The sequence below is a fragment of the Cibotium barometz genome, chromosome 37 (assembly GCF_041138505.1).
Source record: "Cibotium barometz isolate CiBa-2024 chromosome 37, ASM4113850v1, whole genome shotgun sequence".
Lineage (NCBI taxonomy): Eukaryota > Viridiplantae > Streptophyta > Polypodiopsida > Cyatheales > Cibotiaceae > Cibotium > Cibotium barometz.
In genome coordinates, this window is record NC_141082.1 from 33,852,912 (window position 1) to 33,997,090 (window position 144,179).

Genomic DNA, 144,179 nt, shown 5'->3' on the forward strand with positions numbered 1-144,179 from the left:
GAGGCTTATGCATAAAGCATGAATGAGCATTATGCATAATGCTTATGCGCAAATCTACACAACAAATCCCCAGCACCCACCAAGGGTGCAATAATAATAGAGGAAAGAGAGGAAAGATCATGTGATGGTTGAGCATAACTATTGAACAACAACAAGATAAGCGTTGATACTTACAAAGTAGACATAACATCAAATGAAACATACAAGATAAATGTTGATACTTACAAAGTAGACATGGAATGCATCCCAACCACCGCTTCCAAAGTGAGAGCTTCATACGCTCTCCATTCGGGCTTTGGCTGCATCCTCTTGTTGCTTATAGTGTTGGGGATTTCGAGCATGCTTTTGCCTCTCCTCATTCCAATCCTTGGTGCTCATGTACCAAGGCTTCTCACCCCCCCTGCCTTCACTCTCCTAGTCACATCTCCCTACCAATGTTTCATGACGTCCACCATGTGGTCCTTTATCCACCTTCTTATGGGGACGACATCACTATCGTCGACCGGCTTGTACTCATCCTTGATTTGATTTATGACTCTATCTTTCTCGTCTTTATCCAACTTTGGCCACCATAAAGTCATAAAGTCATTTGCAAAGACAATGTGGCAAAGCTCGCGGATGCAGCTCTTCATCTCCTGCCGCCCGACATTATCCAAAACCACATTGGCATTGACAATTGTGTAAAAATTTTCTCCATTGGCGGGTGTGGGCTGTGTGTTGAAATGTCGCGATGATCGTGAGCATGGAGTGCTTCTGGCGCTAGATGGGGAAGGACGCTCACGTGGGGGCATAGACCCATCCATGCCCCCACTTGGATAACAACCGCCTCCACCTCCACTACTCGAGCATTGTGCTCTGCGAGTGGACGAGCGACCTGAGGGAGGTAGCGGCTCTTTGTGGGGTTTCTACAGGTGAACTAGGGTTAGCGGTCGTGGTGCCCGATGGTGTGGCCGAAGTGCCCGCCCCTCTCCCAAAATATTATTGTGCCATCACTCTTTACTCGGGCGTGGCTTGTGCTAAAAAACCCATGAACTCGTCAGGCGACATGGCATATGGAGAGAACACCTTGTGTGTTCTCTTTTAGGTTTTTGTGAGTGTGTGTGTGCTTGCAAGAGCTCAAGCTCTCGGTGTACGAGGGTAAGAACATCTACTCTTCCCTATTTGTGTTGGCGACTACATCATTGTGTTGGGAGCTCTACCGGAGGCACCGGCAAACAATCTGTGATTGAGGAGCTTTCTTTGCGGGAGTAAAGCTATAGGGCAACTATACTATCGGGGACAGTATTTTTCAGGCCAAAAACGCGTTTCAGGCGCGTTAGGACCTCCGTTTTTCAGAAAGTAGGCAATTTCAAGCACTGCGGGTAAGTCATCGATTCTATGCAGAACTCTATTTGTTGTGCAGACATTGTGTGTGCTGCAAGGAGGTCAACAGTCTCCATTGGGTGTATGTATGCACATTGAGGTCACTAGTTGTGACATTTGAGTGTAGTACAGTACCACTGTAGGAAATATAGTAGTTTGTGCAAGACAAACCAGAGTGTTGTTTCTGAGAAATTTTTGTGTCTGGCAAGATGTCAAATAATGGCATAAACCAGATTGTTGCTAAGAAGCTTGATAAGAACAACTTCCATGCTTGGAGGTTCAGGTTGACATGGGAAAGGGTTACTGGGACTACATAGAAGATGAGCATGAAGAGGCACCGGAGATATCGGAGATACCGGAATCAATCCGACTGCTGCAGATGTGAAAGACTTCAAGGATTGGAACCAAGGAGCCAGAAAAGTTATGTATTGGCTCTCTTCTATCAGTATACAGGACACCATGATTGGGCACATACAAGATGCCAAGTCCCCCAAGGAGGCGTGGGACACCTTGGTAAAACTCTATGAAACGAATACCAAGGCACGAAAGATATAGTTAAAGAATGAACATACTGTGGAGAACAAGAGTATGTCTGTGAATGACTATACATTGAAGATCAAGGGTATTGTGGAATCCCTTGCATCTATTGGCGTTTCAGTAGATGATGATGATAAGGTGTATATAGGTGTTTATAAACCCTGGATGTCCAGCTATCAGGCTATCATGGGCTTCTCTCAGAATTCTTCTCTTTATTCCCTCATCATTGGGGATACATAGCCGATTATTATAATACATGCATCCTTCATCCAATTTGTATCCAAGAACTCGACTCATTTCCTGAGGAGTCTTGCTTTCCTACATCAGAAGGGTAGCAATAGGGGCAAAGAATTTGTCCTGCAAGATTTTCTCCTTTGCTTCATTGATCAATGGATTTGACACCACTGTTACTGCAAGCAAGGAGGCTTTTCTGCTGAGCGCATCTACAACCACAATTTCTTTCCCCGACTGATACTTTATTTCAAAATCAAATTCCTGTAGGGTTTGCATCCATCTCCTTTGATGCATGTTGAGATCCCTTTGGGTGAAGATCCACTTTAGACTTTGATGATTCACTTTAGACTTTGATGATCTGTCATCAAGGTGAACCTTTGTCCCAAAAGATAATGTCTCCACAACTTTAGAGCATACACTACTGAGAGTAACTCCGTCATGGACGGCATAATTCCTCTCATGTGTTCTGAGTTTTCTGGATTCATAGGCCACTGCATGACCTTCTTGCATCAGAGCACCGCCTAAGACAAATCCATTGGCATCAGTAACTACCTCAAAGGGTCTGGTAAAATCTTGTAATTTAAGGACAGGGTTGGTTAGTAAGGTTGTCTTTAGCTTGTCAAAGGCACTCTGACACATTGCAGTCCGCTGAAAAAGTGTACTCTTCTTGAGAAGGTTAGTTAAGGGGGATGCTATCTGCGCATACCTAGGTATAAAGATCCTATACCATCCGATTAACCCTAGGAATCCTCTGACTTCCTTTACTGACTTGGGTTTTGGCCATTCTACGACTGCTTGGATCTTTGCAGGGTCAGGAGAAATCCCATCCTTTGACACTATGAATCTTTGCTCTTCTTTGCAAAGAGTTGGTGTTTCCTTAGGATTTCCAGGACCTTGCGCACATGATCTTCATGGTCTGCAACATTCTTTGAGTATACCAAGATCTCATCAAAGAAGACAAGAACAAAATCATCCAAGTATTCTCTGAGAATATCTTGCATACGATTAAATGTCACTGGGGCATTAGTCAATCCAAACGGCATGACTCTGAACTCATAATGCCCATAGCGAGTATTGAATGCTATCTTTGGGATGTCCTACTCCGTGATTCTGATCTGGTAGTATCCGGATTTGAGATCTATCTTTGTGAATATTTGGGTCCTACTTAACCGATCCAGAAGTTCATCAATCCTAGGAATAGGATACCTATTCTTAATTGTTAATTAATTCAGTCCTCTATAGTCAATACAGAGTCTTAACATTCCATCTTTCCTTTTTTGAAAGAGAACGGGCGCACCCCAAGGTGAGACACTGGGTCTGACGAATCCCTGTTCTAACATACAAACTTAAACTAGTCACACCACCAATATGAAATTGCCTTTTTCACAGAATCAGCTATCTTTAAAAATAATAATTTAATGAAACCATGGTGTCACTAATCATAAATCTCTGCTTAAATCCTTATTTCTAATCATTCCTTCATCGGTGTACCTATGGCATCATTGGCAACCAAAATGCTCACCACCTGTTCACTCAGGGGCCTTTTCGATAGTTCCTAGCTCATAGAGTAACCGGCAATACATTCACAACTCTTACTCCTTGTTCCAATGTCTTCCACCATGCACGTGTGGGTATCGTCGGCGACCCAGAGCACCATATGGTCAGCACCCTCTAGGATCCTTCGCAGGTGACCCAACGCTTCACTCATAGGCCGCTTCCTTGGTCCCTCATCCACCGTACCGGAAGCTCACCATTTAAATTGAACCGAGGTTGGTCAAGACCTCGACCGACCTTGCTACGCGAGACGTCCTCCGTTGACTCTCCGCCGTCAGGTGTTGCAACTTGATCATCTAGGTCTCCACGATCTCATTCACAAGACGGTCAAAATGCTTTCCCAGCATTGTTGACATAAAACAATCATTTGAAAATAGGTCATAAATACAATTTCTATAACCAACTCTCGTCTTTCCACATCAATCAACATTACTTAATCCATATTCATTTCATATAAATTCCCATTCTCATCCAATTACATCATTTTTCATCATCTCATCACTTCTTTCCTCAAATATCCTCATCATATTCATTTCATATAAATTCCCATTCTCATCCAATTATATCATTTTTCATCTCGTCTTTCCACATCAATCAACATTACTTAATCCATATTCATTTCATATAAATTCCCATTCTCATCCAATTACATCATTTTTCATCTCGTCTTTCCACATCAATCAACATTACTTAATCCATATTCATTTCAATTCCCATTCTCATCCAATTACATCATTTTTCATCTCGTCTTTCCACATCAATCAACATTACTTAATCCATATTCATTTCATATAAATTCCCATTCTCATCCAATTACATCATTTTTCATCTCATCACTTCTTTCCTCAAATATCCTCATCAGATCTCATCCACTTACATCATTTTTCATCTCATCACTTCTTTCCTCAAATATCCTCATCATATTCATTTCATATAAATTCCCATTCTCATCCAATTACATCATTTTTCATCCCGTCTTTCCACATCAATCAACATTACTTAATCCATATTCATTTCATATAAATTCCCATTCTCATCCAATTACATCATTTTTCATCTCATCACTTCTTTCCTCAAATATCCTCATCAGATCTCATCCACTTGTATTTACCCATACATCTCATCAGATCTCATCCACTCGCATTTACTCATACATCTCATCAGATCTTATCCACTCGCATTTACCCATACATCTCATCACATCACATTCATTAACATCTATCGAGTTTACATCGCATCTTATCACATCCATTTCACATCACATCTCATTCATTCACATTCCGATTCACATCACAACACATCCGTTCACATCCCATACCATTCAATCTCATCCCCATTCACATGCCATCACATCCCTTATCATTCATTCACATCCCGATTCACAGGCTATCACATTCATTCACATCCCTTATCATTCATTCACATAGTGATTCACATGCTATCACATTCATTCATATCCCATATCATTCTATCCAATTTACATCACATCTCATTGCCTCTATTCTCGTTCATATCCATCACATTCACATCCACATATATTCTTCCACATACATCCTCATCCATACTTATCACATACACATCCACATCTATACTTTCACATACATCCACATCCATCCTTTCACATACATACATCCACATCCATTCTTTCACATACATCCACTTCCATTCTTCACATACATCCACATCCATTCTTCACATACATCCACATCCATTCTTTCACATACATCCACATCTATCCCATATCATTCATTTACATCCTCATTCACATGACATCTCATTACATCTATTCACATCACATCCATCCATCCATTCATTCACATTTATCTGATTCACATCACATCCATCCATCTATTCATTCACATTTATCTGATTCACATCACATACATCGATTCATTCTCATTTATCTGATTCACATCACATCTATCTAGCCATTCATTCATATTTATCTGATTCATATCACATCTATCCATCCATTCATTCACATTTATTTGATTCACATCACATCTCTCCAATCATTATCATTTATCTGATTCACATCACATCTATCCATCCATTCATTCTTTTATAAAAATCAACTTCAATGGGAATAACACTTTTATAAAAATCCTTTTATATATCAATTTATGCATAAATTCAATTTTAAGGAAAATAACACTTTCGAAATAGAAATAAATCCTTTATGCATCTTTCTATGCATAAAATAAAATTTAATAAGAAAAACTCTTTTGAAATAAAAATAAATTCCTTTATGCATCTTTCTATGCAATAAAATCAAAATTAATGAGAATAACTCTTTTGAAATAAAAATAAATTCCTTTATGCATCTTTCTATGCATAAAATCAAAATTAATGAGAATAACTCTTTTGGAATAAAAATAAATTCCTTTATGCATCTTTCTATGCATAACATCAAAATTAATGAGAATAACACTTTTGGAATAAAAATAAATTCCTTTATGCAGCATTCTATGCATAAAATGAAAATTAATGAGAGTAAATCTTTTGAAATAAAAATAAATTCATTTATGCATCTTTCTATGCATAAAATCAAAATTAATGAGAATAACTCTTTTGGAATAAAAATAAATTTCTTTATGCATCTTTCTATGCATAAAATCAAAATTAATGAGAATAACACTTTTGGAATAAAAATAAATTCCCTTATGCATCTTTCTATGCATAAAATCAAAATTAATGAGAATAACTTTTGAAATAAAAATAAATTCCTTTATGCATCTTTCTATGTATAAAATCAAAATTAATGAGAATAACACTTTTGGAATAAAAATAAATTCTTTATGCATCTTTTTATGCATAAAATCAATTTTGATGAAAGTAATACTTTTATAATAAAAAATATTCTTTTATGCATCACTTTATGCATAAAAATCAATATTGGTGAAAGTAACACTTTTATAATAAAAATATATCCAATATGCATCTTTCTACGTATAGAAATTAATTCCAATGAAAATAACGCTTTTATAATAAAAATATTTTCAATATGCATCTTTCTATGCATAGAATGAAAATAACAATTTTAGAATACACAAACGGAGGTGATTACTCTTTTTGAATAACATAAAGATAAAACTTATTTTCACAAAGTTTAAGAAAATTTTACCTTAACCTCCTTTGTATGGCTGACCATTTCTCAATTTTTACATTCTAAATCTACTTAGAATTTACCCCGAGATGAATTTAGCACTCTAATTTAATCAATTTCTATTTTTTTAAGAGAAAACAATACGAAAAGTTTAACTCTATTTATTTGATTACACATCTTGGATAAAGAAGGGCTGAATTCAATGAAGAGAAGGGGAAAGCCTTTCCATCAAGGCATAACATCTAATTTCAATTTAAAAGAAGCAAAAAATCATAAAACCATAGAATAGAATTAGAAAAAAGTAGAATTTCTAACTTACATGGAGTTTTGTGAGCTATCCTTTGGCTTGAGGGATTGAGGGTTCTACTCTTGCTTGGATCAAGAGTGGCCACCAATTCTTTGTGGAGGAAATAGTCAAAAACAAGTGAATTATCAATGAATTCAATGTTTTTGGCTCTCGGGAGGAGTAGAGTAACAGTGCAAAAAACACTATTAAGCTTCTACAAAGGGGAGGCTTCTATTTATAGGAAAAGTGAGCCTCTAACCAAGCAAACTGATTCTAGAATTTTTCAGATAAGTTTGGTCACTTTTTGACCATTTTTAGGTCAGTTTAGCTTACATTTTAGGTCAGTTTAGCTTACTTTTTGGTTCTAGTTAAAACACAAGAGAGGAAAGATGAAAATATCTCATTATTTGTGAGTTTAAAACTCATCCACACATGTGAAATAGGCACCTCCTTCATGAGGGTAATTCCCCCACACTAAGGTGTCAAAAATGCATCATTTCCTCTAAATATCTCTTCTTTTTTAACTAATAATCTTGTCCTTAGTCAACTCTTCATCTTATGTGAGTATTTACTCATTTTTGGGCGGATTTTCTTTATTTCTTAAATTTATCTTCTCCTTCCCTACATTTGGATTAATCTAATTGGCCCCTCAGAACCTTAATCTAAAATTTTCAGAAAATCTAGACCCTTAGGCTAAGGTCTTTTGAACAGATTATAATTTATTTCTAATGCACCTTCTGAAATCCTTTTTGAACTTCTGTTTTGGGAAAATTTATTTTAATAAGAAGAGATATTTTTCCATCCAAAAATATCTAAAAATTAAATAATCTCTCTCTAGAATATTTTCTCTCTCTAAGCCAAAATAGGTAGAAACAAGATCTGTTCATATTCTGACAAGGGGAATGATTACAGGGGGAGAGATTGGACATCTTGAGGGGATGGGGGAGGAATCTTACATCCTACCCCACTTAAAAAACATGAGATGTCCTCATCTCGCAGGTGGAGTATGATCTCTTTCATCTTCTTCTTCTTCTTCAATTACTTCCAGCATTACTGCCTTGGAAGTGGATAGCCGATTTAAGGTATAGGTCTTGCATTACTTTGGATTGAAACTGTAGGTTGGTTAGAGGGTCTACCTTTGAAATTTCCGTGATTTTGGCGGATAGAAACCTGATTACTCTGGAGTCTAGAATCTTGATCCCTAATTTCCCTGCCCTAAAAACCTTGATCCCTAATTTCCCTGCCCTAAAAACCTTGATCCAAATGGAGTTGGACAATCCATACTGCGATGTCCAATTCCTTGACAGTTACAACATTTCACTCCCTTATTCAAGTGTGGAACTTTTGAAGTTAAATTCTAGGGGATTGAGTTTCGGGAAAAGGACATTTCTTCCATTCTGGAACTTCCCCTATCTTGGGATTGACCCTGATATCTCTTAGGCCGTGGAAGGTTGGAATCACCTTCTGGAACTAAAAACCTTTTGAAAGGTGATGGTGCTGGCTTTGGTAGGATTTTGACATCAAAGGTCTTGGTCGCCACCATCCGCACTGCTTCGGCCATGGAAACTGGCTTGGCGTTCTTCACCAAAATATTCAAAGGTGCATTCAGTCCCCGATGTTCTTCATTCAGCAGTGGCGAGTATTTGAGGACGAGAGCGAATGCTTGGTGATATACTTCAATAGTTCTACTCCCCTAGGTTAGCTCTAAGAATTCGTTCATCTTTGTTTCCGGGAGGACAGAACCTCATCCTTAGGTAAATTTTGAGATCATTCCATGTCTGGGTATTCCGATCTAGACGGTTTGTCTCGCAGTGGTTTCTCCATGCCACTCTGGCTGTTTCTACAATCTCTTCAACCTTGTAAGAGCCATTTGGCTCTTCTCATTGTACCCAGTGACATTGAAATATTCTTCCATTGCATCGATTCACTTCTCCATAGCCACCATTAGGAATTTTTTAGACCCAAAAAGGGCCTCCTAAGGATTCCTAATTTTAAGAGATTAGAGCTTAAAAATCTAGGCTTAAGGGAGACAAAGGCTATGATGACCCCTACTTTTTGCCTTGCCACATCAGCCATACCCCCCTAGTTTCACTTTTTAAAGGGAATATTCTCATACTCTCTCTCTTACTTTTTGACTTTTCTCATACTTTCTCTCTTACTTTTTGAAATTTTTATCTTCACTCTCTATAAATTGAATCTTTCTTGTCAGTTTGAAATCTTCTTTCTCATTAGCTCCCACCATATCTCCCTTCCACATCAGCAAAACATTCTCGTATTTACGTGGGCCCCAAAAAGTGAAATTTTTTTATTTTTTATTTTTTTACATTTTGAGGTGGAAAAAACACCACCCAACCAATATGTATGATAAAAATAAAAATTTTCCTCCAAAAAACTTGTAGTTCAAGGGTCACGTCAGAAGCGTGTTAGGAGCCAGTACATCCATAACTAACTGTCAGGTCCCCACAACCCCATAAACATAACTAATTGCTGTCAGGAACCACTACATCCATGAGATCCTGAAATTGTGGGGACCCAAAAATTATTATTTTTTAATTTTTCTCATAAATGTAATTTATTGATAAAAAACTCCATGTTAGTATATTTGTATATCAAAAATATCATTTTTTACTTAGAAAAACGGATTTGTGTTAAACCTGTTAAACGTGCAAACAGCAAAGTTTTAAGAGTCTCTCACTCACTCCCTCTCTCTCTCTCTCTCTCTCTCTCTCTCTCTCTCTCTCTCCCCCCTATGAGGATCTCTCTGCTTAGCTATGGAGCCTTTGTAAGTTGTGTGTAGCCCCTTGTGAAGCTAGAAAACGGAAGGTTGATTTACACATTCGTATTCCTCAAGAGTATGGTAGCTCTAAAAAAACCCATCGTACTGATGCACAATCTGTCCAAGCTCGTAGGATAGCTAAGGAGAAAAATGTAGATCTTTGGGTTGATGGGCATCTCTATCTGGTTGACCCTCCATTAAGAGCAAACCCTCCTTTTCCACAATTTATCATCTTTTATTCGTGAAGGAGAGCTTGGCTTGTTAGGATACTACAGAAGATTGACTACAAGTGGAGCTTGGCAAACCCATATTCAACACCATATTGGGGAATATGGGAATTTTCCACAAGTTTGGGACACGTGGTCAAAAGTTTGGATTAACCATAACTTAAACACCACTAATTCAAAATGAGCGCTTTATAGCTCTTTAGATTCCATTTTTCAAGCGCTTTCCAACGATAGGTCATATGATAGGGTTTTGAGAAACTTACAAACATGTTATTCATGTCTCCTTTTTTAAGTATTCAAAAATGGGAATTGGGAAATTCCCAAATTCACTAATATGGTGTTATTCTCCAATCTAAATTGCAAGCATCACAATTTAGCCTTTTACAATGTCAAGAAGGACTTAAACATCATCAGAGATAAAATGAAAGGGATCCTCGCAGAGAATGTGGAGAAGAATGCAAAGATTCAAAGGCTAGAGGAACTTATCAAACGACTCAAAGCAATGCCAAATGGTGCTCGCGAATGCAAAAAGACATTGGCTGCTATAGAATATCTTATGTTTAAAGGTGGAGCACGGAAGAAAAGGATTCGTACAACAAAGTAAGTAACATAAACTTTCATTATGCACTCAGTGATTTAAACAAAATAGTCATGATTTGTGTTCTGCCAGGAATTTTTTGCAAGAGGTGTGTGGGTTCTAATGAAGAGAGATGGAAGGATTTGGTCAAAGCCATTCTGAATACCAAGGATATTCTCTCAATTATTACTGACCCTCATCATCCTAAAATACGCCAAGCTGTTGTCAGCAATGCAGTGAGCGAGATTACCACCTCCATCGATTCTTCATTAATTCAACATGCTTGTGATGCAGCTGGAATCAGCATGAAAGGGTACCAAGCAATCCGTCAGGTTGTAAAAGATGCATTTCTAAGACAAGGAATCACTAGCACTTTATTTCCTACACTCAAGGTGATTCACAATGTCAAGCATATCAATGATGATGATGTGAAGCGAGCTATATGACAGTTTTATCACGTTGCTAACATTAGACACAGGGTCGAGGAAAATCAAGACAACAAGTACAAAATTTCACTATGATGCTTACAATAACATCTTTATTCATATTGAGAGACTACAACAAGCTATGGTGAAGTTCTATGGTCTTTCACTAGAATTTTATTTACAGTTTTGGGGAGCACACTTTCATTTGTGCTCAAGCTAGATGAGTGCCAAATTGTGAAAGGTCAGAAGCTCGAACATATGAGCATTGCACTCATGAATGAGGCCATGATCTGTGCATGGGAAAAGACTACCAAACCAAGTTTTAGTGTGCAATCTAAAAAAGAGGTATGGTGGCTCGGTGCATTCGAGGTATCGAAGGAGACACATGAGGTATTGACATGGATAATTGAAAGGACTCCCTAGATAACAGATGTAATCAAAAAGCAAATCGATGGTCAACTTCTAGATGTAGAAAACATAGGAAAGTTCAAGGTGGATTGGCATCTTGGGGGAGATTTGAAGACAATTAAATGCATGATGGGTTGTGCTCAAGGCGCGACATCAAGATGGCCTTGTCCATACTGCAATGCTCAGATTGATATTCCTAGGCAGAAAAAGACAAATGGAAAAGGTATTTGTCCCTATTGCTACCCTACTTATGCAAGAAAGCAAAACTCCTCAGGAGTTGAACAAAGTTCAAGGGTACAGCAGCCTGGATGATGGCATTATGTATTATAATTGCAGGCTATGCATTCCCAATGATGAGGGAACCAAGGACCAAATTCTGAATGAAGCCCATGACAGCCTTATAGCAAGACATCCAGGTTTCATAAAAACCTACATGTCTGTAAAGAAAAGATTCTTTTGGCCTAGTCTAAAAAAGGATGTACTGAATCATGTACGTTAATGTCTGACATGCCAGAAAGTCAAAGCTGAAAGAGTAAAAATGCCTGGGAAGTTATATCCAGATGAAGTGGGAATGTATCAGTATGGACTTTATTACTAGATTACCTTCAGTGCAATCAGGTTACAACTCCATTTTTGTGGTAGTTGACAGACTAACCAAAGTTGCCCATTTGATCCTAGTAAAAGAAACCTACACTGCAGTGGATGTGGCCAGAGTGTTCCTCAAAGAAATCTTCAGATTGCATGGCCTACCCAGGAGAATAGTAAGTGCTCGAGATCCCAAGTTTACTTCAAGGTTCTGGACTGCATTTTTCGAAGTAATGGGAACTTTCTTGGATCTTAGCACAGCTTATCACCCTGAGACCGATGGTCAAACTGAAAGGGTAAACCAAGTAATCGAAGATATACTTCGGTCATGCTGTGGGGCAGAGAACCCAAGAAGTGTCTAAGCTATCTGCACCTAGTCGAGTTCGCCTACAATGCTTCTTATCACCGAAGTATCGGGATGAGCCCTTTTAAAGCTCTGTATGGACAAGATTGCTTAACTCCATTAACTTGGTCCGACCCATTGATTAGGGGGTCGAGATGTCCAGACAGATGCTTGACGACATGGAGCAGTAGATGCAGTCAATTCGTAAAGATATTAAAGCTGCCCAGGATTGACAGAAGCAGTATGTTAATAAGAAGAGGACAGACAGAGAATTCAAAGAAGCAGATATGGTTTTCATTAGAGTACGGCCCAAAAGAAGTTCTCTATCTCTTGGGAAGTACAAGAAGTTATCCCTCAGATATTGTGGGCCATATCTAATTACAAAGAAAGTAGGTGACTTAGCCTAGAAGCTGCTTGAGCTCTTGCAAGCACACACACACACACGCACACAAACCCTAGAAGAGAACACAAAAGGTGAGAGGCTAAAATTTCTTCTTCTTCTTCACACAACAAAAGAGGACTACAAAGAAGATAAAGTGACTAACACACATAATAGAGTATATATAAGTGGTCCATAATGTGAACACGCTAAGAGGATTGGGTAGATGTGGACTAGTTGGTGTAGTCGAGCTTGTAGAATCTTTGGCAAAGATATGTCAGTGCTAGCTACCAAACCTGCCAGTGATATAAATGTTAAACGGTCATGCAGGCACCTTGTGAGTGTTAGCTCATGTTGAGCTCATGCAAGCACCTTGTGAGTGTTAGCTCATGTTGAGCTTAACATCTCAATATGGAATACCTTGTAGTTGTCTCCAAAAGGTGATCTCCATCGTATCTTCAAAGGTCTGTAGCGCTAGGCGAGCATCCACATGATGTGTTCATAGTACCCAAGAATCTACTTGAGGGTGGGCCCTTTGTTGATGTCGAAGGCCAAACCCTGTGCGCCTTCAGAGTACTGGTCCCAATCAGGAAAAGACTTCAATAGCGTGATGATCAAGCTAAAGAATTGAATAGTTTTGCAATCACAACTGGGTCAAGGACTTGGTTGTAGTAGGTGGATGAAATCATGGATGCGTCGGACCATAGTTTCTTTGGTACATGGCTACTCTACGCTGACAGCAGGGGAGTGAACCAAGGAAAGTTGAAATTCAACTTGGGGTTCTACTTCTGTTTCTCATGGAAGACATTCCACGCCCACTTTCATAATATCAGGAGGTAATCTTGGCTAATGTAAAATGCATGAGGTGCGTCCGAGATGAAAGGCTTGGTGAGGAAGGGTCACGGCTGCTTGCCCATGAGTTCAAACATGATGTGGAGAGCAGCCTGGTGGGTGACCAGTGGTATCCTCTACGTGTCGTGGGGGGGTGGTCTCGCCGCGCCACTGGTCATGCTTTGCATGTCGAGGTAAGGAGGCAGGACATAGATGTCCATGTGGTTTGTGAACCGGGTGATAGGATCTGCCTGGAGTCGTCGATCAAGCAGAATGGCAATGGCCTGCTCGAACTCCATACGGTTGAGGGGATCCTACCAGTTGAGAGGGTTGAGCAGAGGGTTGACCTCCTCATGCTCTAGTGATGGGGCGGCAACAGAATCTCTCCTTCTTCAAGGTTTTGGTATGTGGAGGGCTGGTGTGTCAGAGATGGGGGTGGAGGGGTTGTGGATGCAAAGGGTCCCTGGTGAGGTTAGCATCAAGGATGGGTAGGGGTTTAGTGGAGGTGGAGTGTGCACTCCTAGCTACAGTGATAAAAAAGGGGGTGATGGAGGTGGGGTGGAAAAATGGATGTGTGGAGAAGAAGGTTATACATGGAAGAGTGGGAGGGTGGATGTGCCCGACGGGGGTGGAGATGGTGGGGGTTAGCTACTGATATGGGTGGAAGAGGAACTGGGTTATGGTGGGGGAGGTGGGGAAGAAGAGGGTCGTGGGGGTGGTGGTGGTAGATTGCCTTGGCCATCATCTCTGCCATCGTTCTTGTCAGGGCCTGGGCCTGCTTCAATGGCATCTGCAGGTGTAAGATTCCTCCCTCTGGCTTTTGAGGTGTGCAGGTGTAAGAACCTCCCCTTCTAATCTTATAATTATTCCCCTCTCTGAAGTAAAAGAAAGATCATGTTTACCCTATTTTGGCCTAGAGAGAGAAAATGTCTAGAGAGAGGTAATTCAAAATTGAGATATTTTTGGATATAAAAATCTTCCTAGTGTCTAAAATGGTTTCCCTTGAAATAGAGATTCAAAAATAACTTTCCAATGTGCAATTGGAATTAATTAAAAATAGGTATAAAGGATCTTAGCCTAAGGGTCTAGATTTTCACAAATTTTTGAATTATGCTCCAATTAAGCTTCCTATGGACCAATAAGATTAATCCAAATGTAGGGAGGAGATAAATTGAAGAATAAAAGAAAATCCCCCAAAAATGAGTAAGTGCTTACATAAGATGAAGAGTTGACCAAGGACAAGGTTTATTAGTTAAAAAAGAAAAGATATTTAGAGGAAAGGATGCATTTTTGACACCTCAGTGTGGGGATCTCCCCTCATGAAGGAGGCGCCTAATTCACATGTGTGAAGGAGTTTTAAACTCATAAATAATGAGTTATTTTCATCTGTCCTCTCTCCTATTTTAACTAGATCCAAAAAGTGAGCTAAACTGACCCAAAAATGGTGAAAATTTGACCAAGTTGATTTGGAAAACTCTAGAATCAGTTTGCTTGGTTAGAGGCTCATTTTTTCCTATAAATAGAAGCCTCCCGCTTTGTAAAAGGTTAATAGTGTTTATGCACTGTTACTCTACTCCTCCCATAGCCAAATACATTGAATTCACTTGATAATTCAATTGTTTTTGACTAAATCCTCTCCAAAAGAATTGGTGGCCACTCTTGATCCAAACAAGAGTAGAACCCTCAATCCCTCAAGCCAAAGGAAATCTCGTAAAACTCCATGCAAGCTAAAAATTCTACTTTTTAATTTCTAATCTATGGTTTTCTGATTTCTTTGTTTTTTTTTAGTTGATTAAAGTGAATTTTGATATTATGCCTTGATGAAAAGGCCACTCCCTTCTCTTCCTTAAGAATTCAGCCCTTCTTTATCCTAAAATGAGTAACAAATAAATTGATTTAAACTTTTCTTGTTGTTTACTCTTTAGAAAGTGAAAATTGAATAGATTAGAGTACTTTACTTCAAATTGTGATGAAGTGCTACTTCCGCTGCTAGCACCCCTGAATTCGTTGTTGCGCGGTGGGGACAGGGATCTCACAGCTAGTATTAGAGAAAATTGGCTAATGTGGATCAACAGAGAAGCCAAAAATGTCAAAAATTTATGAAGTAGTAGTAAAAGGTTGTAAGTGTGTGATAAAATGCATACAAATTGTTATTCAGAGACTGAAATTCATAAAAATTGGTAATTGGGTCTTTATATGGAAGTACCACAATTACATGGAATCCTTGACTTGCTTGAGACCTAGACATGATGGTATTTACCTTATAGTTCCAAGGACGGTGACTACCCGTATATACCGAGGATATAACTGTAGCTCTTTACTGGCAGTATATACGAGTAAATCTAAGACTTGAAATTATGAGCATAAATGCTATCCAGATGATGAATTCGAATGTGATTGATATGATTTTTAAATTCTGGTTGAGAACTGATGAGTTGATTTGGATTTTGATTGAAAAATAATGATTCTTGAATTTTGGTTGAAATGTAATAAGCTGAACAAAACTAGAATGAGGATGAATGGGATGAGTCCCTATGATGATGTTCATTAACTGGAATGACGTTAATGACTTCAACAAATCACTATGAGATTAGTGGATTGTGCTGACAGATTGCTGCTGTTAACACTTGATGCAATCGATCAAGTTAAGGGATGTCAAATTAAAAATCTGTATTCTTGAAAATTCCCATGGAGGACTGTTCAGATAGAAATTTTGGTCTAATGGTGGACCATTATTGTAATAAGGATTTGAATGTTATGATCTAAGTGAATTATTATTTGATGATGAGTTCTATATAAGGGATCTTTATCCCATGATTCTGTTGGGTTCACCAGACTATAAGGAACCCCAAAAATTAGTTGGATCTTAAGGGAAAGAGTTCTCCTCTAATTTTTGCGAGATGAGGACATCTCACATTTTTTACGTGGGGTAGGATGTAAGATTCCTCCCTTCGGCTTTTGAGGTGTGCAGGTGTAAGAACCTCCCCTTCTGATCTTATAATTATTTTCCTCTCTGAAATAAAAGAAAGATCCTGTTTTGGCCTAGAGAGAGAAAATATCTAGAGGGAGATAATTCAAAATTGAGATATTTTTGGATATAAAAATCCTCCTAGTGTCTAAAATGGTTTCCCCTAAGGAATTATGGTGGAAATTTCATCTTTTGACACTAAAATTTAATTCAAATCCATGTTTTCTTAATTATCATAAAAATTCTTCTTTTTAACTAAATATCATACCTATTTTTTTTAATAAACTTGACATCCCTCTTTTTCTCACTTTAATGAGTGCAATCCAATTATCATGGGAATTTCTCTTTTACCATAAATTAAATATATTTAAAATTCTTCTTAAAAATTACATAAAAATATCAATTAATTCCATTAAGCTAAGAATATCACTTTTCTCATTTAAATATTTGAATTCCAATATGGTGGGAATTCCTCTTTCATCATTAAAACTTACCTATGCAAAAAGAAAAATTTAACTAAATTTTCTCTTAAAATTTAAATAAAAAAATCTCCATTGATTCCTTTACACTAGGAATTACACTTTCCTCATTTAAATATTTGAATTCCAATATGGTGGAAATTCCTCTTTCATCATTTAAATTTATCTATGCAAAAAGATAAATTTAACTAAAATTCTTCTTTAATTTTTAAATAAAATATACATTATTTTAGCATCCTAATTTTTCTCTTACTTCATTGGAATACATGAATTTCCATTGTCATGGGGATTACTCTTTTAACATAAAGATGAATTACTAGAAATTTCTCTTTTTTCTAATTAACTATTTATGCATAAACAAAAAAATTAAATTTTCCATGATTATAATGAGAATCATTCAATTAATCTAGGATGATTAATCCTAGAATATGGTAGAAAGTCCTCTTTTCATATTATGAATGAAGATGATTTATGTGTAAACTTTTTAGAAATTTTACCATAGCTCCGTTGCTATTACTGATAATTCTCAATAATTTTGAAAACATAAAGTTTAGTAATATCATATGATAGAATAACCATTAATTGGATCAATATCCAATTATGGACTTGTTTCCTAATTTTTCCATGAATTAAATAGCATAAAAGCATAAAAAAGCCACTTATTTGGTCTCAATTTGACAAGCATAGAAATTACTTTTAGATTGGAGAATTGCTCCATGAGAAGCTTCATTTGAATATAGAATAGGTCATAGGAATGACCATTCTTTGGGGGAGAGAGAGAAATGCTTTAAAAAAAACATTATAATTTAAGCATAACTAGAAATTTATGTGTTTTATCACTACAATTCATTAAAGAACTTCAATTGTATTAAAAAGCCATTCAATTGAATGCTTCTCAAGCTTGAAAGGGGTCGAGAAGAGAGAAAAATTTTGAGATTAAATAAAAAAGACCATAAACCACACTTTACCTCCTAGATTTCTTGAATCTTTAATCAAAGTAGAGGCCCCCAACCAATCAATTGGTTTGGTATGTTGATCAAGACTCCAAGGAAGATTGAAGAGAGAGAGAAGCTCCAATCTCTTCAATTTATAGAGGGTTTTTGGAGGATAATAGAAAATAAGCTTATCTTAGAGTAATACCAGCATAGTTTACTTCATAGATGAGAATACAAAAGAATGAGGGTCTATTTATAGGTGAGGGAGGCCACTAACTGAGTCCAACTGAGTTATAGAATTTTTCAGCTTCAATTTGGTTGAATTTGGACAAGATTTGGACCAGTTTGGCTCCCTTTTTGATTTGGTTTGATCTAAGAGAGAGGAGAGATAAAAATATCCTATTATTTTTTAGTTTAAAACTCATCCACACATGTGCAATAGGCGCCTCCTTGAAGGGCCCCCTTCTCCTTACCAATGTGTCAACAATGAATGATTACTCTAAAATATCTCATTTTTTTTATTAATACTTCATAATTTTTGACTAATAAATATAATACTTAGTCGACTCTTCATCTTATGTGGGCATTTACTCATTTTTGGGTATTTTCTTTTATTCTTTGGATTTATCTTATCCCAACACTTGGATTGATCTTATTAGTCCATAATAGGAACCTTAATTGGACCATAATCCAAAATTTTCAGAAAATCTTGATCCTTAGGCTAAGGTCTTCTAAATCATTTTCTATTAATTCCAATTGCAAAATCTATTTTGATTTTTTGTTTCAGGAAAATACTTTTTTGATATTTGTAGAATTATTGTTAATTGTTCAATGCTTTAAAAAGGTAAGCAAAATTAAGGAAATGAAAATCTTACTATTATTTTATGAAGGTGTCAATGCTAATTATTTATCCAAAAATATCCCAATATTGATTTACCACTCTCTAGAAATTTTTATCTCACTAGGCCAAACAAGGAAAAATAATATTTTCTTGTATTCAGAAACATAGAATGATTACAAGGGATTGAAGTAGAGGCTTATTAGTTATTCAGGCTGAGGAGGAATCTTACACTTCATCTTATGTGAGCATTTACTCATTTTTGGGAGATTTTTTTTTATTCTTCAATTTATCACCTCCCTACATTTGGATTAATCTTATTGGTCCATAGGACCTTAATTGAAGCATAATTCAAAAATTTCTTAAAATCTGGACCCTTAGGCTAAGGTCCTTTATAAATATTTTTAATTAATTCCAATTGCACATAGGAAAGTTCTTTTTGAATTAAGGTTGAGAAATTATATGATAGAAGGAATATCTTTGGATATTTTAATTGGTAAAATCACTAAATGGATATTTACCCAAAACTAGATGTTTATCTGAAGGGAATTCTTGTAGAACTAAACCGAATGAATTTGGCTAGACTACGAGAGGGACGGATAGTAAACCTACTTGTCCATCTCTCGATCTGAATCAAGTAAAAACTTTGTGACCAATTCTAGTTCACAAAGAATAGACTACTAGAACTAAACTAGTTTTTCCTGACCGAACTCACCACCAAGAATCTAGTTGGACAATAAGACTGAATGATGGGTAGATTACCCTGATGAGAGATCAAGGATCCTCATTATGAAACTAGTAATCATGGAAAAAGGGTTTTTGGAACCAATCTCAAATTGGAATTTTACTTGCATTGGAACCGCTGTTTTTTTAATTCAAAGGACTCTTTTATGCTAGAATGCTGGAGGAAGCATTTGGCTTATGTTTTTCTAAGAGGAGGTTCTTTGAAACTCGTCAAGGGACGTCGCTCATCACGGCAAAGCCTGCCAAGGTATTGACCAGCCTTGGTACGGTTAAAATGGTGTGCCTCCGGTATGATGGGCGAGGACTGACGAAGCGGTCCCTGAGTGAAGTGCTAAGACACCTAAGGAGGATCCTAGAGGGTTCTGACTAGGCGATGCACGGGCTCGTGGTTGCTAGGACACCCATGCGTACGTCGAGAAAGATTTCAGATGGACTAAAAGGAAAGATTTTTGGGAACCAAATTTTGATACTGGATCTCGTTGTTGGTCAGCTGGTCTTCAACGAAGAGTCCAAAGGATATTATTGTAATACAATGGACTCAGAATTTTGGAAAATGATGATCAGAAATATTATGATTTCTATTGAAGGATTGTTTTAAAGCCAGTCGAATCTATTATAAATGGTAATTTCATATCGGGTGTGTACGTGGTATGCCTACCTTAATTTTTGCAAGAATCGCCGGCTAGGGGGCCTGGGAAGTTTTTTCCTCGGTACCCGGGTAAAAACACAACCAAAGCTTTATAAAGGAATTCCTCCAATACAGTGGTCGGGTGGTAACCCATGGGCAGGATGGGGTTAGGTTGGATCGAAGGAGTCCTAAGAAACAACTACATACGATTAGTTATGTTAATTAGTTTAAATCCTAAGAAGACCTTGTTCTGCGGGGGAGGGGATCAACGCTGTGCCTCATAAATGAGGAAAAAAGCAGTGATTCCATGGACCAAGTGCAAGTCTTCAGGTTTGCTTAGATCAGTTTAACTAGTTAAGACTTTGACTCGCTAGACATTAGGGGAAGGTTGAGGTCTATAGGGGCCCTTTAAGATGCCATGTGATTAAAAGGTTATTAAGGAAAAGAGCCAATCGTGTGATGCCATGTATACAAAAATGTTGGGTGATTAAAGGTGGTCAAAAGATTCTCTAGAAGATAAATGTTGGGCGTTGAGGGGTGAGAGAAGGGTAGGAGCATGAGGGCGTTGAGGCGAGAGAGGGGCACGAGGGTGTGATAGCATTGAGAGAGGGGAGGCACTTGGGCGAAGGGCTCACAAAGGGCTTTGTGAGCCCTCGGTTGGCTGTCCAACAGCTTTAAAGCCATTGGGGACATCCACGCAACCCTTGTGGCTAGCCACGTGTACTGTCCAAGTGTGCGGGCATTACATAGCTTGCCACATGTAATGCCCTAGTTTGGGAATTACACATGGCAAGCCACGTGTAATGCACGTGGCCAAATATTCCATGTGGCACCAATGACTTTGGCGCCATGTGTAATACTTGTCCACCATGTGCATTACACGTGGACTACGTAGTCCACATGCGCAGTCCACTTGGCAGCCACGTGGAATGCCTGAGTGGGGGCATTAAATATGGCAGCGCCGCGTTGTGTTCCGCATGCCATGCACACAGTACATGCCACAGTCCACATGGCGTGGCACATGTGGTATGCAGGCCACGTTGTGTGGCTTGTGTGCCACATGCCACATGCCACATGCCCCGTGGCATGGCCTATGGCATGCAGGCCATGCAGTGTATCCTCCATGCCGCCAGAGGCCACACAACTTGTGTGGCTTGCATGCGACAGGCTATGCGGCATGGCCTGTGGCATGCATACCACGTTACGTGGCATACACAGGGCTTAAAAAACCCTTTGTGAGCCCTCCGCCCAAGCACCCCCTCCCCTCCCCACTATCCTCCATCAACACACCCCGCGCCCCACCTCTCCTCCATGAACGTTCCCCCTATCCTCCATTAACGTGCACTCGCACACCCCACTTCTCCTCCATCAGCGCACCCTCCCTCTTTTCCTTCTACATACCCCCCCTCAATCTTGAACGTGTCATCACACTGCCCTCTCTATTGCCCCTCTCTTGCGCTTTTGTCATTGGACATGCCATCACTAGAGGAGCTAACCATGGAGTGTGTCATCTTTCAAGGATACATGGCGCTTGATGAGATGTACAAGGACTCAAACGATTTGGACTTGTACCAAGCTAAAGAGATTTCAGGGAGTTTATTATGGCAGATAAAGTAAATAATCAAAATAAAGGAGAACAACCTTACAAAAATGATAGTTATGTTCGAGCTAAGAATATCAAGCTTGCTGGAGGACATACAGAGTGATCAATGAAGGGAATAAGCAACTAAAAAGGAATTCGGCCCAATCAATGGTTGCACGTCTCGCAGAGCCTAATGAGTGTGTTTCCTAAGTATTTAATGTAGTAATAATGTTAGTGCTACTTCATAATGCCAACTTCTTCATAATGTACATGTCAAGTTTTTTATAGCTTAATGATGATTATGTTTCTCAATATTCATCTTGTAAACCATGATGAGCGAGAGAGAGGAGGGAGATGAGAGAGAGATTGCTGGGAGGGAGAGAGAGAGATAGAGGAGTGATGGAGAGAGAAGAGGGGAGAGAATGTACGGATGCTAATTTTTGAAAAAGCATATATATGTATAACATAATTATATCATAGCACTAGTTTTTTTTAAATTAATATTTTTTTAAAAATAATAATTATTTTAAAATGATCGAATTTAAAACAGCCAACTTATTTTAAAATGGCCGAATTTAAAACAGCCAACTTATTTTAAAATGGTCGAATTTAAAACAGCCAACTTATTTAAGGGTGTTAATCACCATTCAATACTTGTGTACTTGGTACCTATTTGTCATTCTTTCTTGTTCTTGTTTACTTCTTTTTTGTTCCTCTTTATAATGAGTTGTACAATCACATTCCCATCTTCTAAGAAGAATCTAAGTTTCAACAATGGACGAGTTCTCGTGCGTGCAAAGTTTTTACAGGAACAAAGAGCTCCACATTCATTCTATGGATTGCAAGCCATAGTAAATATTGGGTCCCGAGAGTTACATATCCCTCTCGAGGCAACCTCTAGTCATGAGGGGGAGGTGTTCTATATACTTGATAGGCCAAGCCTACTATTGGCAACTCCTCTAGAGAGAAGATAGGACCTAACACATGACCAATGTTGAAATGAGTGGTGCTAGAGTGCCAAGTCACCTAGCCAAGTTTATCCCACATGAGCTATCATAGCTCTGTTATACTTTCCACATATAAAAGGAGGACATTTGAAGCATTGGAATGTAAGTACAATATCTCAAGTCTTTCTATGAGTGCAACTTTCCATCTTGTATCTTAATTGAACTTGAGTCTAAACTTAATTAGCACACACTCATCACTATAAGTATTGTTCATTTTTATCCACTTTAGAGAAGTGTAGGATTAGATCAAGATTAGGATCTAAATAGATAGTTGATTGTCATTAGTTAGGGATCTTGATCCATGAATTTCATCATGGTATCAGAGCCTAGGTCTAGCTCTCCTAGATTAGTTCTTTAGTACTAGGAACAAATAATTAGTGTGTGATTAAAATAGAATTAAGGAATTCTTTCTTCTTCTTACTTCATTAAGGTTTATCATTAGTAAGAGAGAGAGAAGAAGAGAGGGTGAAGCTCTACTCCAAGGCAGAAAGCATCTCAGTTGGCTCAAGCAGGGCAGCCTCACTCTTCTGAGACGGGGTAGTGTTGTTTGGGTGATGTCCTTTGTAGAGTAAACATCTATAACATCCAGTCATCGCAGTAGCAACAAACACAAATAGGCAAGCGCACGGTAGCCCAGTCGCCACAAGAAGAAGAGAGGAGGCACGCATAGTAGATAGCTGCCAAGCAATTAGACCAGAGCGCATGCCAGCCAAAAGCAAGGAAAGCATCGGCGGGTTGGAGAGAGCAGAACGTGGCACAATATATACAAAGACCAAGCGTTGAGAAATCAGTAGAGAGAGCAGAAAGGTCAGCAAAGGATGAGAGTGACTGCTAAGAAATGCTTGGTTGATGCTGTTGTCGAGCACAACGAGCAGCGCGGCGCCATCGACGAGACAGCGAGACAACCATCAAACGCCATGATCAAGACGATAAGGTTTTTGAAACCTGAATTCTAAAAATAAAAAATAAAATAAAGAAAACCTTATCTTTGCAAGTTTTCTTAGGACCTGTTCACACGCGACACACAAAAACAATCATTCTTGCATTGCCCAATCTTGTAAGTGACTAGACACTACCGTGTTGAAGCCTAGGAGCTCGAGCGGTAAGACCTTCGCAATGGAAAAAATTATGAGCATAAGTAAATTGCACATGGAGGACTCTCACATGGGGAAAGATCATGCACACGTTTTGAAACATTATGGGCAAACATCAAAGCACAAGCAAAAGCATCAAAGACACATAAAGAAATCAAGTACAAAAATATATATATATATGCATCAACAAGGTTTTCCATGAACAAGTTGGAAAAAGTTTGTAAGTGGCCAAATGAGCATGTTAGTGTGTGTGTGAAAAAGAGGAGTACAACTCTTGTAAAAATGCTGCATCCAAATGAGTATGTAGGCATATGTAAGAAAAGCATAATCGGCATAAGCAAATAGATCTCGAGCCAGTACACTACCCATCTCTCAAACAAAAAATTATTGTGAAAAAAATTCTACTTCCTACAAAAAGTGTTTGTAACTAGCCTCTGGGACCAATGATGTACCCAAGCTAGAAATTTACCCCTCTTGTCTCTACAAAAAGAGTGATGTAATCAGCCTTTGAGGCCATATGATGCACTCAAGCTAAAATTCATAGCCAAAGTAGCTATAATGCCAAAGTAGCATAAAGGCCAAAGCAGCCTAGCACAAGGGGAGAGAGAGGAAGAGTGAAAGCCTAAAAACTGTACCCAACCTAGCATCAAGGGGGGGTGTTGAAATGAGTGGTGCTAGAGTGCCAAGTCACCTAGCCAAGTTTATCCCACATGAGCTATCATATATCTATTGTACTTTCCTCATATAAAAGGAGGACATTTGAAGCATTGGAATACAAACACAACATCTCAAGTCTTTCTATGAGTACAAGTTTCCATCTTGTAACTTAACTGAACTTGAGTCTAAACTCAATTAGCATACACTCATCACCATGAGTATTGTTCATTTTTATCCACCTTAGATTAGTGTTATCATTAGTGTAGGATTAGATCAAGATTAAGATCTAATTAGATAGTTGACTGTCATTAGGGAGCTTGATCCATGAATTTCATCAACCAAGAGGATGATAGGTGAAGGATATTTTCCTCAGTGGTGGTGTCCTCAGAGTGGTATAGCTTGACTCAAAGCTTATCGAGTATGATTTCAAGCTAGGTTTGCATGTTTTCAAACTCAATTTGGATACTTAGCATCCAAATGATGTATTTTCAAACACAATCACATACTTGGTGTCCATTTTTTAAAACAAGACAAAATCTTTTACTTGTTTTGGACTTTCTTTTCCAAAAAAGCTATAAACTTATTTATAATACAATAAAGAAATCGATGGATTTATGGTATTAAAATCTCACCTGTAAATAAAATATTATAGTGAATAATTTGGAATAAATTGAAGTGTAAAAAACTTATCCATTTTCCAAAAAATCTTTCAACATCTCAATATCTAGTTTCATATTCAAAATTAATACATGGATGTATTTTCTTAGTATCTAGTTTCATAGTCAAAATTAATATCTAGATGTATTTTTTCATTATCTTGTTCTATATTCAAAATCAATAACAAAATCATGAAAAAAATTAGTGCTCCAACTGTCATGAAGAATGTTTTTAAAAAAAATTGGTGCTCAAACTGTCATGAAGTATAAGTTTCCCCCCCGTCGCCCCCCCATTTTTTTTTGGGGGGGGTCATTTCTTTAATCACCCCCCTCATGGACTGGCGGTCAGCGGGGAGGGAGGGGCGAGCATTGAACTCGCAACCTCCGCTTTCGCGGAGGTCAAGTTTTAGCACTTGGCGAGGCTTGATTTTTGGCAGGTACCCTTGATTGATGGGTTTGGTGAAATATAGCAAGTTTTTTTTGTATTTTAGTGTAATTTTTGACGTGCATTTTGCAAGTATGTAACAACCAAAATGCTAAAAAAAAGGCATGGGGCATGTGGGGCATGTGATGCCCTTACTATGCGGTATATGATTGGCATGGGGCATGTGCACTGGGCTATTCTCCCAATGCCCATTAAGCTACATGATTGGCGTGGGGCATTATGTTATATATAGGTATATGCTTTTTCAAAAATTAGCATCCCTACATTCTCTCCCCTCTTCTCTCTCCATCACTCCTCTATCTCTCTCTCCCTCCCAGCACTCTCTCCCTCGTCTCCCTCGTCTCTCTCGCTCATCATGGTTTACAAGATGAACATTGAGAAACATAATCATCATTAAGCTATAAAAAACTCAACATGTACAGTATGAAGAAGTTGGCAGTATGAAGTAGCACTAACATTATTACTACATTAAATACTTAGGAAACACACTCATTAGGTTCTGCGAGACGTGCAACCATTGATTCGGCCGAATTCCTAATTAGTTGCTTATTCCCTTCATTCATCACTCTGTATGTCCTCCAGTAAGAAATTGCGCTTGATATTCTGAGCTGGAACTTAACTATCATTTTTGTAAGGTTGTTCTCCTTTACTTTGATTGCACCATGTATCCTTGAAAGATGATACACTCCATGGTTAGCTCCTTTAGTGATGGCATGTCCAATGACAAAAGCACAAGAGAGGGGCAATAGAGAGGGCAGCGTGATGACACGTTTCAAGATTGAGGGGGGGTATGTAGAAGGAAAAGAGGGAGGGTGCATTGATGGAGGAGAAGTGGGGTGCGAGTGCACGTTAATGGAGGATAGGGGAAATGTTCATGGAGGAGAGGTGGGGCACGGGGTGCATTGATGGAGGATAGGGAGGGGAGGGGGTGCTTGGGAGGAGGGCTCACAAAGGGTTTTTAAAGCCCTCTGTAGGCTACGTAACGTGGTATGCATGCCACAGGCCATGCCGCATAGCCTGTCGCATGCAAGCCACACAAGTTGTGTGGCCTCTGGCACGGAGGATACACCGCATGGCCTGCATGCCATAGGCCATGCCACGCGGCGTGTGGCATGTGGCACACATGCCACACAATGTGGCCTGCATATACCACAGGCCACGCCATATGGACTGTGGCATGCAAGCCACACCGTGTGTGGCATGTACCGTGTGCATGGCATGCGGAACACACAACGCGGCGCTGCCATATGTAATGCCCACACTCAGGCATTCCACATGGCTGCCAAGTGGACTGCGCGTGTGGAATACGTAGTTTATGTGTAATGCACATGGTGGACAAGTATTACACATGGCACCAAAGTCATTGGTGACACCTGTAATATTTGGCCACGTGCATTACACATGGCTTGCCATGTGTAATTCCCAAACTAGGGCATTACATGTGGCAAGCTGTGTAATGCCCGCACACTTGGACAGTACACATGGCTAGCCACAAGGGTTGCGTGGCTGTCCCCAATGGCTTTAAAGCTGTTGGACAGCCAACAGAGGGCTCACAAAGCCCTTTGTGAGCCCTTCACCCAAGTGCCCTCCCTCTCTCAATGCTATCACACCCTCGTGTCCCTCTCTCGCCTCTCAATGCCCTTGTGCTCGTGCCCCTCTCTCACCCCTCAACGCCCTCTCCCCCCTCTCTGCCCCCTCTCAATTCCCTCTCTCTTGTCCCTCAACGCCCCCCAATGTCCTCTCCCCCGTCTCTCACCCCTCAACACCCTCTCTCTTGCCCCTTAATGCTCTCTCCTCGCCCCTCAACGCTCTCTCGCTCCTCTTCTCCCTCAACTATCTCCCCTCTCCTCCCTAAATTGTTCCCTCCTCTCCCTCAAATCACTCCCCTCTCCTCCCTAAATCGTCCCCTCTCTTCCCTCAACTTGTCCCCAACACATTAATCCATCAATTAGAGAATCTGGTGGTGTATAAGGAGTGACGAGGTGATGGATTAAAGGTTCTCTACACTACAACAACACGTTCCACAACCTAAGTTGATTCAATCATTCAAATTCTTGAGGTATTCTTCTTGTGATTAATATAAATGGCATAATAATTACCAAATATTAAGAAATTATGTGCATATTTAATGCAATGTTAATTTACAGAGTTACATCACATCTTATTTGAAATAATGAATTTCTTGGATCAATAATTAATCATGATTAAGGATTAATTTAAGCATTATTATTAATAATGGTTGTATATCAATAAAAAAAATGACGTATGTTAATTACTAATCATATTTAAAAATTAATTCAAAAAAAGAAAGAATCTGGTTGAAAAAGCTTATGTTTAATTTTTGAAGGCGGCATCTTTCAAACATCTAACTTTCAAGACAAAATGCCTCCACGGACTCATTTGCAAATCGAAGGGGTTCATCAAAAATCAAGATAAGATTGCACTATGACAAGATTTGGGCATATCACAAGTGACCACATCAAGCGAGGTATGAACACCTCTCAATCGCGTTGACTCTGGGGTTGGTTCTTCAACGCTCGCAAGCAATCGTGAGGCCAGAAGTAGTGCCATGATTATTGAAGAAGAGGAGTCTGTAAAAGAGAGTTTTGGGAAAGTGGTTGATCAACACATCTCCATGAATTGGTTGGAGAACCACTTGGTCGATAATCATAACCACCTTCCCCTAGAGTACCACTTTTACCACTTTATCACCTCCTTTGCAAACCCAGTAATCTGTATGAACGAGGAGTCCATCAAGGGGTTAATCAAAAGCATCGCCGAGGAGAGCACATACCAATTGACAATGGCAGCACTCATTGTCTCTGAGGGATTCCCTGGCAAAGCGTTCATTTCATTTAATCGTCGTCGAAGTTCTCGGTCACGACCTATTGTTGTTAGGTGTGTTTAACACGATAATAGAGGAGATTGAAGGATGGAAACACATTTTTGGGAAGATGTTTGTTGTTTGGGATGGAAACCATCAACTCAAAGCTTGGCAAGAATGGGCAAATACCAATCGACTTGAAAGAGAGAGGATTCCCAAGGTGAATTGCAGAGTGGTCGGATTCCTTGAGGAGGAGGAGGCAAACTTCTTGTTGATGCTGCACATGATCAACAAGTAAGTGGATTGTACATTGTTTTTATGTGTATCAAATGAACAAACATTGTATATGTCATCATTTATCCTTGTTTTATATGCATGCAAAATTTCCAGGGTCACTACCATTCATGTGATGAACACAACGACACATAATATATTTATGGATGCAGCGTGTGGGTCTTACTGATCCACAATCATGGTTGTCAAATTTTAATGACATTGATCGTGCATGGGCCCAGAAAGAACTTCCTCATTAGGGACCTAACAGATCCAAGTGGTTGAAGCTTCCCATGGCACTCCTGTCGTCACAATTAGTTTTCAAGGTGTGTGCGTGCCTCTTTCTCAAACCACAATAAAGCTATGTTTTGATTTCAAAATATGTTTCTTAAACGTAAACGCATTGCAGTCAGAGTTTGATGCCACGTACCAAGACAAGATCAATGGCTTGGCTGAGCGAGGGAGTATAGAATATCGGCTGAATGTAGAAATGTTTGACAATAACTGCAGAGATACCCTCAAGGAGACAAAGGCACTATTTCCTAAAAGAGGATATGAGCTGACACAAATTGCCAACCCTGACTGTGGAAAAGAGTTTTTCAAAAAAGTGATCTCATACCAGGGCTAGGGTGAAAAGGCTAGCAAATTCACTACTCCGAAGCTAGTAGAGATTGCTCGAGCACATATTTCAAATGGAGAGTAAGATCTCTAACTCTCTAGACACATCAATGTTTTTTAATTATGTAGGTAGAAACATAATGCTTATTCACAATACAGGAAATGTGGACTCCTTGACATATTGGCTAGTGGGGGCAAGTTTGCTATGAGGGATGCCCGGATTCTGCCATCTGACAAACCGTTCTTCGTGTGGATCCATCATCATGTGTACTGGTTCCAATTGACCGAGTACATGCTACAATTGTATGGGAAGTTGGAGGCGGGCTCACCTACTGTAGAGCCGACATGCATGAGATATCCACAATGTACTCTGGAGTAGGTATCACAGATGCCCTAAAATCTTATAGGAAGGCTCATTTTGAGAAGGCACTCTAAGGTGGAAAGGGAAAATGTGTCCCTCGCAAACTTCAAAAATAGCTTAAAAACACACTTTTTTTGAAAGCACATCTAGAATTCCATGTGTTCATTAAAAAACTACATTATAAGCTGATAATGTTTGACATAAAAACAACTTGAATTTTTAAACAGGATAGTAGAAGTCCCCACAACTTAAAGAAAAACCAAAAATTTTTAATTAAAATTTATTTTATAAATTTCATAAATGAAAGAGACTTTTTTAAATGAACTTTCTTGGAACAAATTTTACCACTATACACAAATATACACATTACTTCACAAGTGATAAAAAAAGATTAGAATAGATAACATCATAAGCTCTATAAATTATGAAAAACCCTACAAATCATGCTTGGATCTATTTCTAGACCCAAATAGCAAAGCCAATACAAATAATATGAAATAAAAGTTCTCTCTAAAAAGATGAGATAAAACTTGTTGAAGGTTTCGCAGAGCAATAAACTAAAGTATGTAAAGTAGTAGAGTGATGATAAACTAGATTATATAAAGTAATAGACTCAAAATCTAAACATCTAGTACTTGATCTGGTTCTTCCTCTGCTTCTTCATTGGATTGATCATTATTTTCTTCTCCTTGGGGACCAGGGAGCGTCAAAGTAAAATTTTCATTTTCTAGTAGAGATGCTAATCCCTAGGCTCATTAGCGAGGGAAGGCATAGATTCTTTTGATGCTGAATGAAACTTCTCATTAGCATCAATGGAGACTTCTCCCACCTCTTGATCTTTATTTGGTAGTTCCATAGCACCATTTACATGCATAGGAATAAAGTCTACTTGGATCTCATCCTTTTTAATTGTTGCAACACAGTTTCTCTTTCTCTTAATTGCACATGTCACAGTTGTATCTGTAGTTTTGAAAAAATGAATATAAGAACTAACACACTATCAATAATAAGAAAGTATATACTTAAACATGATTTTTTAAAGCAAGAATAAGTGTATACTAGTTCTAGACAACAATTCAAGTATCCAATCATCTGGCATAGAAAATAGGTCAATCGAACGATTAATCAAGTGCTGAGGCTTCTAGTAGGGATTCACCAAGGCTTTGGACTCAGTCACATGCCTTAGTTTCCTAGTTACTTCAGGAAAAGAAAGCACATTGGAGCATCTAGACTCATTGACATGTGCTTTAAAACGTCTTTGCTTAATGTCATCACAATAGACAACCATGAGCATTTCAAAGGAACTTTTGAAATGAAAACCACGAGTATGATCTATATTTGTTTTGACCCTACAATCAAATTAGTAAAACATAAATCTAAAGTGTTTGAAAAATAATGAAAAGAAACTAAAAACATAATTTCTTGAAATCATACTAAACAAGATACTCTAGACCATGTGCTTCTTTTCTTAGAGCTGCAATTAGCTGATGGAGCTTGGCTAGTGGAGCCTCTGAAAGATCACAAATCTCCACATATTTGATGTAGTTACCACACTTGAAAATTCTACAACATCTTTTGAATTTCTTGATAGGTATATTCTCTCTCATCATTTATAGAACCACTCATATTAAAACCATATGGGATGTCGGCAGGGATTTAATATTCACGTGATCACAAGATTTTTTGTGATAATAACACATGTGAACAAGTTATTCACATGTTCTCATGTTACCGTTCACAAAATAACAGGTCACTTGCCATTTGGGAACCCCTTAAAAGCTTGGCTACACATGGGAATAAGCTATTCACATGTTCTCATGTTACCATCTTCACATAATAGCAGGTCAGTGGCCACCTAAGAAGATTTTTTATGCCCGACAAAGATAATTTTTTTAGGCCCTTATGAAAGCTTTGTGAATATAACATGTGATCACAAGATTTTTTGTGTTATTAACATATGTTATTAACATGTTCACATGTTCTCGTTTACGTCAGTGAAATCCCTGGATGTCGGTAATAACAAGACTGTAATCTTTCTTTGGAATGATATTCTGAAGATTATCTACATCCCCACAAATCACTTTATAGGATGCTGCTTTACTTTCTTGTCCACCAGGAAGAAAAAACTCTTCTAGCTCATCTCCTTTGGTTGGAGCAACATTTCTTAGAAGGCATCTTGCTTTCTCTCGCCGAGCTCTGTCAAGGTGCACTTGTAAAATCGATACCAAACAAGTATCTACATTGTGTTGAAAACATAAAATTTGGATACTAAGTATCCAAATTGTGTTGAAAACACATAAATCTAGATACTTGGTACCTATTTTCTAAAATGAACAAAAACACACATTGCGTTGAAATTAGATACTTGGTATCAATTTTTCTAAAATGGGATAGGGAGCTTCCAAAACAAGTAAATTTGCATGTTTTAGAATATGGATATCAAGTTTAAAGACTTGTGTGTTGTCAACATGAATTCATACCAAGTCAAAAGACTTGTGTTGTGTTTTAACACAAACTATGGTAAAAACATAAAAGACTTTCAACTTGGTATCATTTTTTGAAACAAGCAAAGATATTTGACTTGTTTTGGGTTTTCTTTAAAAAGGGGCTACAAAAAATTAAGATTTTTTAAAAATACAATAGCTTGAGCTGTGTACTAAAAAAAAAAATTTGGCACCAAGGTAACATTTAGATTACATTCAAAAGACATGCCTATAATCCAAATGTTATGTTGGTGCCAAAATATTTAAAAATTGTGTATTATAGCTCAACTTATTGTATTTCAAGAAAACTCAAACTTTGGTAGCGCTTTTTAGAAAAAAACCAAAAGGCAAGTAGAATATAAATTTTTTGTATCAAAGAACAAGTAGAATATCATTGTTTGTTTTAAAAAATAAATACCAAGTTGAAAGGCTTGTGTTTTTTTCACATGTGTTGAAAACATGCAAGGCTTTTGAGCTTTGTATTCATTTTCCAAAATAGGTAGCTTTAACTTGTTTTGAAAGCTCTCTACTTGTTTTTAACACAATTCGTGTTGTAAACACACAAGGTTTTCAAGTTGGCATGCATTTTCTAGAACATGCAACTTTTATTTGTTTTAGAAGCCCTTTGTTTGTTTTAGACTAGATTTGCATGTTTTCCTGGCTTCCCATAGTTGTGGCAAGTGAAGGTCCTTCCTCCTTCCCTGCCTCTTCCTCGTCCTCGTCGTCATCCTTGTGAGAATCCTCCTCGGGTGAAGAATGCTTTTTCCTCTCCAGCTGTTGAGTCCACCCCTTTCTTCTCTTTGACCTTGGTCTCTTGCTCTAATAGAGCTCCTTCTATGCCACGTAGGACCCATGATGCACTTATCTGTAAAGCTTGCTTTAGAAGGCTTCATAATCACATTTGTTAACACACAGCATAATCATGCACTTCTGAAGAATAATTTGCAGCCCCGTTTTGAAGAGCAGGGCCTTGACATACGCTTTGCAGAGATAAGGGACAAGAGAGAGAACGGGAGCACCAGTGGGCAAGACACCCTCGTTGAGCTGGCCAAGTCTCTCAATAGCTTGAAGCCGGTTTTCGACGAGCTGGTGGAAGGTCTACTGCAATCCGAGGACACCCCTGTCACCTGCATGATTTCGGACCTTTACCTCTACTTCACACAAGATGTGGCCACCAGATTTGGCCTCAGAAGGCTTGCTTTTTGGACTGCTTCAGCTGGTACCATTGCATCCGTCATGGCTGTTAATCAAGGGCATCGATCTCCTAAGGGTGAGCCTTCATCACTAAGTAATTTAAAGCAAAATTTATGATTAAGTGGGTTAACCTTCTCCTATGTATTGCATAGCGGAGAAGATGAAGCACTTGCTTTTAATTATTAATTTAGTCGATTGAATTGGATTTAATGGTATAATTAGCTAATGAATGGGGCTGGGCTTTAACTGCTGAACTAATGGAGAGGCTGCACATATAAGCTAATGGACGGGATTGGGCTTCACGATGACATCCATCCTTGATTTCTACGCTTAGTAGTGGCTAGTGATTAAGATAATCATACTCTAATGAGGATTATGGAAACAAGCTATATTTCTCTTCTAATAAGTTGTGCCACTGCGTTTACAGAGCCTGAGCGAATAACATGGGTGCGAGGAGTGCCACCGCTGAAGGTGACGGAGCTAAACACGTATTTGCAGTCCTACGATACGCAAGACTTCATGTTCAACGCCTTTCTGGAGCCGTATCAAAGGCTAAAGGAGAGCACGTGGATTGCAATCAACACGTTTGAAGAGCTTGAGCAAGGTTCAATGGAAGCCTTGAGAGAGGAGAACAATCCCATATACACAGTGGGACCTCTGCTACCACTGTCGTATTTCGAAGAGGGTGGAGACGGGCGGCTAGCCTCGTATGGAACGGCTGCCCTGTGGCCAGAAGACCACAATTGCCTAAAATGGCTAAACGGGCGAGAACGGTCATCAGTTCTGTATGTCTCGTTTGGGAGCATTGCTGTCATGTCCGCCCAACAGTTTGAACACCTGGCCTTGGGCTTGGAAGCTAGCCAATCACCTATGCTTTGGGTGATCCGACCGGACCTCATGTACGGCGACACATCCCTCGTCCCCAAAGGCTACCTGGAAAGAGTGCAAGGGCGTGCATGCTTCGTGGAATGGGCACCCCAGCTCCAAGTACTCACCCACCCGGCCGTGGGCGGCTTCCTAACACATTGTGGCTGGAACTCCACATTGGAGAGCATCTCCGCCGGGGTGCCCATGCTTGGGTGGCCCTACTTTGCAGACCAAATGCTCAACAATAGGTGTTCTGTGGACGCCTAGAATGTGGGGTTACATTTGGAGGCGGACCACAATGGTCTCATACACAGAGACGAGGTCGAGCGACAAGCTCGTGCCCTCATGCAAGGAGACACCTCTTCACAGCTTAAACATGCCACCTCGCTCTGGCGGAAAGCCGCCCAAAAATCTATCAAGGCTGGCGGTTCTTCCAACCTCCAATGGAAGAAACTTGTCAATGATATGGCCCAACCTCCTATTCCTTAAATTTAGTCCTTTATTTAAATTAAATAAAAACTTTTCCTCTCCTTTCCTTCTTGGAGGTCGGTTGCTTTGATTGTAAGGCATCGTTTCTATCTATATGGATATATGTTTAACCTTTTGTTTTGTTTTTGTTTTTGTTTTTGTTTTCGGAGCCGAGGTCAACTTGGCATAGCTATATAGATATTTGTGCAATCAAAGCCACATAAAGTACCAACTTCGATGTACGTGGGTGTGGGGACAATAGCCACACTAGGTAGAAAAGGGCTACTAAGAAGACAGCTCGGAGCTTTTTAATTCAACCTAAAAACAAATGAACCATTCATTTCTCGTTTTTATGTGCTCTAATTAACTCATTGATATGTTTTCTTTCTGTTCCTTGATACGTGCACTAAACTCGTTGATATGTTTTCGTTCTCTTCCTTGTGTTATCGGCGTTCTCTATATTCATGTACCACACTTTCTACCAATTGATGTACAACTAGACTCAAATTGTGCATTTGAGAACCCTTAAGTTAATGTGCGTAACCTTAGTACAAGTAGACTCAAAATGGGCAGCTATGTCATTAATTGAGCATAATATTAGTAAGCTTCTAGAGTCCAAATATCTTGCAAAGCCCATGCCTACAAGACTCTCTTAATTCAATCCCATGGTCTTTTTAATTCAATCCCATGGTCTTTTTAACAAACAAATTTCGCTACTATAGCTTCTATAGGAAAACAATGAGAAAATCTCTACAAATTTGCATTGTGAATAAAAATTTACTATGTAGAAGCCAAGATGCATACCACTAAAGTTTGGTCCCAGGACCAAAAGATGGTACAATAAAGTGAAACAAATCAAATATACCTATGTGGCCTTCATTGAAAATCCAGTTGGTGCAAGACCTGAGGTTAGAGTATGGACAAAGCAGGGAGTTGTTTTGGAAGATCAATCACCTAAAGGCTGTACTAGTAAGGTTCTGATGGAAGCATGCATTCAACTAGGGTTTCAGATTTCATGGGAAAATTCATCCCTCTTTGTTTGCATACATCTAGAGCTCCCATTGCCTCTATTAATCAGCCTTTAGCTGGTCAAAGAGGAGGAGGGTTGTTTTCAGAGCTCTAGTGAAAAGATATAGGACATCAAACCTTTGATCTCATACGGAGATCGGTCCAAAAGACTGATCAATGCTATTCACAGAGATGGTCACAAACCTCTAATGATGTGATTACCCCCATTAGCTTAATACAACGGACCCCATACACCTAATCTATCATCTCTCAATCTCTGCATAGCTTTAACCATGGTTTGGTTTTCGTCCTTTACCAGACTGCCTCAACATCCTTATATCACTAAAGCATATGCAAACATGCAGTCTGCATGGGGTGCCCTTGCAACTTCCCGAGAGCGTCTAGAAATGAAATGCAAATGGGAGCTTCTAGAAACACAACACGGGCAATGTGCCTGGCTCACTGCCAGCACTAAGGATCAACTCATCTCTGGCCAAACCAGACCATAGTCCCCTGTTTTATAATATTATGCAAGGATTAAAAAAGGTTGCACTACAAGAGGCGAGGCCATTATCCACGCTTTTTTCGATGCTTTAGAACTAAGCTCAAAATCCCCTAAACGTCGAAATACCCATCGAAAAAAACGTCGAAATAAGTGCCGAAATAAGCGTCAAAAAAAGTAATTTTACCACGCATTTTTGACGGTGTTTTCGACGCCTATCTCGACTGATATTTCGACGGTTATTTCGACTGCGATTTCGATGCGTATTTCGACACTTATTTTGACTGTCATTTAGACGCTATTTTCAATGGATGCAGAAAACTTTCAATGCTGTTTTCGACGGATGTAGGAAACTTTCGACGCTATTTACGGATGCAGGAAACTTTCGACCCGCTTATTTTGCCGCGTGCAGGTATTAAATTTTTTTTGGCATAATGGTGCATCCAGCTGCAGTCTTGTAGCTAGATGCACCATTATGCCAAATTTATAGAGTACGGTCAAAGTCAATTGTACTCTGATGTGAAGAACGAAGCAAATTTGTTGAAAAAGTTAGAGAGAGTGCCATAACGTTTTTGACATTACAAAGTAGGTACACAATTCACACAAGTGCAAACAATGGCCAATTTATATTGCAAGATGTGAATTTTACATATCAAGCTCTGACGAGATAAGCCAAAATTGAAATTTACATATCAAGCTCTAACGAGATAAGCCAAAATTTGCATCATGCAATCTATACAAGCTCAAACAAAGATGTGAGCTGACCAAAATGTGTATGTACAAGGGGAAAGACATGGGCAAGGCCACTCTATGCGGAGCCCTCACTCAGGATCAGCAATTGGTCCTTGCAAAAACCATACAAGACGCTTTTTTTGGTATACCAAAACAATGATCTAACATGACAAGGCAAAGCAAGTATACAAATCATAAGGTTAAGGCTTGCCGCACACTTACCATATCTACAATGCGCTCCCAATTGAGGTAGGCGCCTTCTCGCTCAAGCTTCTCCAAAAGAAAGTATGTGTTATGGCGGGCGAGCAATGTCCTCCTCTTCTCCCGTTGCCTGTCGAGACCAACCACTTGATTCTAAAAGTACTAAAACAACAAGATAAGCGTTGATACTTACAATGTAGACATAACATCAAATGAAACATATAAAATAAATGTTGATTCTTACAAAGTAGACATGGATTGCGTCCCAACCGCCGCTTCCAAGGTGAGAGCTTCCTATGCTCTCCATTCGGGCTTTGGCCGCATCCTCTTATTGCTTGTAGCATTGGGGATTTCGAGCATGCTTTTGCCTCTCCTCATTCCAATCCTCGGTGCTCATGTACCAAGGCGTCTCACCCTCTGCCTTCACTCTCCCAGTCACATCTCCCCGCCAATGTTTCATGACGTCCACCATGTGGTCCTTTATTCACCTTATGGAGACGACATCACTACCGCCAGCCAGCTTGTACTCATCCTTGATTTGATTTATGACTCTATCTTTCTTGTCTTTATCCAACTTTGGCCATGAAGTCATTTGCAAGACAATGTGGCAAAGCTCGTGGATACGGCTCTTCGTCTCTTGCCCGACATTATCCAAAACCACATTGCCATTGACAATTGTGTAAAACTTTTCTCCATCGGTGGCGTGGGTGTGGGCTGTGTGTCGAAATGTTGCGATGATCGCGAGCATGGAGTGCTTCTGGCACTAGATGGGGAAGGATGCTCACGTGGGGGCGTAGACCCATCTGTGCCCCCACTTGGACAACAACCGCCTCCACCTCCACTACTTGAGCATTGTGCTCTGCGAGTGGACAAGCGACCTGAGGGAGGGGTTCTAGCGGCTCTTTGTGGGGTTTCTACAAGTAAACTAGGGTTAGAACTTAGCAGTGGTGGTTCTCGATGGTGCAGAGCCGAAGTGCCCACCCCTCTCCTAAAATATTGTTGTGCCATCCCTCTTTGCTCGAGCGTGGCTTGCACTAAAAAACCCATGAACTGGTTAGGCGACATGGCATATGGAGAGAAGGATGGAAAGTAAGCCGGTGTCTCATCTGGAGTGCGAGACATGTTTCTACACACACATAACAAAGCCCACATAGACACTTTAATAAGAGCATACACATGAATTATCCCTCAACATTCATTATGCATAAAGCTTATGCATAAGGCCTTATGCATAAAGTATTATGCATACGCATGAGGCCTTATGCATAAAGCAATGCTTGAGCCTTATGCATAAAGTATTATGCATACGCATGAGGCCTTATGCATAAAGCAATGCTTGAGGCTTATGCATAAAGCATGAATGAGCATTATGCATAATGCTTATGCGCAAATCTACAAAACAAATCCCCAGCACCCAAGGGTGCAATAATAATAGAGGAAAGAGAGGAAAGATCATGTGATGGTTGAGCATACACCACTAGCACCTATTGAACAACAACAAGATAAGCGTTGATACTTACAAAGTAGACATAACATCAAATGAAAGATACAAGATAAATGTTGATACTTACAAAGTAGACATGGAATGCGTCCCAACCGCCGCTTCCAAAGTGAGAGCTTCCTACGCTCTCCATTCGGGCTTTGGCTGCATCCTCTTGTTGCTTGTAGCGTTGGGGATTTCGAGCATGCTTTTGCCTCTCCTCATTCCAATCCTTGGTGCTCATGTACCAAGGCTTCTCACCCCCCCTGCCTTCACTCTCCTAGTCACATCTCCCTGCCAATGTTTCATGACGTCCACCATGTGGTCCTTTATCCACCTTCTTATGGGGACGATATCACTATCGCCGACCGGCTTGTACTCATCCTTGATTTGATTTATGACTCTATCTTTCTTGTCTTTATCCAACTTTGGCCACCATAAAGTCATAAAGTCATTTGCAAAGACAATGTGGCAAAGCTCGCGGATGCAGCTCTTCATCTCTTGCTGCCCGACATTATCCAAAACCACATTGGCATTGACAATTGTGTAAAAATTTTCTCTATTGGCGAGTGTGGGCTGTGTGTTGAAATGTCACGACGATGATCGTGAGCATGGAGTGCCTCTGGTGCTAGATGGGGAAGGATGCTCACGTGGGGGCATAGACCCATCCATGCCCCCACTTGGATAACAACCGCCTCCACCTCCACTACTCGAGCGTTGTGCTCTGCGAGTGGATGAGCGACCTGAGGGAGGGGTTCTAGCGGCTCTTTGTGGTGTTTCTACAGGTGAACTAGGGTTAGCGGTGGTGGTGCCCGATGGTGCGGCCGAAGTGCCCGCCCCTCTCCCAAAATATTATTGTGCCATCACTCTTTACTCGGGCGTGGCTTGTGCTAAAAAACCCATGAACTCGTCAGGCGACATGGCATATGGAGAGAAGGATGGAGAGTAAGCCAGTGCCTCATCTGGAGTGCGAGACATGTTTCTACACACACATAAAAAAGCCCACATGGACACTTTAATAAGAGCATACACATGAATTATCCCTCAACATTCATTATGCATAAAGCATTATGCATAAAGCTATGCATGAGGCTTATGCATAAAGCATTATGTATAAGGCCTTATGCATAAAGCTTATGCATGAGGCCTTATCCATAAAGCTATGCATGAGGCTTATGCATAAAGCATTATGCATAAAGCCTGAATGAGCATTATGCATAATGCTTATGTGCAAATCTACAAAACAATCCCCAGCATCCAAGGGTGTAATAATAATAGAGGAAAGAGAGGAAAGATCATGTGATGGTTGAGCATACACCACTAACACCTATTGAACTCCCCCTAGATCATGTGATGGTTGAGCATACACCACTAGCACACCTATTGAACAACAAGAAGAAAAAGAAGAAGACATACTAGTTGAGGAAGTAGGTGAGGCTCACACGGGATTAGGATCGGATGAAGGTGTACTCATTGAGAAAATACATCTTGAACGAGAAACAGACACTAGAGATAATCCAGAAGAAGAAGAGATTCAAGCTGAGTATGATCATGATGCATCGACAGCTCTCATGCAAGAGCTAGAAGAGGATGGCGACATGGATGAATTATCTTCTACTACTAATTGACAACAGGCTCCACTGATTTTGACAACAATGATGGATTATTTCTAGAAATAGATTTAATTGGAGCCATGGATCTCGCTGAGGATGAGCAAGTTGATGATGAATTTTAATTTCATTGTAAAATAGAGCACTTTCTTAATTGCACCTTAGTGATGAGGAGGAGGAGCTAGCATTTTTTTTCCTTCAAAGAGCATGATGGAAGTTATACCCTCCTCTCTCCCTCGGCTCCCCCCCCCCTCTCTCTCTCTCTCTCTCTTTCTCTCTCTCTTTATATCTCTTTCTCTCTGATCATCTCTCTCTCTCTCTCTCTCTCTCTCTCTCTCTCTCTCTCTCTCATAGACACATGCTTTTGCAAAGAAGTAGAAAGAGAAGGCTAAAACACACCCTAGGATGGGAACTAGCAAATATTATATATAAATTTAATTTTTTTTAAAAAGAAAAATTTCGACTGTTATTTCGAAGCTTATTCCAACAACTTTTTCCACGCATATTTTGACAGTTATTTCGACGCATTTTTCCACACATATTTCGACACCTCTTTCGACGCACATATCGACGACGCGACTAGGTGTGGAAACTAAGCGTTGAAAAACAATGATTCTCTTGTAGTGTTGTGCGTCTTCATACACCTGTGAATACCGGCAGGGTATACTTCAAGCCATGGATGACAGGTAAATTGATTTTCCTTGCACTCTGGACACGAAGGGCATCATGGACACCTTTCATACATTGTGTGTGTGAACCATAAGATAACCTCATAAAAATCACGTGATCCACACATAGGTACACACAACTTTCTTACCAAAAAGATTGGTGCATCTCTCTCTCTCTCTCTCTCTCTCTCTCTCTCTTTATAAGAGGATTAGGGTTTAAGAAACTACATCGCCTTCTTCTTCTGATCAAAATTGATGTTGAGTACAAGGCTCCAACCCAAAGGAAAGATGGGGCAAAATTTACCTTATAGGGGTTGTCGGTGCCGGTGTTGGCTATAGCTAGTGAGAGAGAGAGAGGAGGCAGAGGAAGAGGAGGCATGGGGAGAGATAGGTAGGCATAGTTTTCATGCTGATGACTTGTTGCAAGCGAGTCTCCAGATGAATAGTTGGCCCCCTTCCCCCGATACCAAAACGAGAATATGTAGTTTCCATGGCCAAAGATATAGTTGGCAAGCCGTTGCTTAGATGGAACAGAGTATATCCTCAGTCCCCCTCCACACCCACACCCAAAAATAAAGGTAACTAGTAGGCTCCCCACGGTTGCGTTAAGCCGGTCTCTAGATGAACAGTTGCCCCCCCTTCCCCCGATACCAAAAGGAGAATATGTAGTTTCCATGGCCAAAGATACGGTTGGCAAGCCGTTGCTTGGATGGAACAGAGTATATCCTCAATCCCCCTCCACACCCACACCCAAAAATAAAGGTACTAGTAGGTTCCCCTCATGGTTGCGTTATGGAGTGAGATGCATGCTAGAGCCCCACACATAGGCTTCTTCCAAGAGAGAAAACCATCATCAGTCACACTATGCATGTGCCATGTGTACTGTGTCTTAGAAAACCATCATTGGTCCGGATAGACCGTAGGGTACTTTATTATTCTTGTGCCTTACTTTGAGAAGATGAGCTGATGCCCTTCCCCACCTTCTCCCTGCTTGCAAGCTATGACCTGGCGCTAGCCCCAGATTTCCCCATAAGACTCATGCTGCACCAGCACATGCCCTTGGTCGGTGGTAGTGGCACATGATGAAGTAACCAGCAAAGAGGGGCATCACACACCGCCAGAACAACATGGCCGCTTCTTCTGCCCCCCCTCTTCTCTCTATAGTGCCAACTTTCTCACAAGGAAGGGGTTGAGCTTCTTGGCGGCGGTGGCGGCGGTAATGGCAGCAGCTTCTTCTTTTCCTTCACGAGCGGCCATGGTAGTGAGACACGCCAAAAATGCAGGGTGAGAGTGAAGTCTCTCTCTCTAGGATGGGTTCTTTTTAAGGCATCACGCCATGCTCTGCACCATCCGATTCTTTTTTAGATGAACTATGTTTGTATAGTATCATCACCTCTAGGATTTTCAAAGATGAAGTGATATATTTATATATAATTTTCTCTTTTGTAAATAAGGTGAAGTTAAATATTCTACTTGATGTTGAGACATGTGAAAAGATGTAGGGGGGAAGAGAGCTTGAGCTCTTGCAAGCTCACACACACTCACACAAACCCTAGAAGAGAACACAAGGTGAGAGGCTGAAAATTCTTCTTCTTCTTCACACAACAAAAGAGGTCTACAAAGAAGATAAAGTGACTAACACACATAATAGAGTATATACAAGCAGTCCATAATGTGAACACGCTAAGAGGAGTGTATAGATGTGGACTAGTTGGTGTAGTCTAGTTGTAGAATCTCTCGCAAAGATATGTTGGTGCCAGCTACCAAACCCACCAGTGATGTAAATGTTGAACGGTCATGCAAGCACCTTGTGAGTGTCAACTCATGTTGAGCTTGACATCTCAACACTCCCCCTCAAGCTCAACTCTAGCTCATAACCTCCAAGCATATCTTAAAATCAGCGGAGCTTCTTTGCTCCCAAGGCCTTTGTGAAGATGTCAGCGACCTGATCCTGTGTGCTGACGTAGGCCAAGTCAATGTCTCCCACACCAAGAATCTCTCCTGATGAAGTGGTAATGTACCGCACATGATCTTCATGATCTACAACATTCTTTGAGTATACCAAGATATCATCAAAGAAGACAAGAAAAAAATCATCCAAGTATTCTCTGAGAATATCCTACATAAGATGATTAAATGTCGCCGGGCATTAGTCCATCCAAATGGCATGACTGTGAACTCGTAATGCCCATAGCGAGTATTGAATGTTATCTTCAAGATGTCCTGTTCCTTGATTCTGATCTGGTAGTACTTAGATTTGAGATCTATCTTTGCGAACATTTGGGTTCCACTTAACCGATCCAGAAGTTCATCAATCCTAGGGAAAGGATACTTATTTTAATTCTTAATTGATTCAATCCTCTGTAGTCAATACAGAGTCTTAACGTTCCATCTTTCTTCTTTTGAAAGAGAACGGACGCACCCCCAGGTGAGACACTGGGTCTGACGAATCCCTACTCTAAATTGTTATCTTAATTGCTCCTTAAGTTCTATGGCTTCAGGGACTAGCATTTTGCATGCACGTGGGCCACTGGCTGAGCTCCAGGGGTTAACTTGATCTCATGATCTACTTCGCGAGACGGAGGCATCTCAGTCAGCTCTTCAGGGAACACATCTGCATACTCACTTAACTACTCTGGTTCTTTAGCCTTGCAATTTATGTCTACTGGATTCACCTTAACGGCATAAACAGCTTGCCTGAATGAGTGCTGCCTGAATCAATCAAAAGCTTGAATTTCTTACCTTGGTACTCTGTTGGGGTCTGGAGGACTGAAAATTGATGGTTATTCCCTTGATGCTCTATTGCTGCATAGATCTGTCCTTTTTCTTCCTCCACTTCCTCAGCTATAGTGAGTGACAGCTCTAGCTACTACAGTCTGAGGTGGAACTCTCTCTCTTTGTGGTTACTCCAATTCTGGGAGGGAGTTTGGAGATTGCTTTGCATGGAGGCTGCAGGCTCAGCTGGCACTCTTATGGGGTTACCCTGATTTTGGCACGGGGGACCCTGATTGGACTGATATGAAGGAGTCTATCTCTAAATTCTGGGACCCTGGCTTCCTTGGCCCACAGAAGGAGATGGGAAATCCTTGAGATGGTGCCCAAATCGCTGACATCCGAAGTACCTGGTCTCACTTCGAAGCTCTTCCCTTTGCATTCTTAAGAGAGCCGGAGTTCTTGAGAAAGTACTTCGAGAGGGAAAGGTCTTTCTTCATTCTTGAAGCTTCCCATCTCCAGATTCTGGTTGGGACCTTGGTGTCTCTTTGGAGGCGGAAGGTTGGAAGAACTTCCCGGTGTCTGAAATCTCTTGAAGGATGAGGGAGCTAGCTTTAGCAGGACTTTCACGATGAAGGCTTTGGCGAAGTCTTCGCCATTCTGACAGCTTGTGCCATGGACACTGACTTGGCATTCTTGACTAGTGTGTCTAAGGGTTCGTTCATTCCCCTAATGAACCTGACCATAAGTTGCTCTTCGTCTAGAGGTGGTGAATACTTGAGTAGAAGAGAAAATGCCTAGTGATATTCTTCGATGATTTTGCTCCCCTGGTTTAGCTCTAAAAATTCATTCATTATGGTTTCTAAAAACCTGGGGGGACAAAATCTCTTCCTTAAATAGGCTTTAAGATCATTCTAGGATTGTGTATTTCTGTCCAGATGGTTGGTGTCACAATGGTTTCTCCATGCTACCTTGGATGTTTCCACAATTTTCAGCCTGGCAAGAGCCATTTTGCTCCTCTCATTGTAGCCGGTGACATCAAAATATTCCTTCATTGCTTCAATCCACTTCTCTGTAGCCTCGCCCAAGGTCTCCCCTTCACCTTTGAAGGGTCCTAGCTAAGTTCTCTGAAGAGCCTTGCAAACGTCGGGGTCAAACTCTTCTTCTTTCAGAGAGGGTCTGGCTGACGGCCACAGTTTTCTCGCCTCATGATTCTGCCAAAAATGATATATTATTAAATTTTTATTTTGATATCATCCACGCGATCCTAAGACTTAAGAGGCTCGAAAAATAATTTCTTAAACAAGATAAATGATCTTATTGGAGATCTATGACATATGTTCGGTAACAGATTTTACTTCATTAATTCGTCAATGAACAATCACTTATACAACAAGGAATTTTTCCACAAAACATTTCTTTATTTATAGAAAGGTTGCAATATGTACATAGAGCAGCTCGGCTCTAGAAGTCAAAATCTCCTCGAGAGACGCATAAGACGACAGTACTGGGCTATAGACATGCCCTGATACAAATGTTCCCTTACTGCCAAGGGAGCTACTATCTTCTCCTTAAGAATAAAGCGACTAAGGAGTCTATAAATTTTGGCAAGAAAGTCTGAATTTTTGAGGCCTTGAGTGATATAAAATAACACCATGCATCACTTTTAGCCTCATCAAAGTCATGGTTAATGAGAGATTCTGCCTCAGGATCGCACACGGTGTCGCAAGAGGCGTGGACATACTACCCTGCAAACCACTTGTGCTTCCATCGCTGGGTCAGGAAAATATGAAAATACAATATGTAAATGCTCTTTTTTAGTTTTTATTACAATTTTTTATAAGAATTCATTTCTCCTTATTAGCTTTCAACAAAGCTCTGATACCACTGTGAGACCCCCGCCCCCTCTGCGGTGCCCCCTCCGAGGGTGCTGGCGGCAGAAGTTGTGTTAGCCTCTCGTGTTGAGATATCGAGCTCATCTAGTGATGCGATGGACACGGATGACCCGCCTGGGAGATAGGCCCCACACTTACACCAATGGCATGGTTGGTGAGATCATGGGTGATATGCGGCCAGTGGGATGACAGGCTGTGTGAGTGAGACAGCCATTCTAGAGACTGGCATAGTTATAGCGCCAGTTCATTTAGTTGGGTTCACACTATAGAGAACCCTAGAATGTATTTGGTTGAGTACCTTTTCATATTGGGTGTACTCTTATCTTTGTATATGGTGTGTTGAGTGTTGTGAAGAAGAAGAAGATTTTCAGCCTCTCACCTTGTGTGTTCTCTTTTAGGGTTTTGTGAGTGTGTGTGTGCTTGCAAGAGCTCAAGCTCTCGGTACGAGGGTAAGAACTTTATCTACTCTTCCCTATTTGTGTTGACGACTACACCCTTATGTCGGGAGCTCTACCGGAGGCACCGGCAAACAATCTTTGATTGAGGAGCTTTCTTCGCGGGAGTAAAGCTATAGGGCAATTATATTATCGAGGATAGTATTTTTCAGGCCGAAAACGCGTTTCAGGCGCGTTAGGACCTTCGTTTTTCAGAAAGCAGGCAATTTCAAGCACTGCAGGTAAGTCATCGATTCTATGCAGAACTCTGTTTGTTGTGCAGACATTGTGTGTGCTGCAAGGAGGTCAACAGTTGTTGCCATTGGGTGTATGTATGCACATTGAGGTCACTAGTTGTGACATTTGAGTGTAGTACAGTACCGCTGTAGGAAATACAATAGTTTATGCAGGACAAACCAGAGTGTTGTTTTTGGGAAATTTTTATGTCTGGCAAGATGTCAAATGATGGCATAAATAGTTTAGCTCCCTTTTTTATTTGGTTTGATCTAGGAGAGAGGAGAGATAAAAATATCTTAATATTTTTGAATTAAAAACTCATTCACATGTGTGAAATAGGCACCTCCTTGAAGTCTCCTCCCTCCTTACCAAGGTGTCAAAAATGTATCATTATATCAAAATATCTTATTTTTTTAGTAATATCTCATAGTTTTTAACTAATAGACCTTGTACTCATTCAACTCTTCATCTTATGTGAGAATTTACTCATTTTTGGATATTTTCTTTTATTCATTGGATTTATCTCATGTCAACACTTGGATTAATCTTATTGGCCTATAGGAACCTTAATTGGACCATAATCCAAAAATTTCAGAAAATCTTGACCCTTAGGCTAAGGTCTTTTAAATCATTTTTAATTGATTCCTAATGCACCTTGGAAAATTAATTTTGATTTTCTATTTCAGGGAAACATATTTTTGATGTTAGGAAAATTTGTTTATCCAAAAATATCTCAATATTGAATTACCACTCTCTAGAATGTTTCATCTCTCTAAGCAAAAACAATATTTTCTTGTATTCAAAAATAGGGAATGATTACAGGGGATTGAAGTAGAGCCTATTCATTATTCAGGTTGAGGAGGAATCTTACAACAAAAAACCTCTTATTATCCTCATTATTTCTGCTAGAGGATGCATAGTTGTTTTGCTGCACTTTTCCATTGCACATGCCACTCTGCTTCTTATAACAATCTGCCTGCACATGTCCAAGCTTACCACAGTAAAAACACACTCGTGTATCATTATGCTGCCTTTGACAATTACCTCGACCCCCCTGACTCCCCCTGCCTCTTGATTACTTGTTCGGCCACTACCTTAGCCACGTCCGTGACCTCTACCTCATCCTCTACCCGCTTTTGTGTGTAGAAGGCCTGCTGCGCTGAACTCTTTTTGTTTTGTGAAGACTGTTGATCTTCATCCAAGTTCTCCTCTTCAATGATCAGCATTGACACCAAATCTGTGAAGTTGGGAATGTTCTCCCAAGTCTGAATAGACGTCTTGAATGCCTTGTAGTATTGTGGCCCGAGACCATGTAGACACACTTTTATCTTATCATCATCATTAAAAAAACACGAATTAATGCAAGGGACTCCACAATGCCCTTGATCTTCAAGGCATAATCATTCATAGACATATTATTCTTCTCCACAGTATGAAGCTCATTCTTCAACTGAATTTTTCGTGCCTTGGTGTTAGTTTCATACAGCTTCACCAAGGTGTCCCATGCCTCCTTAGGTGACTTGACATTTCTCTCATCTCTCCCTTTGGTTTTCCTTACCGCTTCTTCACAACAATGTAGGTCCTCTTTCATTGTTCTTCTACTTGTTACCTTTTTTCTATAAAAATTAGTTTTATTGCTTAATTCATTCATAAATTATTCCTTTTTGATCATATAGAAGTAGATTAATTTTTGATATACTTTTAATATCTTCAGATTTCCTTCTCTTGTTGTAGAAGCTTGTTTTTCTCTATTTCCTACATGTTTCTATTTTGATATGCTTGCGATAGCCTTGTTGTGGCTCACTTTAATGGTTAGCTCCATCTCATTGATTTTTGTTGGATTTGATTGATTGAACCAACTGATAATTGTTTTGCTAAATCTTTTTCTTTATATCTATAAAGTAGGGGGGATGAGATGAAGAAGTCCTCTAAGAGGCCCATTATTGAGGCTCCAGAATCTGATTCACCTTCTCAAATATAAGCTACAAAGAAGACAAGAAAGGAAAGTTCTTAAAAAAAATGCAAAGGAAACCAAGGTACTACTTTACCCGGGAAAAGATCCGTCTTCCAACAAGTCGAGGCTTCACAACAACATGAGAAGAGAGATGGTGTTGCAAGTGTCAAGCCTATCAACACAATATTGGATGCTATTGCAGAGAAAGAAGTATAAACTCAAACTCAACTAGGTTTTGGGACCATTGCCACTTTCCTCCCCAGGGTACTGCTGCAACAACAACTACACCCTTCACCCAAAAGAGATTTATAGCTTTATCATCATCCTCTATTGATGAAGATGAAGAAGAGAATCAGAAGGAGGATGAACGTATGTTTGTTCCAATGAGAGCTAGGACAAAGACAACAACTTATTATGTACCCCCCCCAGGGAGAATGCATGGATTTATAAATGTACCATCAGATAGACCTCAACTCTCAGCAGGTACATCAATTAAAACACTTACTTATCTTCAACATGAGTGGAGTATTTTTGGGGTCAATGGTGGCATTTTTTTAATCATTTCTGGGTATTCTAGCAAGGGTATTCTAGCAAGGGTAATATTCTTAGAGGTCAAACGTCTTGTGGCAAAGTGCTAAAGGTGGATTATATAGGAGAAGAGAGAGATGATGTTGTTTCTTTTATTGTTGATGATATGAACAACATTATAGAGTTTCTAGTGAGCAAAAATAATCTTCAAGTGGGTCTTTGTGGCCTTGTGCAACTCACTTGTGCCTTGGAAAAATATGACAATATGTTAGTGAGCTTAGGACCTTTCTTGAATCCGACTAGTGCAACCTGTAATGTTGCTAGCTTAGAGGTCACCCCCAAGAGGCTCCAAGGTCTTCTACACTCGACTCTCATGGGAAAGGAGGACAACAGAGAGAAATTAAAAGGACTTCTATGTCTACAAGCTCTTGACAAGGTGAGAGGACATCTTATAAAAATAGCAATTCATTAAGTGAGGATACACCATTTGGTAGAAGATTAATGAAGATTAGAGAACCTCACATAGTACATGTCAATAATCTTCAGAAGAAAATGAAGGTAGATCCCCATACCACAATGGCTCCATTTATTATTTTGGCAGATCCCCAAGATTGTCCCCAATAAAAATAACTTCAAAATGGAAAAATGTTAGAATTATAACTATTATGTCATTGGGGGCTCACACTCTATTGAAGCTAGGAGGGATATATTAAAGGAAAAGCCAAACAGTCCTTATTATAGCACTGTAGATTGCAAAATCTATGTTACTCTCACAATTGAAGAGGAAAATCTTCTTGCATGGGATCATAATAATGATAATGACTAACGTGCAACGATGTCTCAGGTTGAGAAAATTAGGTTTTTTCACCACATGAGTTTGAGGAATATGTGGTATGACACCAAAAGGTTGATAACATATTACAAAGACAATGTCTTTTGGAGGTTGGGATTCTTGTGTGGAGAAAGAGGAGCTCTCATATGAACTCAGAAAGTATGATCCTCTATTTCAACTTGTTTTTTTTATAGGAAAGATTTGGGATATTTAGAATAGAATCTTTTCAATGTGGTAGAATAAAGCTTTGAAAGGGCAGAAGACCTCTAAAAGGTTAAATGAATCTAGTGGATTGAATAAAATTCGTGGTAAGAAGGTGGATATATCAAGAGCTTGCAAAATACATGAAGCTTAATCCACGCAAGCACTTCAAGGAGTGAAGGACCAAACACTTCAAGCAGTGAAGGAGTAAAGGACCAAACACTACTAATTTATGTCTTATCATGTGTCTTTGAAGGAGCTATCACTTGATGAAATGTCTTTGGAGCTACAAAAGTAAGTAAAGATGTTTTTAGTTGTTCATTTTTTATCTTCTTGATGTAAATGAATTATTTATATTGTCTTTACATGTGGCTTACATCCATAAAGTTTATATGAAGATGCAAGAGGTCATGATGATGAAAAAACTAAACTGCACCACTTGGGAGAACGATGTACATGCACAGTATCCCCAGTCTAGCTCTTAGGTAGTTTTGAAAGATTTTTTCTTGTCCTTAAGAGATTGGATGAATGCCCATTATATTCAAAATATACAACTCTCACTCAATGATGTGATTTCTCTATGCCTTGAGGGCTCCATGTTTTCATAGAACCATACTTGTTTATGTAGAGAATGAACCACATGTATAAAATGTGCTATAAAAGAAATTTTAATTTAGAAATCTAATCATTGAGCTTAAGTTCATAAATCTAATCAAAATTAGACATGCAAGGAAATCTCCATACCTTGGTTTAAACTTGTATTACCCTATAATGTGTGATATTTATTTCTCCCCATGCTACAATAACAAGCTGAGTAAATTCTTTTAGCTTTTTATTTAAAGGACTTCTATTCCATTGTTGCACAGTGGTACTTTTTATCATGAGCAGCAGAAGTTTATTAAATTTTATTATTTGAATTATATGTTTGGGATTTTTATCTTGATCAGTTGTGCAATATCTTGCATTTGTTTGATTTTGTGTCATATTACTAAGGAATCTTTCAGCTTCTACTCCACTCATGGAAACCTTTTGAGAAATATCATACTTGAGTTCACATATGATTCTGTATTTTTACTTTCACAATCGAGTGGATTAAAAAGCTCCTCTATATTCTCAATAGCCCTTTGCAAAAGACTTGGACTCTAGAAGGATACTAATGCTCAATAATGTACATGGGGGTGGGGAGAAGCTGTAGGTAATCATAGCCACATCTAGGTGATGAATATGGAGGATGTATTTTTTTCACGAGCGTGCTCTCTACACTTCTTGTCTACTCCTCTCCCTCTAATATGACACCTACGAGATGTTGAGCACTACTACACACCATGGGACACTATCATTGTTGCAACTCATTTACAAAGACACCATATGATGATCTAAACTTCCATTACATTCCAAATCAAATTTTACACGACCACGACATACGAGTACTTGAACAAACACCACAATACATGAAAACATGTGTATATGAAAGCATTTTGGGCCTCAACTATAATCTTTGCCTTCTCCATCTACCCTAAATTTGCAATGAAGCAATGAAGGTTGCAACTTCAGCTAGAAGAGGAGCCTCCTTTGCCTCTTCAATGATGCCAAAAGCTCTCCATATCCCAATGTGGCTACTGCTTTCACCTCTAGCATGTTCTTGCTAGCAAGGTCTACCGCTTTCTCTATTGTGAGCTTACTGTAGATCTCCTGCACTTCAGATGTTGTTGTCCATGCTTCCATAAGGGCATTCGATCTAGGTTCCTTTTCTTTGAGGTGCATGAAAGTTTGAAGGGCTTTTCTTAAGATGCTTGCAAATGTAGTAGTATTAGAGAGATTGTTGGATGAAGCCATGATAAAAGAGTTTACAAAGAGCCTATTGTAATATAAAGATATAAGGGGAGGGTAGGGTGGGATTTGTGCCTAGAAGAAGAGTATTGAAATATGGCAATCTCCACTGTATTTATAACTTCTCAAAAATATAAAATTTCTATTTTAAGGATAAAATAACTATTTTAAGCACAAATATATTCATTTTAATGTCTCACTCAAACTCTCTTTCTCTGTTTCTCTCTCTCTCTCTCTCTCTCTCTCATGTTATTAAGATCTATTTGCAATTGCTCCATCTCTCTCAATTGTCAATTTAATTACCTAACCGGTCACGAAAGAAGCCAAAAATAATGCCATTGACATAATTTGAGTTTACAATAATAATGTCTAAAACAATATATTTCTTTCATTATAAGCTAGTGAAATACATTAGACGGATGCCATAGGTGTTGGTGGAAGAAGGAAGGTGGTATGGCGTAGGAAGCTCTACAAAATGGTGCAAGTGCGGGTGGGAATATCGGCCTCGCAAGATCATGCCATGGTGCCTATGATGAGGGCACTACAAAAGAACCCACGAGGGATATATGTGGCATGACATGTCGATATTGGGGTTTCACTAGAACACTAGGTAGCCATGATGAGGCACTTCACTGTGTTGGACTCATGGTGGGTACTGGGAGGAGTGGAGGATATAGCCGAGGAACGTGTGGAGATGGTGCCCCCACATCCATCTTTTAGTCCCGCCGAGCATACTGACTGCCCTTACCCCTAAAAAATTGGTGACCCAAATTTTTGTGCACAGAGGCAAGTGGTCCGCAAACATGAACAAAGGCACACCTTGTCGCTCTCCACGTTGATAAAATGTCATTGTAGTGCGTGTGCATGCTCTAGCCATGGTCCAAGTACCAGTAAAGAAATTTAGGATTGCATTATATAATGTATAACACTGCTTTTGAATCGTCTTGTAATGAAGTGAGTGCGAAAGGCTGGCTACACTCAACAACATCTCGGATGGGATTCCTACTGTCCGCATCCAGTTGATATGGCGAGGTTTCCTGTCCCGATTTCAGCTTCAAGAAGGTATCATCACCCACCTCAAAACCTAAACAATCTGTAGTTACCTTGCCTCCCCTCCTGTCATACTTTGGATGACTGGACGTACTTTCACTAGGGTGTGTGAAGATGGCGATGACCAAAACAGTGACCTACGTGCACACACTAGTAAGTACGTGCAGGGAGGAAAATCATTGAGCTTCACTTTAATAAAAACCAGTCACTCCCTCACTCATCTCTTCTTGGCTATCTTCTCACATGACATACAGATATCACGTGGGAAGCATAAGAACAAAGTCCTTTGCAATGTGAAGTTCCAAGTTCTTACCTCTTACACAGAAATCCCCAGGTGCTCCGCACATAGAGTGCACACCATCGTGCCGTCGGCCTATAGGAACTTTGCCACAAGCACAAAAGCCGACTCCACAAGTACCTCCCTAAAACATTCCATCGAGGAACCACCACATCATCCTTCCAAAGACATAGATCTGTAGGAAAATTGGCCCACACCAAGCGTAGGCCTCCAAGGCTATTAAAGGCATCCATGCGTCCCCACCTCGCCACCGGAGATTCCATGAATCGTTGCAGGCATCCATGCTTCTCCACCTTGCTAGAGATCCCATGAATCGTTGCAATACTGCAAGATTCTTGGAACAAAGTAGATAAGGTGACTACAAACACTATAATGACGATGAATGGAGAGAGTCACTAGACCGGGTTAGAGATCGTACCTATGTTTTTGCTTTCCCAAAAGTGTGAGACGGAGGTGAACAATGTCGGAACTTAAATCAAAGCGCAAGGGGTTCACCACATCGGACGCAGGAGTCTTTTTTTAGAAAACACCAAATACATGTTATTATTTTTGACGAATAAACGAACTAATGAATTTTCAAACATGTTAAAGTTCACTTACTAGATCCTAAGAGGTGTGCCTCGTCTTCTTTTAAACTCTCTAACCCCTGCCCTTAGCTCTCACAATGTGAAGGGGGGGTCACCTGCTCTCTTCACCCTATGCGTGGGACTGTTGCTTATCATCATGCTCATCATCCTCGGACTGGCTATCCTCAGAATCCTCATCAATGTTGGGAAATATGCACAATTTTGGGACAATTCTTTGTTAGATCCAATACAATGTTTACTGTGCGATATGCAAGATTTATTATTGGATGTTCTCAACAAGCATTTGAATAATGCGATATGATTTATGTACTATTGTACATTTGTAACAAGTATATATGATGTTGGTGGGATGTAAATTTGCCTGCACACACACACACACACATGCACACCGAGAATTAAGTTTGTTTATATCACATAGCCTCCAGTTTGACCATCAAACACAGAAACTTTAACAAAGAAAGGATATTCAATGTAACTTTACGTTGTAAGAAAGACTAGCTGATAGAATTAAAAAGATCACCATCTATATTGAATCAAAATTCTTGAACAATGGGTGAACCATAAATCTAAAAGCTTAAGAAAGCCTTACAATCTGAATAATGATTGAACTATGAGTTTGGTAGCTTCATACAACATTGCTAAAAGATTACAAAGCTAGTTGCCCATGTGCTAACAAATCATTCTTGCTCAACTGCACTGACATGTGATGGTGCCTCACTTTCATGTTGATTCAATTGATTCTGTTTGGCCTTGAGTATTATAGCCTTTGGAATCTTGATTTTCTCTGGAAGTTGTCCACCCTTGGGCTTCCATGCCCAAATGATGCAGCTAGTGTCTTCCCAGCACTGAGGATCATTTATGTTCTCTTGCCAATACTTGTTCCAGCAATCCTTATAAACCTCCACATCACTTGCATTCTTCTTCTTTGAAATTGGTGCCCAATATTGTATCTGAACTTGTAGGTAGTTTATGGAGTTGTTGTTTTGATCAACATCACTTGTTGTCACTCCCAACCATATTGGGTAATTTGCATCACAAGGTTGTACAAGCACAAAATCTCCTTTAGACACATCAAGAGTCGGGTTGAACTCTTCAGCACGTCTGTTGCGCATTAGACCACAATAATGGTCCTCATTTACATCAAACCTTTCATCTACATCATCCTCCACTTGAAGGTTAAGAGGCTCAGCTTTTTCGCATACACTCCTTGGCCAAAAGTCATGAAATCCAATGTCTTCCCTTGCACTAAGGGTTTGCATGTTTAGCATAAGATTCTCCCAGTAGGCAAGGACCGGATTGATCCACTTAGCATAATCACTTTTGTCTCCTTTCTCTTGCAAGTGCTCTTTCCACCAATTGACATGTTTTTTTAAGCCCTCCACAACCTTCTCATTTTCCTTAACATACTCAAAGGATGGCAATACTTTTGGAAAACCTTCAGGAAGCTTGGGTCCTCCTTGGTCATTTCTCTTCCATAACTCTATACCGCTTTGTGGTAACCAATCAAAATTTTTGGGGTGTACTTTGTATTGCATCAAAGGTATTCCATCACTCATATAAAACCTGAATTGCAATGGCTTTGAATGTCCAATCAAGCTATCGGCTCCATCATGTAAGCATCCCTTGACAAAGCCTTTGAAGTCTGCCACCTTTTGTAGGAGAAACGGTGCTGGATGCATGCTAACACACTCATTAAAGATCTTCATCAGATGTTGAAATGTGAAAATGGTTTGTTTCCTCAACTTCTCAGAGAAGCGACCAAACAATGCATCAATATCTTCATGAGTATGACTAACCATAAGAAAACCAAGCTGCATCATGTCAAACACTCCCCGTGCAACCAATAGGGATAGATAGGCAAGTACATAACGATTCTTATTTTCAGAACCACAATTGTCAAGTTGCAACAACAACATCCTTGGTAATAGGTTTTGATATGACAAAGATTATAGCCTTCTGGTAGTGAAGAGCATGTACCATTTCAACAAGCAATCATGGACCTACATGGTACAAAGGAGCAACTCTCGTCAGAATTTTTCTCCAAGTTGGCACTTGCTTTGAACACACTAAACTCACAATATGAATGTATTCTTGTGTGTTTTGTTGATTTCATCACCATTGGAATGCTTATCGAAGGGATTTCTAGCCAGTCAACAAAGGTGCACTATGAATTTGGCGTGATCCACACACAAAAAGATGATGCTTGGACATCTGGAACAGTTGAGATTGCAACTGTTATTCTTTTCATCAGTGAGGTTGACAAGTTTGAGGCCATTGAAAAGGTTCTCACAAAAAATGTATTCATCTCAGGCTCTAGTGGCCAAAATAGAGAATTCATCGACAAAGGCTTTATTGTCGGTCTCATCACACAGGGTTTTGTCCTGAACATAGCTATGTTGTAGAGATATATTGTGGTGGAGTTGTACTAGAGGAGAGCTTGCTAAAGAAGAGACGATGTATTGCTTTATGCAAAGAAGATTTGCAAGCGATGGCATTAGCATCAAAGTGCTCTGCTCTTTTAGACGGTCACCCGTCCTTGAAAGAGTGGTGTGGTGCAAGTGGCGGCACAAAAAAGCAAACACTAGATGATGCAGAAAAAGAGAACCTTCAAAATCTTCACATTGACGACCCGCCAAGTACAGAGGAGGAAGACGAAGGTGATGATATTGACAACAAAAATGACACAGATGATGATAAAGAAGTTGGGGATGCTATAGACTTTGAAGATGCAAGGCAAAGGAATGAAGAGGACCAAGGGAATGATGCTCTATTCAATGAGGATGCCGAAGACAATTTTGAAGATGTTGGAAGGCATGAAAATGATGATGAAGGTGGGAATGGTGATGATATATTGGATACTGCAAAAGCCATGGAAGCTTCAAATGTTGGGGTTGCTATGGCTGTTGGAGAAGATTGGGGATACAGATGTCAACAAGGCTTTCCATGCTCATAGCCCATCAAGCTCTCAACCAAAGAAAGGTAGAAAAGTGCATTGATAGTGCTTATGAATGTACAACGAATGGTGATCATTGAAAGGAGCTTATCAACAACTAATATTAACATAGGTCTTGTTCAAAGTGTGGATTTGTCAACGTTTGGTACAAATGATGATGCACACTTACTATTAAGAAATTACTCCACATCCTAGTGTAGCAGTGAGGCTCAAAATTAAGTTTGAGCTTAATACAATTGATGAGGCACACTTACTATTAAGAAATTACACTTACTCCATATCGTAGTGTAGCGGTGAGGCTCAAACTTAAATTTGGGCCGCCGTACCTCCACTTATGTCCAACCTTGGGGATGTCTTCTAAAAGAAGGCACAATCTCAAGTTGAGCAATCTTTACTTTGCCCTTGTAAGTGAGGCTCAAACTCAACTTTGACCCTTATGTGAAAGTCTTGGCATTAACATGGTTCCTAATTCATTATGGTACATCACTCAATGTTGAGTAATCTAAGTTTGGATACAAAGTATATGTGTAGATATAAAAATGACTAGTATTATCCTTGGTGTATTATTTAAATCCTAAAAGTAATAGCATTTTATTTTAATCTTACAGATATATACAAAGAAGGGAAAGACGAAGATAACATTGCTCAACTAGAACATCATCATGAAAGCCCTACTAGAGAGATCAACTCTCATGATTCAAATGCTAGAAATAATGAAGACAACATGGTGGAGGTAGATCACATTGATGATTCAGCTTTGCAAACATATTCAAGGCCTTCAAGTGATAGGACTAAAGAGACTAAGGACATTCCTGATTTGCAAGTTAATGTTGAGGTTAGTGAGAATAAAGATAAAGTTAATGAAGAGCTTCAAGAGACTTTTGCAGCCAAGGAGAGACAAGAAGAGATTGTCGAACAAATTGATGAGGCTACATATGCTACGAATAAAGGGAAAATAGTTGAAATCAAGGACTCTGTGGAGCTGAGGGTATTGAAGAAATTGAGGAGGCTACATATGCTACGAATAAAGAGAGAATAGTTGAAATCAAGGACTCTGCGGTGGCAGAGGGTGCCAAGAAATCTAAAGGTAGATCTTTTTCAATAGGATGTTATTTAAGATGATTTATTCAGCAATTTTGTGTGTTAAAAAGTATGTTTCTCAGCGAGAGCTGTTTTTGCAGGTACAACTGCTTCTAACAATCACAAGTTAAGTGCGCAAGAAATAGAGCAACGTGTTGAGGAGCTACGTTTCGATACACAAAAGAGTAGGCCTCTAGGAAGTTTATATTCTTTTGAGAGAGATGGAGATAGATTAGTATTTCAATCTTCACCAATCAATAGGGAAATGCAATCAAGTCTAGGAGCCATCGTCATAGATGAGTATGGGAGCATGAAACGAAAGTAAACTTGTAGATGTTTTGCTGTAATTAGCTCTCATTGATAATATAGGATCACTTGTTTTAACATTGTTAAGTATGTAAACACATTAAAGTGTTATCATTCTTTTGTATCGTATGCAGAAAATATTCCTCGTGCAATCACCATAAAGAAACATGCACTTATACTTGATCTTAATGGAGTTTTACTCAACAAGGAAGAGAAGAGGCATCCACAAACAAATTGTATTCGAATTGATATTGGTTGCACCACAGTTGTTATTTGCCCCAGGTGTTTTGGGATGAGATTTGCCAGTACTTTCATGTTGGTATTTGGTCCACCATGCTACACAAGAATGTTTGTGCCTATGTAAACACTCTTGAACAGTATGCACATAAGAAACATCATTTCTTTATGGTGTGGGGACAAGAATGTTATATCCATAATCTTCGAAAAGTGTATAGGCCAGATAAGCCTATTGTTGAGGCTATGTTTAAACCTTTACTCAAGGTTTGGAATCAGTGCCAAGATATTTGCAATAAGAAGAATACATTGCTTATTGATGATAGCCCTTTCAAGGGATGTGTTAATCCAAAAGACAACTGTCTCTTCCCTAAAAGTTTTCAAGGAAGGCACGACTACGTACTGTGCAATGACCTTTTAAATCTAAATAATACAAATGGCATTAGGTCTATTATTTTGCTTAATCGGCTAGGTCAATCTCCTATCACACATGGTCATAATTTATTCATCGATTTTCAAGATGTACTGGAAGAATGGCTCCAATTCACCTCCCAATTTTTGCGAAGAGCTCAACAAATATTCAGATGAAGTGGAAAACTCATCTTCACACTTACCATTGTATGGTGATAAGCTAAAGTATGTCCAATAAAGAGGGAAAAAAAGAGAAGTAGAATCCATAGGCAAGGATCTAGCAATGTTGGCATCCAAAGCTGGAGTACCATTACTATCCAAAGACCACCTAAGCTTGTTAAAAGTGTGTTACAAAAGAAGGATTTTGAGTGATCAACACGCTATTGCTTATGCTACTCGCTTGGGATATGATCGTGGTCATCTCATAAGTGGAGTTGCAGCAAAAGCATACATATCAAGGCTACAAAAGGCTTACTTGAGCTTATGGGTAGGATAATGTCTGGTTTCATTAAACATTGAGTGACAGTATAATCAGATTCCAACCTAACCCATACTAGTTGTTGTTGCACGTCGAAGGAAACCATTTCGGAGGTCTAAACGTGCAGTTTGAAGTATGGGATCTGCACAAATATCAAGACTTGTTGGGTGCAGAATGTTTGGAGCCATTTTGTACTAAAAGCCCATAAGATAGACTTAGGCTTTGACCAAAACAATGTGCTTAGATGGGTTTAATTTTTGGATTATACGAGCCAAATCTTTACACTATTGTATCAATTAGCAATCAAATGCCTCCAAACTTACTGTCATTTGATTATCTCTTTTGTCAATATTTACAATTCGATTGCAAATGAAGATGTGTTTGCAATTTGATTGCAATGAAGATGTGTTTGTTTTTTATTGAAGATATTGCCTTGTCAAGGTGTAAGGCTAGAATATTATAATTTAATTTGGATAGACTCAATTATCTCAACAGTGAAAATCTTTTATACATCATATTCAATAAATTTGATGAAATTTAGCATTGACAATATATTCGCTCTTTTATTTTTTTGGTTGAACTTCTTAGGTATTGGAGCGTTTGTCTATGAAGGTTTAAGACCATCCATATCATGGATGAATTTATGTTGTTGTTGGCACATAATATATTTATTTAAAATTTTGAATGTCCATTAACCATACATTTTGTTTTCAACAGGATATGTTGAAGCATATAGCTTTAATTTCAAGTGTACAGAAAACTTACTATTGAGGTGGCACCAATCATTCGTGACTTATGTACCTAGAAGCAAAAGAGTTCCACCACCCCCAGATACAATAAGGAAACAAAGAAGAGTATTGATACTTGAACTCAATGGTGTTTTACTTAAGACCATTGAGATGCAACATGGTGATGTATGTCCAGACTGGGCCAAACATATGCATCTTCTGGAAGAGAATACAAGTGTTTGGCATTTGATTTGCAAAGATGCATTCACTTTCCTTGATTTTTGTATGCAATGGTTTGAGGTATGGATCTGGAGTACTAATAGACTACAAAGAACTCGACGCATTCTTGAGTTGTGCTTTCCTCGGCACCATCAAAAGTTTAAGGTCGTAGCAGGGCAGGCAGCATGTCAAAAGACGGATCTTCTAATTGGATATCGATTTGTATACCACAAAAACTTGGATGTAGCATGGAGAATTTTTCATGACCTAGATGGAAATAACACGCTAATTTTTTATGATACCCTCTACAATGTAATGGGGAATATGCCCGGAACCTACTTGATTTTTCCAAAGATGTGAAATCAAAATATAGAGGAGCTTCAAAGTTTTTTGGAGACAACAATCAGTGCATAGTTACTTGGTTGGATTTATGCAAAGAACAAACAGGAGTATACTTGCAACACTTTAGTAAATAAAGCAGCTTATGAATAGAGAAACTTTGTATGTATTGGAGCAATACATGAGAAAACGCTATGTTTGAGATACAACTTGTACTCAATTATTATCTTGACAAAGTGTCTACGAAGGGTTTTTGTCTTCAGATGAATTGTAAACTTGAATGTAACAATCTCATTGAAATTTGATTGCTTTTGGTGTTTCTAAACACCACACTCTTTGGAGATCCCTCAATTCTAAGGTTCCTTTTCCAAGTGTTCTTTGGCATTATTATCCCATGTTTTTACTTCAATGTCCCTCAAATTTGAGCATATATATCATGATTTATAATCTTGATATAATGTCTAAGATGGGTTTTTATCTGTGGATCAATCGTAAACTTAGCACATTGTTACTGTGATTGAGATTTACTTTTTGTTTTGTTGTTTCTAACACCACACCCTTTAGAGATCTCTCATTTCTAAGGTTCCTTTTTAAGTGATATTTAGAATTCTTTTGGAAAATTAAATAAAGCCCATGTTTTTACTTCAATGTCTCAAAGTGGAGATAGTATTTAACATTATCTTCTTCATATGAAAGGTGTTGTATAATCTCAATTAAGTTTAGTGTCATGTTTCCCTTGTCCTTCCAATATTGTTGCATTGACATATATATCTATACAACTACAAACAAATACGCCAAATAGTTGTGTCAAGATATAATCTAATGGCACAAAGAGTGCACCAACAAATAGATGTTAGCTCAAACTACACAAAAATATCGAGTTTCCAACCAATCCTATAAGAAATGGGACTCGAATAATTCCCAAAATTCCTAAGTTTGTCTTCCTTGCTTGTTTTGAAAAATGGATACCAAGTATGTACATTATGTTGAAAACACACATTGCGTTGAAATTAGATACTTGGTATCCATTTTTCTAAAATGGGATAGGGAGCCTCCAAAACAAGTAAATTTGCATGTTTTAGAATATGGATATCAAGTTCAAAGACTTGTGTGTTGTATGAATTCATACCAAGTTAAAAGATTTGTGTTGTGTTTCAACACAAACTATGGTAAAAACATAAAAGACTTTCAACTTGGTATCATTTTTTGAAACAAGCAAAGATATTTGACTTGTTTTGGGTTTTCTTTAAAAAGGGGCTACAAAAAATTAAGCTTTTTTAAAAATACAATAGCTTGAGCTATGTACCAAAAAAAAAATGGCACCAAGGTAACATTTAGATTACATTCAAAAGACATGCCTACAATCTAAATGTTATGTTGGTGCCAAAATATTTAAAAATTGTGTATTATAGCTCAAGTTATTGTATTTCAAGAAAACTCAAACTTTGGTAGCGCTTTTTAGAAAAAAACCAAAAAGCAAGTAGAATATAAATTTTTGTTTCAAGTAGAATATCATTGTTTGTTTTAAAAAATAAATACCAAGTTGAAAGGCTTGTGTGTTTTTCACATGTGTTGAAAACCTGCAAGGCTTTTGAGCTTTGTATTCATTTTCCAAAATAGGTAGCTTTAACTTGTTTTGAAAGCTCTCTACTCATTTTTAACACAATTCGTGTTGTAAACACACAAGGTTTTCAAGTTGGCATGCATTTTCTAGAACGTGTAACTTTTATTTGTTTTAGACTAGGTTTGCATGTTTTCAACTCAATTTGGATACTTAGCATCCCAATGATGTATTTTCAAATACTCGGTGTCCATTTTCTAAAACAAGACAAAATCTTTTACTTGTTTTGGACTTTTTTTTTCTAAAAAAGCTATATACTTATTTATAATACAATAAAGAAATAGATGGATTTATGGTATTAAAATCTCACCTGTAAATAAAATATTATAGTGAATAATTTTGAATAAATTGAAGTGTAAAAAACTTATCCATTTTTTAAAAAATCTTTCAACATCTCAATATCTAGTTTCATATTCAAAATGAATACCTGGATGTATTTTCTTAGTATCTAGTTTCATATTCAAAATTAATATCTAGATGTATTTTTCTCAATATCTAGTTCTATATTCAAAATCAATAACAAATTCGATACCCATTATGTATTTTTTATTGAACTTGAAATGTTTATACGTATTAACCATATTTGCAATCAATAGCCGTTATCTATATATCATCCTTTAATATTTTTATCATATAAAAAACTTATAAATTTATGATAAAATATTATCACAAGTTAAAATAAGATATATACTATTTTAAATTTAATTAATGTAAGTTTAAAATAAAAGTAAAATAATAAATTAAAATTTTAGTGTGGAGAAATTTTACATCACTTCATTATCTTTGACTAAATTAAGAAGCGTGTCTTTTTTCAAAAAAAATACAGAGGAGTTAGAAATAAATTATTACAAAAAAGTTGATGAATTCTTTGTAAGCGTCTGTTATAAAACTTGAAATTTTATTTTGGGATTATTTTGTACACTTTAATCAATAGTTTTTTAGTGTATTTTAAATTTATAAAGCGTATTTTTAAGGACATTTTCACTTTTAGATCAAATTTAGCAAATCCCAAAACATAGAAATTTAGTGTACTTTTTAGATATGATTGTACGTAAGACATGGTTTTTCCAAGAAGGGATCTTTTTTTAAGGGACATGAATAGCACGTTACAGATGGTTTTAAAATATGTATGTTGACATATTAGGTGTGGTATAGTTTACTTAACGTTACCTCTTTGAGTTTTCAATAGTACGTGGATGCATGTGGATGGATGCTTATTTTAATGTGTATGTCACTTGTGGTCACACTTGTTCACTATGTTATAGTAGTATTGTCATATGCGAGAAAAAAATTAGTGCATTTCGCAAGTATGTAATGACCAAAATGCTATAAAAAAAAAGAGGGCATGGGGCATGTGGGGCATGTGCACTGGGCTATTCTCCCAATGCCTGATTGGCGTGGGGTATTCTCCCTAGGCGCTAGCGTAAGGGGGGACGTCTTCATGAGGTCTAAGGTGACGACACTGATGCAGATTCTAAGGTCAGGTGCCAAGTCAAAAACTAAGGGGGTTTGTGTGTGAGAGCCTTTTCAAATTTTAAGGCAGACGCCCAAAACGGAATAACTAAAATATTCCAAATTAGATTATTTCAGCGAGAGCTGTCAACTGGTCAAATTTTCAAAAGATGCCATATTATTATTTTATACCAAAAACAGAGAACATCTTCTCGCTTGATGTTTGTGTATAAAAATGGTGACCATCTTCCTCACACTCATTATCATCATCAGTGGCAAGTGCAGAGCGCACAGCATAACATCTCTCTCTCTCTCTCTCTCTCAGCTCAAGAGCCTCGCAGAGCTTGCACATTAAGGCTCTCGACACCTTATATAGAGCCCATCACGTCCAGCTTGTTTAATTAGGGTCTCACTTCACTTCACTAAGCTGATAGGCAGCTAATCAAACCTTCTTCCTCACTCTCATTATCATCATCAGGTGGCAAGTGTAGAGAGCGCACAGCATAACATCTCTCTCTCTCTCTCAGCTCAAGAGCCTCGCAGAGCTTGCACATTAAGGCTCTCGACACCTTATATAGAGCCCATCGCTTGTTTAATTAGGGTCTCACTTCACTTCACTAAGCTGATCGCAGTTAGGCAGCTAATCAAACCTTTTCTCGTGTCAACAAACAGTATGGGCCTTCCTAACCAGCTCATTAAACCACATGCACTTGTCATCCCATTCCCTGCACAAGGCCACGTAGGACCCATGATGCACTTATCTGTAAAGCTTGCTTTAGAAGGCTTCATAATCACATTTGTTAACACACAGCATAATCATGCACTTCTGAAGAATAATTTGCAGCCCCGTTTTGAAGAGCAGGGCCTTGACATACGCTTTGCAGAGATAAGGGACAAGAGAGAGAACGGGAGCACCAGTGGGCAAGACACCCTCGTTGAGCTGGCCAAGTCTCTCAATAGCTTGAAGCCGGTTTTCGACGAGCTGGTGGAAGGTCTACTGCAATCCGAGGACACCCCTGTCACCTGCATGATTTCGGACCTTTACCTCTACTTCACACAAGATGTGGCCACCAGATTTGGCCTCAGAAGGCTTGCTTTTTGGACTGCTTCAGCTGGTACCATTGCATCCGTCATGGCTGTTAATCAAGGGCATCGATCTCCTAAGGGTGAGCCTTCATCACTAAGTAATTTAAAGCAAAATTTATGATTAAGTGGGTTAACCTTCTCCTATGTATTGCATAGCGGAGAAGATGAAGCACTTGCTTTTAATTATTAATTTAGTCGATTGAATTGGATTTAATGGTATAATTAGCTAATGAATGGGGCTGGGCTTTAACTGCTGAACTAATGGAGAGGCTGCACATATAAGCTAATGGACGGGATTGGGCTTCACGATGACATCCATCCTTGATTTCTACGCTTAGTAGTGGCTAGTGATTAAGATAATCATACTCTAATGAGGATTATGGAAACAAGCTATATTTCTCTTCTAATAAGTTGTGCCACTGCGTTTACAGAGCCTGAGCGAATAACATGGGTGCGAGGAGTGCCACCGCTGAAGGTGACGGAGCTAAACACGTATTTGCAGTCCTACGATACGCAAGACTTCATGTTCAACGCCTTTCTGGAGCCGTATCAAAGGCTAAAGGAGAGCACGTGGATTGCAATCAACACGTTTGAAGAGCTTGAGCAAGGTTCAATAGAAGCCTTAAGAGAGGAGAACAATCCCATATACACAGTGGGACCTCTGCTACCACTGTCGTATTTCGAAGAGGGTGGAGACGGGCGGCTAGCCTCGTATGGAACGGCTGCCCTGTGGCCAGAAGACCACAATTGCCTAAAATGGCTAAACGGGCGAGAACGGTCATCAGTTCTGTATGTCTCGTTTGGGAGCATTGCTGTCATGTCCGCCCAACAGTTTGAACACCTGGCCTTGGGCTTGGAAGCTAGCCAATCACCTATGCTTTGGGTGATCCGACCGGACCTCATGTACGGCGACACATCCCTCTTCCCCAAAGGCTACCTGGAAAGAGTGCAAGGGCGTGCATGCTTCGTGGAATGGGCACCCCAGCTCCAAGTACTCACCCACCCGGCCGTGGGCGGCTTCCTAACACACTGTGGCTGGAACTCCACATTGGAGAGCATCTCCGCCGGGGTGCCCATGCTTGGGTGGCCCTACTTTGCAGACCAAATGCTCAACAATAGGTGTTCTGTGGACGCCTGGAATGTGGGGTTACATTTGGAGGCGGACCACAATGGTCTCATACACAGAGACGAGGTCGAGCGACAAGCTCGTGCCCTCATGCAAGGAGACACCTCTTCACAGCTTAAACATGCCACCTCGCTCTGGTGGAAGGCCGCCCAAAAATCTATCAAGGCTGGCGGTTCTTCCAACCTCCAATGGAAGAAACTCGTCAATGATATGGCCCAACCTCCTATTCCTTAAATTTAGTCCTTTATTTAAATTAAATAAAAACTTTTCCTCTCCTTTCCTTGGAGGTCGGTTGCTTTGATTGTAAGGCACCGTTTCTATCTATATGGATATATGTTTAACGTTTTGTTTTGTTTTTGTTTTTGTTTTTGTTTTCGGAGCCGAGGTCAACTTGGCACAGCTATATAGATATTTGTTCAATCAAAGCCACATAAAGCACCAACTTCGATGTACGTGGGTGTGGGGACAATAGCCACACTAGGTAGAAAAGGGCTACTAAGAAGACAGCTCGGAGCTTTTTAATTCAACCTAAAAACAAATGAACCATTCATTTCTCGTTTTTATGTGCTCTAATTAACTCATTGATACGTTTTCTTTCTCTTCCTTGATACGTGCACTAAACTCGTTGATATGTTTTCGTTCTCTTCCTTGTGTTATCGGCGTTCTCTATATTCATGTACCACACTTTCTACCAATTGATGTACAACTAGACTCAAATTGTGCATTTGAGAACCCTTAAGTTAATGTGCGTAACCTTAGTACAAGTAGACTCAACCCCATGGTCTTTTTAACAAACAAATTTTGCTACTATAGCTTCTATAGGAAAACAATGAGAAAATCTCTACAAATTTGCATTGTGAATAAAAATTTACTATGTAGAAGCCAAGGTGCATACCACTAAAGTTTGGTCCCAGGACCAAAAGATGGTACAATAAAGTGAAACAAATCAAATATACCTATGTGGCCTTCATTGAAAATCTAGTTGGTGCAAGACGTGAGGTCAGAGTATGGAAAAAGCAGGGAGTTGTTTTGGAAAATCAATCACCTAAAGGCTATACTAGTAAGGTTCTGATGGAAGCATGCATTCAACTAGGGTTTCAGATTTCATGGGAAAATTCATCCCTCTTTGTTTGCATACATCTAGAGCTCCCATTGCCTGTTAATCAGCCTTTAGCTGGTCAAAGAGGAGGAGGGTTGTTTTCAGAGCTCTAGTGAAAAGATATGGGACATCAAACCTTTGATCTCATACGGAGATCGGTCCAGAAGGCTGATCAATGCTATTCACAGAGATGGTCACAAACCTCTAATGATGTGATTACCCCCATTAGCTTAATACAATGGACCCCATACACCTGATCTATCATCTCTCAATCTTTGCATAGCTTTAACCATGGTCTGGTTTTCGTCCTTTACCAGACTACCTCAACATCCTTATATCACTAAAGCATATGCAAACATGCAGTCTGCATGGGGTGCCCTTGCAACTTCCCGAGAGCGTCTAGAAATGAAATGCAGATGGGAGCTTCTAGAAACACAGCACGGGCAATGTGCCTGGCTCACTGCCAGCACTAAGGATCAACTCATCTCTGGCCAAACCAAACCACAGTCCCTTGTTTTATAATATTATGCAAGGATTAAAAAAGGTTGCACTACAAAAAGCGGGGCCATTATCCACGCTTTTTTCGACGCTTTAGAACTAAGCTCAAAATCCCCTAAACGTCGAAATACCCGTGGAAAAAAACGTCGAAGTAAGCGTCGAAAAAAGTAATTTTACCACGCATTTTTTGACGGTGTTTTCGACGCCTATCTCGACTGATATTTCGACGGTTATTTCGAATGCGATTTCGACGCGTATTTCAACACTTATTTCGACTGTCATTTAGACGCTGGCGGTTCTTCCAACCTCCAATGGAAGAAACTTGTCAATGATATGGCCCAACCTCCTATTCCTTAAATTTAGTCCTTTATTTAAATTAAATAAAAACTTTTCCTCTCCTTTCCTTGGAGGTCGGTTGCTTTGATTGTAAGGCATCGTTTCTATCTATATGGATATATGTTTAACCTTTTGTTTTGTTTTTGTTTTTGTTTTTGTTATCGGCGTTCTCTATATTCATGTACCACACTTTCTACCAATTGATGTACAACTAGACTCAAATTGTGCATTTGAGAACCCTTAAGTTAATGTGCGTAACCTTAGTACAAGTAGACTCAAAATGGGCAGCTATGTCATTAATTGAGCATAATATTAGTAAGCTTCTAGAGTCCAAATATCTTGCAAAGCCCATGCCTACAAGACTCTCTTAATTTAATCCCATGGTCTTTTTAATTCAATCCCATGGTCTTTTTAACAAACAAATTTCGCTACTATAGCTTCTATAGGAAAACAATGAGAAAATCTCTACAAATTTGCATTGTGAATAAAAATTTACTATGTAGAAGCCAAGATGCATACCACTAAAGTTTGGTCCCAGGACCAAAAGAAGGTACAATAAATTGAAACAAATCAAATATACCTATGTGGCCTTCATTGAAAATCCAGTTGGTGCAAGACCTGAGGTCAGAGTATGGACAAAGCAGGGAGTTGTTTTGGAAGATCAATCACCTAAAGGCTGTACTAGTAAGGTTCTGATGGAAGCATGCATTCAACTAGGGTTTCAGATTTCATGGAAAAATTCATCCCTCTTTGTTTGCATACATCTAGTCTAGAGCTCCCATTGCCTATTAATCTGGTCAAAGAGGAGGAGGGTTGTTTTCAGAGCTCTAGTGAAAAGATATAGGACATCAAACCTTTGATCTCACACGGAGATCGGTCCAGAAGACTGATCAATGCTATTCACAGAGATGGTCACAAACCTCTAATGATGTGATTACTCCCATTAGCTTAATACAACGGACCCCATACACCTAATCTATCATCTCTCAATCTCTGCATAGCTTTAACCATGGTCTGGTTTTCGTCCTTTACCAGACTGCCTCAACATCCTTATATCACTAAAGCATATGCAAACATGCAGTCTGCATGGGGTGCCCTTGCAACTTCTCGAGAGCGTCTAGAAATGAAATGCAGATGGGAGCTTCTAGAAACACAGCACGGGCAATGTGCCTGGCTCACTGCCAGCACTAAGGATCAACTCATCTCTGGCCAAACCAGACCACAGTCCCCTGTTTTATAATATTATGCAAGGATTAAAAAAGGTTGCACTACAAGAGGCGGGGCCATTATCCACGCTTTTTTCGATGCTTTAGAACTAAGCTCAAAATCCCCTAAACGTCGAAATACCCGTCGAAAAAAACGTCGAAATAAGTGCCGAAATAAGCGTCGAAAAAAGTAATTTTACCACGCATTTTTGATGGTGTTTTCGACGCCTATCTCGACTGATATTTCGACGGTTATTTCGACTGCGATTTCGACGCGAATTTCGACACTTATTTTGACTGTCATTTAGACGCTATTTTCAATGGATGCAGGAAACTTTCAATGCTGTTTTCGACGGATGTAGGAAACTTTCGACGCTATTTACGGATGCAGGAAACTTTCAACCCGCTTATTTCGCCGCGTGCAGGTATTAATTTTTTTTTGGCATAATGGTGCATCCAGCTGCAGTCTTGTAGCTAGATGCACCATTATGCCAAATTTATAGAGTACGGTCAAAGTCAATTGTACTCTGATGTGAAGAACGAAGCAAATTTGTTGAAAAAGTTAGAGAGAGTGCCATAACGTTTTTGACATTACAAAGTAGGTACACAATTCACACAAGTGTAAACAATGGCCAAATTATATTGCAAGATGTGAATTTTACATATCAAGCTCTGACGAGATAAGCCAAAATTGAAATTTACATATCAAGCTCTAACGAGATAAGCCAAAATTTGCATCATGCAATCTATACAAGCTCAAACAAAGATGTGAGCTGACCAAAATGTGTATGTACAAGGGGAAAGGCATGGGCAAGGCCACTCTATGCGGAGCCCTCACTCAGGATCAGCAAATTGGTCCTTGCAAAAACCATACAAGACGCTTTTTTTGGTATACCAAAACAATGATCTAACATGACAAGGCAAAGCAAGTATACAAATCATAAGGTTAAGGCTTGCCGCACACTTACCATATCTACAATGCGCTCCCAATTGAGGTAGGCGCCTTCTCGCTCAAGCTTCTCCAAAAGAAAGTATGTGTTATGGCGGGCGAGCAATGTCCTCCTCTTCTCCCGTTGCCTGTCGAGACCAACCACTTGATTCTAAAAGTACTAAAACAACAAGATAAGCGTTGATACTTACAATGTAGACATAACATCAAATGAAACATATAAGATAAATGTTGATTCTTACAAAGTAGACATGGATTGCATCCCAACCGCCGCTTCCAAGGTGAGAGATTCCTATGCTCTCCATTCGAGCTTTGGCCGCATCCTCTTGTTGCTTGTAGCATTGGGGATTTCGAGCATGCTTTTGCCTCTTCTCATTCCAATCCTCGGTGCTCATGTACCAAGGCGTCTCACCCTCTGCCTTCACTCTCCCAGTCACATCTCCCCGCCAATGTTTCATGACGTCCACCATGTGGTCCTTTATTCACCTTATGGAGACGACATCACTACCGCCGGCCAGCTTGTACTCATCCTAATTGATTTGATTTATGACTCTACCTTTCTTGTCTTTATCCAACTTTGGCCATGAAGTCATTTGCAAAGACAATGTGGCAAAGCTCGTGGATACGGCTCTTCGTCTCTTGCCCGACATTATCCAAAACCACATTGCCATTGACAATTGTGTAAAACTTTTCTCCATCGGTGGCGTGGGTGTGGGCTGTGTGTCGAAATGTTGCGATGATCGCGAGCATGGAGTGCTTCTGGCACTAGATGGGGAAGGATGCTCACGTGGGGGCGTAGACCCATCTGTGCCCCCACTTGGACAACAACCGCCTCCACCTCCACTACTTGAGCATTGTGCTCTGTGAGTGGACAAGCGACCTGAGGGAGGGGTTCTAGCGGCTCTTTGTGGGGTTTCTACAGGTGAACTAGGGTTAGAACTTAGCGGTGGTGGTGCTCGATGGTGCAGAGCCGAAGTGCCCACCCCTCTCCCAAAATATTGTTGTGCCATCCCTCTTTGCTCGAGCGTGGCTTGTACTAAAAAACCCATGAACTGGTTAGGTGACATGGCATATGGAGAGAAGGATGGAAAGTAAGCCGGTGTCTCATGTGGAGTGCGAGACATGTTTCTACACACACATAACAAAGCCCACATAGACACTTTAATAAGAACATACACATGAATTATCCCTCAACATTCATTATGCATAAAGCTTATGCATAAGGCCTTATGCATAAAGTATTATGCATACGCATGAGGCCTTATGCATAAAGCAATGCTTGAGCCTTATGCATAAAGTATTATGCATACGCATGAGGCCTTATGCATAAAGCAATGCTTGAGGCTTATGCATAAAGCATGAATGAGCATTATGCATAATGCTTATGCGCAAATCTACAAAACAAATTCCCAGCACCCAAGGGTGCAATAATATTAGAAGAAAGAGAGGAAAGATCATGTGATGGTTGAGCATACACCACTAGCACCTATTGAACAACAACAAGATAAGCGTTGATACTTACAAAGTAGACATAACATCAAATGAAAGATACAAGATAAATGTTGATACTTACAAAGTAGACATGGAATGCGTCCCAACTGCCGCTTCCAAAGTGAGAGCTTCCTTCGCTGGGGTTGTCGGTGCCGGTGTTGGCTATAGCTAGTGAGAGAGAGAGAGGAGGCAGAGGAAGAGGAGGCATGGGGAGAGATAGGTAGGCATAGTTTTCATGCTGGTGACTTGTTGCAAGCGAGTCTCCAGATGAGAAGTTGGCCCCCCTTCCCCCGATACCAAAACGAGAGTATGTAGTTTCCATGGCCAAAGATACGGTTGGCAAGCCGTTGCTTAGATGGAACAGAGTATATCCTCAGTCCCCCTCCACACCCACACCCAAAAATAAAGGTACTAGTAGGTTCCCCCACGGTTGCGTTAAGCCGGTCTCTAGATGAACAGTTGCCCCCCCTTCCCCTGAAACCAAAAGGAGAATATGTAGTTTCCATGGCCAAAGATACGGTTGGCAAGCCGTTGCTTGGATGGAATAGAGTATATCCTCAATCCCCCTCCACACCCACACCCAAAAATAAAGGTACTAGTAGGTTCCCCTCATGGTTGTGTTATGGAGTGAGATGCATGCTAGAGCCCCACACATAGGCTTCTTCCAAGAGAGAAAACCATCATCAGTCACACTATGCATGTGCCATGTGTACTGTGTCTTAGAAAACCATCATTGGTCCAGATAGACCATAGGGTACTTTATTATTCTTGTGCCTTACTTTGAGAAGATGAGCTGATGCCCTTCCCCACCTTCTCCCTGCTTGCAAGCTGTGACCTGGCACTAGCCCCAGATTTCTCCATAAGACTCATGCTGCACCAGCACACGCCCTTGGTCAGTGGTAGTGGCACATGATGAAGTAACCAGCAAAGAGGGGCATCACACACCACCAGAACGACATGGCCGCTTCTTCTGCCCCCCCTCTTCTCTCTATAGTGCCAACTTTCTCACAAGGAAGGGGTTGAGCTTCTTGGCGGCGGTGGCGGCGGTAATGGCAGCAGCTTCTTCTTCTCCTTCATGAGCGGCCATGGTAGTGCGACACGCCAAAAATGCAGGGCGAGAGTGAAGTCTCTCTCTCTAGGATGGGTTCTTTTTAAGGCATCACGCCATGCTCTGCACCATCCGATTCTTTTTTAGATGAACTATGTTTGTATAGTATCATCACCTCTAGGATTTTCAAAGATGAAGTGATATATATATATATAATTTTCTCTTTTGTAAATAAGGTGAAGTTAAATATTCTACTTGATGTTGAGACATGTGAAAAGATGTAGGGGGGAAGAGAGCTTGAGCTCTTGCAAGCTCACACACACTCACACAAACCCTAGAAGAGAACACAAGGTGAGAGGCTGAAAATTCTTCTTCTTCTTCACACAACAAAAGAGGTCTACAAAGAAGATAAAGTGACTAACACACATAATAGAGTATATACAAGCAGTCCATAATGTGAACACGCTAAGAGGAGTGTATAGATGTGGACTAGTTGGTGTAGTCTAGTTGTAGAATCTCTCGCAAAGATATGTTGGTGCCAGCTACCAAACCCACCAGTGATGTAAATGTTGAACGGTCATGCAAGCACCTTGTGAGTGTCAACTCATGTTGAGCTTGACATCTCAACACTCCCCCTCAAGCTCAACTCTAGCTCATAACCTCCAAGCATATCTTAAAATCAGCGGAGCTTCTTTGCTCCCAAGGCCTTTGTGAAGATGTCAGCGACCTGATCCTGTGTGCTGACGTAGGCCAAGTTGATGTCTCCCACACCAAGAATCTCTCCTGATGAAGTGGTAATGTACCGCACATGATCTTCATGATCTACAACATTCTTTGAGTATACCAAGATATCATTAAAGAAGACAAGAACAAAATCATCCAAGTATTCTCTGAGAATATCCTACATAAGATGATTAAATGTCGCCGCGAGCATTAGTCCATCCAAATGGCATGACTGTGAACTCATAATGCCCATAGCGAGTATTGAATGTTGTTTTCAAGATGTCCTGTTCCTTGATTCTGATCTGGTAGTACTTAGATTTGAGATCTATCTTTGCAAACATTTGGGTTCCACTTAACCGATCCAGAAGTTCATCAATCCTAGGGAAAGGATACTTATTTTTAATTCTTAATTGATTCAATCCTCTGTAGTCAATACAGAGTCTTAACGTTCCATCTTTCTTCTTTTGAAAGAGAACGGACGCACCCCAAGGTGAGACACTGGGTCTGACGAATCCCTACTCTAAATTGTTGTCTTAATTGCTCCTTAAGTTCTATGGCTTCAGGGACTAGCATTTTGCATGCACGTGGGCCACTGTGGCTGAGCTCCGGGGGTTAACTTGATCTCATGATCTACTTCGCGAGACGGAGGCATCTCAGTCAGCTCTTCAGGGAACACATCTGCATACTCACTTAACTACTCTGGTTCTTTAGCCTTGCAATTTATGTCTACTGGATTCACCTTAACGGCATAAACAGCTTGCATTTTTCTGAGCCCTTTTAATAATTTAGAAGCCTTGAGTAATTGCAGCACTGGGGATCCGAAAATTCCAGTTCCTTGAACTTTATTCCTGTGAAGGTCAAGGAAAGATATGGTGTGTCAGCTTGATTCTTTTTGGAGCCAATCCATTCCAATGATGGTTATGTGGCACATCACTATGCATACATGGCAAAAGTTGTACAGATTGTAGAGCCCACATGCATTGATGAGGCTGTTAGAAATGTGTGTTGGGAGAAATCTATGGATGAGGAGATGGATGCACTATATGGAAATGAGACTTGGGATTTAGTGCATTTGCCTGAAGGCAAGAAAGCCATTGGATGCAAGTGGGTGTACAAAGTAAAACATAACAGTGATGCAAGCATAAGCAGGTACAAGGCTAGATTGGTAGCCAAACGATATGCTCAGATACATGGCATTGATTATGAGGAAACTTTCAGCCCAGTTACCAAGATGGTAACAGTGAGAGTTGTGATAACAGTGAGAGAGTCCATCTCTGGATCCAGAGATGGACATATAGGTTTATTGTCTGTCCCTCTCGTAGTCTAACCAAAATCATTCGATTTAGTTCTATTAACAAGGATTTTCTTCAGATAAATAATTATTTTTGGGTAAATACCAATTTAGTGATTTAATCACATAAAACATCTAAAGATATTCTTTCTACTATTTAATTTCTCAACTTTAATTTCCTAGGTGAAATTATGGTGAAAATTTCTCTTTTGTTATTAAACATTAATTCAAATCTTTCTCTACTTAAATATCATAAAGTTTTTCTTTTAATTAAATACAAATATCCATTTTTTTAAATACACTTAAAATTCCTCTTTTCCTCATTTAAGGATTAGGTTCTAATTGTCATGGGAATTCCTCTTTTTTCATAAAATGAATTTATCTAAAATTCCTCTTCAATTTAAATAAAAATATGCATTATTCCAAATATACCAAGAATTCCTCTTTTTCCATTTAAATGATTGAGTTCCAAATATGATGGGAATTCCTCTTGCATCATTTAAATTTATTCATGCATAAAATAATTTTAACTAAAATTTCTCTTAAAAATTAAATAAAAAATATCCATTAATTTAAATATGACAAGAATTCCATTTTTTCCATTTAAATGATTGAATTCCAAATATGATGGGAATTCCTCTTTCATCATTTAAATTTATTTATGTATAAAAATAATTTATCTAAAGTTTTCCTTTAATTTTAAATAAAAATATTTATTATATTAATATACCTATTTTTCTCTTTCTCCATTGAAATACATGGATCTCAATTATCATGGAAATTCATCTTTTATCATAAAAATGAAATTACTAAAAATGTCTCTTTTTCTCTGATTAATTATTTATGCATAAATATTAAAAATTCACTTTCCATGGATATGATGAGAATTATTCTTTTAACATAGGATGACTAATCCTAAATTATTGTAGGAAGTCCTTTTTTCACATTATGCATAAAAATGATTTATGTATAAATTTTTAAAAATTTTACCATAGCTCTGCTCTGATAGTTATTAATAATTTTAAAAAGAACAAAACTTAGTAATACAATTATAGATCTAAATCCAATTTGTGGATCTAAATCATAAGTTCATCATAATTTATGTAACATAAAGCATTAAAAAGCCATTTCTTTAGCCTCTAGCTTAACTAGCATAAAGTTTGATTTTAGAATTAAGAATTGCTCCATGAGAAGCATCATTTGAGTAGAGAATTGGTCATAGGAATGACCATTCTTTGGGGGAGAGAGAGATATACTTAAAAAACATCCTAAATTAAGCATAAAGATAATCTTTTTGTGATTAATCATTAGAATTCATTAGAGGGCTTCATTTTCATTGAAAAACCATTCATTTGAATACTTCTCAAGCTTGAGAGGGGTTGAGAAGTGAAAGCATTTAGAATATGAGAGAAAAATCATAAAATCACATCTTACCTCTTGATTTGCTTACTTCTCTATTCTTAGAAGAAGCCCCCAACCAATCAATTGGTTAGTATGTTGAGGGGAAAGCTCCAAGGAAGGTTGAAGAGAGAGAAGCTCCAATCTCTCCAAAATGTAGAGGATTTTTAGGGGATAATAGAAAATATGCTTATTCTAATATAATACTGGCATGGTCTAGTTCACAGATGAGAATACAAAATAATGAGGGTCTATAGGTGAGGGAGGCCACTAACTGAGCCCAACTAAGTTCTAGAATTTTCCAGCTTCAGTTTGGCTGAATTTGGACAAGATTTGGACTAGTTTAGCTCCCTTTTTTATTTGGTTTGATCTAGGAGAGAGGAGAGATAAAAATATCTTAATATTTTTGAATTAAAAACTCATTCACATGTGTGAAATAGGCACCTCCTTGAAGTCTCCTCCCTCCTTACCAAGGTGTCAAAAAATGTATCATTATATCAAAATATCTTATTTTTTTAGTAATATCTCATAGTTTTTAACTAATAGACCTTGTACTCATTCAACTCTTCATCTTATGTGAGAATTTACTCATTTTTGGGTATTTTCTTTTATTCATTGGATTTATCTCATGTCAACACTTGGATTAATCTTATTGGCCTATAGGAACCTTAATTGGACCATAATCCAAAAATTTCAGAAAATCTTGACCCTTAGGCTAAGGTCTTTTAAATCATTTTTAATTGATTCCTAATGCACCTTGGAAAATTAATTTTGATTTTCTATTTCAGGGAAACATATTTTTGATGTTAGGAAAATTTGTTTATCCAAAAATATCTCAATATTGAATTACCACTCTCTAGAATGTTTCATCTCTCTAAGCAAAAATAATATTTTCTTGTATTCAAAAATAGGGAATGATTACAGGGGATTGAAGTAGAGCCTATTCATTATTCAGGTTGAGGAGGAATCTTACAACAAAAAACCTCTTATTATCCTCATTATTTCTGCTAGAGGATGCATAGTTGTTTTGCTGCACTTTTCCATTGCACATGCCACTCTGCTTCTTATAACAATCTGCCTGCACATGTCCAAGCTTACCACAGTAAAAACACACTCGTGTATCATTATGCTGCCTTTGACAATTACCTCGACCCCCCTGACTCCCCCTGCCTCTTGATTACTTGTTCGGCCACTACCTTAGCCACGTCCGTGACCTCTACCTCATCCTCTACCCGCTTTTGTGTGTAGAAGGCCTGCTGCGCTGAACTGTTTTTGTTTTGTGAAGACTGTTGATCTTCATCCAAGTTCTCCTCTTCAATGATCAGCATTGACACCAAATCTGTGAAGTTGGGAATGTTCTCCCAAGTCTAAATAGACGTCTTGAATGCCTTGTAGTATTGTGGCCCGAGACCATGTAGACACACTTTTATCTTATCATCATCATTAAAAAAACACGAATTAATGCAAGGGACTCCACAATGCCCTTGATCTTCAAGGCATAATCATTCATAGACATATTATTCTTCTCCACAGTATGAAGCTCATTCTTCAACTGAATTTTTCGTGCCTTGGTGTTAGTTTCATACAGCTTCACCAAGGTGTCCCATGCCTCCTTAGGTGACTTGACATTTCTCTCATCTCTCCCTTTGGTTTTCCTTACCGCTTCTTCACAACAATGTAGGTCCTCTTTCATTGTTCTTCTACTTGTTACCTTTTTTCTATAAAAATTAGTTTTATTGCTTAATTCATTCATAAATTATTCCTTTTTGATCATATAGAAGTAGATTAATTTTTGATATACTTTTAATATCTTCAGATTTCCTTCTCTTGTTGTAGAAGCTTGTTTTTCTCTATTTCCTACATGTTTCTATTTTGATATGCTTGCGATAGCCTTGTTGTGGCTCACTTTAATGGTTAGCTCCATCTCATTGATTTTTGTTGGATTTGATTGATTGAACCAACTGATAATTGTTTTGCTAAATCTTTTTCTTTATATCTATAAAGTAGGGGGGATGAGATGAAGAAGTCCTCTAAGAGGCCCATTATTGAGGCTCCAGAATCTGATTCACCTTCTCAAATATAAGCTACAAAGAAGACAAGAAAGGAAAGTTCTTAAAAAAAATGCAAAGGAAACCAAGGTACTACTTTACCCGGGAAAAGATCCGTCTTCCAACAAGTCGAGGCTTCACAACAACATGAGAAGAGAGATGGTGTTGCAAGTGTCAAGCCTATCAACACAATATTGGATGCTATTGCAGAGAAAGAAGTATAAACTCAAACTCAACTAGGTTTTGGGACCATTGCCACTTTCCTCCCCAGGGTACTGCTGCAACAACAACTACACCCTTCACCCAAAAGAGATTTATAGCTTTATCATCATCCTCTATTGATGAAGATGAAGAAGAGAATCAGAAGGAGGATGAACGTATGTTTGTTCCAATGAGAGCTAGGACAAAGACAACAACTTATTATGTACCCCCCAGGGAGAATGCATGGATTTATAAATGTACCATCAGATAGACCTCAACTCTCAGCAGGTACATCAATTAAAACACTTACTTATCTTCAACATGAGTGGAGTATTTTTGGGGTCAATGGTGGCATTTTTTTAATCATTTCTGGGTATTCTAGCAAGGGTATTCTAGCAAGGGTAATATTCTTAGAGGTCAAACGTCTTGTGGCAAAGTGCTAAAGGTGGATTATATAGGAGAAGAGAGAGATGATGTTGTTTCTTTTATTGTTGATGATATGAACAACATTATAGAGTTTCTAGTGAGCAAAAATAATCTTCAAGTGGGTCTTTGTGGCCTTGTGCAACTCACTTGTGCCTTGGAAAAATATGACAATATGTTAGTGAGCTTAGGACCTTTCTTGAATCCGACTAGTGCAACCTGTAATGTTGCTAGCTTAGAGGTCACCCCCAAGAGGCTCCAAGGTCTTCTACACTCGACTCTCATGGGAAAGGAGGACAACAGAGAGAAATTAAAAGGACTTCTCTGTCTACAAGCTCTTGACAAGGTGAGAGGACATCTTATAAAAATAGCAATTCATTAAGTGAGGATACACCATTTGGTAGAAGATTAATGAAGATTAGAGAACCTCACATAGTACATGTCAATAATCTTCAGAAGAAAATGAAGGTAGATCCCCATACCACAATGGCTCCATTTATTATTTTAGCAGATCCCCAAGATTGTCCCCAATAAAAATAACTTCAAAATGGAAAAATGTTAGAATTATAACTATTATGTCATTGGGGGCTCACACTCTATTGAAGCTAGGAGGGATATATTAAAGGAAAAGCCAAACAGTCCTTATTATAGCACTGTAGATTGCAAAATCTATGTTACTCTCACAATTGAAGAGGAAAATCTTCTTGCATGGGATCATAATAATGATAATGACTAACGTGCAACGATGTCTTAGGTTGAGAAAATTAGGTTTTTTCACCACATGAGTTTGAGGAATATGTGGTATGACACCAAAAGGTTGATAACATATTACAAAGACAATGTCTTTTGGAGGTTGGGATTCTTGTGTGGAGAAAGAGGAGCTCTCATATGAACTCAGAAAGTATGATCCTCTATTTCAACTTGTTTTTTTTATAGGAAAGATTTGGGATATTTAGAATAGAATCTTTTCAATGTGGTAGAATAAAGCTTTGAAAGGGCAGAAGACCTCTAAAAGGTTAAATGAATCTAGTGGATTGAATAAAATTCATGGTAAGAAGGTGGATATATCAAGAGCTTGCAGATGTGATCTACCTCCACCATGTTGTCTTCATTATTTCTAGCATTTAAATCATGAGAGTTGATCTCTCTAGTAGGGCTTTCATGATGATGTTCTAGTTGAGCAATGTTATCTTCGTCTTTCCCTTCTTTGTATATATCTGTAAGATTAAAATAAAATGCTATTACTTTTAGGATTTAAATAATACAACAAGGCTAATACAATACTAGTCATTTTTATATCTACACATATACTTTGTATCCAAACTTAGATTACTAAACTTCGACTGATGTACCATAATGAATTAGGAACCATAACATAAGAGTCAAACTTGAGTTTGAGCCTCACTTACAAGGGCAACGTAAAGATTGCTCAACTTGAGATTGTGCCTTGTGTTGGAAGACATCCCCAAGGTTGGACATAAGTGGAGGTACGGTTGAAACTTAAGTTTGAGACTCACCGCTACACTAGGATATGGAGTAAGTGTAATTTCTTAATAGTAAGTGTGCGTCATCATTTGTATTAGGCTCAAACTTAATTTTGAGCCTCACTGCTACACTAGGATATGGAGAAATTTCTTAATAGTAAGTGTGCATCATCATTTGTACTAGACGTTGGCATGAAATAAAGGATAAATAGAATAGAAATATTCACTTTAATAGAAAAATGTTAAAAGTGAATCCAAAAAAGCCAATGTATTAATCAAAAGACAAAATATTATTTCAACAAATCCACACTTTGAACAAAACCTTTGCTAATATTAGTTGTTGATAAGCTCCTTTCAATGATTCGTTGTACATTCATAATAAGCACTATCAATGCACTTTTCTACCTTTCTTTGGTTGAGAGCTTGATGGGCTATGAGCATGGAAAGCCTTGTTGACATCTGTATCCCCAATCTTCTCAACGGCCATAGCAACCCCAACATTTGTAGCTTCCATGGCTTTTGCAGAATCCAATATATCATCACCATTCCCACCTTCATCATCATTTTCATGCCTTCCAATATCTTCAAAATTGTCTTCGGCATCCTCATTGAATAGAGCATCATTCCCTTGGTACTCTTCATTTCTTTGCCTTGCATCTTCAAAGTCTATAGCATCCCCAACTTCTTTATCATCATCTGTGTCATTTTTGTTGTCAATATCATCACCTTCCTCTTCGTCCTCTGTACTTGGTGGGTCATCAATGTGAAGATTTTGAAGGTTCTCTTTTTCAGCATCATCTAGTGTTTGCTTTTTTGTGCCGCCACTTGTACCACACCACTCTTGCAAGGACGGGTGACCATCTAAAAGAGCAGAGCACTTTGATTCTAATGCCATCGCTTCCAAATCATCTTTGCATAAAGCAATACATCTTCTCTTCTTTAGCAAGCTCTCCTCTAGCACAACTCCACCACAATATATCTCTACAACATAGCTCTGTTCAGGACAAAACCCTGTGATGAGACCATCAATAAAGCCTTTGTCGATGAATTCTCTATTTTGGCCACTAGATCCTGAGATGAATACCTTTTTTGTGAGAACCTTATCAATGGCCTCAAACTTGTCAACCTTGCTGATGAAAAGAATAACAGTTGCAATCTCAACTGTTCCAGATGTCCAGGCATCATCTTTTTGTGTGTGGATCACACCAAATTCATAGTGCACCTTTGTTGACTGGCTAGAAATCCCTTCGATAAGCATTCCAATGGTGATGAAATCAACAAAACACACAAGAATATATTCATATTGTGAGTTTAGTGTGTTCAAAGCAAGTGCCAACTTGGAGAAAAATTCTGACGAGAGCTGCTCCTTTGTACCATGTAGGTCCATGATTGCCAGCTGAAATGGTACATGCTCTTCACTACAGAAGGCTATAATCTTTGTCATATCAAAACCCACCCCCCTAATTTTCCAAGGAATAGACTCTTGTTGAGATACAATACCCATAGATGCTCTATATAGGTGATTCAGTAAAGTTACTACACTTTTTGAAAGTGAAGGATTTTTTTTTGAAGGATTGAGAGCATCCCTAACAAAGGACTGGCTGTAGCTCCTCAATTGATTATACTCATACTCCCCTAGCTTATATGTCTCACACACCTGTTCCCAAGTCATCTTTTCCCTTGTCAGATCAAAATAGAAGGCGGTTATTGCATCTTTGAGAACTCGATCTGTTTTTAGCTTCCAAGCCATCTCCTCCATATCCATTCTTTGATGGGTTTGCTTTCCCTTTTTAAGTAGTATTCTCTTGTCAAGAAGTGATGTTTGAATGTCCAAAACTTCACTCTTCTGAAGGCCTAAAATGCACCTAAACAGCGTTGGGCCTAGTTGGACTGTTCCTGGTGCCTGCTGAATTTGCCCACTCTTCAAAGTTGGAAGTCTGGGATTTTGATCAAGACCTTTAGTTGGAGTTTCGCCCTTTGTATTTGGTAGCAAGCCTTTTGCATAAAGCCTCATGATCTTAACCCAGTTCTGCCATACATCATCATCACATAGAAGCAAAGTGTAAATCATTTTTGACAAAGTTCTTATGTAATGTGTGCTCCGTGGTCTCCACAAAGGCCTGCAAAGTTGCAAAGTAAGAAGTTAGCCCCCTCACTATAGATATCACAAAATATTAGGAGGAATTATGCATCTATGGGTTTTCAATCATTTGGAGCTTATGCTCAAACTTGAGTTTGAGCCTCACTTGCAGTGCTAAACTAGTATATAATCGTGATGCTCGATCTTAGGTTTGAGCATCACCTCCGTATGCAAATCTAGCACTTGCAAGTGAGGCTCCAACTTAAGTTCGAGCCATAATTAGATATGCAAGTGCTACACCATCACAGAGAGGTGAGGCTTGAAGTTCAATTTCAAACCAAACTATTAAGTTTATGTAGTTTGAGAAGAAGCCTTACATGCATCTTTCTTATGCTACTGCTATACTTAAAACTATAGATCTATGAAGAAGTAAAGAAGAAGTAATGTAGGTCTATGATTTACCAAGATATAGCAAAGAATCAAAAGAGTACCTTCCAAGACTCGTCCATCTTGGGTTGATTGACACCAGGCAAAGGTTTACTAGGACGACTGTTTGCATGCCATTGTGCTCGAGCTTGTAGAAGTTGATCGAGGAATGGATCCTTTTGCATTGACTTTGCAACAGATAAATTCGCATCCTTGGAAATGTCACGAGAAATCTTGGGCGGGCAATTTACAATTATCTTACATCTCCTGAACCTGAATTGCTGACGCAGTGGAGGGGTCACTTTAGCCATATTTAGAGCTTGCAAGCTTTTTGCAGCACTAATGGAGTGTTGACCAGAGATATACCAATATTCAACTTTATGAATATCTTCTTTTGCGAGTTTATCAAGGGGTTGTTTTGTAGCACGATTACAGGGCATCAAAATTGCAAGTATCTCCTCTTGCTTTGGGTCCTCAATAAAGTCTTGGGTCAAAATACGAACCCAATCCTTATTTAACCTTCTATACACATAGTTTGAAGGAGCAGGATAACATTTCATCACATCAATGCTGAAGACCTCATTTAGACCAAAGGGATAATATCCCTTCTTTATTTCTAATGAGATAATTGCATTGCTGCCCTTGTTTAGAGTCTCAACCTCCATTAGCTCGTCCTCGAACGCATCTATCTCCTTTGAACCACTTGCTGGTTTTGTCCTTTACCTCTTTAAAGAGATTTCCTGAACCTTTGTGGAGTGCTTTGCCTTTCTCTTCTTTGCAAGTGCTTGCTCCTCTTCTTGCACCTGAGAGCCTGCCATGTCTTCAGCTGCTATTGTGCTTACATCAAGGACTTTTATTTTGTCACCCTCCTTTTTATGTTTTGAAGAAGTTGCACCAGCATTTGTAGATGCTTCAAGTGCACTCTTCACTATGGCCTCGGGGGGGGTCACTTGTATAAATATGTAAGTATCACGTGGGTTCAACAGAAGGACATTTTAAATATTTAAAACTTATAGAAATATATTTACAGAGGGGATTTATTTATTGTATTTTAAAAAAAATTTACAAATTTGAATAAGAAAGGATACATTATATTCACTAAAAAATTCACAGATAAGGGACTTTTTAAATAGGCCTTGAACGCACGTGATATAGAGGATTTACATATAGTGACCCCCCCGAGACTATGGCCCTGCCTTTTTTCTCCACAATTTTCCTAACTTGAGTGGTTGTTGTCTCCTTTTCAGGTATGGACTTTTTTCGTGAATCCAAAGCCTTCTTTGCATGCCTCACTGCTTTCACCAGGTCCTCCACATTATCCACCCCTGAGTCTTCTTGATTGGAAAAGTCAATGATCTTCAATCCTAACTTCACAATACAATTGTCCTTTCCTAGTTTACTGCCAGTCATGTCTGCTGGGTGAAAAGTTTCCAATGATAAGCAAAACTTATTTGCTTTTGTAGTTTCTCCTTCTGGCAATACAGTGCATGTGAAGCATGGATTTGCTCTTGCATCCACATCATCCTTAGCGCCTACCACAATCCCCATATCTCCATATGATGTATCACCTTGAGACAAAAACAAATGGAGGACTCCTTTGAAGTTTGCACTAGCATCGTAGCTATCCACAAACCATTTTACTCCTTCTTTGTTACTCAATTCGAAGGTTTTATCCACCTTAATTCTAGGAGTGACACTTTTAGCTTGAGTTGTTGTTTCAAGAGCATCCAGAGTAAAGATTGGTGCACCATGTGGTTGCGAGGTAGCGGGCGCTCTGCTAGCTTCCATTCCTGTGAAGCAAAAAAAAAAGTTTCAAAACCTTAGAAAAAAATGGATTTAAATGCTACATATCAAATCAAAACCTATCAAACTTAAAAAACTTAATGCATGCTACAAAAAGTTATCTTGAATAGCAAGAGCCTCACTTGCATTTACTTAATCTATACAGAAGCTCGACTTGGAGCCTAGATCCAAGTTGTGCACTCATATGCTAGGGGTACGCTAGCATAGAGAGACAAGGCTCAAACTCAAGTTTGAGCCTTAAGGCGAAGTTCCATGTATGGGAGACTTGAACTTAAGTTGGAGTCTTAAGAGGCCAGAGTACAGTAGCATGGAGAACAAAGGCTCAATCTGAAGTTCGAGCCTTAAGGCCAGTGTACACTAGCATCGAGAGCCAAGGCTCCAACTCTAGTTCGAGCCTTAAAGCCGGTGTACACTAGCATGGAGAACAAAGGCTCCAACTCAAGTTCGAGCCTTAAGGCCGAGGTGCACTAGCATGGAGAGCAAAGGCTCAAACTTAAGTTCAAGCCTTAAGGGGCCGGGGTGCATTAGCATGGAGAGCAAAGGCTCAATCTGAAGTTCGAGCCTTAAGGGACCGGGATGCACTAGCATGGAGAGCAAAGGCTCAAACTGGAGTTCGAGCCTTAAGGGACCGGGATGCACTAGCATGGAGAGCAAAGGCTCAATCTGAAGTTCGAGCCTTAAGGAGCCGCGGTGCACTAGCATGGAGATCAAAGGCTCAATCTGAAGTTCGAGCCTTAAGGGACCGGGATGCACTAGCATGGAGAGCAAAGGCTCAAACTGGAGTTCGAGCCTTAAGGGACCGGGATGCACTAGCATGGAGAGCAAAGGCTCAATCTGAAGTTCGAGCCTTAAGGGGCCGGGGTGCACTAGCATGGAGAGCAAAGACTCAAACTCAAGTTCGAGCCTTAAAGCCAGAGTACACTAGCATGGAGAACAAAGGCTCAATCTGAAGTTTGAGCCTTAAGGGGCCGGGGTGCACTAGCATGGAGAGCAAAGGCTCAAACTCAAGTTCGAGCCTTAAAGCCAGAGTACACTAACATGGAGAACAAAGGCTCAATCTGAAGTTCGAGGCTTAAGGCCAGTGTACACTAGCATCGAGAGCCAAGGCTCCAACTCAAGTTCAAGCCTTAAGGCCCGTGTACACTAGCATCGAGAGCCAAGGCTCCAACTCAAGTTCGAGCCTTAAGGCTGGCGAGAGCCAAGGCTCCAACTCAAGTTCGAGCCTTAAGGCTGGGGAGAGCCAAGGCTCCAACTCAAGTTCGAGCCTTAAGGCCGGTGTACACTAGCATCGAGAGCCAAGGCTCCAACTCAAGTTCGAGCCTTAAGGCTGGCGAGAGCCAAGGCTCCAACTCAAGTTCGAGCCTTAAGGCCAGTGTACACTAGCATCGAGAGCCAAGGCTCCAACTCAAGCTCGAGCCTTAAGGCCCGTGTACACTAGCATCGAGAGCCAAGGCTCCAACTCAAGTTCGAGCCTTAAGGCTGGCGAGAGCCAAGGCTCTAACTCAAGTTCGAGCCTTAAGGCTGGGGAGAGCCAAGGCTCCAACTCAAGTTCGAGCCTTAAGGCCGGTGTACACTAGCATCGAGAGCCAAGGCTCCAACTCAAGTTCGAGCCTTAAGGCTGGCGAGAGCCAAGGCTCCAACTCAAGTTCGAGCCTTAAGGCCGGTGTACACTAGCATCGAGAGCCAAGGCTCCAACTCAAGTTCGAGCCTTAAGGCTGGGGAGAGCCAAGGCTCCAACTCAAGTTCGAGCCTTAAGGCCGGTGTACACTAGCATCGAGAGCCAAGGCTCCAACTCAAGTTCGAGCCTTAAGGCTGGGAAGAGCCAAGGCTCCAACTCAAGTTCGAGCCTTAAGGCCGGTGTACACTAGCATCGAGAGCCAAGGCTCCAACTCAAGTTCGAGCCTTAAGGCCGGTGTACACTAGCATCGAGAGCCAAGGCTCCAACTCAAGTTCGAGCCTTAAGGCTGGGAAGAGCCAAGGCTCCAACTCAAGTTCGAGCCTTAAGGCCGGTGTACACTAGCATCGAGAGCCAAGGCTCCAACTCAAGTTCGAGCCTTAAGGCTGGCGAGAGCCAAGGCTCCAACTCAAGTTCGAGCCTTAAGGCCGGTGTACACTAGCATCGAGAGCCAAGACTCCAACTCAAGTTCGAGCCTTAAGGCTGCGGAAGCCAAGGCTCCAACTCAAGTTCGAGCCTTAAGGCCGGTGTACACTAGCATCGAGAGCCAAGGCTCCAACTCAAGTTCGAGCCTTAAGGCCGGTGTACACTAGCATCGAGAGCCAAGGCTCCAACTCAAGTTCGAGCCTTAAGGCTGGGGAGAGCCAAGGCTCCAACTCAAGTTCGAGCCTTAAGGCCGGTGTACACTAGCATCGAGAGCCAAGGCTCCAACTCAAGTTCGAGCCTTAAGGCCGGTGTACACTAGCATCGAGAGCCAAGGCTCCAACTCAAGTTCGAGCCTTAAGGCCGGTGTACACTAGCATCGAGAGCCAAGGCTCCAACTCAAAGCCAAGGCTCCAACTCAAGTTCGAGCCTTAAGGCCGGTGTACACTAGCATTGAGAGCCAAGGCTCCAACTCAAGTTCGAGCCTTAAGGCTGGGGAGAGCCAAGGCTCCAACTCAAGTTCGAGCCTTAAGCACACTAGCATCAAGAGCCAAGGCTCCAACTCAAGTTCGAGCCTTAAGGCCGGTGTACACTAGCATCGAGAGCCAAGGCTCCAACTCAAGTTCGAGCCTTAAGGCTGGGAAGAGCCAAGGCTCCAACTCAAGTTCGAGCCTTAAGGCTGGGGAGAGCCAAGGCTCCAACTCAAGTTCGAGCCTTAAGGCCGGTGTACACTAGCATCGAGAGCCAAGGCTCCAACTCAAGTTCGAGCCTTAAGGCTGGGAAGAGCCAAGGCTCCAACTCAAGTTCGAGCCTTAAGGCTGGCGAGAGCCAAGGCTCCAACTCAAGTTCGAGCCTTAAGGCTGGCGAGAGCCAAGGCTCCAACTCAAGTTCGAGCCTTAAGGCCGGTGTACACTAGCATCGAGAGCCAAGACTCCAACTCAAGTTCGAGCCTTAAGGCTGCGGAAGCCAAGGCTCCAACTCAAGTTCGAGCCTTAAGGCCGATGTACACTAGCATCGAGAGCCAAGGCTCCAACTCAAGTTCGAGCCTTAAGGCCGGTGTACACTAGCATCGAGAGCCAAGGCTCCAACTCAAGTTCGAGCCTTAAGGCCAGTGTACACTAGCATCGAGAGCCAAGGCTCCAACTCAAGTTCGAGCCTTAAGGCCGGTGTACACTAGCATCGAGAGCCAAGGCTCCAACTCAAGTTCGAGCCTTAAGGCCGGTGTACACTAGCATCGAGAGCCAAGGCTCCAACTCAAGTTCGAGCCTTAAGGCTGGGGAGAGCCAAGGCTCCAACTCAAGTTCGAGCCTTAAGCACACTAGCATCAAGAGCCAAGGCTCCAACTCAAGTTCGAGCCTTAAGGCCGGTGCACTAGTATGGAGAACAAAGTCTCAATCTAGGTCGAGCATTAACACATAAGTTCTATGTAGAGGAGGCTCGAACTTAAGGTGGAGTCTATATCCAAGTTGTGGAGTCTATCTTGGATCAGTTTTACAGGTTCTTGACATATGTGAAGATACAAAAGAGAGCAGCAAGAGGTGGAAACCATCTACGACGAGCAACGATCGACAAATGACACACTTAGCGTGCAATCAAGTAAGCGTTTATATTAGTGTAGACAATCAATTAAAGAAGGACTTACTTGCTGAAGTCTCCGATGTTGCACAGTCTTGATCTTGACGGATGCTTGAGGTATCCGTGGAAAAGAAACCGCTAGAAACGCAGGGCTGCAGAGATTATTGCTGCGAGAGGTCTGCTCCGGGGTGCGCTTGAAACGCAGGGCTGGATCTGCTCGAAGGTGCGCTTGAAACGCAGGGCTGCAGAGGGCGCGCTTGAAACGCAGGGCTGCAGAGACAGAAGGAGCAGAGAGTATTGCTGCGAGAGATTTGGTCGAGGGTGCGCAGGTTTTTTGTATGGGCAAAACGCGAGGTCGGCCGTTTTTCCTTTCTGCGAGCGAAGGCGGGTGCGCAGGTTTCGTTTGCGAGGTCGGTCGATTCTGTTTTTTGCGATTTTTTTCGGAGAGAGAAGGCGAAAAAAGTTTAGGGGTCGGCAGGGAATTTCGGGGTGCGGGCGGAAATCCGTTGGGGGGAATTTCGAATTTGAATTTGGGGGGGAATTTTTGAATTTGAATTCGAATTCGGAATTTCGAATTTGGGGGGGAATTTTTGAATTTGAATTCGGCGGTCGTGGGGGGAAACTTTTGAATTTTGAATGGGGGGGCGGGGCTGTGCGCCGAGAGAGAGGAGGAGGGGGGCTGTGGGCGGGAGATGAGGAGGGGGGCTGGTGCGCGCCGGAGGAAGGGGGGGCGGGGCTGTGCGCCGAGAGAGAGGAGGAGGGGGGCTGTGGGCGGGAGATGAGGAGGGGGGGCTGTGCGCCGAGAGAGAGGAGGAGGAGGGGCTGCCGGGCGCCGACGGCGGGAGGGGGGCCTGTGGGCGCCGACGCCGGGAGGAGGAGGACGCGGAAGGGTCTGTGCGCCGACGCCGGGAGAGGAGGAGGACGTTGACGGAGGAGCGCCGGGACGGCCCGGCAGAAAGGTCTTTCGGTTTCGGTTTCATTCCCCAAGCCCAAGCCCAAGCCCAAGCCCAGGCCCCAGGTCCCAGGTCTTTTGATAATAGTCACTATCACTTTTGGTTATATACTCATCTTCATCCACACCCCACTTGTTCTATGGGATTAGGCTAGTTTCCCTCTCTATTCCTACTTGCTTGTGTAATAGACAAGGCTCCAACTCAAGTTCGAGCCTTGAGCTTGAGATTTCTTGTTTTCTTCCCTATTTTTCCCATACACCCCACTTATTCTATTGGATTATTCTAGCTTCCCTCTCTATTCTTACTTACTTGTGTAATAGACAAGGCTCCAACTCAAGTTCGAGCCTTGAACTTGAGATTTTTTGTTTTCTTTCCTATTTTTCTCATACACCCAAATATACTTATAAACTATGCGATTAAAAATTCAACTAAAATCTATATAATGCACAATGGCTCATTCCCCAAGCCCAAGCCCAGGCCCAGGTCCCAGGTCTTTTGATTATAGTTACTTTCACTTTTGGTTATATACCCATCTTCACCCACACCCCACTTGTTCTATTGGATTATCCTAGCTTCCCTCTCTATTCTTACTTACATGTGTAATAGACAAGGCTCCAACTCAAGTTCGAGCCTTGAACTTGACCTTGACCTTGAGATTTTTTGTTTTCTTTCCTATTTTTCTCATACACCCAAATATACTTATAAACTATGCGATTAAAAATTCAACTAAAATCTATATAATGCACAATGGCTCATTCCCCAAGCCCAAGCCCAAGCCCAGGTCCCAGGTCTTTTGATTATAGTTACTTTCACTTTTGGTTAGTTACCCATCTTCACCCACACCCCACTTGTTCTATTGGATTATCCTAGATTCCCTCTCTATTCTTACTTACTTGTGTAATAGACAAGGCTCCAACTCAAGTTCGAGCCTTGAACTTGACCTTGACCTTGACATTTTTTGTTTTCTTTCCTATTTTTCTCATACACCCAAATATACTTATAAACTATGCGATTAAAAATTCAACTAAAATCTATATAATGCACAATGGCTCATTCCCCAAGCCCAGGTCCCAGGTCTTTTGATTATAGTTACTTTCACTTTTGGTTAGTTACCCATCTTCACCCACACCCCACTTGTTCTATTGGATTATCCTAGCTTCCTTCTCTATTCTTACTTACTTGTGTAATAGACAAGGCTCCAACTCAAGTTCGAGCCTTGAACTTGACCTTGAACTTGAGATTTTTTATTTTCTTTCCTATTTTTCTCATACACCCAAATATACTTATAAACTATGCGATTAAAAATTCAACTAAAATCTATATAATGCACAATGGCTCATTCCCCAAGCCCAAGCCCACAGGCCCAGGTCCCAGGTCTTTTGATTATAGTTACTTTCACTTTTGGTTATATACCCATCTTCACCCACACCCCACTTTTTCTATTGGATTATCCTAGCTTCCCTCTTAGCAAATTAGCATTGATAGGTGAGATTCAAACTTTGGTTGGAGCCTGAACTCATGTTGAGATTGAATTACATTTATAGTTTTGTGTACTACCGCAAAAACATCGCTTTAGTCTTTCTTATTGAGATTTTGATTTTTTCAGGGATTGGAGGGTCTAAAACAAGGTGCTTCAGTGTTTCTCATTGATGGTTCTGCAAGGAAGGCACGCGGGGTTATTCATTCTATTGATGCATCTCAAACATGTGGTTTTCAGTTCATTGGTGAGACATGTGCAGCAATACATGTTCAACAAAGCTTTGATGACACATTTCTCATTCCATTTGCCACAATGGATGCAAGAACAATGTCTCAAGCAGTTGGAAGCATCATCAAATGGCCATTGGTCAACCTTGTTATGGACAGAGACATTACTAATACCAAAGAGGATAATTTTGCGAAACTTCTTGTTGATCAAGAAGATCACTTTATAGATAGGGAGAGCTGGAAAGAGAAAAGTGTCATCCTCTAGGATGACAACAGATCTACAAAACTTGGCAATGGAGTAGTATTGCTGGTCCACCCATACGAGGCTATAAATTGTAGAGAACTAGGGGAGAGTAGCTTGGGTGTCATTGTAGAAGGATCTTTGCATCCAAGTTCAACTTGTGTTTCAGGTTTGAATTTGGTTAGTTGGCCGATCAGGCAACTCACATTTGAGAATGGTGAACCATTAGTGAAGGACACAGAATCTTCTTCTATTGATGAGGGTATTCAAGATCACTTCATGCAAAAAAATATTGACAGCCTAAACAATTCAAGTGATGAAAAAGAGGATGATGATGTAGAGGGCAATGATGGCGATAGTTCTGATGACAAACACCATGATGCCATGATCACTGACTATGATATCATTGAAGGGACAAATAAGAAAAGGAGCTATGTCCATAGGGTAAGGGTAATGAAAAATTACGATAAAACCCATGGAGCTGGCAAAAAATGTGATGTTGCAAACATTCACAACGTCGCAACCATTGATTGTTGCGAGAACCGATGTTGTCAAATTGGAGATAGATCCAAAATCATGCAAGCTAGGGTACACTTTTGGGGACAGAGCTATAGTACACGATACACATTTGTACTAGATTGCATGGGCATGGCCTATAGACAAGGTCAAGATGACGAGTGCTTTGAGTTCACATTTGATGGGAAGAAGGTTTGTAGTAAAGCATGGTATGTAATGCATGGCATCGGTAAGTCAACGTTCTATAGGCTCAGAAAGAAGTTCTTGAATGGTGCATGTAATGTCAGTCATGGCAACAGTGGGATAATACGGAAGGGCATGACACATGTTGAGATGGCAAAATCAATCATACAGGGCTTCATAGATAATAATGCCGATCAAATGCCACATAGGTCAAGGACAACTATGCATGGAGCCCGCGAGACCCAACGTGTTCTACCAACAATGTACAAACAGGTGGACATATTGCGTGAAGTGAATGACACACTTGTCTCGTTCGAATACCGGCCACTGTCACAACCATCATTCTCAAGATTGTGGAACACAGAGTTCAAGACAGTTAGTTTATCAAAAACCAGCACCTTCTCAAAATGCGACATTTGTACGGCAATCAAGGTCAAGTTGGAATCAACAAAAAATCAAGAGGAGCGTGCCAGATACATGGCACAAAGAAGGGCACACATGTTGAAACAAATGAGTTGTAGAAATCTATACTATGCTTGGAGGAGCTCTTCCGAAATGAACCCAAACAGGTATTTGTGTATTATACATGATAAGATGGACCAGAGCAAGACTGCCATACCACAAATTAAACCAGTTCCTAAATCTCTCAATGGGGTTGAGAGGCTTCCAGTATCCTTAACAGGAATGCTCACTCATGGACATGGACAAACAGCTTATGGTCACTTTGCCTTGGGGTTATGGCCAAGTGATCCCAACTTCACAATTTCATCTCTCTCAAAATGTTTAAGAAACTTAGAAAGAGGAGAGCAACACATGTATGGTGACTTGAGCTCACAAAACTCAGATGCTGAACCACGAACAGATCTTTTTGATTGTGTTTTATCTACTATGGCCCTATATCAGCATATGGAAGTACTGAAGGAGAGAAATGCATATTGCAAGCAGAGCATTGACGATGCAGATGCAGAGACAGAAACAAATGTGGATATAGAGGAAAATTGTTCTTCACATATGCAGTCAGTCTTTCATACTAACACACATGTGCAAGATAGGGGCAATGGAAATGCGTCAAGTTTAATGCCATCAAATTCAAGGACATTTTTTAAGAGATTGCCAAGGACGTTGTTGTTGCAACTTGACAATTGTGGTTCTGAAAATAAGAACCGTTGTGTATTTGCCTATCTATCCCTATTGGTTGCACGAGGAGTGTTTGACATGGTGCAGCTTGGTTTTCTTATGGTTGGTCATACTCATGAAGATATTGATGCATTGTTCAGTCGCTTCTCTGAGAAGTTAAGGAAACAAACCATTTTCACATTTCCACATTTGATGAAGATCTTTAATGAGTGTGTTAGCATGCATCCAGCACCCTTTCTCCTACAAAAGGTGGCAGACTTCAAAGGCTTTGTCAAGGGATGCTTACATGATGGAGCCGATAGCTTGATTGGACATTCAAAGCCATTGCAATTCAGGTTTTATATGAGTGATGGAATACCTTTGATGCAATACAAAGTACATCCCAAAAATGTTGATTGGTTACCAGAAAGCGGTATAGAGTTATGGAAGAGAAATGACGAGGGAGGACCCAAGCTTCCTGAAGGTTTTCCAAAAGTATTGCCACCCTTTGAGTATGTTAAGGAAAATGAGAAGGTTGTGGAGGGCTTAAAAAAACATGTCAATTGGTGGAAAGAGCACTTGCAAGAGAAAGGAGACCAAAGTGATTATGCTAAGTGGATCAATCCGGTCCTTGCCTATTGGGAGAATCTTATGCTAAACATGCAAACCCCTAGTGCAAGGGAAGACATTGGATTTTATGACTTTTGGCCAAGGAGTGTATGCGAAAAAGCTGAGCCTGTTAACCTTCAAGTGGAGGATAATGTAGATGAAGGGTTTGATGTAAATGAGGACCATTATTGTGGTCCAATGCGCAACAAACCTGCTGAAGAGTTCAACCCGACTCTTGATGTGTCTAAAGGAGATTTTGCACTTGTACAACCTTGTGATGCAAATTACCCAATATGGTTGGGAGTGACAACAAGTGATGTTGATCAAAACAACAACTCGATAAACTACCTACAAGTTCAGATACAATATTGGGCACAAATTTCAAAGAAGAAGAATGCAAGTGATGTGGAGGTTTATAAGGATTGCTGGAACAAGTATTGGCGAGAGAACAGAAATGATCCTCAGCGCTGGGAAGATACTAGCTGCATCATTTGGGCATGGAAGCCCAAGGGTGGACGACTTCCACAGAAAATCAAGATTCCAAAGGCTATAATACTGAAGGCCAAACAGAATCAATTGAATCAACATGTCAGTGCAGTTGAGCAAGAATGATTTGTTAGCATATGGGCAACTAGCTTCGTAATCTTTTAGCAATGTTGTATGAAGCTACCAAACTCATAGTTCGATCATTATTCAGATTGTAAGGCTTTCTTAAGCTTTTAGATTTATGGTTCACCCATTGTTCAAGAATTTTGATTCAATACAGATGGTGATCTTTTTAATTCTATCACCTAGACTTTCTTACAACTTAAAGTTACATTGAATATCCTTTCTTTGTTAAAGTTTCTGTGTTTGATGGTCAACTGCTGGAGGCTATGTGATATAACAAGCTTAATTCCTGGTGTGCATGTGTGTGTGTGTGTGCAGGCAAATTTACATCCCACCACCAACATCATATACACTTGTTACAAATGTACAATAGTATATAAATCATATCGCATTATTCAAATGCTTGTTGAGAACATCCAATAATAAATCTTGCATATCGTACAGTAAACATTGTATTGGATCTAACAACAAAGAATGCTTGTTGAGAACATCCAATAATAAATCTTGCATATCGCACAGTAAACATTGTATTGGATCTAACAAAGAATTGTCCCAAAATTGTGCATATTTCCCAAAATTCCTAAATTTGAGTTTAGTGTGGCTATTGTCCCCACACCCACGTACATCGAAGTTGGTGCTTTATGTGGCTTTGATTGAACAAATATCTATATAGCTGTGCCAAGTTGACCTCGGCTCCGAAAACAAAAACAAAAACAAAAACAAAACAAAAGGTTAAACATATATCCATATAGATAGAAACGATGCCTTACAATCAAAGCAACCGACCTCCAAGGAAAGGAGAGGAAAAGTTTTTATTTAATTTAAATAAAGGACTAAATTTAAGGAATAGGAGGTTGGGCCATATCATTGACAAGTTTCTTCCATTGGAGGTTGGAAGAACCGCCAGCGTCTAAATGACAGTCGAAATAAGTGTTGAAATACGCGTCGAAATCGCATTCGAAATAACCGTCGAAATATCAGTCGAGATAGGCGTCGAAAACACCGTCAAAAAATGCGTGGTAAAATTACTTTTTTCGACGCTTACTTCGACGTTTTTTTCCACGGGTATTTCGACGTTTAGGGGATTTTGAGCTTAGTTCTAAAGCGTCGAAAAAAGCGTGGATAATGGCCCCGCTTTTTGTAGTGCAACCTTTTTTAATCCTTGCATAATATTATAAAACAGGGGACTGTGGTTTGGTTTGGCCAGAGATGAGTTGATCCTTAGTGCTGGCAGTGAGCCAGGCACATTGCCCGTGCTGTGTTTCTAGAAGCTCCCATCTGCATTTCATTTCTAGACGCTCTCGGGAAGTTGCAAGGGCACCCCATGCAGACTGCATGTTTGCATATGCTTTAGTGATATAAGGATGTTGAGGTAGTCTGGTAAAGGACGAAAACCAGACCATGGTTAAAGCTATGCAAAGATTGAGAGATGATAGATCAGGTGTATGGGGTCCATTGTATTAAGCTAATGGGGGTAATCACATCATTAGAGGTTTGTGACCATCTCTGTGAATAGCATTGATCAGCCTTCTGGACCGATCTCCGTATGAGATCAAAGGTTTGATGTCCTATATCTTTTCACTAGAGCTCTGAAAACAACCCTCCTCCTCTTTGACCAGCTAAAGGCTGATTAATAGGCAATGGGAGCTCTAGATGTATGCAAACAAAGAGGGATGAATTTTCCCATGAAATCTGAAACCCTAGTTGAATGCATGCTTCCATCAGAACCTTACTAGTATAGCCTTTAGGTGATTGATTTTCCAAAACAACTCCCTGCTTTTTCCATACTCTGACCTCACGTCTTGCACCAACTAGATTTTCAATGAAGGCCACATAGGTATATTTGATTTGTTTCACTTTATTGTACCATCTTTTGGTCCTGGGACCAAACTTTAGTGGTATGCACCTTGGCTTCTACATAGTAAATTTTTATTCACAATGCAAATTTGTAGAGATTTTCTCATTGTTTTCCTATAGAAGCTATAGTAGCAAAATTTGTTTGTTAAAAAGACCATGGGGTTGAGTCTACTTGTACTAAGGTTACGCACATTAACTTAAGGGTTCTCAAATGCACAATTTGAGTCTAGTTGTACATCAATTGGTAGAAAGTGTGGTACATGAATATAGAGAACGCCGATAACACAAGGAAGAGAACGAAAACATATCAACGAGTTTAGTGCACGTATCAAGGAAGAGAAAGAAAACGTATCAATGAGTTAATTAGAGCACATAAAAACGAGAAATGAATGGTTCATTTGTTTTTAGGTTGAATTAAAAAGCTCCGAGCTGTCTTCTTAGTAGCCCTTTTCTACCTAGTGTGGCTATTGTCCCCACACCCACGTACATCGAAGTTGGTGCTTTATGTGGCTTTGATTGAACAAATATCTATATAGCTGTGCCAAGTTGACCTCGGCTCCGAAAACAAAAACAAAAACAAAAACAAAACAAAAGGTTAAACATATATCCATATAGATAGAAACGGTGCCTTACAATCAACGCAACCGACCTCCAAGGAAAGGAGAGGAAAAGTTTTTATTTAATTTAAATAAAGGACTAAATTTAAGGAATAGGAGGTTGGGCCATATCATTGACGAGTTTCTTCCATTGGAGGTTGGAAGAACCGCCAGCCTTGATAGATTTTTGGGCGGCCTTCCGCCAGAGCGAGGTGGCATGTTTAAGCTGTGAAGAGGTGTCTCCTTGCATGAGGGCACGAGCTTGTCGCTCGACCTCGTCTCTGTGTATGAGACCATTGTGGTCCGCCTCCAAATGTAACCCCACATTCCAGGCGTCCACAGAACACCTATTGTTGAGCATTTGGTCTGCAAAGTAGGGCCACCCAAGCATGGGCACCCCGGCGGAGATGCTCTCCAATGTGGAGTTCCAGCCACAGTGTGTTAGGAAGCCGCCCACGGCCGGGTGGGTGAGTACTTGGAGCTGGGGTGCCCATTCCACGAAGCATGCACGCCCTTGCACTCTTTCCAGGTAGCCTTTGGGGAAGAGGGATGTGTCGCCGTACATGAGGTCCGGTCGGATCACCCAAAGCATAGGTGATTGGCTAGCTTCCAAGCCCAAGGCCAGGTGTTCAAACTGTTGGGCGGACATGACAGCAATGCTCCCAAACGAGACATACAGAACTGATGACCGTTTAGCCATTTTAGGCAATTGTGGTCTTCTGGCCACAGGGCAGCCGTTCCATACGAGGCTAGCCGCCCGTCTCCACCCTCTTCGAAATACGACAGTGGTAGCAGAGGTCCCACTGTGTATACGGGATTGTTCTCCTCTCTCAAGGCTTCCATTGAACCTTGCTCAAGCTCTTCAAACGTGTTGATTGCAATCCACGTGCTCTCCTTTAGCCTTTGATACGGCTCCAGAAAGGCGTTGAACATGAAGTCTTGCGTATCGTAGGACTGCAAATACGTGTTTAGCTCCGTCACCTTCAGCGGTGGCACTCCTCGCACCCATGTTATTCGCTCAGGCTCTGTAAACGCAGTGGCACAACTTATTAGAAGAGAAATATAGCTTGTTTCCATAATCCTCATTAGAGTATGATTATCTTAATCACTAGCCACTACTAAGCGTAGAAATCAAGGATGGATGTCATCGTGAAGCCCAATCCCGTCCATTAGCTTATATGTGCAGCCTCTCCATTAGTTCAGCAGTTAAAGCCCAGCCCCATTCATTAGCTAATTATACCATTAAATCCAATTCAATCGACTAAATTAATAATTAAAAGCAAGTGCTTCATCTTCTCCGCTATGCAATACATAGGAGAAGGTTAACCCACTTAATCATAAATTTTGCTTTAAATTACTTAGTGATGAAGGCTCACCCTTAGGAGATCGATGCCCTTGATTAACAGCCATGACGGATGCAATGGTACCAGCTGAAGCAGTCCAAAAAGCAAGCCTTCTGAGGCCAAATCTGGTGGCCACATCTTGTGTGAAGTAGAGGTAAAGGTCCGAAATCATGCAGGTGACAGGGGTGTCCTCGGATTGCAGTAGACCTTCCACCAGCTCGTCGAAAACCGGCTTCAAGCTATTGAGAGACTTGGCCAGCTCAACGAGGGTGTCTTGCCCACTGGTGCTCCCGTTCTCTCTCTTGTCCCTTATCTCTGCAAAGCGTATGTCAAGGCCCTGCTCTTCAAAACGGGGCTGCAAATTATTCTTCAGAAGTGCATGATTATGCTGTGTGTTAACAAATGTGATTATGAAGCCTTCTAAAGCAAGCTTTACAGATAAGTGCATCATGGGTCCTACGTGGCCTTGTGCAGGGAATGGGATGACAAGTGCATGTGGTTTAATGAGCTGGTTAGGAAGGCCCATACTGTTTGTTGACACGAGAAAAGGTTTGATTAGCTGCCTAACTGCGATCAGCTTAGTGAAGTGAAGTGAGACCCTAATTAAACAAGCGATGGGCTCTATATAAGGTGTCGAGAGCCTTAATGTGCAAGCTCTGCGAGGCTCTTGAGCTGAGAGAGAGAGAGAGATGTTATGCTGTGCGCTCTCTACACTTGCCACCTGATGATGATAATGAGAGTGAGGAAGAAGGTTTGATTAGCTGCCTATCAGCTTAGTGAAGTGAAGTGAGACCCTAATTAAACAAGCTGGACGTGATGGGCTCTATATAAGGTGTCGAGAGCCTTAATGTGCAAGCTCTGCGAGGCTCTTGAGCTGAGAGAGAGAGAGAGAGAGAGATGTTATGCTGTGCGCTCTGCACTTGCCACTGATGATGATAATGAGTGTGAGGAAGATGGTCACCATTTTTATACACAAACATCAAGCGAGAAGATGTTCTCTGTTTTTGGTATAAAATAATAATATGGCATCTTTTGAAAATTTGACCAGTTGACAGCTCTCGCTGAAATAATCTAATTTGGAATATTTTAGTTATTCCGTTTTGGGCGTCTGCCTTAAAATTTGAAAAGGCTCTCACACACAAACCCCCTTAGTTTTTGACTTGGCACCTGACCTTAGAATCTGCATCAGTGTCGTCACCTTAGACCTCATGAAGACGTCCCCCCTTACGCTAGCGCCTAGGGAGAATACCCCACGCCAATCAGGCATTGGGAGAATAGCCCAGTGCACATGCCCCACATGCCCCATGCCCTCTTTTTTTTTATAGCATTTTGGTCATTACATACTTGCGAAATGCACTAATTTTTTTCTCGCATATGACAATACTACTATAACATAGTGAACAAGTGTGACCACAAGTGACATACACATTAAAATAAGCATCCATCCACATGCATCCACGTACTATTGAAAACTCAAAGAGGTAACGTTAAGTAAACTATACCACACCTAATATGTCAACATACATATTTTAAAACCATCTGTAACGTGCTATTCATGTCCCTTAAAAAAAGATCCCTTCTTGGAAAAACCATGTCTTACGTACAATCATATCTAAAAAGTACACTAAATTTCTATGTTTTGGGATTTGCTAAATTTGATCTAAAAGTGAAAATGTCCTTAAAAATACGCTTTATAAATTTAAAATACACTAAAAAACTATTGATTAAAGTGTACAAAATAATCCCAAAATAAAATTTCAAGTTTTCTAACAGACGCTTACAAAGAATTCATCAACTTTTTTGTAATAATTTATTTCTAACTCCTCTGTATTTTTTTTGAAAAAAGACACGCTTCTTAATTTAGTCAAAGATAATGAAGTGATGTAAAATTTCTCCACACTAAAATTTTAATTTATTATTTTACTTTTATTTTAAACTTACATTAATTAAATTTAAAATAGTATATATCTTATTTTAACTTGTGATAATATTTTATCATAAATTTATAAGTTTTTTATATGATAAAAATATTAAAGGATGATATATAGATAACGGCTATTGATTGCAAATATGGTTAATACGTATAAACATTTCAAGTTCAATAAAAAATACATAATGGGTATCGAATTTGTTATTGATTTTGAATATAGAACTAGATATTGAGAAAAATACATCTAGATATTAATTTTGAATATGAAACTAGATACTAAGAAAATACATCCAGGTATTCATTTTGAATATGAAACTAGATATTGAGATGTTGAAAGATTTTTTAAAAAATGGATAAGTTTTTTACACTTCAATTTATTCAAAATTATTCACTATAATATTTTATTTACAGGTGAGATTTTAATACCATAAATCCATCTATTTCTTTATTGTATTATAAATAAGTATATAGCTTTTTTAGAAAAAAAAAAGTCCAAAACAAGTAAAAGATTTTGTCTTGTTTTAGAAAATGGACACCGAGTATTTGAAAATACATCATTGGGATGCTAAGTATCCAAATTGAGTTGAAAACATGCAAACCTAGTCTAAAACAAATAAAAGTTACACGTTCTAGAAAATGCATGCCAACTTGAAAACCTTGTGTGTTTACAACACGAATTGTGTTAAAAATGAGTAGAGAGCTTTCAAAACAAGTTAAAGCTACCTATTTTGGAAAATGAATACAAAGCTCAAAAGCCTTGCAGGTTTTCAACACATGTGAAAAACACACAAGCCTTTCAACTTGGTATTTATTTTTTAAAACAAACAATGATATTCTACTTGAAACAAAAATTTATATTCTACTTGCTTTTTGGTTTTTTTCTAAAAAGCGCTACCAAAGTTTGAGTTTTCTTGAAATACAATAACTTGAGCTATAATACACAATTTTTAAATATTTTGGCACCAACATAACATTTAGATTGTAGGCATGTCTTTTGAATGTAATCTAAATGTTACCTTGGTGCCATTTTTTTTTTTAGTACATAGCTCAAGCTATTGTATTTTTAAAAAAGCTTAATTTTTTGTAGCCCCTTTTTAAAGAAAACCCAAAACAAGTCAAATATCTTTGCTTGTTTCAAAAAATGATACCAAGTTGAAAGTCTTTTATGTTTTTACCATAGTTTGTGTTGAAACACAACACAAATCTTTTAACTTGGTATGAATTCATACAACACACAAGTCTTTGAACTTGATATCCATATTCTAAAACATGCAAATTTACTTGTTTTGGAGGCTCCCTATCCCATTTTAGAAAAATGGATACCAAGTATCTAATTTCAACGCAATGTGTGTTTTCAACATAATGTACATACTTGGTATCCATTTTTCAAAACAAGCAAGGAAGACAAACTTAGGAATTTTGGGAATTATTCGAGTCCCATTTCTTATAGGATTGGTTGGAAACTCGATATTTTTGTGTAGTTTGAGCTAACATCTATTTGTTGGTGCACTCTTTGTGCCATTAGATTATATCTTGACACAACTATTTGGCGTATTTGTTTGTAGTTGTATAGATACATATGTCAATGCAACAATATTGGAAGGACAAGGGAAACATGACACTAAACTTAATTGAGATTATACAACACCTTTCATATGAAGAAGATAATGTTAAATACTATCTCCACTTTGAGACATTGAAGTAAAAACATGGGCTTTATTTAATTTTCCAAAAGAATTCTAAATATCACTTAAAAAGGAACCTTAGAAATGAGAGATCTCTAAAGGGTGTGGTGTTAGAAACAACAAAACAAAAAGTAAATCTCAATCACAGTAACAATGTGCTAAGTTTACGATTGATCCACAGATAAAAACCCATCTTAGACATTATATCAAGATTATAAATCATGATATATATGCTCAAATTTGAGGGACATTGAAGTAAAAACATGGGATAATAATGCCAAAGAACACTTGGAAAAGGAACCTTAGAATTGAGGGATCTCCAAAGAGTGTGGTGTTTAGAAACACCAAAAGCAATCAAATTTCAATGAGATTGTTACATTCAAGTTTACAATTCATCTGAAGACAAAAACCCTTCGTAGACACTTTGTCAAGATAATAATTGAGTACAAGTTGTATCTCAAACATAGCGTTTTCTCATGTATTGCTCCAATACATACAAAGTTTCTCTATTCATAAGCTGCTTTATTTACTAAAGTGTTGCAAGTATACTCCTGTTTGTTCTTTGCATAAATCCAACCAAGTAACTATGCACTGATTGTTGTCTCCAAAAAACTTTGAAGCTCCTCTATATTTTGATTTCACATCTTTGGAAAAATCAAGTAGGTTCCGGGCATATTCCCCATTACATTGTAGAGGGTATCATAAAAAATTAGCGTGTTATTTCCATCTAGGTCATGAAAAATTCTCCATGCTACATCCAAGTTTTTGTGGTATACAAATCGATATCCAATTAGAAGATCCGTCTTTTGACATGCTGCCTGCCCTGCTACGACCTTAAACTTTTGATGGTGCCGAGGAAAGCACAACTCAAGAATGCGTCGAGTTCTTTGTAGTCTATTAGTACTCCAGATCCATACCTCAAACCATTGCATACAAAAATCAAGGAAAGTGAATGCATCTTTGCAAATCAAATGCCAAACACTTGTATTCTCTTCCAGAAGATGCATATGTTTGGCCCAGTCTGGACATACATCACCATGTTGCATCTCAATGGTCTTAAGTAAAACACCATTGAGTTCAAGTATCAATACTCTTCTTTGTTTCCTTATTGTATCTGGGGGTGGTGGAACTCTTTTGCTTCTAGGTACATAAGTCACCAATGATTGGTGCCACCTCAATAGTAAGTTTTCTGTACACTTGAAATTAAAGCTATATGCTTCAACATATCCTGTTGAAAACAAAATGTATGGTTAATGGACATTCAAAATTTTAAATAAATATATTATGTGCCAACAACAACATAAATTCATCCATGATATGGATGGTCTTAAACCTTCATAGACAAACGCTCCAATATCTTAGAAGTTCAACCAAAAAAATAAAAGAGCGAATATATTGTCAATGCTAAATTTCATCAAATTTATTGAATATGATGTATAAAAGATTTTCACTGTTGAGATAATTGAGTCTATCCAAATTAAATTATAATATTCTAGTCTTACACCTTGACAAGGCAATATCTTCAATAAAAAACAAACACATCTTCATTGCAATCAAATTGCAAACACATCTTCATTTGCAATCGAATTGTAAATATTGACAAAAGAGATAATCAAATGACAGTAAGTTTGGAGGCATTTGATTGCTAATTGATACAATAGTGTAAAGATTTGGCTCGTATAATCCAAAAATTAAACCCATCTAAGCACATTGTTTTGGTCAAAGCCTAAGTCTATCTTATGGGCTTTTAGTACAAAATGGCTCCAAACATTCTGCACCCAACAAGTCTTGATATTTGTGCAGATCCCATACTTCAAAATGCACGTTTAGACCTCCGAAATGGTTTCCTTCGACGTGCAACAACAACTAGTATGGGTTAGGTTGGAATCTGATTATACTGTCACTCAATGTTTAATGAAACCAGACATTATCCTACCCATAAGCTCAAGTAAGCCTTTTGTAGCCTTGATATGTATGCTTTTGCTGCAACTCCACTTATGAGATGACCACGATCATATCCCAAGCGAGTAGCATAAGCAATAGCGTGTTGATCACTCAAAATCCTTCTTTTGTAACACACTTTTAACAAGCTTAGGTGGTCTTTGGATAGTAATGGTACTCCAGCTTTGGATGCCAACATTGCTAGATCCTTGCCTATGGATTCTACTTCTCTTTTTTTCCCTCTTTATTGGACATACTTTAGCTTATCACCATACAATGGTAAGTGTGAAGATGAGTTTTCCACTTCATCTGAATATTTGTTGAGCTCTTCGCAAAAATTGGGAGGTGAATTGGAGCCATTCTTCCAGTACATCTTGAAAATCGATGAATAAATTATGACCATGTGTGATAGGAGATTGACCTAGCCGATTAAGCAAAATAATAGACCTAATGCCATTTGTATTATTTAGATTTAAAAGGTCATTGCACAGTACGTAGTCGTGCCTTCCTTGAAAACTTTTAAGGAAGAGACAGTTGTCTTTTGGATTAACACATCCCTTGAAAGGGCTATCATCAATAAGCAATGTATTCTTCTTATTGCAAATATCTTGGCACTGATTCCAAACCTTGAGTAAAGGTTTAAACATAGCCTCAACAATAGGCTTATCTGGCCTATAAACTTTTCGAAGATTATGGATATAACATTCTTGTCCCCACACCATAAAGAAATGATGTTTCTTATGTGCATACTGTTCAAGAGTGTTTACATAGGCACAAACATTCTTGTGTAGCATGGTGGACCAAATACCAACATGAAAGTACTGGCAAATCTCATCCCAAAACACCTGGGGCAAATAACAACTTTGGTGCAACCAATATCAATTCGAATACAATTTGTTTGTGGATGCCTCTTCTCTTCCTTGTTGAGTAAAACTCCATTAAGATCAAGTATAAGTGCATGTTTCTTTATGGTGATTGCATGAGGAATATTTTCTGCATACGATACAAAAGAATGATAATACTTTAATGTGTTTACATACTTAACAATGTTAAAACAAGTGATCCTATATTATCAATGAGAGCTAATTACAGCAAAACATCTACAAGTTTACTTTCGTTTCATGCTCCCATACTCATCTATGACGATGGCTCCTAGACTTGATTGCATTTCCCTATTGATTGGTGAAGATTGAAATACTAATCTATCTCCATCTCTCTCAAAAGAATATAAACTTCCTAGAGGCCTACTCTTTTGTGTATCGAAACGTAGCTCCTCAACACGTTGCTCTATTTCTTGTGCACTTAACTTGTGATTGTTAGAAGCAGTTGTACCTGCAAAAACAGCTCTCGCTGAGAAACATACTTTTTAACACACAAAATTGCTGAATAAATCATCTTAAATAACATCCTATTGAAAAAGATCTACCTTTAGATTTCTTGGCACCCTCTGCCACCGCAGAGTCCTTGATTTCAACTATTCTCTCTTTATTCGTAGCATATGTAGCCTCCTCAATTTCTTCAATACCCTCAGCTCCACAGAGTCCTTGATTTCAACTATTTTCCCTTTATTCGTAGCATATGTAGCCTCATCAATTTGTTCGACAATCTCTTCTTGTCTCTCCTTGGCTGCAAAAGTCTCTTGAAGCTCTTCATTAACTTTATCTTTATTCTCACTAACCTCAACATTAACTTGCAAATCAGGAATGTCCTTAGTCTCTTTAGTCCTATCACTTGAAGGCCTTGAATATGTTTGCAAAGCTGAATCATCAATGTGATCTACCTCCACCATGTTGTCTTCATTATTTCTAGCATTTGAATCATGAGAGTTGATCTCTCTAGTAGGGCTTTCATGATGATGTTCTAGTTGAGCAATGTTATCTTCGTCTTTCCCTTCTTTGTATATATCTGTAAGATTAAAATAAAATACTATTACTTTTAGGATTTAAATAATACACTAAGGATAATACTAGTCATTTTTATATCTACACATATACTTTGTATCCAAACTTAGATTACTCAACATTGAGTGATGTACCATAATGAATTAGGAACCATGTTAATGCCAAGACTTTCACATAAGGGTCAAAGTTGAGTTTGAGCCTCACTTACAAGGGCAAAGTAAAGATTGCTCAACTTGAGATTGTGCCTTCTGTTAGAAGACATCCCCAAGGTTGGACATAAGTGGAGGTACGGCGGCCCAAATTTAAGTTTGAGCCTCACCGCTACACTACGATATGGAGTAAGTGTAATTTCTTAATAGTAAGTGTACGTCATCAATTGTATTAAGCTCAAACTTAATTTTGAGCCTCACTGCTACACTAGGATGTGGAGTAATTTCTTAATAGTAAGTGTGCATCATCATTTGTACCAAACGTTGACAAATCCACACTTTGAACAAGACCTATGTTAATATTAGTTGTTGATAAGCTCCTTTCAATGATCACCATTCGTTGTACATTCATAAGCACTATCAATGCACTTTTCTACCTTTCTTTGGTTGAGAGCTTGATGGGCTATGAGCATGGAAAGCCTTGTTGACATCTGTATCCCCAATCTTCTCCAACAGCCATAGCAACCCCAACATTTGAAGCTTCCATGGCTTTTGCAGTATCCAATATATCATCACCATTCCCACCTTCATCATCATTTTCATGCCTTCCAACATCTTCAAAATTGTCTTCGGCATCCTCATTGAATAGAGCATCATTCCCTTGGTCCTCTTCATTCCTTTGCCTTGCATCTTCAAAGTCTATAGCATCCCCAACTTCTTTATCATCATCTGTGTCATTTTTGTTGTCAATATCATCACCTTCGTCTTCCTCCTCTGTACTTGGCGGGTCGTCAATGTGAAGATTTTGAAGGTTCTCTTTTTCTGCATCATCTAGTGTTTGCTTTTTTGTGCCGCCACTTGCACCACACCACTCTTTCAAGGACGGGTGACCGTCTAAAAGAGCAGAGCACTTTGATGCTAATGCCATCGCTTCCAAATCTTCTTTGCATAAAGCAATACATCGTCTCTTCTTTAGCAAGCTCTCCTCTAGCACAACTCCACCACAATATATCTCTACAACATAGCTATGTTCAGGACAAAACCCTGTGATGAGACCGACAATAAAGCCTTTGTCGATGAATTCTCTATTTTGGCCACTAGAGCCTGAGATGAATACATTTTTTGTGAGAACCTTTTCAATGGCCTCAAACTTATCAACCTTACTGATGAAAAGAATAACAGTTGCAATCTCAACTGTTCCAGATGTCCAAGCATCATCTTTTTGTGTGTGGATCACGCCAAATTCATAGTGCACCTTTGTTGACTGGCTAGAAATCCCTTCGATAAGCATTCCAATGGTGATGAAATCAACAAAACACACAAGAATACATTCATATTGTGAGTTTAGTGTGTTCAAAGCAATTGCCAACTTGGAGAAAAATTCTGACGAGAGCTGCTCCTTTGTACCATGTAGGTCCATGATTGCTTGTTGAAATGGTACATGCTCTTCACTACCAGAAGGCTATAATCTTTGTCATATCAAAACCTATTACCAAGGATGTTGTTGTTGCAACTTGACAATTGTGGTTCTGAAAATAAGAATCGTTATGTACTTGCCTATCTATCCCTATTGGTTGCACGGGGAGTGTTTGACATGATGCAGCTTGGTTTTCTTATGGTTAGTCATACTCATGAAGATATTGATGCATTGTTTGGTCGCTTCTCTGAGAAGTTGAGGAAACAAACCATTTTCACATTTCAACATCTGATGAAGATCTTTAATGAGTGTGTTAGCATGCATCCAGCACCGTTTCTCCTACAAAAGGTGGCAGACTTCAAAGGCTTTGTCAAGGGATGCTTACATGATGGAGCCGATAGCTTGATTGGACATTCAAAGCCATTGCAATTCAGGTTTTATATGAGTGATGGAATACCTTTGATGCAATACAAAGTACACCCCAAAAATTTTGATTGGTTACCACAAAGCGGTATAGAGTTATGGAAGAGAAATGACCAAGGAGGACCCAAGCTTCCTGAAGGTTTTCCAAAAGTATTGCCACCCTTTGAGTATGTTAAGGAAAATGAGAAGGTTGTGGAGGGCTTAAAAAAACATGTCAATTGGTGGAAAGAGCACTTGCAAGAGAAAGGAGACCAAAGTGATTATGCTAAGTGGATCAATCCGGTCCTTGCCTACTGGGAGAATCTTATGCTAAACATGCAAACCCTTAGTGCAAGGGAAGACATTGGATTTCATGACTTTTGGCCAAGGAGTGTATGCGAAAAAGCTGAGCCTCTTAACCTTCAAGTGGAGGATGATGTAGATGAAAGGTTTGATGTAAATGAGGACCATTATTGTGGTCTAATGCGCAACAGACGTGCTGAAGAGTTCAACCCGACTCTTGATGTGTCTAAATGAGATTTTGTGCTTGTACAACCTTGTGATGCAAATTACCCAATATGGTTGGGAGTGACAACAAGTGATGTTGATCAAAACAACAACTCCATAAACTACCTACAAGTTCAGATACAATATTGGGCACCAATTTCAAAGAAGAAGAATGCAAGTGATGTGGAGGTTTATAAGGATTGCTGGAACAAGTATTGGCAAGAGAACATAAATGATCCTCAGCGCTGGGAAGACACTAGCTGCATCATTTGGGCATGGAAGCCCAAGGGTGGACAACTTCCAGAGAAAATCAAGATTCCAAAGGCTATAATACTCAAGGCCAAACAGAATCAATTGAATCAACATGAAAGTAAGGCACCATCACATGTCAGTGCAGTTGAGCAAGAATGATTTGTTAGCACATGGGCAACTAGCTTTGTAATCTTTTAGCAATGTTGTATGAAGCTACCAAACTCATAGTTCAATCATTATTCAGATTGTAAGGCTTTCTTAAGCTTTTAGATTTATGGTTCACCCATTGTTCAAGAATTTTGATTCAATATAGATGGTGATCTTTTTAATTCTATCAGCTAGTCTTTCTTACAACGTAAAGTTACATTGAATATCCTTTCTTTGTTAAAGTTTCTGTGTTTGATGGTCAAACTGGAGGCTATGTGATATAAACAAACTTAATTCTAGGTGTGCATGTGTGTGTGTGTGTGTGCAGGCAAATTTACATCCCACCAACATCATATATACTTGTTACAAATGTACAATAGTACATAAATCATATCGCATTATTCAAATGCTTGTTGAGAACATCCAATAATAAATCTTGCATATCGCACAGTAAACATTGTATTGGATCTAACAAAGAATTGTCCCAAAATTGTGCATATTTCCCAACATTGATGAGGATTCTGAGGATAGCCAATCCGAGGATGATGAGCATGATGATAAGCAACAGTCCCACGCATAGGGTGAAGAGAGCAGGTGACCCCCCCTTCACATTGTGAGAGCTAAGGGCAGGGGTTAGAGAGTTTAAAAGAAGACGAGGCACACCTCTTAGGATCTAGTAAGTGAACTTTAACATGTTTGAAAATTCATTAGTTCGTTTATTCGTCAAAAATAATAACATGTATTTGGTGTTTTCTAAAAAAAGACTACCGCGTCCGATGTGGTGAACCCCTTGCGCTTTGATTTAAGTTCCGACATTGTTCACCTCCGTCTCACACTTTTGGGAAAGCAAAAACATAGGTACGATCTCTAACCCGGTCTAGTGACTCTCTCCATTCATCGTCATTATAGTGTTTGTAGTCACCTTATCTACTTTGTTCCAAGAATCTTGCAGTATTGCAACGATTCATGGGATCTCTAGCAAGGTGGAGAAGCATGGATGCCTGCAACGATTCATGGAATCTCCGGTGGCGAGGTGGGGACGCATGGATGCCTTTAATAGCCTTGGAGGCCTACGCTTGGTGTGGGCCAATTTTCCTACAGATCTATGTCTTTGGAAGGATGATGTGGTGGTTCCTCGATGGAATGTTTTAGGGAGGTACTTGTGGAGTCGGCTTTTGTGCTTGTGGCAAAAATCCTATAGGCCGACGGCACGATGGTGTGCACTCTATGTGCGGAGCACCTGGGGATTTCTGTGCAAGAGGTAAGAACTTGGAACTTCACATTGCAAAGGACTTTGTTCTTATGCTTCCCACGTGATATCTGTATGTCATGTGAGAAGATAGCCAAGAAGAGATGAGTGAGGGAGTGACTGGTTTTTATTAAAGTGAAGCTCAATGATTTTCCTCCCTGCACGTACTTACTAGTGTGTGCACGTAGGTCACTGTTTTGGTCATCGCCATCTTCACACACCCTAGTGAAAGTACGTCCAGTCATCCAAAGTATGACAGGAGGGGAGGCAAGGTAACTACAGATTGTTTAGGTTTTGAGGTGGGTGATGATACCTTCTTGAAGCTCAAATCGGGACAGGAAACCTCGCCATATCAACTGGATGCGGACAGTAGGAATCCCATCCGAGATGTTGTTGAGTGTAGCCAGCCTTTCGCACTCACTTCATTACAAGTCGATTCAAAAGCAGTGTTATACATTATATAATGCAATCCTAAATTTCTTTACTGGTACTTGGACCATGGCTAGAGCATGCACACGCACTACAATGACATTTTATCAACGTGGAGAGCGACAAGGTGTGCCTTTGTTCATGTTTGCGGACCACTTGCCTCTGTGCACAAAAATTTGGGTCACCAATTTTTTAGGGGTAAGGGCAGTCAGTATGCTCGGCGGGACTAAAAGATGGATGTGGGGGCACCATCTCCACACGTTCCTCGGCTATATCCTCCACTCCTCCCAGTACCCACCATGAGTCCAACACAGTCAAGTGCCTCATCATGGCTACCTAGTGTTCTAGTGAAACCCCAATATCGACATGTCATGCCACATATATCCCTCGTGGGTTCTTTTGTAGTGCCCTCATCATAGGCACCATGGCATGATCTTGCGAGGCCGATATTCCCACCCGCACTTGCACCATTTTGTAGAGCTTCCTACGCCATACCACCTTCCTTCTTCCACCAACACCTATGGCATCCGTCTAATGTATTTCACTAGCTTATAATGAAAGAAATATATTGTTTTAGACATTATTATTGTAAACTCAAATTATGTCAATGGCATTATTTTTGGCTTCTTTCGTGACCGGTTAGGTAATTAAATTGACAATTGAGAGAGATGGAGCAATTGCAAATAGATCTTAATAACATGAGAGAGAGAGAGAGAGAGAGAGAGAGAAACAGAGAAAGAGAGTTTGAGTGAGACATTAAAATGAATATATTTGTGCTTAAAATAGTTATTTTATCCTTAAAATAGAAATTTTATATTTTTGAGAAGTTATAAATACAGTGGAGATTGCCATATTTCAATACTCTTCTTCTAGGCACAAATCCCACCCTACCCTCCCCTTATATCTTTATATTACAATAGGCTCTTTGTAAACTCTTTTATCATGGCTTCATCCAACAATCTCTCTAATACTACTACATTTGCAAGCATCTTAAGAAAAGCCCTTCAAACTTTCATGCACCTCAAAGAAAAGGAACCTAGATCGAATGCCCTTATGGAAGCATGGACAACAACATCTGAAGTGCAGGAGATCTACAGTAAGCTCACAATAGAGAAAGCGGTAGACCTTGCTAGCAAGAACATGCTAGAGGTGAAAGCAGTAGCCACATTGGGATATGGAGAGCTTTTGGCATCATTGAAGAGGCAAAGGAGGCTCCTCTTCTAGCTGAAGTTGCAACCTTCATTGCTTCATTGCAAATTTAGGGTAGATGGAGAAGGCAAAGATTATAGTTGAGGCCCAAAATGCTTTCATATACACATGTTTTCATGTATTGTGGTGTCTGTTCAAGTACTCGTATGTCGTGGTCGTGTAAAATTTGATTTGGAATGTAATGGAAGTTTAGATCATCATATGGTGTCTTTGTAAATGAGTTGCAACAATGATAGTGTCCCATGGTGTGTAGTAGTGCTCAACATCTCGTAGGTGTCATATTAGAGGGAGAGGAGTAGACAAGAAGTGTAGAGAGCACGCTCGTGAAAAAAATACATCCTCCATATTCATCACCTAGATGTGGCTATGATTACCTACAGCTTCTCCCCACCCCCATGTACATTATTGAGCATTAGTATCCTTCTAGAGTCCAAGTCTTTTGCAAAGGGCTATGGAGAATATAGAGGAGCTTTTTAATCCACTCGATTGTGAAAGTAAAAATACAGAATCATATGTGAACTCAAGTATGATATTTCTCAAAAGGTTTCCATGAGTGGAGTAGAAGCTGAAAGATTCCTTAGTAATATGACACAAAATCAAACAAATGCAAGATATTGCACAACTGATCAAGATAAAAATCCCAAACATATAATTCAAATAATAAAATTTAATAAACTTCTGCTGCTCATGATAAAAAGTACCACTGTGCAACAATGGAATAGAAGTCCTTTAAATAAAAAGCTAAAAGAATTTACTCAGCTTGTTATTGTAGCATGGGGAGAAATAAATATCACACATTATAGAGTAATACAAGTTTAAACCAAGGTATGGAGATTTCCTTGCATGTCTAATTTTGATTAGATTTATGAACTTAAGCTCAATGATTAGATTTCTAAATTAAAATTTCTTTTATAGCACATTTTATACATGTGGTTCATTCTCTACATAAACAAGTATGGTTCTATGAAAACATGGAGCCCTCAAGGCATAGAGAAATCACATCATTGAGTGAGAGTTGTATATTTTGAATATAATGGGCATTCATCCAATCTCTTAAGGACAAGAAAAAATCTTTCAAAACTACCTAAGAGCTAGACTGGGGATACTGTGCATGTACATCGTTCTCCCAAGTGGTGCAGTTTAGTTTTTTCATCATCATGACCTCTTGCATCTTCATATAAACTTTATGGATGTAAGCCACATGTAAAGACAATATAAATAATTCATTTACATCAAGAAGATAAAAAATGAACAACTAAAAACATCTTTACTTACTTTTGTAGCTCCAAAGACATTTCATCAAGTGATAGCTCCTTCAAAGACACATGATAAGACATAAATTAGTAGTGTTTGGTCCTTTACTCCTTCACTGCTTGAAGTGTTTGGTCCTTCACTCCTTGAAGTGCTTGCGTGGATTAAGCTTCATGTATTTTGCAAGCTCTTGATATATCCACCTTCTTACCATGAATTTTATTCAATCCACTAGATTCATTTAACCTTTTAGAGGTCTTCTGCCCTTTCAAAGCTTTATTCTACCACATTGAAAAGATTCTATTCTAAATATCCCAAATCTTTCCTATAAAAAAAACAAGTTGAAATAGAGGATCATACTTTCTGAGTTCATATGAGAGCTCCTCTTTCTCCACACAAGAATCCCAACCTCCAAAAGACATTGTCTTTGTAATATGTTATCAACCTTTTGGTGTCATACCACATATTCCTCAAACTCATGTGGTGAAAAAACCTAATTTTCTCAACCTGAGACATCGTTGCACGTTAGTCATTATCATTATTATGATCCCATGCAAGAAGATTTTCCTCTTCAATTGTGAGAGTAACATAGATTTTGCAATCTACAGTGCTATAATAAGGACTGTTTGGCTTTTCCTTTAATATATCCCTCCTAGCTTCAATAGAGTGTGAGCCCCCAATGACATAATAGTTATAATTCTAACATTTTTCCATTTTGAAGTTATTTTTATTGGGGACAATCTTGGGGATCTGCTAAAATAATAAATGGAGCCATTGTGGTATGGGGATCTACCTTCATTTTCTTCTGAAGATTATTGACATGTACTATGTGAGGTTCTCTAATCTTCATTAATCTTCTACCAAATGGTGTATCCTCACTTAATGAATTGCTATTTTTATAAGATGTCCTCTCACCTTGTCAAGAGCTTGTAGACATAGAAGTCCTTTTAATTTCTCTCTGTTGTCCTCCTTTCCCATGAGAGTCGAGTGTAGAAGACCTTGGAGCCTCTTGGGGGTGACCTCTAAGCTAGCAACATTACAGGTTGCACTAGTCGGATTCAAGAAAGGTCCTAAGCTCACTAACATATTGTCATATTTTTCCAAGGCACAAGTGAGTTGCACAAGGCCACAAAGACCCACTTGAAGATTATTTTTGCTCACTAGAAACTCTATAATGTTGTTCATATCATCAACAATAAAAGAAACAACATCATCTCTCTCTTCTCCTATATAATCCACCTTTAGCACTTTGCCACAAGACGTTTGACCTCTAAGAATATTACCCTTGCTAGAATACCCTTGCTAGAATACCCAGAAATGATTAAAAAAATGCCACCATTGACCCCAAAAATACTCCACTCATGTTGAAGATAAGTAAGTGTTTTAATTGATGTACCTGCTGAGAGTTGAGGTCTATCTGATGGTACATTTATAAATCCATGCATTCTCCCTGGGGGGTACATAATAAGTTGTTGTCTTTGTCCTAGCTCTCATTGGAACAAACATACGTTCATCCTCCTTCTGATTCTCTTCTTCATCTTCATCAATAGAGGATGATGATAAAGCTATAAATGTCTTTTGGGTGAAGGGTGTAGTTGTTGTTGCAGCAGTACCCTGGGGAGGAAAGTGGCAATGGTCCCAAAACCTAGTTGAGTTTGAGTTTATACTTCTTTCTCTGCAATAGCATCCAATATTGTGTTGATAGGCTTGACACTTGCAACACCATCTCTCTTCTCATGTTGTTGTGAAGCCTCGACTTGTTGGAAGACGGATCTTTTCCCGGGTAAAGTAGTACCTTGGTTTCCTTTGCATTTTTTTTAAGAACTTTCCTTTCTTGTCTTCTTTGTAGCTTATATTTGAGAAGGTGAATCAGATTCTGGAGCCTCAATAATGGGCCTCTTAGAGGACTTCTTCATCTCATCCCCCCTACTTTATAGATATAAAGAAAAAGATTTAGCAAAACAATTATCAGTTGGTTCAATCAATCAAATCCAACAAAAATCAATGAGATGGAGCTAACCATTAAAGTGAGCCACAACAAGGCTATCGCAAGCATATCAAAATAGAAACATGTAGGAAATAGAGAAAAACAAGCTTCTACAACAAGAGAAGGAAATCTGAAGATATTAAAAGTATATCAAAAATTAATCTACTTCTATATGATCAAAAAGGAATAATTTATGAATGAATTAAGCAATAAAACTAATTTTTATAGAAAAAAGGTAACAAGTAGAAGAACAATGAAAGAGGACCTACATTGTTGTGAAGAAGCGGTAAGGAAAACCAAAGGGAGAGATGAGAGAAATGTCAAGTCACCTAAGGAGGCATGGGACACCTTGGTGAAGCTGTATGAAACTAACACCAAGGCACGAAAAATTCAGTTGAAGAATGAGCTTCATACTGTGGAGAAGAATAATATGTCTATGAATGATTATGCCTTGAAGATCAAGGGCATTGTGGAGTCCCTTGCATTAATTCGTGTTTTTTTAATAATGATGATAAGATAAAAGTGTGTCTACATGGTCTCGGGCCACAATACTACAAGGCATTCAAGACGTCTATTTAGACTTGGGAGAACATTCCCAACTTCACAGATTTGGTGTCAATGCTGATCATTGAAGAGGAGAACTTGGATGAAGATCAACAGTCTTCACAAAACAAAAACAGTTCAGCGCAGCAGGCCTTCTACACACAAAAGCGGGTAGAGGATGAGGTAGAGGTCACGGACGTGGCTAAGGTAGTGGCCGAACAAGTAATCAAGAGGCAGGGGGAGTCAGGGGGGTCGAGGTAATTGTCAAAGGCAGCATAATGATACACGAGTGTGTTTTTACTGTGGTAAGCTTGGACATGTGCAGGCAGATTGTTATAAGAAGCAGAGTGGCATGTGCAATGGAAAAGTGCAGCAAAACAACTATGCATCCTCTAGCAGAAATAATGAGGATAATAAGAGGTTTTTTGTTGTAAGATTCCTCCTCAACCTGAATAATGAATAGGCTCTACTTCAATCCCCTGTAATCATTCCCTATTTTTGAATACAAGAAAATATTATTTTTGCTTAGAGAGATGAAACATTCTAGAGAGTGGTAATTCAATATTGAGATATTTTTGGATAAACAAATTTTCCTAACATCAAAAATATGTTTCCCTGAAATAGAAAATCAAAATTAATTTTCTAAGGTGCATTAGGAATCAATTAAAAATGATTTAAAAGACCTTAGCCTAAGGGTCAAGATTTTCTGAAATTTTTGGATTATGGTCCAATTAAGGTTCCTATAGGCCAATAAGATTAATCCAAGTGTTGACATGAGATAAATCCAATGAATAAAAGAAAATACCCAAAAATGAGTAAATTCTCACATAAGATGAAGAGTTGAATGAGTACAAGGTCTATTAGTTAAAAACTATGAGATATTACTAAAAAAATAAGATATTTTGATATAATGATACATTTTTTAACACCTTGGTAAGGAGGGAGGAGACTTCAAGGAGGTGCCTATTTCACACATGTGAATGAGTTTTTAATTCAAAAATATTAAGATATTTTTATCTCTCCTCTCTCCTAGATCAAACCAAATAAAAAAGGGAGCTAAACTAGTCCAAATCTTGTCCAAATTCAGCCAAACTGAAGCTGGAAAATTCTAGAACTTAGTTGGGCTCAGTTAGTGGCCTCCCTCACCTATAGACCCTCATTATTTTGTATTCTCATCTGTGAACTAGACCATGCCAGTATTATATTAGAATAAGCATATTTTCTATTATCCCCTAAAAATCCTCTACATTTTGGAGAGATTGGAGCTTCTCTCTCTTCAACCTTCCTTGGAGCTTTCCCCTCAACATACTAACCAATTGATTGGTTGGGGGCTTCTTCTAAGAATAGAGAAGTAAGCAAATCAAGAGGTAAGATGTGATTTTATGATTTTTCTCTCATATTCTAAATGCTTTCACTTCTCAACCCCTCTCAAGCTTGAGAAGTATTCAAATGAATGGTTTTTCAATGAAAATGAAGCCCTCTAATGAATTCTAATGATTAATCACAAAAAGATTATCTTTATGCTTAATTTAGGATGTTTTTTAAGTATATCTCTCTCTCCCCCAAAGAATGGTCATTCCTATGACCAATTCTCTACTCAAATGATGCTTCTCATGGAGCAATTCTTAATTCTAAAATCAAACTTTATGCTAGTTAAGCTAGAGGCTAAAGAAATGGCTTTTTAATGCTTTATGTTACATAAATTATGATGAACTTATGATTTAGATCCACAAATTGGATTTAGATCTATAATTGTATTACTAAGTTTTGTTCTTTTTAAAATTATTAATAACTATCAGAGCAGAGCTATGGTAAAATTTTTAAAAATTTATACATAAATCATTTTTATGCATAATGTGAAAAAAGGACTTCCTACAATAATTTAGGATTAGTCATCCTATGTTAAAAGAATAATTCTCATCATATCCATGGAAAGTGAATTTTTAATATTTATGCATAAATAATTAATCAGAGAAAAAGAGACATTTTTAGTAATTTCATTTTTATGATAAAAGATGAATTTCCATGATAATTGAGATCCATGTATTTCAATGGAGAAAGAGAAAAATAGGTATATTAATATAATAAATATTTTTATTTAAAATTAAAGGAAAACTTTAGATAAATTATTTTTATACATAAATAAATTTAAATGATGAAAGAGGAATTCCCATCATATTTGGAATTCAATCATTTAAATGGAAAAAATGGAATTCTTGTCATATTTAAATTAATGGATATTTTTTATTTAATTTTTAAGAGAAATTTTAGTTAAAATTATTTTATGCATGAATAAATTTAAATGATGCAAGAGGAATTCCCATCATATTTGGAACTCAATCATTTAAATGGAAAAAGAGGAATTCTTGGTATATTTGGAATAATGCATATTTTTATTTAAATTGAAGAGGAATTTTAGATAAATTCATTTTATGAAAAAAGAGGAATTCCCATGACAATTAGAACCTAATCCTTAAATGAGGAAAAGAGGAATTTTAAGTGTATTTAAAAAAATGGATATTTGTATTTAATTAAAAGAAAAACTTTATGATATTTAAGTAGAGAAAGATTTGAATTAATGTTTAATAACAAAAGAGAAATTTTCACCATAATTCCACCTAGGAAATTAAAGTTGAGAAATTAAATAGTAGAAAGAATATCTTTAGATGTTTTATGTGATTAAATCACTAAATTGGTATTTACCCAAAAATAATTATTTATCTGAAGAAAATCCTTGTTAATAGAACTAAATCGAATGATTTTGGTTAGACTACGAGAGGGACAGACAATAAACCTATATGTCCATCTCTGGATCCAGAGATGGACTCTCTCACTGTTATCACAACTCTCACTGTTACCATCTTGGTAACTGGGCTGAAAGTTTCCTCATAATCAATGCCATGTATCTGAGCATATCGTTTGGCTACCAATCTAGCCTTGTACCTGCTTATGCTTGCATCACTGTTATGTTTTACTTTGTACACCCACTTGCATCCAATGGCTTTCTTGCCTTCAGGCAAATGCACTAAATCCCAAGTCTCATTTCCATATAGTGCATCCATCTCCTCATCCATAGATTTCTCCCAACACACATTTCTAACAGCCTCATCAATGCATGTGGGCTCTACAATCTGTACAACTTTTGCCATGTATGCATAGTGATGTGCCACATAACCATCATTGGAATGGATTGGCTCCAAAAAGAATCAAGCTGACACACCATATCTTTCCTTGACCTTCACAGGAATAAAGTTCAAGGAACTGGAATTTTCGGATCCCCAGTGCTGCAATTACTCAAGGCTTCTAAATTATTAAAAGGGCTCAGAAAAATGCAAGCTGTTTATGCCGTTAAGGTGAATCCAGTAGACATAAATTGCAAGCCTAAAGAACCAGAGTAGTTAAGTGAGTATGCAGATGTGTTCCCTGAAGAGCTGACTGAGATGCCTCCGTCTCGCGAAGTAGATCATGAGATCAAGTTAACCCCCGGAGCTCAGCCACAGTGGCCCAAATTCAGCTTTGCAAACATCTTCAAGGCCTTCAAGTGATAGGACTAAAGAGACTAAGGACATTCCTAATTTGAAAGTTAATGTTGAGGTTAGTGAGAATAAAGATAAAGTCAATGAAGAGCTTCAAGACACTTCTGCAACCAAGGAGAGACAAGAAGAGATTGTTGAAAAAATGGATGAGGCTACATATGCTACAAATAAAGGGAAAATAGTTGAAATCAAGGACTCTGTGGCAGAGGGTGTTGAAGAAATTGATGAGGCTACATATGCTACGAATAAAGAGAGAATAGTTGAAATCAAGGACTCTGTGGTGGCAGAGGGTGCCAAGAAAACTAAAGGTATATCTTTTTCAATAGGATGTTATTTAAGATGATTTATTCAGCAATTTTGTGTGTTAAAAAGTATGTTTCTCAGCGAGAGTTGTTTTTGCAGGTATAGCTGCTTCTAACAATCACAAGTTAAGTACGCAAGAAATAGAGCAACGTGTTGAGGAGCTACGTTCCGATACACAAAAGAGTAGGCCTCTAGGAAGTTTATATTCTTTTGAGAGAGATGGAGATAGATTAGTATTTCAATCTTCACCAATCAATAGGGAAATGCAATCACGTCTAGGAGCCATCGTCATAGATGAATATGGGAGCATGAAACGAAAGTAAACTTGTGGATGTTTTGTTGTAATTAGCTCTCATTGATAATATAGGATCACTTGTTTTAATATTGTTAAGTATGTAAACACATTAAAGTGTTATCATTCTTCTGTATTGTATGGAGAAAATATTCCTCGTGCAATCACCATAAAGAAACATGCACTTATACTTGATCTTAATGGAGTTTTACTCAACAAGGAAGAGAAGAGGCATCCACAAACAAATTGTATTCGAATTGATATTGGTCGCACCACAGTTGTTATTCGCCCCGGGTGTTTTGAATTTTTGGATGAGATTTGCCAGTACTTTCATGTTGGTATTTGGTCCACCATGCTACACAAGAATGTTTGTGCCTATGTAAACACTCTTGAACAGTATGCACATAAGAAATATCATTTCTTTATGGTGTGGGGACAAGAAGAATGTTATATCCATAATCTTCGAAAAGTGTATAGACCAGATAAGCCTACTGTTGAGGCTATGTTTAAACCTTTACTCAAGGTTTGGAATTAGTTCCAAGATATTTGCAATAAGAAGAATACATTGCTTATTGATGATAGCCCTTTCAAGGGATGTGTTAATCCAAAAGACAACTGTCTCTTCCCTGAAAGTTTTCAAGGAGGGCACGACTACGTACTGTGCAATGACCTTCTACCCTACCTTTTAAATCTAAATAATACAAATGACATTAGGTCTATTATTTTGCTTAATCGGCTAGGTCAATCTCCTATCACACATGGCCATAATTTATTTATCGATTTTCAAGATGTACTGGAAGAATGGCTTCAATTCACCTCCCTATTTTTGCGAGAAGAAGTGGAAAACTCATCTTCTGCATCTTCACACTTACCATTATATGGTGATAAGCTAAAGTATGTCCAATCAAGAGGGAAAAAAAGAGAAGTAGAATCTATAAGCAAGGATCTAGCAATGTTGGCATCCAAAGCTGGAGTACCATTACTATCCAAAGACCAGCTAAGCTTGTTAAAAGTGTGTTATAAAAGAAGGATTTTGAGTGATCAACACGCTATTGCTTATGCTACTCGCTTGGGATATGATCGTGGTCATCTCATAAGTGGAGTTGCAGCAAAAGCATACATATCAAGGCTACAAAAGGCTTACTGAGCTTATGGGTAGGATAATGTCTGGTTTCATTAAACATTGAGTGACAGTATAATCAGATTCCAACCTAACCCAAACTAGTTATTGCTGTGCAGGTCGAAGGAAACCATTTCTGAGGTCTAAACGTGCAGTTTGAAGTATGAGATCTGTACAAATATCAAGACTTGTTGGGTGCAGAATGTTTGGAGCCATTTTGTACCTAAAAGCCCATAAGATAGACTTAAGCTTTGGCCAAAACAATGTACTTAGATGGGTTTAATTTTTGGATTGTACGAGCCAAATCTTTACACTATTGTATCAAGAAATCAAATGCCTTCAAACTTACTGTCATTTGATTATCTCTTTTGTCAATATTTGCAATTCGATTGCAATAAAGATGTGTTTGTTTTTTATTGAATATATTGCCTTGTCAAGGTGTAAGGCTATGAATATCATAATAATTTAATTTGGATAGACTCAATTATCTCAATAGTGAAAATTTTTTATACATCATATTCAATAAATTTGATGAAATTTAGCATTGACAATATACTCGCTCTTTTATTTTTTTGGTTGAACTAATGAGGTATTGGAGCATTTGTCTATGAAGGTTTAAGACCATCCATATCATGGATGAATTTATGTTGTTGGCACATAATATATTTATTCAAAATTTTGAATGTACATTAACCAAACATTTTGTTTTCAATAGGATATGTTAAAGCATATAGCTTTGATTTCAAGTGTACAGAAAACTTACTATTGAGGTGGCACCAATCATTGGTGACTTATGTACCTAGAGGCAAAAGAGTTCCACCACCCCCAGATACAATAAGGAAACAAAGAAGAGTATTGATACTTGAACTCAATGGTGTTTTACTTAAGACCATTGAGATGCAACATGGTGATGTATGTCCAGACTGGGCCAAACATATGCATCTTGTGGAAGAGAATACAAGTGTTTGGCATTTGATTCGCAAAGATGCATTCACTTTCCTTGATTTTTGTATGCAATGGTTTGAGGTATGGATCTGGAGTACTAATAGACTACAAAGGACTCGACGCATTCTTGAGTTGTGCTTTCCTCGGCACCATCAAAAGTTTAAGGTCGTAGCAGGGCATGCAGCATGTCAAAAGACGGATCTTCTTATTGGATATCGATTTATATACCACAAAAACTTAGATGTAGCATGGAGAATTTTTCATGACCTGGATGGAAATAACACACTAATTTTTGATGATACCCTCTACAATGTAATGTGGAATATGCCCGGAACCTACTTGATTTTTCCAAAGATGTGGAATCAAAATATAGAGGAGCTTCAAAGTTTTTTGGAGACAACAATCAGCGCATGGTTACTTGGTTGGATTTATGCAAAGAACAAACGGGAGTATACTTGCAACACTTTAGTAAATGAAGCAGCTTATGATAGAGAAACTTTGTATGTATTGGAGCAATACATGAGAAAACGCTATGTTTGAGATACAATTTGTACTCAATTATTATCTTGACGAAGGATTTTTGTCTTCGGATAAATTGTAAACTTGAATGTAACAATCTCATTTAATGTAACAAGTGTTCTTTGGCATTATCATCCCATGTTTTTACTTCAATGTCCCTCAAATTTGAGCATATATATCATGATTTATAATCTTGATATAGTGTCTAAGATGGGTTTTTATCTGTGGATCAATCGTAAACTTAGCATATTGTTACTGTCATTGAGATTTACTTTTTGTTTTGTTGTTTCTAACACCACACCCTTTAGAGATCTCTCATTTTTAAGGTTCCTTTTTATAATGATATTTAGAATTCTTTTGGCAAATTAAATAAACCCCATGTTTTTACTTCAATGTCTCAAAGTGGAGATAGTATTTAACATTATCTTCTTCATATGAAAGGTGTTGTATAATCTCAATTAAGTTTAGTGTCACGTATGTATCTATACAACTACAAACAAATACGCCAAATAGTTGTGTCAAGATATAATCTATTGGCACAAAGAGTGCACCAACAAATAGATGTTAGCTCAAACTACACAAAAATACCGAGTTTCCAACCAATCCTATAAGAAATGGGACTCGAATAATTCCCAAAATTCCTAAATTTGTCTTACTAGGTAGAAAAGGGCTACTAAGAAGACAGCTCGGAGCTTTTTAATTCAACCTAAAAACAAATGAACCATTCATTTCTCGTTTTTATGTGCTCTAATTAACTGATTGATATGTTTTCTTTCTCTTCCTTGATACGTGCACTAAACTCGTTGATATGTTTTCGTTCTCTTCCTTGTGTTATCGGCGTTCTCTATATTCATGTACCACACTTTCTACCAATTGATGTACAACTAGACTCAAATTGTGCATTTGAGAACCCTTAAGTTAATGTGCGTAACCTTAGTACAAGTAGACTCAAAATGGGCAGCTATGTCATTAATTGAGCATAATATTAGTAAGCTTCTAGAGTCCAAATATCTTGCAAAGCCCATGCCTACAAGACTCTCTTAATTCAATCCCATGGTCTTTTTAACAAACAAATTTCGCTACTATAGCTTCTATAGGAAAACAATGAGAAAATCTCTACAAATTTGCATTGTGAATAAAAATTTACTATGTAGAAGCCAAGATGCATACCACTAAAGTTTGGTCCCAGGACCAAAAGAAGGTACAATAAATTGAAACAAATCAAATATACCTATGTGGCCTTCATTGAAAATCCAGTTGGTGCAAGACCTGAGGTCAGAGTATGGACAAAGCAGGGAGTTGTTTTGGAAGATCAATCACCTAAAGGCTGTACTAGTAAGGTTCTGATGGAAGCATGCATTCAACTAGGGTTTCAGATTTCATGGAAAAATTCATCCCTCTTTGTTTGCATACATCTAGTCTAGAGCTCCCATTGCCTATTAATCTGGTCAAAGAGGAGGAGGGTTGTTTTCAGAGCTCTAGTGAAAAGATATAGGACATCAAACCTTTGATCTCATACGGAGATCGGTCCAGAAGACTGATCAATGCTATTCACAGAGATGGTCACAAACCTCTAATGATGTGATTACTCCCATTAGCTTAATACAACGTACCCCATACACCTAATCTATCATCTCTCAATCTCTGCATAGCTTTAACCATGGTCTGGTTTTCGTCCTTTACCAGACTGCCTCAACATCCTTATATCACTAAAGCATATGCAAACATGCAGTCTGCATGGGGTGCCCTTGCAACTTCCCGAGAGCGTCTAGAAATGAAATGCAGATGGGAGCTTCTAGAAACACAGCACGGGCAATGTGCCTGGCTCACTGCCAGCACTAAGGATCAACTCATCTCTGGCCAAACCAGACCACAGTCCCCTGTTTTATAATATTATGCAAGGATTAAAAAAGGTTGCACTACAAGAGGCGGGGCCATTATCCACGCTTTTTTCGATGCTTTAGAACTAAGCTCAAAATCCCCTAAACGTCGAAATACCCGTCGAAAAAAACATCGAAATAAGTGCCGAAATAAGCGTCGAAAAAAGTAATTTTACCACGCATTTTTGATGGTGTTTTCGACGCCTATCTCGACTGATATTTCGACGGTTATTTCGACTGCGATTTCGACGCGAATTTCGACACTTATTTTGACTGTCATTTAGACGCTATTTTCAATGGATGCAGGAAACTTTCAATGCTGTTTTCGACGGATGTAGGAAACTTTCGACGCTATTTACGGATGCAGGAAACTTTCAACCCGCTTATTTCGCCGCGTGCAGGTATTAATTTTTTTTTGGCATAATGGTGCATCCAGCTGCAGTCTTGTAGCTAGATGCACCATTATGCCAAATTTATAGAGTACGGTCAAAGTCAATTGTACTCTGATGTGAAGAACGAAGCAAATTTGTTGAAAAAGTTAGAGAGAGTGCCATAACGTTTTTGACATTACAAAGTAGGTACACAATTCACACAAGTGTAAACAATGGCCAAATTATATTGCAAGATGTGAATTTTACATATCAAGCTCTGACGAGATAAGCCAAAATTGAAATTTACATATCAAGCTCTAACGAGATAAGCCAAAATTTGCATCATGCAATCTATACAAGCTCAAACAAAGATGTGAGCTGACCAAAATGTGTATGTACAAGGGGAAAGGCATGGGCAAGGCCACTCTATGCGGAGCCCTCACTCAGGATCAGCAAATTGGTCCTTGCAAAAACCATACAAGACGCTTTTTTTGGTATACCAAAACAATGATCTAACATGACAAGGCAAAGCAAGTATACAAATCATAAGGTTAAGGCTTGCCGCACACTTACCATATCTACAATGCGCTCCCAATTGAGGTAGGCGCCTTCTCGCTCAAGCTTCTCCAAAAGAAAGTATGTGTTATGGCGGGCGAGCAATGTCCTCCTCTTCTCCCGTTGCCTGTCGAGACCAACCACTTGATTCTAAAAGTACTAAAACAACAAGATAAGCGTTGATACTTACAATGTAGACATAACATCAAATGAAACATATAAGATAAATGTTGATTCTTACAAAGTAGACATGGATTGCATCCCAACCGCCGCTTCCAAGGTGAGAGCTTCCTATGCTCTCCATTCGAGCTTTGGCCGCATCCTCTTGTTGCTTGTAGCATTGGGGATTTCGAGCATGCTTTTGCCTCTTCTCATTCCAATCCTCGGTGCTCATGTACCAAGGCGTCTCACCCTCTGCCTTCACTCTCCCAGTCACATCTCCCCGCCAATGTTTCATGACGTCCACCATGTGGTCCTTTATTCACCTTATGGAGACGACATCACTACCGCCGGCCAGCTTGTACTCATCCTAATTGATTTGATTTATGACTCTACCTTTCTTGTCTTTATCCAACTTTGGCCATGAAGTCATTTGCAAAGACAATGTGGCAAAGCTCGTGGATACGGCTCTTCGTCTCTTGCCCGACATTATCCAAAACCACATTGCCATTGACAATTGTGTAAAACTTTTCTCCATCGGTGGCGTGGGTGTGGGCTGTGTGTCGAAATGTTGCGATGATCGCGAGCATGGAGTGCTTCTGGCACTAGATGGGGAAGGATGCTCACGTGGGGGCGTAGACCCATCTGTGCCCCCACTTGGACAACAACCGCCTCCACCTCCACTACTTGAGCATTGTGCTCTGTGAGTGGACAAGCGACCTGAGGGAGGGGTTCTAGCGGCTCTTTGTGGGGTTTCTACAGGTGAACTAGGGTTAGAACTTAGCGGTGGTGGTGCTCGATGGTGCAGAGCCGAAGTGCCCACCCCTCTCCCAAAATATTGTTGTGCCATCCCTCTTTGCTCGAGCGTGGCTTGTACTAAAAAACCCATGAACTGGTTAGGCGACATGGCATATGGAGAGAAGGATGGAAAGTAAGCCGGTGTCTCATCTGGAGTGCGAGACATGTTTCTACACACACATAACAAAGCCCACATAGACACTTTAATAAGAACATACACATGAATTATCCCTCAACATTCATTATGCATAAAGCTTATGCATAAGGCCTTATGCATAAAGTATTATGCATACGCATGAGGCCTTATGCATAAAGCAATGCTTGAGCCTTATGCATAAAGTATTATGCATACGCATGAGGCCTTATGCATAAAGCAATGCTTGAGGCTTATGCATAAAGCATGAATGAGCATTATGCATAATGCTTATGCGCAAATCTACAAAACAAATTCCCAGCACCCAAGGGTGCAATAATATTAGAAGAAAGAGAGGAAAGATCATGTGATGGTTGAGCATACACCACTAGCACCTATTGAACAACAACAAGATAAGCGTTGATACTTACAAAGTAGACATAACATCAAATGAAAGATACAAGATAAATGTTGATACTTACAAAGTAGACATGGAATGCGTCCCAACTGCCGCTTCCAAAGTGAGAGCTTCCTTCGCTGGGGTTGTCGGTGCCGGTGTTGGCTATAGCTAGTGAGAGAGAGAGAGGAGGCAGAGGAAGAGGAGGCATGGGGAGAGATAGGTAGGCATAGTTTTCATGCTGGTGACTTGTTGCAAGCGAGTCTCCAGATGAATAGTTGGCCCCCCTTCCCCCGATACCAAAACGAGAGTATGTAGTTTCCATGGCCAAAGATACGGTTGGCAAGCCGTTGCTTAGATGGAACAGAGTATATCCTCAGTCCCCCTCCACACCCACACCCAAAAAAAAAGGTACTAGTAGGTTCCCCCACGGTTGCGTTAAGCCGGTCTCTAGATGAACAGTTGCCCCCCCTTCCCCTGATACCAAAAGGAGAATATGTAGTTTCCATGGCCAAAGATATGGTTGGCAAGCCGTTGCTTGGATGGAATAGAGTATATCCTCAATCCCCCTCCACACCCACACCCAAAAATAAAGGTACTAGTAGGTTCCCCTCATGGTTGTGTTATGGAGTGAGATGCATGCTAGAGCCCCACACATAGGCTTCTTCCAAGAGAGAAAACCATCATCAGTCACACTATGCATGTGCCATGTGTACTGTGTCTTAGAAAACCATCATTGGTCCAGATAGACCGTAGGGTACTTTATTATTCTTGTGCCTTACTTTGAGAAGATGAGCTGATGCCCTTCCCCACCTTCTCCCTGCTTGCAAGCTGTGACCTGGCACTAGCCCCAGATTTCTCCATAAGACTCATGCTGCACCAGCACACGCCCTTGGTCAGTGGTAGTGGCACATGATGAAGTAACCAGCAAAGAGGGGCATCACACACCACCAGAACGACATGGCCGCTTCTTCTACCCCCCCTCTTCTCTCTATAGTGCCAACTTTCTCACAAGGAAGGGGTTGAGCTTCTTGGCGGCGGTGGCGGCGGTAATGGCAGCAGCTTCTTCTTCTCCTTCATGAGCGGCCATGGTAGTGCGACACGCCAAAAATGCAGGGCGAGAGTGAAGTCTCTCTCTCTAGGATGGGTTCTTTTTAAGGCATCACGCCATGCTCTGAACCATCCGATTCTTTTTTAGATGAACTATGTTTGTATAGTATCATCACCTCTAGGATTTTCAAAGATGAAGTGATATATATATATATAATTTTCTCTTTTGTAAATAAGGTGAAGTTAAATATTCTACTTGATGTTGAGACATGTGAAAAGATGTAGGGGGGAAGAGAGCTTGAGCTCTTGCAAGCTCACACACACTCACACAAACCCTAGAAGAGAACACAAGGTGAGAGGCTGAAAATTCTTCTTCTTCTTCACACAACAAAAGAGGTCTACAAAGAAGATAAAGTGACTAACACACATAATAGAGTATATACAAGTAGTCCATAATGTGAACACGCTAAGAGGAGTGTATAGATGTGGACTAGTTGGTGTAGTCTAGTTGTAGAATCTCTGTGGCAAAGATATGTTGGTGCCAGCTACCAAACCCACCAGTGATGTAAATGTTGAACGGTCATGCAAGCACCTTGTGAGTGTCAACTCATGTTGAGCTTGACATCTCAACACTCCCCCTCAAGCTCAACTCTAGCTCATAACCTCCAAGCATATCTTAAAATCAGCGGAGCTTCTTTGCTCCCAAGGCCTTTGTGAAGATGTCAGCGACCTGATCCTGTGTGCTGACGTAGGCCAAGTTGATGTCTCCCACACCAAGAATCTCTCCTGATGAAGTGGTAATGTACCGCACATGATCTTCATGATCTACAACATTCTTTTAGTATACCAAGATATCATTAAAGAAGACAAGAACAAAATCATCCAAGTATTCTCTGAGAATATCCTACATAAGATGATTAAATGTCGCCGCGAGCATTAGTCCATCCAAATGGCATGACTGTGAACTCATAATGCCCATAGCAAGTATTGAATGTTGTTTTCAAGATGTCCTGTTCCTTGATTCTGATCTGGTAGTACTTAGATTTGAGATCTATCTTTGCAAACATTTGGGTTCCACTTAACCGATCCAGAAGTTCATCAATCCTAGGGAAAGGATACTTATTTTTAATTCTTAATTGATTCAATCCTCTGTAGTCAATAGAGAGTCTTAACGTTCCATCTTTCTTCTTTTGAAAGAGAACGGACGCACCCCAAGGTGAGACACTGGGTCTGACGAATCCCTACTCTAAATTGTTGTCTTAATTGCTCCTTAAGTTCTATGGCTTCAGGGACTAGCATTTTGCATGCACGTGGGCCACTGTGGCTGAGCTCCGGGGGTTAACTTGATCTCATGATCTACTTCGCGAGACGGAGGCATCTCAGTCAGCTCTTCAGGGAACACATCTGCATACTCACTTAACTACTCTGGTTCTTTAGCCTTGCAATTTATGTCTACTGGATTCACCTTAACGGCATAAACAGCTTGCATTTTTCTGAGCCCTTTTAATAATTTAGAAGCCTTGAGTAATTGCAGCACTGGGGATCCGAAAATTCCAGTTCCTTGAACTTTATTCTTGTGAAGGTCAAGGAAAGATATGGTGTGTCAGCTTGATTCTTTTTGGAGCCAATCCATTCCAATGATGGTTATGTGGCACATCACTATGCATACATGGCAAAAGTTGTACAGATTGTAGAGCCCACATGCATTGATGAGGCTGTTAGAAATGTGTGTTGGGAGAAATCTATGGATGAGGAGATGGATGCACTATATGGAAATGAGACTTGGGATTTAGTGCAATTGCCTGAAGGCAAGAAAGCCATTGGATGCAAGTGGGTGTACAAAGTAAAACATAACAGTGATGCAAGCATAAGCAGGTACAAGGCTAGATTGGTAGCCAAACGATATGCTCAGACACATGGCATTGATTATGAGGAAACTTTCAGCCCAGTTACCAAGATGGTAACAGTGAGAGTTGTGATAATAGTGAGAGAGTCCATCTCTGGATCAAGAGATGGACATATAGGTTTACTGTCTGTCCCTCTCGTAGTCTAAGCAAAATCATTCGATTTAGTTCTATTAACAAGGATTTTCTTCAGATAAATAATTATTTTTGGGTAAATACCAATTTAGTGATTTAATCACATAAAACATCTAAAGATATTCTTTCTACTATTTAATTTCTCAACTTTAATTTCCTAGGTGGAATTATGGTGAAAATTTCTCTTTTGTTATTAAACATTAATTCAAATCTTTCTCTACTTAAATATCATAAAGTTTTTTCTTTTAATTAAATACAAATATCCATTTTTTTAAATACACTTAAAATTCCTCTTTTCCTCAGTTAAGGATTAGGTTCTAATTGTCATGTGAATTCCTCTTTTTTCATAAAATGAATTTATCTAAAATTTCTCTTCAATTTAAATAAAAATATGCATTATTCCAAATATACCAAGAATTTCTCTTTTTCCATTTAAATGATTGAGTTCCAAATATGATGGGAATTCCTCTTGCATCATTTAAATTTATTCATGCATAAAATAATTTTAACTAAAATTTCTCTTAAAAATTAAATAAAAAATATCCATTAATTTAAATATGACAAGAATTCCACTTTTTCCATTTAAATGATTGAATTCCAAATATGATGGGAATTCCTCTTTCATCATTTAAATTTATTTATGTATAAAAATAATTTATCTAAAGTTTCCCTTTAATTTTAAATAAAAATATTTATTATATTAATACACCTATTTTTCTCTTTCTCCATTGAAATACATGGATCTCAATTATCATGGAAATTCATCTTTTATCATAAAAATGAAATTACTAAAAATGTCTCTTTTTCTCTAATTAATTATTTATGCATAAATATTAAAAATTCACTTTCCATGGGTATGATGAGAATTATTCTTTTAACATAGGATGACTAATCCTAAATTATTGTAGGAAGTCCTCTTTTCACATTATGTATAAAAATGATTTATGTATAAATTTTTAAAAATTTTACCATAGCTCTGCTCCTATCACTAATAGTTTTTAATAATTTTAAAAAGAATAAAACTTAGTAATACAATTATGATAGATTAACTATCAATAGATCTAAATCTAATTTGTGGATCTAAATCATAAGTTCATCATAATTTATGTAACATAAAGCATTAAAAAGCCATTTCTTTAGCCTCTAGCTTAACTAGCATAAAGTTTGATTTTAGAATTAAGAATTGCTCCATGAGAAGCATCATTTGAGTAGAGAATTGGTCATAGGAATGACCATTCTTTGGGGGAGAGAGAGATATACTTAAAAAACATCCTAAATTAAGCATAAAGATAATCTTTTTGTGATTAATCATTAGAATTCATTAGAGGGCTTCATTTTCATTGAAAAACCATTCATTTGAATACTTCTCAAGCTTGAGAGGGGTTGAGAAGTGAAAGCATTTAGAATATGAGAGAAAAATCATAAAATCACAGTATGTTGAGGAGAAAGCTCCAAGGAAGGTTGAAGAGAGAGAGAGAAGCTCCAATCTCTCCAAAATGTAGAGGATTTTTAGGGGATAATAGAAAATATGCTTATTCTAATATAATACTGGCATGGTCTAGTTCACAGATGAGAATACAAAATAATGAGGGTCTATAGGTGAGGGAGGCCACTAACTGAGTCCAACTAAGTTCTAGAATTTTCTAGCTTCAGTTTAGCTGAATTTGGACAAGATTTGGACCAGTTTAGCTCCCTTTTTTATTTGGTTTGATCCAGGAGAGAGGAGAGATAAAAATATCTTAATATTTTTGAATTAAAAACTCATTCACATGTGTGAAATAGGCACCTCCTTGAAGTCTCCCCCCTCCTTACCAAGGAGGTGTCAAAAATGTATCATTATATCAAAATATCTTATTTTTTTAGTAATATCTCATAGTTTTTAACTAATAAACCTTGTACTCATTCAACTCTTCATCTTATGTGAGAATTTACTCATTTTTGGGTATTTTATTTTATTCATTGGATTTATCTCATCTCAACACTTGGATTAATCTTATTGGCCTATAGGAACCTTAATTGGACCATAATCCAAAAATTTCAGAAAATCTTGACCCTTAGGCTAAGGTCTTTTAAATCATTTTTAATTGATTCCTAATGTGTTGGAAATCATGGATCTAGGACTAGGCTAGCCTATGGAGGCTCAAACATAATGCTAAACATGATTATAAACAAATGACAAAAGTAATACAAAGCAACACAAGATGCACTTACTTGACCAAGAGATTGTGTACTTGAGAATGAGTTGTTGTGTTACATTACATTGAAATGGCCCTTTATATAGGTCCAAGTACCATATGGGCTTTGCCTTTGCATGTGGGATAACTCCTAGCCTTCACCACATTCATCCACATCCCTTTGACCTTGTCTATGATATGACATAGATCACTTTTTCTAACACCCTTCCTTGATCATGGCATATCATAATGCCCTTCCTTGCTTCTAACATTACATGAAAGAAAAGATGATCATGGATCTAGGACTAGGCTAGCCTATGGAGGCTCAAACATAATGCTAAACATGATTATAAACAAATGACAAAAGTAATACAAAGCAACACAAGATGCACTTACTTGACCAAGAGATTGTGTACTTGAGAATGAGTTGTTGTGTTACATTACATTGAAATGACCCTTTATATAGGTCCAAGTACCATATGGGCTTTGCCTTTGCATGTGGGATAACTCCTAGCCTTCACCACATTCATCCACATCCCTTTGACCTTGTCTATGATATGACATAGATCACTTTTTCTAACACCCTTCCTTGATCATGGCATATCATAATGCCCTTCCTTGCTTCTAACATTACATGAAAGAAAAGCTTAACTCATAAGGAGTATAGCTCTACAGTACATAAAAGAAAATGACATGACATGAAAACATTCCTACATGAAAACATTCCTCTCCCATACCCCATCATCATCATAGCATCATCATCATCATATCCATGAACATTGTGCCTCATGTGCACCATCATGTGTTGAGCATGGAGACCCAACTCCCATCAATCCCCCCCTTGTGGGCTACATGGCCAACGTAGGAGAACTGTGAGCATACATCATATCACATGACCTACATCATCGGTGGTCAGAGGTGAACATACATAAACATTTGGGTAAGAGAGGGCATAATTCATTCGTCATTATGACATAACATAGACAGCATCTTGTTCATCTTCATTGACATCTTTGTCTTTGTCTTCATCCATTCTTGCGTCTTCATCTGCATCTTTCCTAGAGTACACATACTCCCACATACATGTGCCCCATACATGACATGCCGGGCACCACATATTTCAACACCCCCCCTTGGTGCCCAATTGGATCTCATCCCAAGAGATAAGTGCACATGCACATGACACTCACATAGTCACTTAGCCTACATCATGGGTGGCTAGAGGTGACATACATCAACATAAATATGGAACATAGACATCATCACATCCACATATGGGCACATCTTAGCCAAGGGTTGCCCGACTCCGAGGCTGCCATAAACATCATCATACATCCATACATGCATACACATAAACATGAAAAGTGGTTTTGGAGGACTCCGACTCATCATGGGTGCAAGATGCCGCTCTTTTTCCGACGGCGTTTCCATGGCTCCGAGACTTGGGTCTCGCGCAAGAGAATCACCAATAAAAAGCTCGATGCAAAATCTCGTTCCAGTGCATATAACCTTGCCGGTGTCGTGGACGCATTCGGTGAAGTGCAATGAGAATGAGTAAAATGAGAATGAGTAAAATGTACGACTGCCTTCATTTCCACTCCCATGTGAATGGCCTCTTAAATTACTTTAAGGTTTTTAAACCTTAGTCTCAAAAAATAATAAAGAGAGCTTTTATTTCAAATGCAAAAAACGGCCAGATTCGCTGCGCTGATTTCGGATCTGTCAGCTACGCTGATTTCGGATTTGTCAGCTGCGAGAAGCCCTTCGTGTTCGCGGTTAATGGCCCGTAATCTTCAAGTGCCTGACCGGACTACAAGAACTGCGAAGGTCGCCAAGGTTATGGCCAAAATCTCCCTGTTTTGCCTCGTTTCTTGGTTTTGTGCAGGTCCTGGTGCTCTCGGAGACGTCTGGAGGCGCTGAGAGACACAGATGGTGGGAGAGGTGGCAAGCATGCGTGCGTCACCTCAGCTTGTGCCTCAGGGCATGTTTGAGAAGGAGCATGTACTACGAAGCGCAGATTTGCTTCTGAGCATGTGCCTGAATGCTTTGGCGGAACCCGTAGCAGCTCTCTGCCTTTCAGTTTTGCCAAGCTTAGCTTATGCCAGGTTTGAACATGGGGACACTGGTACCTCTGATGCTGGATAAGGATCTGGTCAACTGCCTTCTTCTACTGCTTCACGAAACTCTCAAACTCTTCTCTTGATGAGATGAATGAAGGCTACTCTACTATCTCTCTCTCAAAAAGAAAACTCTGTCTCAATGCCCTAATGAAGACTAAGGATCTCCTAGACCAAATCTATAGCTCCTAAAATGAGATCCTAATAAAACATGTAAAGGAGGAGAGAAACCCTAATGCAATGCTAACTCCTAATGAAACCCTAATGATGCAAAGACTAATGCAATAATTTTGCTATTCCTTCTTCTCAATGGCACTTCCTTTTGCGGGTACCATATTGAAGAGAAATGGCAAAACAACTAAACTAAGCTAAGTCATAGCCTGCCAGGCTCTGATACCATGTTGGAAATCATGGATCTAGGACTAGGCTAGCCTATGGAGGCTCAAACATAATGCTAAACATGATTATAAACAAATGACAAAAGTAATACAAAGCAACACAAGATGCACTTACTTGACCAAGAGATTGTGTACTTGAGAATGAGTTGTTGTGTTACATTACATTGAAATGACCCTTTATATAGGTCCAAGTACCATATGGGCTTTGCCTTTGCATGTGGGATAACTCCTAGCCTTCACCACATTCATCCACATCCCTTTGACCTTGTCTATGATATGACATAGATCACTTTTTCTAACATAATGCACCTTGGAAAATTAATTTTGATTTTCTATTTCAGGGAAACATATTTTTGATGTTAGGAGAATTTGTTTATCCAAAAATATCTCAATATTGAATTACCACTCTCTAGAATGTTTCATCTCTCTAAGCAAAAACAATATTTTCTTGTATTCAAAAATAGGGAATGATTATAGGGGATTGAAGTAAAGCCTATTCATTATTCAGGTTGAGGAGGAATCTTACAACAAAAAATCTCTTATTATCCTCATTATTTCTGCTAGAGGATGCATAGTTGTTTTGCTGCACTTTTCCATTGCACATGCCACTCTGCTTCTTATAATAATCTGCTTGCACATGTCCAAGCTTACCACAGTAAAAACACACTCGTGTATCATTATGCTGCCTTTGACAATTACCTCGATCCCCCTGGCTGACTCCCCCTGCCTCTTGATTACTTGTTCGGCCACTACCTTAGCCACGTCCATGACCTCTACCTCATCCTCTACCCGCTTTTGTGTGTAGAAGGCCTGTTGCGCTGAACTCTTTTTGTTTTGTGAAGACTGTTGATCTTCATCCAAGTTCTCCTCTTCAATGATCAGCATTGACACCAAATCTGTGAAGTTGGGAATGTTCTCCCAAGTCTGAATAGATGTCTTGAATGCCTTGTAGTATTGTGGCCCGAGACCATGTAGACACACTTTTATCTTATCATCATCATTAAAAAAAACACTAATTAATGCAAGGGATTCTACAATGCCCTTGATCTTCAAGGCATAATCATTCATAGACTTATTATTCTTCTCCACAGTATGAAGCTCATTCTTCAACTGAATTTTTTGTGCCTTGGTGTTAGTTTCATACAACTTCACCAAGGTGTCCCATGCCTCCTTAGGTGACTTGACATTTCTCTCATCTCTCCCTTTGGTTTTCCTTACCGCTTCTTGACAATAATATAGGTCCTCTTTCATTGTTCTTCTACTTGTTACCTTTTTTCTATAAAAATTAGTTTTATTGCTTAATTCATTCATAAATTATTCCTTTTTGATCATATAGAAGTATATTAATTTTTGATATACTTTTAATATCTTCATATTTCCTTCTCTTGTTGTAGAAGCTTGTTTTTCTCTATTTCCTACATGTTTCTATTTTGATATGCTTGCGATAGCCTTGTTGTGGCTCACTTTAATGGTTAGCTCCATCTCATTGATTTTTGTTGGATTTGATTGATTGAACCAACTGATAATTGTTTTGCTAAATCTTTTTCTTTGTATCTATAAAGTAGGGGGGATGAGATGAAGAAGTCCTCTAAGAGGCCCATTATTGAGGCTCCAAAATCTGATTCACCTCCTCAAATATAAGCTACAAAGAAGACAAGAAAGGAAAGTTCTTAAAAAAAATGCAAAGGAAACCCAAGGTACTACTTTACCCGGGAAAAGATCCGTCTTCCAACAAGTTGAGGCTTCACAACAACATGAGAAGAGAGATGGTGTTGCAAGTGTCAAGCCTATCAACACAATATTGGATGCTATTGCAGAGAAAGAAGTATAAACTCAAACTCAACTAGGTTTTGGGACCATTGCCACTTTCCTCCCCAGGGTACTGCTGCAACAACAACTACACCCTTCACCCAAAAGAGATTTATAGCTTTATCATCATCCTCTATTGATGAAGATGAAGAAGAGAATCAGAAGGAGGATGAACCTATGTTTGTTCCAATGAAAGCTAGGACAAAGACAACAACTTATTATGTACCCCCCCAGGGAGAATGCATGGCTTTATAAATGTACCATCAGATAGACCTCAACTCTCAGCAGGTACATCAATTAAAACACTTACTTATCTTCAACATGAGTGGAGTATTTTTGGGGTCAATGGTGGCATTTTTTTAATCATTTCTGGGTATTCTAGCAAGGGTAATATTCTTAGAGGTCAAACGTCTTGTGGCAAAGTGCTAAAGGTGGATTATATAGGAGAAGAGAGAGATGATGTTGTTTCTTTTATTGTTGATGATATGAACAACATTATAGAGTTTCTAGTGAGCCAAAATAATCTTCAAGTGGGTCTTTGTGGCCTTGTGCAACTCACTTGTGCCTTGGAAAAATATGACAATATGTTAGTGAGCTTAGGACCTTTCTTGAATCCGACTAGTGCAACCTGTAATGTTGCTAGCTTAGAGGTCACCCCCAAGAGGCTCCAGGGTCCTCTACACTCGACTCTCATGGGAAAGGAGGACAACAGAGAGAAATTAAAAGGACTTCTATGTCTACAAGCTCTTGACAAGGTGAGAGGACATCTTATAAAAATAGCAATTCATTAAGTGAGGATACACCATTTGGTAGAAGATTAATGAAGATTAGAGAACCTCACATAGTACATGTCAATAATCTTCAGAAGAAAATGAAGGTAAATCCCCATACCACAATGGCTCCATTTATTATTTTGGCAGATCACCAAGATTGTCCCCAATAAAAATAACTTCAAAATGGAAAAATGTTAGAATTATAACTATTATGTCATTGGGGGCTCACACTCTATTGAAGCTAGGAGGGATATATTAAAGGAAAAGCCAAACAGTCCTTATTATAGCACTGTAGATTGCAAAATCTATGTTACTCTCACAATTGAAGAGGAAAATCTTCTTGCATGGGATCATAATAATGATAATGACTAACGTGCAACGATGTCTCAGGTTGAGAAAATTAGGTTTTTTCACCACATGAGTTTGAGGAATATGTGGTATGACACCAAAAGGTTGATAACATATTACAAAGACAATGTCTTTTGGAGGTTGGGATTCTTGTGTGGAGAAAGAGGAGCTCTCATATGAACTCAGAAAGTATGATCCTCTATTTCAACTTGCTTTTTTTATAGGAAAGATTTGGGATATTTAGAATAGAATCTTTTCAATGTGGGAGAATAAAGCTTTGAAAGGGCAGAAGACCTCTAAAAGGTTAAATGAATCTAGTGGATTGAATAAATTTCGTGGTAAGAAGGTGGATATATCAAGGCTTGCAAAATACATGAAGCTTAATCCACGCAAGCACTTCAAGGAGTGAAGGAGTGAAGGACCAAACACTACTAATTTATGTCTTATCATGTGTCTTTGAAGGAGCTATCACTTGATGAAATGTCTTTGGAGCTACAAAAGTAAGTAAAGATGTTTTTAGTTGTTCATTTTTTATCTTCTTGATGTAAATGAATTATTTATATTGTCTTTACATGTGGCTTACATCCATAAAGTTTATATGAAGATGCAAGAGGTCATGATGATGAAAAAACTAAACTGCACCACTTGGGAGAACGATGTACATGCACAGTATCCCCAGTCTAGCTCTTAGGTAGTTTTGAAAGATTTTTTCTTGTCCTTAAGAGATTGGTTAAGATTCTTTTATTTTTGTATTAAATATTTAAATGTGATGGTATGTTAGTATTGTTGTTATGTCTTAAGAAACTAGCCACTTAATATTATATTCTTGTATATTAACTTTCTACTAACAACAGAAGCCTCTAACTAAAAAAGGCAAAAAACACTCTTTCAAGAGGATCGGAGTGTCCACAAAACTTTCTTGTGCATTTTGACAGAGCTCGGCGAGAGAAATCAAGATGCCTTCTAAGAAATACTGCTCCAACTGAAGGAGATGATCTAGAAGAGTTTTTTCTTCCTAGCATCCTATAAAGTGATTTGTGGGGATGTAAATAATCTTCAAAATATCATTCCAAAGAAAGATTACAGTCTTGTTATTATCGACATCCCATATGGTTTTAATATGAGTGGTTCTACAAATGATGAGAGAGAATATACCTATCAAGAAATTCAAAAGATGTTGTAGAATTTTAAAGTGGTAACTACATCAAATATGTGGAGATTTGTGATCTTTCAGACCACTAGCCAAGCTCCATCAGTTAATTGCAGCTCTAAGAAAAGAAGCACATGGTCTAGAGTATCTTGTTTAGTATGATTTCAAGAAATTATGTTTTTAGTTTCTTTTCATTATTTTTCAAACACTTTAGATTTATGTTTTACTAAATTTGATTGTAGGGTCAAAACAAATATAGATCATACTCGTGGTTTTCATTTCAAAAGTTCCTTTGAAATGCTCAAGCAAAGACGTTTTAAAGCACAAGTCAATGAGTCTAGATGCTCTAATGTGCTTTCTTTTCCTGAAGTAACTAGGAAACTAAGGCATGTGACTGAGTCCAAAGCCTTGGTGAATCCCTACTAGAAGCCTCAGCACTGGATTAATCGTTCGATTGACCTATTTTCTACGCCAGATGATTGGATACTTGACTTGTTGTCTGAAACTAGTATACACTTGTTGTCTGATACTTGACTTGTTGTCTGAAACTAGTATACACTTATTTTGCTTTAAAAAATCATGTTTAAGTATATACTTTCTTATTATTGATAGTGTGTTAGTTCTTATATTCATTTATTCAAAACTACAGATACAACTGTGACATGTGCAATTAAGACAAAGAGAAACTATGTTGCAATCAAAAAGGATGAGATCCAAGTAGACTTTATTCCTATGCATGTAAATATGCATGTAAATGGTGCTATGGAACTACCAAATAAAGATCAAGAGGTGGGAGAAGTCTCCATTGACGTTAATGAGAAGTTTCATTCAGCATCAAAAGAATCTATGCCTCCCCTCGCTAATGAGCCTAGGGAATTAGCATCTCTACTAGAAAATGGAAATTTTACTTTGATGCTCCCTGGTCCCCAAGGAGAAGAAAATAATGATCAATCCAATGAAGAAACAGAGGAAGAACCACATCAAGTGCTAGATGTTTAGATTTTGAGTCTATTACTTTATATAATTTAGTTTATCATCACTCTACTACATTACATAAGTTTATTGCTCTGCAAAAGTTTATCTCATCTTTGTAGAGAGAACTTTTATTTCATATTATTTGTATTGGCTTTGCTATTTGGGTCTAGAAATAGATCCAAGCATGATTGAAGGGTTTTTCATAATTTATAGAGCTTATGATGTTATCTATTATAATCTTTTTTTATCACTTGTCAAGTAATGTGTATATTTATGTATAGTGGTAAAATTTGTTCCAAGAAAGTTCATTTAAAAAAGTCTCTTTCATTTATGAAATTTATAAACTAATTTTTAATTAAAAAAATTTGGTTTTTCTTTAAGTTGTCGGGACTTCTTCTATCCTGTTTAAAAATTCAAGTTGTTTTTATGTCAAACATTATCAGCTCTTATAATGTAGTTTTTTAATGTACACATGGAATTCTAGATGTGCTTTCAAAAAAAGTGTGTTTTTAAGCTATTTTTGAAGTTTGCGAGGGAATATTTTTAGGTAACCTTTGTCAGTTACCTATTTTTCTTGCAACAGTGTTTATTCAAAAATTTCTTTTTTAAGCTCTTCTTCATAGAAAATCATGTCTTCTTAGATTACATAAGACACCCTAAGGACTTCATATCTTCAGTGTTTGTGCATAATGTTAAAGATGAAAATGGACATTAGAAGGGAGAAACATTCAAAAAACACTATCAGGTGTTCATGGACCTTGGAGTCATAGGTCCCCAGTGAGTTCAACAATAAGGGATACTAGAAAATGATTGAAAGGGAATGTTTATTTGGTGTTTAAACATTCAAAAAACACTGTCAGGTGTTCATGGACCTTGGAGTCATAGGTCCCTAGTGAGTTCAACAATAAGGGATACTAGAAAATGATGAAAGGGAATGTTTATTTGGTTTAAACAGGTCCAAATGATGTGATCTACTTCTAAGTGTGCATCATGCACATGATGTGAATCTTGGCCCAACCAATGGAATATTCAAGATTGTGCTCTCTTCATCACACGATCGATCTTCCCACTATATAACAAAAGAACCAGCCAAACATTTCTATGACCTATAGTTTCTTTTGGTTTTTCTCGAACATCCCTGCCCATTATATTCAAAATATACAACTCTCACTCAATGATGTGATTTCTCTATGCCTTGAGGGCTCCATGTTTTCATAGAACCATACTTGTTTATGTAGAGAATGAACCACATGTATAAAATGTGCTATAAAAGAAATTTTAATTTAGAAATCTAATCATTGAGCTTAAGTTCATAAATCTAATCAAAATTAGACATGCAAGGAAATCTCCATACCTTGGTTTAAACTTGTATTACCCTATAATGTGTGATATTTATTTCTGCCCATGCTACAATAACAAGCTGAGTAAATTCTTTTAGCTTTTTATTTAAAGGACTTCTATTCCATTGTTGCACAGTGGTACTTTTTATCATGAGCAGCAGAAGTTTATTAAATTTTATTATTTGAATTATATGTTTGGGATTTTTATCTTGATCAGTTGTGCAATATCTTGCATTTGTTTGATTTTGTGTCATATTACTAAGGAATCTTTCAGCTTCTACTCCACTCATGGAAACCTTTTGAGAAATATCATACTTGAGTTCACATATGATTCCGTATTTTTACTTTCACAATCAAGTGGATTAAAAAGCTCCTCTATATTCTCAATAGCCCTTTGCAAAAGACTTGGACTCTAGAAGGTTACTAATGCTCAATAATGTACATGGGGGTGGGGAGAAGCTGTAGGTAATCATAGCCACATCTAGGTGATGAATATGGAGGATGTATTTTTTTCACGAGCGTGCTCTCTACACTTCTTGTCTACTCCTCTCCCTCTAATATGACACCTACGAGATGTTGAGCACTACTACACACCATGGGACACTATCATTGTTGCAACTCATTTACAAAGACACCATATGATGATCTAAACTTCCATTACATTCCAAATCAAATTTTACAAGACCACGACATGAAAAACACCTACGATTACTTGAACAGACACCACAATACATGAAAACATGTGTATATGAAAGCATTTTGGGCCTCAACTATAATCTTTGCCTTCTCCATCTACCCTAAAATTTGCAATGAAGGTTGCAACTTCAGCTAGAAGAGGAGCCTCCTTTGCCTCTTCAATGATGCCAAAAGCTCTCCATATCCCAATGTGGCTACTGCTTTCACCTCTAGCATGTTCTTGCTAGCAAGGTCTACCGCTTTCTCTATTGTGAGCTTACTGTAGATCTCCTGCACTTTAGATGTTGTTGTCCATGCTTCCATAAGGGCATTCGATCTAGGTTCCTTTTCTTTGAGGTGCATGAAAGTTTGAAGGGCTTTTCGTAAGATGCTTGCAAATGTAGTAGTATTAGAGAGATTGTTGGATGAAGCCATGATAAAAGAGTTTACAAAGAGCCTATTGTAATATAAAGATATAAGGGGAGGGTAGGGTGGGATTTGTGCCTAGAAGAAGAGTATTGAAACATGGCAATCTCCACTGTATTTATAACTTCTCTAAAATATAAAATTTCTATTTTAAGGATAAAATAACTATTTTAAGCACAAATATATTCATTTTAATGTCTCACTCAAACTCTCTTTCTCTGTTTCTCTCTCTCTCTCTCTCTCTCTCTCTCTCTCTCTCATGTTATTAAGATCTATTTGCAATTGCTCCATCTCTCTCAATTGTCAATTTAATTACCTAACCGGTCACGAAAGAAGCCAAAAATAATGCCATTGTTATAATTTGAGTTTACAATAATAATGTCTAAAACAATATATTTCTTTCATTATAAGCTAGTGAAATACATTCGACGGATGCCACAGGTGTTGGTGGAAGAAGGAAGGTGGTATGGGGTAGGAAGCTCTACAAAATGGTGCAAGTGCGGGTGGGAATATCGGCCTCGCAAGATCATGCCATGGTGCCTATGATGAGGGCACTACAAAAGAACCCACAAGGGATATATGTGGCATGACATGTCGATATTGGGGTTCCACTAGAACACTAGGTAGCCATGATGAGGCACTTGACTGTGTTGGACTCATGGTGGGTACTGGGAGGAGTGGAGGATATAGCCGAGGAACGTGTGGAGATGGTGCCCCCACATCCATCTTCTAGTCCTGCCGAGCATACTGACTGCCCTTACCCCTAAAAAATTGGTGACCCAAATTTTTGTGCACAGAGGCAAGTGGTCTGCAAACATGAACAAAGGCACACCTTGTCGCTCTCCACGTTGATAAAATGTCATTGCAGTGTGTGTGCATGCTCTAGCCATGGTCCGAGTACCAGTAAAGAAATTTAGGATTGCATTATATAATGTATAACACTGCTTTTGAATCGAGTTGTAATGAAGTGAGTGCGAAAGGCTAGCTACACTCAACAACATCTCGGATGGGATTCCTACTGTCCGCATCTAGTTGATATGGCGAGGTTTCCTGTCCTGATTTCAGCTTCAAGAAGGTATCATCGCCCACCTCCAAACCTAAACAATCTACAGTTACCTTGCCTCCCCTCGTGTCATACTTTGGATGACTGGACGTACTTTCACTAGGGTGTGTGAAGATGGCGATGACCAAAACAGTGACCTACGTGCACACACTAGTAAGTACGTGTAGGGAGGAAAATCATTGAGCTTCACTTTAATAAAAACTAGTCACTCCCTCACTCATCTCTTCTTGGCTATCTTCTCACATGACATACAGATATCACGTGGGAAGCATAAGAACAAAGTCCTTTGCAATGTGAAGTTCCAAGTTCTTACCTCTTGCACAGAAATCCCCAGGTGCTCCGCACATAGAGTGCACAACACCATAGTGCCGTCGGCCTATAGGAACTTTGCAACAAGCACAAAAGCCGACTCCACAAGTACCTCCCTAAAACATTCCATCGAGGAACCACCACATCATCCTTCCAAAGACATAGATCTGTAGGAAAATTGGCCCACACCAAGCATAGGCCTCCAAGGCTATTAAAGGCATCCATGCATCCCCACCTCGCCACCGGCGGAGATTCCATGAATCGTTGCAGGCATCCATGCTTCTCCACCTTGCTAGAGATCCCATGAATCGTTGCAATACTACAAGATTCTTGGAACAAAGTAGATAAGGTGACTACAAACACTATAATGACGATGAATGGAGAGAGTCACTAGACCGGGTTAGAGATCGTACCTATGTTTTTGCTTTCCCAAAAGTGTGAGATGGAGGTGAACAATGTCGGAACTTAAATCAAAGCGCAAGGGGTTCACCACATCGGACGCGGTAGTCTTTTTTTAGAAAACACCAAATACATATTATTTTTGACGAATAAACAAACTAATAAATTTTCAAACATGTTAAAGTTCACTTACTAGATCCTAAGAGGTGTGCCTCGTCTTCTTTTAAACTCTCTAACCCCTGCCCTTTGCTCTCACAATGTGAAGGGGGGGTCACCTGCTCTCTTCACCCTGTGCGTGGGACTGTTGCTTATCATCATGCTCATCATCCTCGGACTGGCTATCCTCAGAATCCTCATCAATGTCATCCCCTTCTCACTCTGGTCGTGATCTTTTTTTGGGCATTGGTGGACGATGGAGGATCCTCATTTGTTGATTTCTTACCCTTTTTCTTCTTGAGGGCGGATTCCTGTGCCTCAATGTTGGCAGTCTTCTTGCCCTTCTTGACTATTCAACCAGCATTGTAACTTTAAATTCCCAAAAATATGCTTGATACTTTATACAAATGTTTATACAAATGATCTACATTTCATTTAGTAATAAGATTTTGATACCATGAATTCATTTTTTGCTCTATTTTATTATAGATAGTTATATGCCTTTTTTTTTATAAGAGACCATAGCAAGTAAAAGCTCCCTGCTTGTTTGGAAAATGGATACCAAGTATCTACATTGTGTTGAAAACATAAAATTTGGATACTAAGTATCCAAATTGTGTTGGAAACACACAAATCTAGATACTTGGTACCTATTTTCTAAAATGAACAAAGAGCTTCTAAAACAAATAAAGCTCCTTAACTCAAATTTAGGAATTTTGGAAAATATGCACAATTTTGGGACAATTCTTTGTTAGATCCAATACAATGTTTACTGTGCGATATGCAAGATCTATTATTGGATGTTCTCAACAAGCATTTGAATAATGTGATATGATTTATGTACTATTGTACATTTGTAACAAGTATATATGATGTTGGTGGGATGTAAATTTGCCTGCACACACACACACACATGCACACCAAGAATTAAGTTTGTTTATATCACATAGCCTCCAGTTTGACCATCAATCACAGAAACTTAGACAAAGAAAGGATATTCAATGTAACTTTACGTTGTAAGAAAGACTAGTTGATAGAATTAAAAAGATCACCATCTATATTGAATCAAAATTCTTGAACAATGGGTGAACCATAAATCTAAAAGCTTAAGAAAGCCTTACAATCTGAATAATGATTGAACTATGAGTTTGGTAGCTTCATACAACATTGCTAAAAGATTACAAAGCTAGTTTCCCATGTGCTAACAAATCATTCTTGCTCAACTGCACTGACGTGTGATGGTGCCTCACTTTCATGTTGATTCAATTGATTCTATTTGGCCTTCAGTATTAGCCTGTGGAATCTTGATTTTCTCTGGAAGTTGTCCACCCTTGGGCTTCCATGCCCAAATGATGCAGCTAGTGTCTTCCCAGTGCTGAGGATCATTTCTGTTCTCTCGCCAATACTTGTTCCAGAGCAATCCTTATAAACCTCCACATCACTTGCATTCTTCTTCTTTGAAATTGGTGCCCAATATTGTATCTGAACTTGTAGGTAGTTTATGGAGTTGTTGTTTTGATCA

At 39.0% G+C, this 144,179-nt stretch overlaps 2 protein-coding genes and 1 pseudogene across 3 annotated transcripts; 2 read left to right on the forward strand and 1 right to left on the reverse strand.

Annotated features, from left to right (window-relative positions):
* Positions 1 to 33,066: 33,066 nt before the first annotated feature.
* LOC147617208 (7-deoxyloganetin glucosyltransferase-like) lies at positions 33,067 to 35,101 on the forward strand. The gene is made up of 2 exons (XM_086776817.1): positions 33,067 to 33,492; positions 33,844 to 35,101. The coding sequence occupies exons 1-2, from the start codon at positions 33,075 to 33,077 to the stop codon at positions 34,548 to 34,550; spliced, it is 1,125 nt and encodes a 374-aa protein (XP_086632943.1). The 5' UTR covers positions 33,067 to 33,074; the 3' UTR covers positions 34,551 to 35,101.
* A 28,856-nt stretch (positions 35,102 to 63,957) lies between these two features.
* LOC147617209 (UDP-glycosyltransferase 85A8-like) lies at positions 63,958 to 65,885 on the forward strand. Its single transcript, XM_086776815.1, has 2 exons — positions 63,958 to 64,497; positions 64,849 to 65,885. The coding sequence occupies exons 1-2, from the start codon at positions 64,005 to 64,007 to the stop codon at positions 65,775 to 65,777; spliced, it is 1,422 nt and encodes a 473-aa protein (XP_086632941.1). The 5' UTR covers positions 63,958 to 64,004; the 3' UTR covers positions 65,778 to 65,885.
* A 30,275-nt stretch (positions 65,886 to 96,160) lies between these two features.
* On the reverse strand, positions 96,161 to 98,389 carry LOC147617210 (UDP-glycosyltransferase 85A8 pseudogene; annotated as a pseudogene). The gene is made up of 2 exons (XR_015262399.1): positions 97,483 to 98,389; positions 96,161 to 97,131 (listed from the first exon to the last, which is right to left on the reverse strand). The product of XR_015262399.1 is annotated as a UDP-glycosyltransferase 85A8 pseudogene (transcript).
* Between the last annotated feature and the right edge of the window lie 45,790 nt (positions 98,390 to 144,179).

Excerpts from the sequence above, each read along its gene's own strand:
- LOC147617209 (XM_086776815.1), top strand. The coding sequence starts at position 64,005 with ATGGGCCTTCCTAACCAGCTCATTAAACCACATGCACTTGTCATCCCA. Across the intron at positions 64,498-64,848 it reads AGGGCATCGATCTCCTAAGG|AGCCTGAGCGAATAACATGG; the intron begins GTGAGCCTTCAT and ends CTGCGTTTACAG.
- LOC147617208 (XM_086776817.1), top strand. The coding sequence starts at position 33,075 with ATGATGCACTTATCTGTAAAGCTTGCTTTAGAAGGCTTCATAATCACA. Across the intron at positions 33,493-33,843 it reads AGGGCATCGATCTCCTAAGG|AGCCTGAGCGAATAACATGG; the intron begins GTGAGCCTTCAT and ends CTGCGTTTACAG.